Source organism: Hordeum vulgare, chromosome 7H, assembly GCF_904849725.1.
Source record: "Hordeum vulgare subsp. vulgare chromosome 7H, MorexV3_pseudomolecules_assembly, whole genome shotgun sequence".
Taxonomy (NCBI): Eukaryota; Viridiplantae; Streptophyta; class Magnoliopsida; order Poales; family Poaceae; genus Hordeum; species Hordeum vulgare.
Window position 1 is genome coordinate 619,297,005 of NC_058524.1, and position 144,179 is coordinate 619,441,183.

The 144,179-nt window shown below is 43.6% G+C and overlaps 6 protein-coding genes across 7 annotated transcripts; 4 read left to right on the forward strand and 2 right to left on the reverse strand.

Moving 5' to 3' along the window:
* Positions 1-9,330: 9,330 nt before the first annotated feature.
* Positions 9,331-10,952, forward strand: LOC123407109 (GDSL esterase/lipase At3g09930-like). The gene is made up of 5 exons (XM_045100159.1): positions 9,331-9,385; positions 9,489-9,704; positions 9,942-10,231; positions 10,329-10,605; positions 10,708-10,952. Exons 1-5 carry the CDS (start codon positions 9,331-9,333, stop codon positions 10,950-10,952), a joined length of 1,083 nt encoding a protein of 360 aa, XP_044956094.1.
* A 37,737-nt stretch (positions 10,953-48,689) lies between these two features.
* Positions 48,690-59,065, forward strand: LOC123407448 (protein ENHANCED DISEASE RESISTANCE 2-like). Of its 2 annotated transcripts, none has more exons than XM_045100584.1 (22): positions 48,690-49,060; positions 49,677-49,930; positions 50,034-50,087; positions 50,410-50,475; positions 50,745-50,851; positions 52,583-52,656; positions 52,748-52,864; positions 52,953-52,993; positions 53,079-53,179; positions 53,269-53,364; positions 53,750-53,814; positions 53,913-53,984; positions 54,220-54,375; positions 55,790-56,007; positions 56,084-56,123; positions 56,201-56,355; positions 56,495-56,596; positions 57,131-57,175; positions 57,719-57,859; positions 58,015-58,110; positions 58,279-58,380; positions 58,474-59,065. In XM_045100584.1, the coding sequence occupies exons 2-22, from the start codon at positions 49,700-49,702 to the stop codon at positions 58,570-58,572; spliced, it is 2,178 nt and encodes a 725-aa protein (XP_044956519.1). In that variant the 5' UTR covers positions 48,690-49,060; positions 49,677-49,699; the 3' UTR covers positions 58,573-59,065. The 2 variants fall into 2 exon arrangements, with proteins under 2 accessions (XP_044956519.1, XP_044956520.1); XM_045100585.1 differs by having other exon boundaries at positions 58,203-58,380; positions 58,474-58,566.
* A 14,754-nt stretch (positions 59,066-73,819) lies between these two features.
* LOC123410906 (probable O-methyltransferase 2) lies at positions 73,820-75,400 on the reverse strand. The gene is made up of 2 exons (XM_045103832.1): positions 74,505-75,400; positions 73,820-74,375 (listed from the first exon to the last, which is right to left on the reverse strand). Exons 1-2 carry the CDS (start codon positions 75,312-75,314, stop codon positions 74,076-74,078), a joined length of 1,110 nt encoding a protein of 369 aa, XP_044959767.1. The 5' UTR covers positions 75,315-75,400; the 3' UTR covers positions 73,820-74,075.
* A 5,199-nt stretch (positions 75,401-80,599) lies between these two features.
* On the forward strand, positions 80,600-82,848 carry LOC123409565. The gene is made up of 4 exons (XM_045102431.1): positions 80,600-81,925; positions 82,038-82,040; positions 82,127-82,723; positions 82,840-82,848. The coding sequence occupies exons 1-4, from the start codon at positions 80,600-80,602 to the stop codon at positions 82,846-82,848; spliced, it is 1,935 nt and encodes a 644-aa protein (XP_044958366.1).
* Positions 82,849-123,273: 40,425 nt separating this feature from the next.
* LOC123410907 (BURP domain-containing protein 12-like) lies at positions 123,274-126,393 on the forward strand. Its single transcript, XM_045103834.1, has 4 exons — positions 123,274-123,418; positions 123,562-123,715; positions 124,245-125,405; positions 125,498-126,393. The coding sequence occupies exons 1-4, from the start codon at positions 123,383-123,385 to the stop codon at positions 126,253-126,255; spliced, it is 2,109 nt and encodes a 702-aa protein (XP_044959769.1). The 5' UTR covers positions 123,274-123,382; the 3' UTR covers positions 126,256-126,393.
* Positions 126,394-128,848: 2,455 nt separating this feature from the next.
* Positions 128,849-130,422, reverse strand: LOC123410908 (probable O-methyltransferase 2). The gene is made up of 2 exons (XM_045103835.1): positions 129,547-130,422; positions 128,849-129,399 (listed from the first exon to the last, which is right to left on the reverse strand). Exons 1-2 carry the CDS (start codon positions 130,354-130,356, stop codon positions 129,100-129,102), a joined length of 1,110 nt encoding a protein of 369 aa, XP_044959770.1. The 5' UTR covers positions 130,357-130,422; the 3' UTR covers positions 128,849-129,099.
* Between the last annotated feature and the right edge of the window lie 13,757 nt (positions 130,423-144,179).

A 144,179-nucleotide genomic window follows, 5' to 3' on the forward strand; every position in this document is an offset into this window, starting at 1 on the left:
TCCTCCTCTTCTTTTCTTTTTTTCTTATACACTATACACTATAGCAAAATTCCTCCTCTCCTTATACACTATACACTATATACACTATACACTTAAGCATATACACTATACAATATATACTTTTTCTTCTTTTTTTCTCCTCCACTTCTTATTTTCATTTTTCCTATTCTTATTTTCTTATTTTTGTTCATATTTCTTCTTCTTGTAACCCTAACCTAATTCTAAATATTACTAACCCTAATAATCTAGCACAAACCTAATAACAATAGGAATTAAATGACAAAAAAATCTTTTTCTTTTTCTTCTTTTCTTCTCCTTTTTCTTCTTTTCTTCTCCTTTTTCTTCCTTTCTTCTATATATACTGGCCGGAGTGTTGGGGAGGAGGGGGCGGGGGGCTTACCGGCCGAAGGTGTCGACGGCGCGCGGCGAGGAGGATGGCGCGACGGCGAGGAGGACGGCCGACGGCGAGGAGGACGGCAGCCTGACGGCGTCGGTTAGTTCGTCGCTGTGCCGCGCCGGGCAGGAGAACGAGAGGAAGAAGAAGAGAAATGGACGAATTGGATATATAGTCCCGGTGCGTGGCTCGGGCCGGGACTAAAGACCCCCTTTAGTCCCGGGTGGAGCCACGACCCGGGACTAAAGGCCTCTTTTCGGGCAGACCAAGAGGCGGGAAGCAGGGGGTCTTTAGTCCCGGGGCGTGGCTCCAACCGGGACTAAAGGGGGTCTTTAGTCCCGGGTCGTGGCTCCACCCGGGACTAAAGCCCCTTCTCGGTTGCACGATAAGTTTAGTCCCACCTCGCCCAGCGAGGGGGACTAACACTTGTTTATAAGCCCCGTCGCAGCTTGTCCATTGAGCTCCTCTCTAAAGCAGGCTTACGGGCCTAAACTTACTGAAAATTGAAACTATATTCGAAATTATGGATAAAATTCAATCTGAATTCAAAGTGAACTCAGGTCGAATTTTGTCCATGATTTCTCATATAGTTTCAATTTTTTTCTATTTTCAAAATTAATTATTTTGACTATCCAAACTATTAACTTATTTTGTTATTTTCCATTAAAAACTATGTTTATTAAAAATTCTTCTTGCATATTTGAGAATTTGACAAAACTATGATAATGAAAAGTGTTTGAAATAGAATAAATAATTCAAAACTATTTTCTATTTTCATAATTAATAATTTTGACTATCCAAACTATTATCTATTTTGTTATTTTCAATTAAAAACTATGTTTATTAAAAATTCTTTTTGCATATTTGAGAATTTGACAAAACTATGATAATGAAAAGTGTTTCAAATTGAATAAATAATGCAAAACTATTTTCTATTTTCATAATTACTAATTTTTACTATCCAAACTATTATCTATTTTGTTATTTTCAATTAAAAACTATGTTTATTAAAAATTCTTTTTGCATATTTGAGAATTTGACAAACCTATGATAATGAAAAGTGTTTCAAATTGAATAAATAATGCAAAAACTATTTTTTATTTTCATAATTAATAATTTTGTCTATACAAACTATTATCTATTTTGTTATTTTCAATTAAAAACTATGTTTATTAAAAATTCTTTTTGCATATTTGAGAATTTGACAAAACTATGATAATGAAAAGTGTTTCAAATCGAATAAATAATGCAAAACTATTTTTTATTTTCATAATTAATAATTTTGACGATCCAAACTATTATCTATTTTGTTATTTTGACTTCATTTGGTATATTTCGTGCATTTACTTTTTTTTGACCTAGTTGACCCTGAAATTGAAAAGCACTACAAATGAACTCTGAAAATGTTGAAAGTTGGCATGCTATCATCATTTCACCCACATAGCATGTGTTAAAAAGTTGAGAGGGCTACGACAAAAACTGGATGCAGTTCGTGTACAAAACTCACAATCTCTCTCGAAGTAGCAGGGTTTCGAACGAGAACTCATCTCTTACAAAGGGATTTCATTTTTTTGAACTTATTTGAACTCCATACTTTTTGTGTGTTCAAAATGCACCATTCAAAGGCACATCACAAAATTTCAACAATTTCTGACTTCATTTGGTATATTTCGTGCATTTACTTATTTTTGTTTTGAGCTAGTTGACCCTGAAATTGAAAAGCACTACAAATGAACTCTGAAAATGTTGAAGTTGGCATGCTATCATCATTTCACCCACATAGCATGTGTTAAAAAGTTGAGAGGGCTACGACAAAAACTGGATGCAGTTCGTGTACAAAACTGTCAATCTCTCTCGAAGTAGCAGGGTTTCGAACGAGAACTCATCTCTTACAAAGGGATTTCATTTTTTTGAACTTATTTGAACTCCATACTTTTTGTGTGTTCAAAATGCACCATTCAAAGGCACATCACAAAATTTCAACAATTTCTGACTTCATTTGGTATATTTCGTGCATTTACTTTTTTTTTGAGCTAGTTGACCCTGAAGTTGAAAAGCACTACAAATGAACTCTGGAAATGTTGAAAGTTGGCATGCTATCATAATTTCACCCACATAGCATGTGTTAAAAAGTTGAGAGGGCTACGACAAAAACTGGATGCGGTTCGTGTACAAAACTGACAATCTCTCTCGAAGTAGCACGGTTTCGAACGAGAACTCATCTCTTACAAAGGGATTTCATTTTTTTTGAACTTATTTGAACTCCATACTTTTTGTGTGTTCAAAATGCACCATTCAAAGGCACATCACAAAATTTCAACAATTTCTGACTTCATTTGGTATATTTCGTGCATTTACTTATTTTTTTGAGCTAGTTGACCCTGAAATTGAAAAGCACTACAAATGAACTCTGAAAATGTTGAAAGTTGGCATGCTATCATCATTTCACCCACATAGCATGTGTTAAAAAGTTGAGAGGGCTACGACAAAAACTGGATGCAGTTCGTGTACAAAACTGACAATCTCTCTCGAAGTAGCAGGGTTTCGAACGAGAACTCATCTCTTACAAAGGGATTTCAATTTTTTTTTGAACTTATTTGAACTCCATACTTTTTGTGTGTTCAAAATGCACCATTCAAAGGCACATCACAAAGGGATTTCTTCTTCTCTCATATATGGTGGACACTAGCTCACCTGATTTTTCAACCGTCGATGATGGTCGCTACTCCTACTTCCCCTAGTGCATAACCAATATCTAGCACAAGGAGAAGAAGGAGAAGCGACCCCCACAACAAAAGTGGTTCCGCGGCACGCCACGTGGTTCTGCTGCACGCCACGTGGGACTAATGGTCTTTCATTTTTGAATGATTGTTTTAATCAAAAACAGATATGTTACAAAAGTGATTTCATTTTTTGAACTTATTTGAACTGAATACTTTTTGTATATATATATGGTCGAAATGCATGATACCATGAAGTTAGAAAGGGCCAAACCATTCAAAAGTAGCAAATGAAGTTAGAAAGGGCTAAATCATTCAAATTTGGAAACTATAATGGCACAAATAGAAACTAGACATATATAAATTGGTCCAAGAAGTACATGATACTAGCCCAAACAGTACATAATAATAGCTACCATAGATATATATACAAGTGTTCGACGTTCAGAACACTACTCATCTGAATCATCTAAATCAGAATGTCCACGTTCCTCGAGGTGACGCTGGCCATAGTTGACGACTCGAATCTTGCGGTACAACTCGTATGAAACGTATGCATCTTTTGCTGCATACTCAATGTTGATATCATCAAGTGGGCCCTTCTCCCAAAGTTTGTGCTGATACTTTGGGAAACTGGTCTTCATATCACCATATGACTCGTCGATCAAGGCAACTGCCATATGAGCCATCGAAGTCCTGTCATGTCGAAGCCTGAATATCGTTTGGAGATCAACGAGGCAACCAGCTGGTATCTCAATAGCGAAGCTGTGCCTCATCTTCAGCTTGTCGTTCCTTATGTCAACGGAAGCAAAAGTGATGCCGCTGCGAAGGAACTCCATGAGTTCTGGACAATGCTTGTCACTCCTGCAACAGAAACAAATTAAAATGGAACAAATGTTACATACTGCTGCAATAAGGAAACATGTTTCACTACAACTAGAGAGAAACTTATCTTTAATATTCGAATAGAACATATGCAATGGAACCTACAGAGATCACTATAGCTATCCAATGGAACCTAGAGAGATCACTAGCTATATGCAATTTTCATGACTATGACATATCATATTGCTATCCAATGGAACCTAGAGAGATCACTAGCTATATTCAATTTTCATAACCTTGGATCAAAGAACACCGCATAAAATTGTATCACTACAACTATGATTTCAATGGAACATATTGAACCAATCAGATTTTTCAGATTATGGAACACTATTCCAATCAGGTTGTGTTCCCTTCAACTAATCAAAATTGTTTCACTACAACTATTTGAAGCGAACCAACTATGATTCCAATGGAACATATTAAACACTAGTTCATTCTAATACGATTTTTCACATTATGGAACACTATTCCAATCAGATTGCGCTCCCCTTCAACTAATCAAAATTGTTTCACTACAACTATTTGAAGGGAACCAACTATGATTCCAATGGAACATATTAAACACTAGTTGATTCTAATACGATTTTTCAGATTATGGAACACTATTCCAATCATATTGTGCTCCCCTTCAACTAATCAAAATTGTTTCACTACAACTATTTGAAGGGAACCAACTATGATTCCAATGGAACATATTAAACACTAGTTGATTCTAATATAATTTTTCAGATTATGGAACACTATTCCAATTAGATTGTGCTCCCCTTCAACTAATCAAAATTGTTTCACTACAACTATTTGAAGGGAACTAACTATGATTCCAATGGAACATATTAAACACTAGTTGATTCTAATACGATTTTTCAGATTATGGAACACTATTCCAATTAGATTGTGCTCCCCTTCAACTAATCAAAATTGTTTCACTACAACTATTTGAAGGGAACCAACTATGATTGAAACAAATAAACTTACAATGTCATTATCTTGGATCAAAGAAAGCCTCAAAACTTACCTCGCCCATTGGAAGATCAAGACATGGTGTGCGAAGCATAGCTAGGTCACGGCAACACCGCGTTGATCGGCCGTGTACTCCAGATCAAGCCCCAAGAACTTCTCATGATCCGCTGCGTGGTCAAACCATCGTTCCTTCAACTGTTGAAGAAAAAATAGCACCTCCCTGCTCAGGTTCGTGTACACGACACGGAGCTTGGTCGTGCCATGCGCGACCACCTCATGAAAGCTAGTTGGCATGGTGGAAGAAGAGAATGGAAGAAGAGAGGAGAAGAACAGAGTAGGCGACGCGAGAGAGAAGAAGAACAGAGAAATGGCGACTGTACGCTTCGGTTCGTGCTTTTCATTGCCCGAAACAACGTGGGATGCAAACCATTTGGGCCTTTAATCCCGGGTTGAGCCACCAACCGGGACTAAAGAGGTATACCAAACGGTTGCCACCACTACAACAGGCCATGTGTTAGGCTTTTAGTCCCGGGTTGAGCCAGCAACCGGGACTAAAGAGGTATACCAACGGTCGCCACCACTACGGCAGGCCACGTGTTAGTCCTTTAGTCCCGGGTTGAGCCACCAACCAGGACTAAAGGGGGATACGAACGGTTGCCACCACCACTGCCCGCCGCGTAGCCCTTTAGTCCTGGTTTGTGACACGAACCGGGACTAAAGGCTCCTTACGGGCCGGGACTAAAGCCTCGAGGGAGGCATTGAGAATTGGGGCGACGTGGCCGGGCCTTTAGTCCCGGCCCAGAGGCAGGCCGGGACTAAATGGTCCAGGCCAAAGGCCCGTTTTCTACTAGTGATTTCTGATGGAATGGAGTAGTGTATTGTAGTTTTGTAAGGCTAAGTGTCTGCTTGAGATTCTACTTATCTGTAATCACTACTAACATAACAAAAAGGATTGTAGCAATTTACTTAATTCTTCTCATTATTTTGGTAAACTCTTCTCTAAGAGGTCATTATCTCCTTTAGTCAATTCAACACATGCTATTTGTTTTCCAGTATGTTTTATACATGCAAAACACACTTTGATTGCATTTTCCAATGTTTCCTTATTATGCCCCTCTTTTTCCGTTGCTAATACATACTTGTTCAGATCACATGTTTGTACGTACAAAGTGGTGGTACACCTGGAATTCAAGCTCGACTCCATGTCTTAAGGACATGTGCCTTCCTTTCTTGATCCGTTCACTTGATTTTCGATCTGACCTCTCTAAAGATTTGTTATTTGTCTTATCCTTGTGCAGAAACATGATTGATTCGGTCATTGACTAATGGAGGGGACAAGGTGTTCATCTTGTGTGCATGCGCCGTCTCCGTTCAACCGAGGAGGTGATGTTCGGCGTCAGCAAAAATAGACAACCATGGTGAGCTCCTTGCTGTCATGTGCTAGGCTTCATGTCAATTATTGCCTCATAATTGAGCCACTGGTCCTCTACATAATCTGGTTGGTTATTTTGCTCTATTGGTGTTGAGGCATGTATCTAGCACACTTACGTGTTGTGCTTAGGAAATCACCTAGTGTTCATATCTTTCCCACTTACGTGATGTCAGAGTTGTGTGGATGGAAGAATCCTATTTCAACAATTAGGCATGGTTTGTTCAATGTAGATTCTTTGCTTTCAGATTTTTTGTCAACTAAGAAATACCATCTTGTTCCTCTACCTAGTGATTTAGTAGTGCTGAAATATTCACCTGGCTTGTTTACTTTTGATATGATTGATTGGATTTAAAAGTGTAAAGTAACAATAACATTATTGTGTTTGTAACTGATGCATGTGTATTACTGATCATTGTTGGTAGATACACTATAGCATGCTAGTTAATTTTAAGGCATGTTTCATTTAACTTGTAATGTTTTGCTCTATTTAGTTACCAGTTCTTTGATCCATTCTTACTCTCCTACTCCAAATGTGTAAATATATAGTCTCTTCTGATTAAATATAGGGTCTCTTTTCACCAAAGTGATGCATTTCTTAGAAATAATTGAACAACAACGCATCATAAGTTAATTGTGCTAGCTAGCTCCAAAAGGAAAGCATCGCTATTTGGAAGATGCAACATTTTTACACAATCCTCTCTATTTTTCTATTGTTTTGCAAGTTTGCATCTAAAAGAGAAGTCAAAGAAAAATAAGACGAACATATCTTGACATAATCTGCTCTTCCTTTTAGCATGCATATTCAATATTGTTGAACTAAATTCTGCATATGAGATATAGGAATATCGTGTTTTTGGGTTCCTTTTTTTACCAAATTGTGTATATATGTGATGGACATTGCATGTCATATATTTATGGACAGAACTGTGAGCATTTGTATGGTTATATGTGATTAACTGTGAGAATTTGAATGGATGTATATGTGAATAACTGTGAGCATTTGAATGGATGAATGTGTAAATTGCCTCATATTGTGGACTGAACTGCAAAGGTTCACCCATTTTTTAGTTTTCTGGAATTAGTACTAGTGACGGGTTGTACGGAATGATCGCCACAAGTATATGCATCAGCAGTGGCGGGCAGCTCCTACTAGTAGTGGCGATCAAGATGTCATGCCAGCCACTGCTCACTGATTATTAGTGGCAGGATGGTGGCCTGCTAGCAATGACAGGAAGTCACTGGTTGGTTGGCCTGCCTGGGCACAAAGCCCGCCACTGATGCCCATTTTGCTCTCGCCAGTGTTAGCCATGTCTACAGTAGTGGCGGTCAGCTGCAGCTCCGACGTTGCTTGGTCCAGCGAGGCAGGAAGAACTTTGGTGCGTGCGGATCTGAGGCGATCTGGCCAAGGGCGTCTGGATCGGCTGATTCCCGTGGCGTCAGCCTCCTAGGAGGCCTGCAGGCGGCGATGGATTACCATGACGGACGAAGTAGAGAAGAAGCAGAGAAGCAGAGAGAGTGAGCGATAGAAGAAATGTTTGCGAGCGGGCCCTTTGAGTGGCGCGTGCATGGAGGCGTTACTGGCTGAGCGTTATTTGACCTGCACGTCATTCCCAAACGTTTACCTTAATTAATGGGAAATGATTCTCTTTAATCGACCGATCTTACGCGAGCGTCCACCGCATCCATGTCCATTGGATGGGCTCCGTCACATGGTCAGAAGTCAACCCCTCCGTATCCACGTTCTGTAACTAGCCTTTTGTTGCAAACCGATCAAGGGCTAGATCCGTAACACGAATCATGTTGCAAAAAACAAAATCTCGCAACACATTCATCTTCCAAAAAAATCCCATAACACATCCATGTTGTATAATAATCCCGTTACATAACCCATGTTGCAAAATAACAAAATCACAACACAACCCATGTTGCAAAAATAAATCCGACAACGCACCCATGTTGCAAAAAAAAACATAATCTTCATTGCAAATATCTCTGCAACAAGACATATATTACGAAGCACAACTGTCAGATCCGAAAAATCTGTCGGTCAACACATAGCAGCCCCTTTAATTAATCCATTGATAATTAAGGAAAAGTTAATTAACTTAGTATATGTTAATTAAGCTATGGGTATGCATAGAAGGCGATTGCATGGAAGTCATTGGAATCATGCAAAATGGAGGAAATTCGCTTGGACCGGCAACAGCTATTTATGAAGAGTGCTCTTTTTTAGCTCGTAACTTTATTTCTATAGTTTTTTCTCATTGTCCTAGGAAGGCCAATATGACCGACAGATTTGCTCGCTAGGAATTGGAAGGTATGTCGAACTATTGTCTGGAAATCGGAGCCTCCAGATTTTCTGCTAGATGTTTTGACAAACGATGTATCGTTGTTATCCCATGAAATAAACACCGCCAAGATGGCATTTCCCTATAAAAAAAACAGTGTCATTGTGTCAATTTTAAAAAGTACCAACAAATGCACAAAATGCCAATTGCACATCCCTGGGAAGAAGATAAGGTATGGGGACGACGCTGGAGGGACTCGCTATCCCTCAAGTTTTCTGGGTTGTTACGTTTTCCTTTAAGTTAACAGGCAGAAGGATTTCTGAAGTGGCCGGGCAGAAATTTCAAGTTAACAGGTCTAAAGGTCGCTACACACGATTCTTCTATCTATCTTCTGTCGTTTAAAGGTCGCTACACACGATTCTTCTGTCTATCGGTCTCCCAAGACGTGCCTTCGTCTCCACGTTGCGCATGCATTCATCAAGCGTACGTACATGGGATTAGTGACTCCATGTGCCATACGTAACGTACCTATCTACCGCGATCACAAGAATCTGCTATAAATATGGCTGTATAGGCTCACGTACGGCCACAACCATCTCCAATCCGCCTCCTGGTCATCTGCTTCCTCGCCGGGCGACGGCCGCAACCATGAAGCTCATGCCGACCGTCTTCTGCCTTCTCCTCGTCGTCCTTGCATTGGATGGTATGCATGATATTCGTTCTTAGCTATACTAGTATATATGTCATACTTTGATCTCGTCAAGTCCTTCATGCATGGACTGAAACATGATTGCTCTTCCTCACAGCGGCTGGTGTGGATGCACGAGGCACACCTTCAAACAACCAATGGACCAGCATGTTCGTTTTCGGCGACGGCTTCGTCGACAACGGCAACATCCCACAGGCCAACACATGGCGTCAATGGACCTATCCCTACGGCTCCTATCTAAACTCCCGTGGATCTGCGACTCCTGTTCCAACTGGACGCCTTTCCAACTATTGGATTCAATCTGACTTCATCGGTACGTATTAAGAACTACTCAAATCTTTCAATATTTCGCTACAGAGGTATGCTATTGTTCCAGTACCTAGCTAGATAGAGAATTTAATTTTGAGCACGTACAAACTTATATCTAAGACCATTCAAAATAATCCATCGTATCAACTCTCTAGATAATTTAGTTCTCACCCTTAGAATCTTATATGTGTAATTGTACTGCAAATAATCCATCATATATATCCATTGTTTCCCCTTGCAGCGAGGATCTTGGGCCTCCATGAAGCCCCTCCATCATACAGGCTCACGCCACGCCTATCTTGTGATTCATCCGGCATGACCTTTGCTTTCGGCGGCGCTGGCGTCTACGAGGTGCCCGACAAGAAGGTGCCGACCCTTGCCACACAGGTCAATGCTTTTGCGAGGCTACTCGATGCCGGGGTCATCTCAAGACAACAGCTTCGCAGCTCCGTCGCTCTCGTCTCCATCTCCGGCAGTGACTACATGACTGGTGCCGACGTTGAGAATGCCTTCTTGAGTAGCTTCGATGATGTGAGTAGTAGTTAGCAGACTCAAACTCGCAAACACTATCCAGTCTGCAATTACTATATATCCATTCTCTTACTCTACTAACTTCTCTTGCCTGCAGATCGATAGTTATATTGGGAATGTGACGACCGAGATTGCCAAGAACGTGGGGAGGCTTCAGAGGCTAGGTGTGAGAAAGGTACTGGTTAACAACTTGCATCCCATTGGCTGCACGCCTTTGCGGACCAGTTCGAACAACTACACGGCATGCGATCTTCTGGCCAACTATGCGGCAACTGTGCACAACAACAATATAGAACAACTGATGGGCAACAAGAATAATGCCCACATATTGGACCTCTACACTGCCTTTACCGACATCGTCAATCATGCCCCCGGTAAGTACTTTATATGTCTGCGCGCGCATGATGTGAATTAGATCTGGTTGCACATGTATGCATGCATTTTATTCAACATCTACTGAAACTATGTGTATGCAGGTGAAGGGTCGGAGCGGTCAGACAATTTCAACCGCAAGCTGACGCCTTGCTGCGAAGCTTCCAGTGAGCTGGGGTATTGTGGACAGGTTAGCGCTTCAGGGGAGCGCCTCTACGAGCTATGCAAGAATCCTGACAAGACATTCTACTGGGACGAGACTTACCCGACAACCGCTGGTTGGGAAGCTGTTACAGAGGCGCTAGAAGAACCTTTGAGGGAGTTCTTAGACAGGGATTATGTTCCATGATCGCTTTTGTAGTTTAGGTTTAGTTCGATTCATTGCTTGTTAGTGCAGTATCTTTTTGCTAGGTTAGCTTTATATAGATATAGTATTCGTATTTTGGAGAAACTTGTGAGATTTCATTGCCTTGTGTTCTTTTGTCTAGTTGCCTTCATTTTAAGAAAGTTGGTCGTACTGTACATGTTAAATCTAGCATGCATCTATTTGAGGGGCTCGTGGGAGTTGCAGCAAACGAGAAGGTGCCTGGATGATGGGTTCTGTTTGAGTAAAGAGTAGATATATAGCTATGCATGTGCGATCGTTGATCTTAAAGAGTGCGGCTTTGTCGATTGAGGTAAGCTCCAACTGGTGCACCTCGTGCTGCTCTTCCCCGCGTTGCCGCCATTGCCTCGCGTATGTTTGGTTTGCCGTTGCATGACATGGCCGTAGCACGGGTGTTTGAAACAATATGATGGGTGCCCAAGTTAAAGATGACAAAGAGGCACACTGGTACACGCACTCGATACGTTCGTCATGTCAAGCTCTTGCACTGAGTTTTTCACCCTCTATCTCTCTTGATAAGCTTGAAATCTCTTGGTGGAGTGTCAAAAATATATTAGGAGGACATGAAACATCACGCAACATGGTCATTGTGCTCCTCTAGGATTTCTAGCATTTATATTCATTCAGGCCGCATGGTAAAGAAGCTACACCAGTGGAGGCATCGGTCCAGTTTATGGATAGTTACATGACACAACTTAATAATATGCACCGGTTCACAACCAGAGATACCATTAAGAGGAAGATGCCGCCGCAGAATTCCTAGAGCGAAACAAAACAAAAATATGACAACCCTCCCCCACTCGCGTAACCCTAAGACAGGGTGGCAGTGGTATCACGTGTTCGTCTCGGCGTCCGTCGTTGCTACCGCGACGACGTTCGTCTCGACTCGCGAAACGCTAAAACAGGGGACAGTGGTGTCACGTGCTCGTCTCGGCGTCCGTTGTCGCGCTCACGTAACGTTAAGACAGGGGAGGCAGTGGTGTCACGTGCTCGTCTCGGCGTCCGTCATCACTACCGCAACGACATCCGCCTCGACTCGCGTTATGCTAAGACAGGGGGACAGTGGTGTCACGTGCTCGTCTCGGCGTCCGTCATCGCGCTCACGTAACGTTAAGACAGGGGAGGCAGTGGTGTCACGTGCTCGTCTCGGCGTCCGTCATCACTACCGCAACGACATCCGCCTCGACTCGCATTATGCTAAGACAGGGGGGCAGTGGTGTCACGTGCTCGTCTCGGCGTCCGTCGTCGCTACCGCGACGACGTCCGCCTCGACTCACGTAACGCTAAGACAGGGAGGCAGTGGTGTCACGTGCTCGTCTCGGCGTCCGTCATCACTACCGCAACGACATCCGCCTCGACTCGCGTTATGCTAAGACAGGGGGGGCAGTGGTGTCACGTGCTCGTCTTGGCGTCCATCGTCGCTACCGCGACGACGTCCTCCTCGACTCGTGTAACGCTAAGACAGGGGCAGTGGTGTCACGTGCTCGTCTCGGTGTCCGTCATCGCTACCGCAACGACGTCCGCCTCGACTCGCGTTATGCTAAGACAGGGGGCAGTGGTGTCACATACTCGTCTCGGCGTCCGTCCTCGCTACCGCGACAATATCCGCCTCGACTCGCGTAACGCTAAGACAGGGGGCAGTGGTGTCACGTGCTCGTCTCGACGTCCGTCGTCGCTACTGCGACGACGTTCGCCTCCACTCGCGTAACGGTAAGATAGGGGGCAGTGGTGTCACGTGCTCGTCTCGACGTCCGTCGTCACTACCACGACGACGTCCGTCTCGACTCACGTAACACTAAGACAGGGGGCAGTGGTGTCACGTGCTCGTCTCGACGTCCGTCGTCGCTACCGCGACGACGTCCACCTAGACTCACTAACGCTAAGAAAGGGGGCAGTGGTGTCACGAGCTCATCTCGGCGTCCGTCGTCGCTACCGCGACGATGTCCGTCTCGACTCGCATTATGCTAAGACAGGAGGGCAGTGGTGTCACGTGCTCGTCTTGGCTTCTGTGTCGCTACCGCGACGACGTCCACATCAACTCACGTAACGCTAAGATAGGGGGGCAGTGGTGTCACAAGCTCGTCTCGGCGTGCGTCGTCGCTACTGCGATGGCGTCCGTATCGACCCGTGTAACGCTAAGACAGGGGGCAGTGGTGTCACGTGCTCGTCTGGGCGTCCGTCGTCGCTACCGTGGCGGCGTCTGCCTCGACTCGCATTACGCTAAGACAGGGGGCAGTGGTGTCATGTGCTCGCCTCGACGTCCGTCTTCGCTACCGCGACGACGTCTGCCTCGACTCGTGTTACGCTTGAACACACGATTGAACAGAGGACAATCGTGCAACAAACCAACCCTTGCTGACGTCAACAACTCAAACTCCACCGTTAATATGCCCACAACCTAAAAAAGTGTGAGGACTCTTCGTTGATGCCTTTAAGAAGCATCGTTGCTGATATCCTTCGACCCCCATCAAGTCAAGGCTTTCACACAAAGCCATCCACAACAACCCCACCGAACCTTGGGAAAGTCAAGCCACACCAAACAGGCTCCACGACAACCCTAGAACCAACAAACCATAGTCTAGTGAAGAGGGGGAACTCTTCGACGACAACTTCAAGAAGCAATGTCGTCGGTATGCTTCGATCCCCGTCGAACAAAGGCTTTCGCCCAGAGCCCTAAGCCTCTCCCAGATTTTTGAGAAAAAAACTTCCGCACAATTTTTTGGGGTTAAAAAACCGACGGCATAGCTATAGGTAGGAAGAACAGATACGATCTAAACTAAAAAAGCTAAAATTCTCATCGAGGAACCTGGAAATATGATACCACTTGATAGAGGCTAAGTTGTCCATGTCTTTTGATGAGATGGTGGCTATCATTTTCGGTGGAATAGACTTTCACTATCCGACTACGAATGTGCGAGGATGTCACACTTTAGCAATCGCTAAACCAACTCCGAGAGATTATTAACCACGCCGGATCACGATCAACCTGACGATGAAGGTCTGTTTCCTGCACGCAAACGAAAAACAAGTAAAAAACTGAAATTGCAATCTGGATATTGTGAATATAAAAGAAAGCTTTATTGAAGTGGGGTTCTGTGACGTCTTGGTCTGATCGTGTAACACAAACGAAGAACGCAAAGTTGTAGCTACGATGAACCTGTAATTTAAATAAAACCTAAGTCTAAACGGCGTCCTAAGGGCTGTATATATGGGGAAATAGAGTGGGATTTTCGTGACCCCCTTGAAGGAGGGGTCAGAAAACAATCCTAACTCGGTTTCCCCACACATACGGAGTCTAAAAACAGCTTTTAGTGTAGTATTTAGAAATTTCATGGGTCTAACCCAAATATAAGGTGACCTAGCTCCTATAATAGCCCATAGGCGAAATTTATGAAGTGGCATCGTCTAGATTTCGTCCAAGCCTTAAAGATTTCCTTATGGTGGCTTCAAAGCGTGAAAATCACCACTGAAAACTTCATTGTTCTTTCCCGCTCTCGTGCACCTTCTTCTCCTTGCTTGATCCTGCTCCACTGGTCATCCTTATTGTCCATGCTAGGTCCTTCATTCATAAATAAAACAAGGTATGAACTTGGTTGGATGATTTTGTGGGTATGAACTTTTTATGTCAACATGAACTTGTTTGTGTGATTTAAATTATGTCATGCCTTTATTTTGATGTTTGAAATTCATTTTGTGTTTAAAATGGGTCAAAAATGCAACACATGACAAGCGCCGACTGCTCGCGCGCGCTGCATTTTAGTGCGTCTGCTGGAGCTACACGCGGGCACTGCATGTTGGCGCGTCTGCTGAAGACAACACCGGCCACTGCACCAAAACAGGCAAACCGCAAACCGCACACTGAAAACTGTATTTTAGCGCATTGCGGGTAGCGCGGTTGTTGGAGATGCTCTTAACATGACAACGATGAAAAGGTGAGATCATAGATGTGATTGGAAGAATATGAGGCTCTGATATCGTGTTAGTAAATTAAGGAGGAAGCATATAACCACCCATAGGTGACCACATGCTAGATCGCACTATGATCCTGTTATCAAGTGACGAATGGGTTCCGGGTGTTCACCGGGGGGGGGGGGGGGGGCAGCGCACCGAGTGGTGCATATACGAATCTGTTTCACTACTCATAGTTATTCGGATTAGTGTCAAAGCTTGCATCGACGTAACCCTGTACGACGAACTCTTTAACCACCTCTATAATCGAGAAAAATTCCTTAGTCCATTTAGTTACTAAGGATAACTTTGACCGCTGATCAGTGATTCAATCCTGGATCACTCTCTGTACCTCTTAACAGACTTGCTGCAAGGCACACATCAGGTGCGGTACTCAGCATGGCATACTTTAGAGTCTACGGCTAAGGCATAGAAGACGACCTTCGTCTATTCTCTTTATTCTGCCGTGGTCGGGTTTTGAGTCTTACTCAAATTCACACCTTACAACACAGTCAGGAACTCCTTCTTTGCTGATCTATTTTGAACTCCTTCAAAATCTTGTCAAGGCATGCATCTTGTTGAAACTTCTATTAACCGTTTCGATCTATCTCCATAGATCTTGATTGTAATGCCCCAAGTGTGTAGCTTACCATATTTGGAACCTTTTCTATGTGTGTCCAACTTGTCATTGACATGAGATTATGTGCATGTGATATTTCATGTGATGCTTCCCTTGTTTTGTTTTCTTTTGCATGCATGCATCCATTCCATCCCATTCATCCTTGCCTTTGTATTGTTGTTCTTGTGTTCCATGAGTTGTGATGTGATGATGGTATGTGTGATAAGTGGACTTGTGGAGTGGTGCAATGGTAGTAGGAAGCTATGTGGTTGCTCTAGGTTTATAAAACTTCCCCCCTCTCTTTTATCTTAAGCTCTATATTCACTTGTCCCATCCTTGTTTAAAAATGTCCATGATTTGGTATATTTTATGGTGGATGTTAAGATGTGTTTTTGCTGTTTTGGAACTTGGTTTGTGAGGTGAAATTATTCATAAAACGGAGGATCAAATTCTGTTTTGCAAATATTTAGTTGCTCCAAAAATCCCTTTTCTATTTTTGTTAAATAGGTCATAATTCCTTATGACCAGGGGTATGTTGCTTTATTTTTTTTAGCTTCTTCAGATTTGCCTAGGTAATATTTTTCCTTCCTCTGTTTGTTTCTAAATAGAAAACCTCCAGGAGTCTTTTCTCTTACCAGGCCCCAGATGGGCCACCTCCTTCCTCCCGAGGCCCATCACTCCTCACTGTCTCCCCAGCTAGAGCCCAAGCGGCACGACTGCCTTCTGCTGACGCCTCCCCCCCCCCCTGTGCGCACGCTTTCCGTCAGCATCAGAGAGAGAGAGAGCATGCCGTGAGGGCTCACGGACGTCGAGGCCCTCTTATAGCCTCGGTGTGCGTGCCTCCTTTCCCTAGGGTTCCTCCCTTTCCCCTCCTAGCACCGCTACCTCCCTCCATCTCACCTTCCTCCCGAGGTAAGCTTCTGTAGATCGGTAGCAGAGAGAGATCAACAGAGCGTTGCCGTCGTCCACCGCGCGTTCATCGTCTCCGGCGCCGGCCAGCATGTCCGGGAGCTCGAGGTGGTTCCCCGCGATCCATTCCCGGCACTAGGAGCCCCGGGGATCGACCACACCGACGGCCCCGAGCTCGTCAAGGGCGCGCCCGCGGTGTTCCTTCTCCCTCTCCTTCGGTTCGGCTACAGGGACATCTCCAGCCTTCTTCTTCCTCTCCGGTGGCGCCATCTTCCCCGATCCGAACCCCTTCTTCCTCCCCAAGGTGAGGATCAACCCCTCCTTCCTTCCCCCTCCATAGATCGGCCGGATCTGGTAGTAATCGCGTGTCTCTGTCAGGTAGTCGGCAGCAGTGTGTGTAGTGGTGCAGTAGATGGATGACATGCAGTGGATGTGGGTGTGTAGTGCAGAGAGGGCGCCCTTCCCCCGCGTAGCAGCATCGGCAGCAGTGCCTTCTCCCGTCGTAGCGCAGCAGCAGAGAAGCCACGACGGCCTCCCTGTCGCCGGCGCTTCCCTGTGCTGTGTAGAGCAAAGCCACGTAGTAGAAGTAGTTTACCTCTCAATACAACCCTCCTCTGTTCAGTCATCGATTCGTAGCCTAGTGGTAGCAAGTGCGTGTGCCTGATGAGAAGGGCGCGGGTTTGATTCTCCCCTTCGGCACCTTTTTGGTTTGTTTGATCTCGGCACAGTAATCTACAGGGAAGCCTTACCCTGTTCTTCCCATCTCTCTATCAAAGGAAGTAGCAGTAGCGCAATGGTGGTGCTGTGGTGTGTTGCACCAGGGGCTCTGGGGTTCGAATCCCAGAGAGACCCCATTTTCTTTTCCTTCTTTCTAGTATTTTTTCCCTTGCTTTGTTTGCTATACTCGTGCCTAGATCAATGGGTGACAAGTGTCATTATATTTTTTTTCCTTTTGCTTGATGGAGGAGTGCCTAGATCAATGGGTGACAAGTGTCATTATTATTTTTTTCCTTTTGCTTGATGGAGGAGTGGCAGAGAGCATGTATGTGTGTTCATGTGTGTTATGGTAGATGTGTGTGTTTATGTGTGGGTGTGAGTGCTTGAGGGTGAGTGTGTGTGCAAGTGTGTGTGTGGCTCTACACACATGCTTGTGCAATTGCACAAGCACTTGAGATGAGCCTTGTGTTGTGTGTTCTAGTAGATTCATGTGCATGTGAAGATAGGGTGGTGATATGATGGTTCCATGTTTTATCTTGTTTAGTAGATCCCCTTCATTTTGGTTCTTGGGAGTAAGTGCTTGCCTTGAGGTAGTGGTGGTCATAAGTGTGTGGTGAGGCAGCCCCACTTTGCAACACTTGTGCTCCTCCTCATGTTCATATGAAAGAGGGCATGAGGTGTGTGTAAGATCTATGTGGTAGTAGTGTTTGGGTTGTTGAGGTGCATGACACCAACATGGGGTCCAAACCCTCATGTCCATATTTTCTTTGTGCACATTAGCATAGCTTTGTGATAGTTGTTCTAGGGGAGAGTTGCATGAAATGTTGCACTATTCACTATGTTAGATTCTATGTAGTTTTTCCTTCCTAGTTTGAGCTCACTTGCTCCAAGCATGTGCATATATTTTATATGTGTTTTTTGGGGTAGAAAGATCCCAGGAATCCATTGGTGAAATCATTTTTGCCATTGGAACATTTTCTAGAAAAGTCATATTTACATTTTCTTCTAAGTTTAGAGCTTGGTTCCATGGATGGTGATGAGCTCTTGTATTTGTTTCTTGGTTGTGGTAGTAGAGGGTGACCCCCTCTACCACATGTTGATTTCAATTCATGAATTGGAATCCATGTGTGCAAGTTGTGCCCATCCAAAGTAGGCATGTGGCTGAAATTCCAGATTTTCACTAAGTCTGAGAATCTGGTTATATTTTCTTCTCCTATAGATGAGGTTGTGCTGGTCATTGTGTTGTGATCTAGCCCTAGCTTTCAACTACAAAGTTGGACCTGATATGTTTGTATAGCTCCCTGTAAAATTTCATGCCATTTGGAGCTCCGTAGATTTTGTGTGGGCTGCTGTCAAAAAGCTTCAGAGCAAAGACAGAAAGTTAGGTGCAGGAATTTTCACTAAGTCCCTCTAATCTGATGGTTTTGGGAAAGTTTGCAGCCTTGTATCTTCCTGTGTTTAATTCCTTTTTGTGTGATTCTTTCTTGTGCTGGTAGTATTCTTGGTTAGCTACAGCCACATATATTATTTGTCATAGTTGGGTGGCTGTAGGTGCTTCGCATGTAGCTCACAAAGTGCTATGATGCAGTTTATGGCAGAATATGTAGTTTTGTCTTTTTGATGATTGTGAGTGCTTAGTTGATGTTGTGGTGTTATTATTTGCTCCACCCCATCCATGATGGGTTGTTGTATGTATTGGTAACCTGGGAATACCAGATTTGTGCCATTTGAGGGTGTGGTGTTGATTTTGGCACGTAGGGCTTCATATCTTGTTTCGTTGATTCTCGTTGATCCGTAGCTCCGATTGTAATGTTCTTTATATGGTTTTGCATCGTTTTCACGAGACGCATCTAATCATGTTATTATCATGCATGTCAAAATAGGTTAGCATGCAGTTCTGTCCAGAAACTTGTTCTAGCTTCTTAAGCTTGTGATAGTGATAGAAATAGTGATGCATGCTCATTTTCATCACATGCATCATGTGCTTGTTGGATCTTGAGGTGTTGTTGTTCATTGAATGTTATTCTTATGTTGGGTAGCACCGGGATCGGAGAACGAATACGTCGAGTCAGGAGAGTACGTGCAGGACGAACAAGAACCATTCCAAGTTGAGGATATCACAACCAAGATGATATGACCTTGATTCCGTCTCTAGACTTGTTATGCTAGTTTGCGTTTCCATGTCATATTGCTCGCTGCCTACCACTGAAATATTCGCCTCTTGATATGCCATGAACCCAAACACTGATCCCTTCCTAGCAAACTTGAATGGCTAAGTAGGCTTTGCTCAGCTACTAATGTTAGCGTTGCTAGATGGAGATGCTTTGTCTCATGTGACAACATGAGCTTGATATCATTATCTTAAATTATGTTATTTAATTAATGCACCTATATACTTGGTAAATGACGGAAGGCCTAGACTTTTGCCGTGTGCTTTGTTCCGTTATTGCCGCCTTAGTTACCGGCTATCGGTGTTTGATTCCATAATGATCGCTCCTAACATGTTCGGGGTTGTTATGGGGACCCCCTCGACAAATCGCGTATTGCTAAGACTTGTCCGGCAGGACCCAGCATTGGTGTTAATTTGCCAATCACTTAATAATAAACTGCATAGGGAATAGCTACCCCGATGAATTTAATCAACAACCCGGGCCAGTGCTCCTCATGAGTGCTGGTCCAAACTAGAGCACCGTGCGGGGCCATCCCGGGGCAACTCGGGAGATTTCTCTGGCCACTGTACGCTTCGCTTTTCCGGCGTGTCCTGAGACTGAGATACGCGGCTCTTATCAGGGTCTTCGACACGTCGGGAGGTCCTGCTAGCCTTGTCTTACCTTAGCGATATATCTTGCATATAGGAATCCCAGTGAAGCTTTGGTTTTCCCCAGAGTTGAGGTTTTCCTCTAAGGAATCCGACGAGATCACGAGATTCGTGATAGAGGATTACTTTGCGGCCTATGTACGTTTGTGATGGACTAGTTGGAGTATCCCTGCAGGGTTTAATCTTTCGAAAAGCCGTGCCCGCGGTTATGTGGCAACTTGGAATATTTTGTTAACATCCGGTATTAGATAACTTAAACAAAAGCTAATAAAATTGCCAACTGCGTGCGTAACCGTGACTGTCCCCTCGAAGATCTCTCTTCGATTGGGAACACGATGGGGTTATGAATGACGTACGTAGGTGTTCAGGATCACTTAGTGATCAAGTATTCACGACCGCTAGTATAGTCCACCTTCATACATGTTCTACGTAAGTTAGCCACCAAATCAAGCTTAGGATGCTGCAACCTTAAACACTTCACCTTATCCTACTTAATAACTTGACTAGTTCTGGCACCAAGGTCTTAGATTGTTGAGTCCCCGTGGCTCATGGATTCCTCCATAATACCAACAGGTTCAGGTACCCCAGAGACAGATGATCCCGACGGCATGCAGCTTGCGTGGCAGTACGATGAGGAGACAGACCGCCTGTACGTGAACTATCCAGAAGATTGAGGCGTGGTCGTGATCGTGGGCCTGCAGGCAGGGTAGCATAGCCTTTCTATGTTTTGTAGTCCGTAGCGGAACTACTTTGGTTTTATGCGTGATGTACTCTGTTATAATTATGAGAAGGCAATTGAACCCCTGATTGTCTATCTTTATTATTATGTATGTGCTGTGTTACCTGTTTGCGACACGCTTAGATGCGCTCCTTTCCAATTCGGGGCCTCGATCCCCAGATCGGAAAGGACCGCATCTTGGTAGTTACAAGTTGGTATCAGAGCCTTACGACCATAGGAGCCTTTGTGTGATCGTACTTGGCCGAGTCGAGTCTAGAAAATGTTTTTGGTCTTAGTTATATCGGAGAGTAGGATTCTTTTTTCTCCTCTTCTATGCTCTGGTGAGGTTCCGTCTTAGGAAATCTTTAACTCTACTCCTTTTCGCACTCAATTTTTTTTAGGATCATGCGGGTATTTGTGAAATCTATATGATTTCTATGTGACGGAGTCCTGTCCTGGTGCCTCCTATCTGCTTTAAGTTTCAGGGGAGTTGAGCTCCGGAGGATTCTTGCGCACATCGCCATCATTCAGATTTCTAAGTATCTAAGAACGAAGGATGTTCGTTATTGCTTCAATACTGGTAGTGGTGAGATAACCCCGATGTCCCCAGTACTGGTGCAGATTGTTCGGGGGTACTACCACACTTGGTATCGTTGTGATCACGAGGATCTGTTGTAGATGAAGGTCCGAGATGCTGGTTGTGTGTTGAAGGATGTGATACAGGTGACGGGTTAGTTTAGGAGTTGTGTGAAATACTCCTTGTATCCGTGTACCAGATTGCATGACCAGTTATTTCGGTAATTCATAGGTGGGATATCAAGTAGTATCTTATAGGACTATCTTCCTACAGACGCTTGATTGAGGTTTGGTAAATCTCGATCATATGTTTGTTCCGAGCAATTCTAGATCACACTTGTTTGCAGTGGTCCTTATCGGAATTTTGTCGTCCGTCACTTTGAGGATGCATTCTTACTATGTTGTTCAAGTGCAATTGCTAAATTCTGTTCAGATATTCTGTCTTTTGATTCAGCAATATCTTCAATTATTTTGTGGACTAATATGTTGTCCGTCTTCAGGATGGCTCCACCGACTCGTCAGAACCCAGGGTGTGAGGATATGCCACCTCCACCACCTCCTCCCCCTCCGCCGCCGCCGCCTCCTCCTGCACAGCCTAGCAAGCGGTGATGGCAGCTACTAATACAAACACCCAGATGCTGATTCAGTTGCTGCAAGAGAGAGCCAACCAACAGCCAGGCAATTTTCAACATGGTGTAAATTAGTTTGCGAGTCTGAGTCAGTTTCTGTCGAACCAGCCAAAGACGTTCACTTCTTGCGACCAGCCATTTGATGCAGAAGATTGGATCCGCGATATGAAGAAACATTTCGAGTGTAGCAATGTGCGTCCGGAGGATTATGTCAAGTTTGTAATGTTTCAGTTGAAGGGGCAGGCTTCTATATGGTGGCAGCAGCTCAAGGACTCCAGAGGCGCCAGGGTGTTGTCTTGGGACGAGTTCTGTCGTGACCTCAGGTCCCACTACATCTCTTCCAGTTTTGTGAAGGAGATGCGTGAGAAGTTCAGGTGTTTGAAGCAGGGCGGCAATTCTGTGTACAAGTACAATGTCGAGTTCCACGAGCTGGCCCGTTACGCACTGCAGGATATCCCGGATCAGAAGAGCAAGATCTATCAGTTCAGGGGTGGCTTGAAAGAAGACTTGCAGTTAGCTCTTGCCTTGCACGATCCTGAGGAGTTTGACAAGTTCTACAACCTAGCTCTCAGAGCAGAGGCAGCCTTGCTCAGGGTGGAAAATTCCAAGAAGCACTTCAGAGATTCCAGCTCTTCCTCGACTCACACTACAAGGAATATGCTAGTACACGACGCTATTTTTTCGTTGCTACATCGTCACGGTTTTTCATTTACGACGATCGCACGACGAAAAACCAAGCGTCGAAAACGGAGCGTCAGAAATGAACAGCAACGACGTTTTGGTCAAAATCATCGTAACTTTACGACGATTCCTGGATTATCGTAACCTTTACGATGATCCTAAATCATCGCTGACAATCAAACCCAGTCCTACGTGGCAAAATTACGACGAAATCAAAACGTCGTGGCTGAAATCAGCCCAACCCATTTCAATTGATCACATGGGCTCGTTTTATTTTTTTTTGGGCTTTTCTTATTGGGCTTCTTTTGGGCCTTGGCCTATTTTCAGCCACTTTAGTTTTTTTTCGAATTTTTTTTTATCATTCTAATTTGGGCCCTGGCCTTTTCATGGCCAAATACATTTGATCCAGTTTCAGTTTTGGCCTTTTTTCATTTTTGAATTCAGTAACTTTTTGTTCCAGAACTTGGTTTCATTTCTATTTGTTGGGCCTTTTCAACCCCCAATTATTTGTCCAATATAAAATCCAACACTATTTAATATTCAAGTCAACAAAACTCCAAGTCGAATTAAAATCATCCATCATATAACATCACATAATACACCTCCCAAGTTTACATAACACAATAAGACATCTCCTAAATACATTTCCTTACACAGAAATATAGCAAAAACAAACAGAATTCCACTTGATAAATAGAACAATGGCACATCTGCTATTGACACTACAATGGACTTCATTTCACTCTCAACTTCCATCTTCAGTACATCTCCTACCGTCACTACAATGGACTACTGTCATTATAGCAAAAACATCTGCTACTGTCACTACAATGGACTTCATTCCACTAGCAAAAACAAACAGAAAGGTACGGGTAGATTCGTTATTCCAGATAACAACTGTTCCCTCTTTGTAGTTTCCTCGACTTCCATCTCTGGCAAGAGCTTTGACGATAGCATCACAAGCAGTATTGCAATACTCATACAGGTCAAACAGGAAAAATGATGTGATACTAGTAGCAAATGATGAACAACTGTATGCATCGAAAAAAGTAATACGGGACAACTAAATTGCAACGCATCAGACCAACTTAGAGAAATCAAAAATAGCATTTTGGTAGTTCATTTGGTACTGATTCCTGTCACACTTATCTATCCCTGAAACATACTCATGAAAGAAGATGCAACTATTCGTGTCATACTGATTCGTGTCATAACCTCATTAACATTAGTTGGCAAGATTAATGGAGCAAGCCATTTAATCATTCTCTACTCATGAAAGAAGATGCAACTATTAATCATAACAAATACTCACGCATTCCCCATCGAGTGCCGTTGGTCACTTTTATCTTTATGTACAAACGAGCAAGGGTGATTACTCATTACATGCAACATACTATACGTTTTATGTAATGCATATATAATGAAATATAATATGACTGGCAAAATCATGAGAAAACATGCAACTGAGAAAGACTTTAAGAAATTATATTGTACAGCAGGGTTATAAATCATTGTGTGTACAATCAGTGGGAGCATGAATATCTTGCAATGAAAAATTTAAATTAAACACAAATAGACCGCTTGGGTCTCTTTTTCTAAGCTCGTTGCAATAGAGTATCAATTGAGGAAAATGTCTACAACAGAAAGTACTACATCATGCAATAACCAAACACCTGACATAACCTGCATGTAAGCAAACGTGGGGCCTAAAAATGCTATGCAAAGTGCATGATTCATGTGCAAACCCAAAAAAAGACCGAGGCCTAGACTTTCTTCTCATAATAAATATGTAAAGTGTGCATGGCATCAACGAGAGAAAAAACAGAGAGAGAATCCAGTGGCTAACCACTTATGCCGGAGTGGAAGAACTCCTTCGGACCAAACTCCTGCCGAACAACGTTGGCTCCACGCTGTGTCACCAAAGGCACATCACGAAATAAGAGCAGCCTGACCATGGTGGTTCCATGCTGCTTCTAGGGAAGGAGGATGCACAAGTCCAGGATAACACTCTTGTGGACACCAACATGAAGGAAACTTAGTCAGTTCAATTAACGTACTATTATTTTTTCACTAATACCAAGCAATCTGGGAAGCTAGCTCTTATTCTAAAATCATGTCGTTATCTTCTTCCCCATCGGAATTGGTAATATCTATTTCGAATTTATTCACAAAATCCTAAGAAAGCAACCACAAGATAAATAAAAAAATTAAGGGAACATATCATACAAGGAAACGCAAGCTTCCATCAATCATCAACAAGGAAGCATCATATCTTGAAGTTATGTGCTCAGCTTTATTTGGAAAAACCAAAAAACATGAAAACAACTAATAACAATAGTCAATTTCAAGTTTTCAGTTTTCCTATCAACTCGAAATGAGTAGCATGAGATTACATTGCGCCAAGGCAAAATATAAACCACAAGTTATTATTGTTCACGACTAGCTATTGATGTAAACAAGATTAACAAGTGGAGTTGTCAAACAGGAAACAAGAAAATAATTTTATCATGGCCACTATCTAACAGAAGTTACTATTGCCGTCAAACAGGAAAGCAACAAAACTAAAATAGGCCACCACAGACAGCGTGACCACAGAACAGAGCCCTGAGTCATTGGTCGGCACAATAACGAGTCACGGCTCGACCGATGGGCTAAAACAAATATTGTGAAAATACCAACTTTATTATAGTGAAAATTTAAGTTTATATATATTTATATGCACTGCCTATCATCTAGTACAATACACCTGTTTTAATCAGGAGGTCAAAATTGAACAGTCCCACTTATAGTAAAACACCCAGTCCATCTAAGTCAGCATGAATGCACACTAATACAGTGTGCTGTTCAATGTATAAGTAATTGCGAGATTTTAAATGTCATTGGCGATTAATTAATTAACACGTACACTACACATGCCTTTGCTTAAAGGACGATAGATCATCACAATGCAAAACTGCTACCACAACTTGATGACCATCGGCACACAGAGAATACAAGAAAGCAGGGGAGAGCAACCGAAGTGGCTCACCTACGCCGGATTGTGAGCTGCCTAATTCCTAGTACAAAGTGCAATGAAGCACCCAGATTGTGATTCAAACTCAATTGCATCCCGCAGAGACCCCATAAACACGCAAGAACAAAGTGAACAATGCCATTTCATTTTGTGCAAGCACGAACCCACTCCCAGTTTCAATTGCCCAAGATCCAACTTCCTAATTTACTTTGTGATAAGAGGACATACAAAATCTGAACTGACGAAGATGTTCAGCTGCCACGCTCTCCGCCACCGCCTTCAGCCCAGCGAAGTGTATCACGGCGTCGTACCTGGTCATCAGTCAGCCACACGGCAAACCGTCAGTTTCAGCGATGCGATCTATCGCCGCACGCTCGGAAAATCAAAGGCTCATGGCAGATCGATTGATCGATCGATGCAAGGAGCAACTACCTCTTGGCGGCGAACACCTTCTCCAGGTCATCCTTGATGGTCAGATCGCCCTGAAGCCAAAGCAAGATCAAATCGGTCAGGCAGGCAGGAGGATGGAGCAAACGGAAGACGGCGCGTGGACGCAAGCAGGTAAGTGTACTAGGCGCGTACGAAGACAACCGGATAGGGGAGCTTCATGCGGTGAATCCACAAACCTACATAAAAGAAGGATTGTATGCCCTGAGCAAACATTATGGATGCCAGAAACTAAACAGCTAAGGATTATATACAAGGATAAAGTAGATGCTCAGACAGCTCGGCTAACTGGTGTTCATACAAAATTCAGATAACAGCTGATCGCCATCTCTGTCGTGAAGTTCATAGAAAATTCAGGTAACAGCTGCACTGAGATTAAACCTATGGACAGGCAAACGAAACTGAGATTAAACCAATGGACAGCGACCTAAAGAAATGCAAGTAGCCGAACTACTCAACGCTCGATCCAACCACTAGCCCCATGGACAGGCAAACGGATTCAGATCGTCCAGGAGGAAGCCTACGCACAGGCACCAAGCAGCGGGATGGGGGAAGAAGTGCAGATTGAGAAAGCTAACCCCCAATGCCTTATCTTCAGAGGAGTATTACTTCTGCAAACTTCACACGCCCTAAACAAAACTCTCGACTACAAAGTACAAACAGGACACGGATATATACTATAGAAGGCAAAAAAAACTAATCCTTATCCATGGATGGGGCATGCGGCACGAGCATGCCAAAGCCCCAGCGAACGCGCCGAAAACCTGCAGCTGCGGCTGAATCGCGAACCACACCGCGGAACCTGGCACGAGACGGGCCGCGGAACCGGAATTGGGACCAGAGGTCACCGGAGGCGCACAGACGGAGCGGCTGCTGGATCAAGCTAGAAGGGTTAGGGCGGTGGACTCACGGCGCGTATGAGGCGGGCGGAGAGGGCGGGGCCGACGATGTGGTGTACGCGGTCGAGCGCCTCGGGGACGGAGTTGTGGAAGTTGTCGACAGCGGTGATGGCGTAGCCCTTCTCCAGCAGCTGCAGCATCGTGTGCGTGCCGATGAAGCCCGCGCCGCCCGTCACCAGCACGCTCCTGCTGGTCCGGGAAGGAGCCCCGACAGCGAGATCCACGAGCACCTGGACGTGGAGGAGGGGATGAGCAGGTCGGCGTGGATCTGGTGAGGGGGATAGAGAGAGGGCTCGCGCGGGAGAAGGGGGATCATGCACGGGAGTGGTGGCGACGGTAAGGGAGGAGCAAAGCTCTAGGGTTCACAGAGAAAGAGAGGGGTTTGGTGCGGTGTTGTGTGGTGGGTTGGATCAAAAGTGGATGGAAGGATGGATGGACTGATGTTTGCCACGTCACCGATCCAAGGCACAAGTGATCCCACCAATCAGAGTTGAGTTTTTTTTAGTTTTTTCACTTATAAGGCAAATAGTCAATGTGATGTCGAAATTCATGGCAAAGTTTGTACAAATGATCTCACATTTTGCATAAGTGTGCAACTTGGAATGGCAAACAATGTTGTTAAACGGAGTTTTCATTTTCTTTGCACGGAAATTTCATTTTCCATTTTTTCAATGCCCAAACTGAGTATTTTTGTGAAGGACGTACCATATATTTGATGCAAAATTGAACCAAATCATTTTTATAAAATACTAGATCACATTTAATGTACAATTGATCAAATGGTTGGGTGTCAAAAGCTTTGATCCACCTCTCGTGAAAAAGATAAATTTTCATGGAATCAGCTGGAAGCGGTTCAAATTTGAACTGCAGATGCCTCATAGTTTGCTTCATATTTTTTCCAAAAATCATTTTTAGGTACATAATTATCTATTTAATCATAGAAACACCAAAATATTTGCCAGAATCAAGCCCTAGCTACGAACGGTCATACCCACCGTTTGAATCGCATTTTGAAACAGACATGAAAATTCTAAAAAAATCAAAAAATTGAAAAAATTCGCATTGTGTCATTATATGTGACCAACTTAGCAGAAAAAAAATAAAGTTGTAATATGACAATTATTTAAAAAAAGTGTTCTCATCAATGGGCTATCATGTGTGAAGATTCATGGCTTTCAAGCCAAGTGATCAATCTTATGGCCACATTCATTGCATAGTTTGTTCAAATGATATAATATTATGCACAAGGGTGCGTATTGGAATGGCAAACAACGTTGATTAAGGAAGTTTTCATTTTCCTTGTATGTAAAAATCATTTCCCATTTTTCAAGTGTCCAAAATGAGTTTTTTTGTGAAGGATCTATGATATATTTGTTTCAAAATTGTACCAAATCATTTTTCTAAAATACTAGGACACGTTTAATTTACAATTGACAAAATGGTTGGGTGCTAAAAGCTTTTATCCACCTCTCATGAAAAAGACAAATTTTCATCGAATCATTTGGAAGCGGGTCAAATTTGAACTGCATCTGCATTATAGTTTGATCTTTATTTTCCCAAAAAATTATTTGTAGGTACATAAGAATCTATTTAATCATAGAAACACCAAAAAAATTTCAAGATTCAACCACTAGGTAGGAACGGTCATACCCGCTGTTTTGACCGCGTTTTGAAATGGCCATGCAAAATTCAAAACAAATTCAAAAAAATGGAAAACCTTTGCATTGTGTCATTATATGTGACAAAGTTACCAGTAAAAATAATAAACTAGTAATACAACAATTATTTTAAATAAGTGGTCATAGAAATGGGCTATCATGTGTGAAGATTCATGGCTTTCAAGCAAAATGATCAATCTTATGGCCACATTCATGACATAGTTTGTTGAAATGATATAATATTATGCACAAGGGTGCATATTGGAATGACAAACAATGTTGATTAAGGAAGTTTTCATTTTCCTTGTATGAAAAAATAATTTTTCATTTTTCAAGTGACTAAAATGAGTTTTTTTATGAAGGACGTACCATATTTGTTACAAAATTGGACCAAATCATTTTTATAAAATACTAGTCCATATTTAATGTACAATTGACGAAATGGTTGGATGTTAAAAACTTTTATCCACCTCTCGTGAAAAAGACAAATTTATGTCGATTCAGCTCAAAACGGGTTAAATTTGAACTGCAACTGCATTATAGTTTGCTCTTTATTTTTTCCAAAAATAATTTATAGGTATATAAGTGTCTATTTAATCAGAAATACATGGTGTGGTGCCTTGACGTCGAGGTTTGGATGGTGGTCGAGGGTCCCAACTCCAGAGCGTGTGAACTTGCATGCCAGCCGCATGGTCACCGCCTGACCGTTGCATTGCCACGCGTTTTAGGTGGAATAGGCATGTGTGTTGGGTTGGACAATCCCTCGGTAGGTGTTAGCAAGAAAAATACAATAAAAGAATCTCACGAGGAGACTGAACTAAGCTCAAACATGAATTAGCAGCCAAGTGTTTGATTAGCGATGCGGGTAATTCACATAGCCAATGGGACTAAATTTTGGCTGAGGATGATCATCTAGTGAGGGACTCTCTTGGCAAATTTTTAGCTCAAATGGATGAATCTAGGTGGCACTTGCTTTGCAAAGTAACACACTCTGCAAAAATATGGATGTTGAAGCTGGGATCAAATGAATGAATGGATTGAGCTGAAATTTGGTGTATGATGTTAATTTGGGCCTATGAAGGCAGTGTACAAAATTATACCATTTGGACATTCCAAAGTGACACTTCCTTCACAATGTGCCAATCTAGACAGAAAATGGTAATTGAAACTGGGCTCACATAGATGATTGGATTGAGCTGAAATTTCAAGGAGGAGGATAATTTGGGCACATTAAGGTACTATAAAAATTTCATAAAATTTGGATAAACAAAAATTGTACTTCCTTCACAATGCTCTCTGTTAAATAGAATATTGGGAAAAATATTGAGGGAAACTGGCTGAATTAAAATGAGCTAAAATTTGGTGGAGTGGGGTTATATGGTGAGTGTCATCCCGTGCTAAATTGTCATCAACTATAAAGCAATATAAAATGTAGTTGCTTCACAAAATAAAAATGTTACCAGAAACAAAGATTGGATGATGAGCTCACATGGATTGTTAGATGGGGCTAAAATTTTATGGAGAGCTATATTTGGGCACATAGATGATGTGGAAAAAATTTAACTCATCAGGATATTCCTATCTAGTACTTCCTTCACAAAGCTGTTACCTAAACACAAACTTTGGAAATTTGCTGAGAAAGATTTACTAGGCAAATCGTTACGAAAGTTTTCATGAGGCAATGATTTGTATAGGAAAGAGTGCCCAAAAAATATGAGGGTAACCAAAGAAATATAAATAGCACTTCCTTCACAAAGTGCTATTTTGAACAGAATACAAAAATGAATATTGCTGAATTATTTTTGAACTATGGAAGGAAGGGTTTCCACATATTTGAGAAATATATGATCCAAAATATTTATGAGAATTTTTCGAGAATTTTTGGAATGACAGAATAGTAGGTTGCTTCACAAACTAGGACGAGGTGGGATAGAATGGTCCCACGAGTGACATGCCAACATAGTTAGAACGTGTTACGACATTTTTATAATCATCGTAAAAGTTATGACGATCTCATCTTATGCGGTTACGACGTTTTTGACTCACATCATCGTAATTTGTATGTAGATTTGATCCCCTCAAACGGTTTACGATGATCTCGGAAGAAATTGTCACAGATTTATGACGAATTCATCAACGACGTCTTAAAAAACGTCATGTATGAGCATATTTCTTGTAGTGTCAGGTGGTTCAGAAGCAACAGAGGTTTTGGGTTTCTCCTCCTCCTCCTCGGCACTCACAGCAGCTGAAGCACTCAGGTGGTCGTGGTTCTTCCCACCCACCCAACCCTGGCTTCCAGCAGAGATACCAGCATCAGAAGCAAGGGCCTCCTCAGACTCAGTACCGGCAGCCAGTAGATGTCACTTGTCACAAGTGTGGGCAGAAGGGTCACTATGCCAACAAATGTACTTCTCAGCTCCGACTACCGCCTCCTCCTCCAGGCAAACCTCCAAGCAACGCTCTTGTCAAGTTCAACCCCAGATCAGCTCGAGTCAACATGGTGAACGCAGCTGAAGCAGACAACTCCTCTGATGTGATCATGGGTAACCTCCTCGTCAATGATTTTCCTGCTAAAGTCTTGTTCGATTCTGGTGCTTCGCATTGCTTTATGTCAAAGTCATTTTTCATCAAGCATGATTTTCCCTCAACAAGTTTGCATAGACCTTTGGGTGTTGTTTCTCTGGGTGCTCAGATGAGGTCAAATTGTAGAGTTCCCGATGTTTCTGTCAAGATGGGCAGTTATTCTTTCCTGGCTTCTCCGTATGTCTTGGGCAATTCCGACATTGACTTGATTCTTGGTATGGACTGGCTGGCCATGAACAAGGCGTCAATTGATTGTGAAGCCAAAGAAGTGAAGCTTACCCACTCTTCGGAGGCTGCGATTATATTCGCGGTGCGCGATGATACAATCCGTTTGTTCTATTTGAATGAAAAGGGTGAGATCAATCCTATTGAGCAAGTCCCAGTGGTCTGCGAATATCAAGATGTGTTTCCTGAAGAGCTGACAGGCATGCCTCCGCGCCGTGAAGTTGAGTTTGTCATTGAGCTTGAGCCAGGCACAGAGCCAGTGTGCAAACGGCAATACAAGCTGGGTGCAGAAGAATTGAAGGAACTTAAGAGGCAACTCGATGAGCAGGAGCGTTTGGGTTTGATCAGACCGAGCTTGTCTCCGTGGGGCTGTGGAGTTCTGTTTGTCAAGAAGAAGGATGGCACGGACCGGCTGTGTGTCAATTACTGTCCATTGAACAAGAAGACAATCAGGAACAAATATCCACTTCCGAACATTACGGAGTTGCTCGAACAGTTGAAAGGTGCTAAAGTATTCTCCAAGCTTGATCTCAGAATGGGCTATCATCAAATTCGCATTCGCGAGGAAGACATTCCGAAGATGGCCTTCAGGACTAGTTTTGGATCGTATGAGTATACAGTCATGTCTTTTGGTCTGGCAAATGCTCCTCCGACATTCTGTCGATTGATGAACTATATTTTCTCCCCATACAAGAATGAATTTGTCTTGCTCTATCTCGACGACATTCTGGTCTTTTCTGAGACTAAGGAAGAACATGAAGAACATCTCAGATTGGTGCTTGATAAGCTGAGAGAGTACAAGCTGTATGCTAAGTTTTCCAAGTGTGAGTTCAGGCTGAAAGAAGTGGTTTATCTTGGGCACATATCTCTGCCGAGGGCGTTAAAGTTGATCCATCCAAGGTTCAGGCCATTGTTGAATGGGATCCTCCGCAGAATGTGAAGCAGCTTCGAAGCTTTCTCGGGCATGCTGGCTATTGCAGAAGGTTCGTTGAGAACTTCTCCAAGATCGCCAAGCCGCTCTCAAGTCTTCTTCAGAAGGGTGTTAAGTATGCTTGGTCTCCAGAGTGTCAATTGGCCTTCGATACACTCAAAGAGAAGCTTATCTCAACTCCGGTCTTGGCCCCTCCGGATGATTCCAAGCCGTACCAGGTCTTTTGCGACGCTTCTCTCCAGGGTCTTGGTGCAGTCCTGATACAAGATAAGAAGGTGGTTGCTTATACCTCCAGGCAGTTGAAGCCTGCGGAGAAGAACTATCCTGTGCATGATCTCGAGCTAGCAGTTGTGGTTCACGCCTTGATGACTTGGAGACATCTCTTGTTGCAGCGTAAGGTTGAAGTTTTCACCGATCACAAGAGTCTCAAGTACATCTTCACTCAGCCTAACTTGAATCTTCGGCAAACACGTTGGGTAGAGATGCTCCAGGATTTTAATCCGAGTGTTGAGTACACGCCAGGCAAGGCAAATATCGTGGCGGATGCATTGAGCAGGAAGTCATATTGCAACAGTCTGATTCTGCAACCTCTCCAGCCGGGTCTTTGTGAGTCTTTCAGGAAGCTCAACCTTCAGCTAGTACCTCGGGGATTTCTTGCGAACCTTCAGATCTCTCCTACCTTGGAAGACCAGGTCAGAGCAGCTCAGCTTATTGACGCTATGGTGAAGAAGGTCAAGATTGGCGTGGGAAAGAGTCTCCCCAAGTATAAGTGCTTCATTGTTGATGCCAGGGACACGTTGTTTTTGGAGGATCGCCTTGTCGTCCTGAAAGGTGATCTCAGGAAGGTGATCATGGAAGAAGCTCATAACTCTCTGGTCTCTATTCATCCTGGAAGCTCCAAAATGTACCATGACTTGAAGCAGACATTCTGGTGGACTCGTATGAAACGTGAGATTGCTCAGTTTGTAAACGAGTGTGATGTATGTCGAAGGGTGAAAGCAGAACATCAAGGCCCAGCAGGCCTCTTGCAGCCTTTGCCGATTCCAGAGTGGAAGTTTGATCACATTGAGATGGATTTCGTCACCAGGTTTCCGAAGTCCAAGAAGGGTAATGATGCTATCTTCGTCGTCATCGACAAGTTGAGTAAAGTGGCTCATTTTCTTCCAGTCAAGGAGTCCATTTCAGCAGCTCAGCTGGCAGAGTTGTACACCTCCAGGATTGTCTCTTTGCACGGCGTACCTATGATGATCTCTTCAGATCGCGGAAGTATCTTCACTTCCAAGTTCTGGGACTCCTTTCAGTCTGCTATGGGCACAAAGATCCGCTTCAGCACAGCGTTCCATCCTCAGACTAGTGGTCAAGTGGAGAGAGTGAATCAAGTTCTTGAGGATATGCTGAGAGCCTGTGTTATCTCTTTTGGCATGAAGTGGAAAGATTGTCTGCCTTTCGCGGAGTTCTCGTATAACAACAGTTATCAAGCTAGTTCTGGCAAGGCTCCGTTTGAAATTCTCTATGGCAGGAAGTGTCGTACTCCGCTCAACTGGTCCGAGACCGGCGAGCGTCAGATCCTTGGGAATGATATGATAGAAGAAGCTGAGGAGATGTGTCGGATCATTCGCGACAACCTCAGAGCAGCTCAGTCCCGTCAGAAGAGCTATTATGATAGCAAGCACCGTGACATGTCTTATGAGCTTGATGACTTCGTCTATCTCAAGGTGTCGCCTATGAAGGGTATGCAGCGCTTTGGCATCAAAGGCAAGCTTGCGCCTCGTTTCGTTGGTCCATTCAGAGTGGTTGGCAAGAGAGGCGACCTTGTGTACCAGCTCGAGCTTCCGTCAACCTTTGCAAATGTCCATGATGTGTTCCATGTTTCTCAGCTTCGGAGGTGTTTCAAGACCCCCGAGCGCATTGTGCATCTTCAAGACATCAACCTTCAGCCTGACCTTTCTTATCGTGAGTATTCAGTTACGGTTCTCGAGACGACTGAGCGCAAGACCCGTAACAAGACTGTCAAATTTCTCAAAGTGCAGTGGTCACACCATTCTGATAAAGAGGCAACTTGGGAACGCGAGGATCACCTCCGTTCCGAACTTTCCAATTTCTTTCAGTCTTAGATCTCGAGGGCGAGATCTTCTTTGTAGTGTGGGAGAGTTTGTAATGCCCCAAGTGTGTAGCTTACCATATTTGGAACCATCTCTATGTGGGTCCAACTTGTCATTGACATGAGATTATGTGCATGTGATATTTCATGTGATGCTTCCCTTGTTTTGTTTTCTTTTGCATGCATGCATCCATTCCATCCCATTCATCCTTGCCTTTGTATTGTTGTTCTTGTGTTCCATGAGTTGTGATGTGATGATGGTATGTGCGATAAGTGGACTTGTGGAGTGGTGCAATGGTACTAGGAAGCTATGTGGTTGCTCTAGGTTTATAAAACTTCCCCCCTCTCTTTTATCTTAAGCTCTATATTCACTTGTCCCATCCTTGTTTTAAAAATGTCCATGATTTGGTATATTTTGTGGTGGATGTCAAGATGTGTTTTTGCTGTTTTGGAACTTGGTTTGTGAGGTGCAATTATTCACAAAACAGAGGATCAAATTCTGTTTTGCAAATATTTAGTTGCTCCAGAAATCCCTTTTCTATTTTTGTTAAATAGGTCATAATTCCTTATGACCAGGGGTATGTTGCTTTATTTTTTTTAGCTTCTTCAAATTTGCCTAGGTAATATTTTTCCTTCCTCTGTTTGTTTCTAAATAGAAAACCTCCAAGAGTCTTTTCTCTTACCAGACGCCAGATGGGCCACCTCCTCCCTCCCGAGGCCCATCACTCCTCGTTGTCTCCCCAGCTAGAGCCCAAGCGGCACGACCGCCTTCTCCTGACGCCGTCCCCCCTGGTGCGCACGCTTTTCGTCAGCATCAGAGAGACAGAGCGAGCACGCCGTGAGGGCTCACGGACGTCGAGGCCCTCTTATAGCCTCGGCGTGCGTGCCTCCTTCACCTAGGGTTCCTCCCTTTCCCCTCCTAGCGCTGCCACCTCCCTCCATCTCTCCTTCCTCCCGAGGTAAGCTTGTGTAGATCGGTAGTAGAGAGAGATCAGCAGAGCGTTGCCGTCGTCCACCGTGCGTTCGTCGTCTCTGGCGCCTGCCAGCATGTCCGGGAGCTCGGGGTGGTTCCCCGCGATCCATTCCCGGTGCTAGGAGCCCCGGCGATCGACCACACCGACGGCCCCGAGCTCGTCAAGGGCGCGCCCGCGGTGTTCCTTCTCCCTCTCCTTCGGTACGACTACAGGGACATCTCGAGCCTGCTTCTTCCTCTCTGGCGGCGCCATCTTCCCCGATCCGGACCCCTTCTTCCTCCCCAAGGTGAGGATCAACCCGTCCTTCCTTCCCCCTCCGTAGATCGGCCGGATCTGGTAGTACTCGCGTGTCTCTGTCAGGTAGTCGGCAGCAGTGTGTGTAGTGGTGCAGTAGATGGATGACATGCAATGGATGTGGGTGTGTAGTGCAGAGAGGGCTCCCTTCCTCCGCGTAGCACCATCGGAAGAAGTGCCTTCTCCCGTCGTAGCGCAGCAGCAGCAGCACAGAAGCCACGGTGGCCTCCCTGTCGCGCGGCGCTTCCCTGTGATCTGCAGAGCAAAGCCACGCAGTAGAAGTAGTTTACCTCTCAATACAATCCTCCTCTGTTCAGTCATCGATTCGTAGCCCAGTGGTAGCAAGTGCGTGTGCCTGATGAGAAGGGCGCGGGTTCGATTCCCCCCTTCGGTACCTTTTTGGTTTGTTTGATCTCGGCACACTAATCTACAGGGAAGCCTTACCCTGTTCTTCCCATTTCTCTGTCAAAGGCAGTAGCAGTAGCGCAGTGGTGGTGCTGTGGTGTGTTGCACCAGGGGCTCTGGGGTTCGAATCCCAGAGAGACCCCATTTTGCTTTTCCTTCTTTCTAGTATTTTTTTCCTTGCTTTGTTTGCTATACCTGTGCCTAGATCAATGGGTGACAAGTGTCATTATATATTTTTTTCTTTCCTTTTGCTTGATGGAGGAGTAGCAGAGAGCATGTATGTGTGTTCATGTGTGTTATGGTAGATGTGTGTGTTTATGTGTGGGTGTGAGTGCTTGAGGGTGAGTGTGTGTGCAAGTGTGTGTGTGGCTCTACACACATGCTTGTGCAATTGCACAAGCACTTGAGATGAGCCTTGTGTTGTGTGTTCTAGTAGATTCATGTGCATGTGAAGATAGGGTGGTGATATGATGGTTCCATGTTTTATCTTGTTTAGTAGATCCCCTTCATTTTGGTTCTTGGGAGTAAGTGCTTGCCTTGAGGTAGTGGTGGTGATAGGTGTGTGGTGAGGCAGCCCCACTTTGCAACACTTGTGCTCCTCCTCATGTTCATATGAAAGAGGGCATGAGGTGTGTGTAAGATCTATGCGGTAGTAGTGTTTGGGTTGTTGAGGTGCATGACAACAACATGGGGTCCAAACCCTCATGTCCATATTTTGTTTGTGCACATGAGCATAGCTTTGTGATAGTTGTTCTAGTGAGAGTTGCATGTAGCTCACAAAGTGTTATGATGCAGTTTATGACAGATTATGTAGTTTTGTCTTTTTGATGATTGTGAGTGCTTAGTTGATGTTGTGGTGTTATTATTTGCTCCACCCCATCCATGATGGGTTGTTGTATGTATTGGTAACCTGGGAATACCAGATTTGTGCCATTTGAGGGTGTGGTGTTGATTTTGACACGTAGGGCTTCATATCTTGTTTCGTTGATTCTCGTTGATCCGTAGCTCCGATTGTAATGTTCTTTATATGGTTTTGCATCGTTTTCACGAGACGCATCTGATCATGTCATTATCATGCATGTCAAAATAGGTTAGCATGCAGTTCTGTCCAGACACTTGTTCTAGCTTCTTAAGCTTGTGATAGTGATAGAAATAGTGATGCATGCTCATTTTCATCACATGCATCATGTGCTTGTTGCATCTTGAGGTGCTGTTGTTCATTGGATGTTATTCTTATGTTGGGTAGCACCGGGATCGGAGAACGAATACGTGGAGTCAGGAGAGTACTTGCAGGACGAACAAGAACCATTCCAAGCTGAGGATATCACAGGCAAGATAATATGACCTTGATGCCATCTCTAGACTTGTTATGCTAGTTTGCGTTTCCATGTCATATTGCTTGCTGCCTACCACTGAAATATTTGCCTCTTGATATGCCATGAACCCAAACACTAATCCCTTACTAGCAAACTTGAATGGCTAAGTAGGCTTTGCTCAGCTACTAATGTTAGTGTTGCTAGATGCAGGTGCTTTGTCTCATGTGACAACATGAGCTTGATATCATTATCTTAAATTCTGTTATTTAATTAATGCACCTATATACTTGGTAAATGACGGAAGGCCTAGCCTTTTGTCGGGTGCTTTGTTCCGTTATTGCCGCCTTAGTTACCGGCTACCGGTGTTTGATTCCATAATGATCGCTCCTAACACGTTCGAGGTTGTTATGCGGACCCCCTCGATAAATCGCGTAGTGCTAAGACTTGTCCGGCAGGACCCAACATTGGTGTTAATTTGCTAATCACTTAATAATAAACTGCATAGGGAATAGCTACCCCGAGGAATTTAATCAACAACCCGGGCCAGTGCTCCTCATGAGTGTTGGTCCAAACTAGAGCACCGTGCGGGGCCATCCCGGGGCAACTCGGGAGATTTATCTGGCCACTGTACGCTTCCCTTATCCGGCGTGTCCTAAGACTGAGATACGCGGCTCTTATCAGGGTCGTCGACACGTCGGGAGGTCCTGCTAGCCTTGTCTTACCTTAGCGATATATCCTGCGTATAGGAATCCCAGTGAAGATTTGGTTTTCCCCAGAGTTGAGATTTTCCTCTAAGGAATCCGACGAGATCACGAGATTCGTGATAGAGGATTACTTTGCGGCATGTGTACGTTTGTGATGGACTAGTTGGAGCACCCCTGCAGGGTTTAATCTTTTGGAAAGCCGTGCCCGCGGTTATGTGGCAACTTGAAATATTTTGTTAACATACGGTATTAGATAACTTAAACAAAAGCTAATAAAATTGCCAACTGTGTGCGTAACCGTGACTGTCCCCTCGAAGATCTCTCTTCGATCAGGAACACGGTGGGGTTATGAATCACGTAGGTAGGTGTTCAGGATCACTTAGTGATCAAGTATTCGCGACCGCTAGTATAGTCCACCTTCATACATGTTCTACGTAAGTTAGCCACCAAATCAAGCTTAGGATGCTGCAACCTTAAACACTTCACCTTATCCTACCTAACAACTTGACTAGTTCTGGCACCAAGGTCTTAGATTGCTGAGTCCCCGTGGCTCACGGATTCCTCCACAATACCAACAGGTTTAGGTACCCCAGAGACAGATGATCCCGACGGCACGCAGCTGGCGTGGCAGTACGATGAGGAGACAGACCGCCTGTACGTGAACTATCCAGAAGATTGAGGCGTGGTCGTGATCATGGGCCTGCAGGCAGGGTAGCATAGCCTTTCTATGTTTTGTAGTCCGTAGCGGAACTACTTTGGTTGTATGCGTGATGTACTCTGTTATAATTATGAAAAGGCAATTGAACCCCTGATTGTCTATCTTTATTATTATGTATGTGTTGTGTTACTTGTTTGCGAGACGCTTAGATGCGCTCCTTTCCAATCCGGGGCCTCGATCCCCAGATCGGAAAGGAATGCATCTTGGTCGTTACATTGATGCTCAACGTTCAAGTAGCTTAATCTAGGTATTCCTTTGAAAAACTCCTTTCAAACAACCTTTTATGCTTCACAGAAATTCTACATTACTTCTGATCAGCAATATGTCAACCACATATACTTATCAGAAATTTTATAGTGCTCCCACTTACTTCTTTGGAAATACAAGTTTCTCTTAAACCTTGTACAAACCCAAAATCTTTGATGATTTCATCAAAGCATATATTCCAACACCGAGATGCTTGTACCAGTCCATAGAAGGATCGATGGAGCTTGCATACTTGTTAGCATCCTTAGGATCGACAAAACTTGGTTGTATGACATACAATCTTTCCTCAAGCAAACCGTCGAGGAAACAATGTTTTGACATCCTATGTGCAATATTTCATAAATAATGCAGCAACAACTAACATAATTCTAACATACTTTTAGCATCGCTATGAGTGAGAAAGTCTCATCATAGTCAACTGTTTGATCTTGCCGGAAACATCTTTGCGACAAGTCGAGCTTTTCTTAATAGTGACTTATCACCATCATCGTCCGTATTCCTTTTAAAGATCCATCTTTACTCAATAGTCCTACGACCATCAAGTAGTTCTTCCAAAGTTTACACCTTGTTTTCATACATGGATCCTCTCTCGGATTTCATGGCCTCCAGCCATTTGTCGGAATCGAGGCCCACCATTGCTTCTACATAACTCGTAGGTTCATTGTTGTTCAATAACATGACCTCCAAGACAGGGTTACCGTACCACTCTGTAGTAGTACGCGACCTTGTCGACCTATGAGGTCTGTAGTAACTTGATCCAATGCTTAATGATCACCATCATCAGCTTCCTCTTCAATTGGTGTAGGCGCCACAGGAACAACTTTCTGCGCCCTGCTACACACTGGTTGAAGTGACGGTTCAATAACCTCATCAAGTTCCACCACTCTCCCACTCAATTCTTTCGAGAGAAACCTTTCCTCGAGAAAGGATCCGTTTCTAGAAACAAACACTTTGCTTCCGGATCTGAGACAGGAGATATATCCAACTGTTTTGGATATCCTATGAAGATGCTTTTATCCGCTTTGGGTTCGAGCTTATCAGATTGAAACTTTTTCACATAAGCATCGCAGTCCCAAACTTTCAATAAACGACAGTTTAGATTTCTCTAAACCTCAGTCTATACTGTGTCATCTCAACGGAAATACGCGGTGCCCTATTTAAAGTGAATGCGGTTGTCTTAATGCATAACCCATAAACGATAGTGGTAATTCGATAAGAGACATCATAGTATGCACCATATCAAATAGGCCGTGGCTATGACGTTTAGACACATCATCACACTATGGTGTTCCTGGTGGCATGAACTGCAAAACAATTTCCACATTGTCTTAATTGCGTACCAAAACTCGTAACTCAGATATTCATCTCTATGATCATATCGTAGACTGTTTATCCTCTTGTTACGACGATCCTCACTCTAAAATAGCTTTGAACCTTTCAATATTTCAGACTTGTGATTCATCAAGTAAATACTCATGTATCTACTCAAATCGTCAGTGAAGTAAGAACATAACGATATCCACTGCGTGCCTCAGCACCCATTGGACTGCATACATCAAAATGTATTACTTCCAACAAGTTACTATCTTGTTTCATCTCAATGAAAACAAGGCCTTGCTCATGTGGTATGATTTGCATGTCACAAGTGATTCAAAATCAAGTGAGTATAAAGATCCATCAGCATGGAGCCTCTTCATGCAATTTATACCAACATGACTCAAGCAGCAGTGCCACAAGTAAGTGGTACTATCATCATTACCTTGTATCTTTTGGCACCAATATCATGAACATGTGTAATACTACAATCGAGATTCAATAAACCATTGAAGGTGATTATTTAAGCCAATAGAGTAACCATTATTCTCTTTAAATGAATAATCGTATTGCAATAAACGCGATCCAATCATGTTCATGTTAACACAAGCACCAAATAACAATTATTTAGGTTTAACACCAATCCCGATGGTAGAGGGAGCGTGCGACGTTTGATCATATCAACCTTGGAAACACTTCCAACACGTATCGTCACCTCGCCTTTAGCTAGTCTCCGTTTATTCCGTAGCTTTCGTTTCGTGTTACTAATCACTTAGCAACCGAACCAGTATCTAATACCCTCGCGCTACTAGGAGTACTAGTAAAGTACACATCAACATCATGTATATCAAATATACTTCTTTCGACTTTGTCAGCCTTCTTACCTACCAAGCATCTAGGGTAGCTCCGCCTCAGTGACTGTTCCCCTCATAACAAAAGCACTTAGTCTCGGGTTTGGGTTTAATCTTGGGTCTCTTCATTAGTGCAGCAACTGTTTTGCCGTTTCACGAAGCATCCCTTCTAGCCCTTGCCTTTCTTGAAACTTAGTGGTTTTACTAACCATCAACTATTGATGCTCCTTCTTGATTTCTACTTTCGCGATGTTTTCGAATCGCTCAAGGATCATTGTATCTATCCTTGATATGTTATAGTTCATCACGAAGCTCTCACAGCTTGGTGGCAGTGACTTTGGAGAACCATCACTATCTCATCTGGAAGATTAACTCCCACTTGATTCAAGCGATTGTCGTACTCAGACAATCTGAGCACACGCTCAACGATTGAGCTTTTCTCCTCTACTTCGTGGACAAAGAATCTTGTCGGAGGTCTCATACCTCTTAACAAGGGCACAAGCATGAAATCACAATTTCATTTCTTTAGAACACCTCTTATGTTCCGTGACGTTTCAAAACGTCTTCGGCGCCTTGCTTCTAAGCCATTAAGTATTTTGTACTGAACTATCGCGTAGTCATCAGTAACGTGTATGCCGGATGTTCACAACATCCACAGACGATGCTCGAGGTGCAGCACACCGAGTGGTGCATTAAGGACATAAGTCTTCTGCACAACAACGAGGACAATCCTCAGTTTTACAGACTCAGTCCGCAAAGTTTGCTACTATCAACTTTCAACTAAATTTTCTCTAGAAACATATAAAAACAGTAGAGCTATAGCGCAAGCTACATCGTAATTCGCAAAGACCATTAGACTATCTTCATGACAATTAGTTCAATTAATCATATTACTTAAGAACTCCCACTCAAAAAGTACATCTCTCTAGTCATTTGAGTGGTACATGATCCAAATCCACTATCTCAAGTCCGATCATCACGTGAGTCGAGAATAGTTTCAGTGGTAAGCATCTCTATGCTAATCATATCAACTATACGATTCATGCTCGACCTTTCGGTCTCTTGTGTTCCGAGGCCATGTCTGCACATGCTAGACTCGTCAAGTTTAACCCGAGTGTTCGGCGTGTGCAACATTTTTGCACCCGTTCTAAGCAAGATAAGGTGCATAAAGGATTAACATCACATGCAATTCATAAGTGACAATGATATGGCCATCATCATGTGCTTCTTGATCTCCATCACCAAAGCACCGGCACGACCTTCTTGTCACCAGCGTCACACCATGGTCTCCATCATCATGATCTCCATCAACGTGTCGCCATCGGGGTTGTCGTGCTACTCATGCTATTACTACTAAAGCTACGTCCTAGCAATATAGTAAACGCATCTGCAAGCACAAACGTTAGTTTAAAGACAACCCTATGGCTCCTGCCCGTTGCCGTACCATTGACGTGCAAGTCGATATTAACTATTACAACATGATCATCTCATACATCCAATATATCACATCACATCGTCGGCCATATCACATCACAAGCATACCCTGTAAAAACAAGTTAGACGTCCTCTAATTGTTGTTGCATGTTTTACGTGGTGACCATGGGTATCTAGTAGGATCGCATCTTACTTACGCAAACACCACAACGGAGATATATGAATTGCTATTTAACCTCATCCAAGGACCTCCTCGGTCAAATCCGATTCAACTAAAGTTGAAGAAACCGACACTCGTCGGTCATCTTTGAGCAACGGAGTTGCTCGTAGCGATGAAACCAGTCTCTCGTAAGCGTACGAGTAATGTCGGTCCGAGCCGCTTCGATCCAACAATACCGCGGAATCAAGAAAAGACTAAGGAGGGCAGCAAATCGCACATCATCGCCCACGAAAACTTTTGTGTTCTACTCGAGATGACATCTACGCATGAACCTAGCTCATGATGCCACTGATGGGGAACGTCGCATGGGAAACAAAAAATTTCCTACGCACACGAAGACCTATCATGGTGATGTCCATCTAGATTATTGACTCTAGTGCAAGTGGAAGACTGTTGGAAATATGCCCTAGAGGTAGGGTGATAACAGTACCGAATTGACTAAGCGTAAGTTCCCTAATCCTCTATTTCTAAATAGCTACAACCCACTACTTAATTTTTCTAGCCATGCAACCATGACACATAAGCAAGTATGCATGCAACACATAAATAACATCTTTTGCATTACTCTAGGCATGCAATAGTGCCACATCATCAATTCATGCATATTAGTCATAAGTAGTTTTTTGCATTAGAGTTCATCCTCCATATTTTGTTAGAAATTACATTTTAACTATATTTTCACCCTCTTTTTATACGATTTGTATTTTATTGTTTTTAAGCTTACATTCGCTTTCTATTAGTTTTAGATTTCTTTTATAACAACTATTTATTCATTTTGTAGCAATGTTTCCGCAACAACGCGCCGGGCATCATCTAGTTATTGAATTTTGCTCAGTCAAATTCATGGGAGAGAGAAGGACGAAGGCGACGAGGCACAACAGTAAGGCAATCTACGGCGGCTCTGGGGCGAGTGTAGCAAGCCCTGGGGACGTCGGTAAGGCCTCGGCCAGAAACGATCCATAGCCGGCAGAGAGCCAGTGGAGGCGAGTTTGAAGGTTGATGGTTCAGGCTGGCTGTGAGGGAACGGAGGAGCATGCTCGCCAGGAAAAAAAGAGATGCATGGTCACCGGTTTAGCGGGGTGGCCCATGGTGGTGCCAGTCTGCCAACACGTCACTGAGGAGTAGGCATGACAGTTAGAGCATCTCTAGTAGAACCCTCAAACCCTTAAATGTAAAATCAGTTTCAAGGGTTGAGAATTGCCCATTTTTGACACTTTTAAGGGTTGAAAAACAGGGGCAAAGACTAGAACCCTCAAACCCAACCCTTATAACGGAATATTCCGTTATAAGGGTTGGGTTTGAGGGTTCTACTCTTTGCCCCAACCCCAAACCTTAAAACTGTCATTTCATATATCACACATTTCACCCCATTTCATCATATGACATATCACAAATTCAATCACATTTGACATAAAACAATAATCATTCTAGTTATTATTACAACACCGAATAAAACAATAATCATTCAAATCATTACAACAATGTTTGAGCAAATAACAACAATTGTTCGAATCAAATAGGACATAGAAAAGTAAAACAAAGATACATCATGGGCCAATACGCCGCCCATCCAACTGCCAGTGGTGCTCTATTAGATCATCCCGGAGACGACCATGAGTGGTTGCATCATCAATCTCACGATGTGCTTCAAGAAAGGCGTGTATGCGAGAAGGGTTTCTTTCCAGTTGCACACGCGTACCAACATTATCATAGAAACAAGGGAGGTTTAACCCTCTCTCATCCTCTAGGATCATGTTGTGTAGAATCACACAACATTTCATGATGTTCACCAAGGTTTTCTTGTCCCAAAACCGAGCTGGACCCCGAACTATGGCAAACCTTGCTTGTAAAACACCAAAAGCTCTCTCAATATCTTTGCGGGCTGCCTCTTGTGCCTTGGTGAAATGAGCCTCTTTTCTTGTTAAGGGCACCCCATTTTTCTCCTTGATGGACTTCACAAGAGTTGCCCATGAGGGATAGATGCCATCGGTGAGATAGTATCCCATTGAATACTCATTGTTCATGATTTTGTAGTTGCAAGCTGGAGCATCCCCAGAAATTAAACTTTTGAACAATGGAGATCTATTGAGGACATTGATATCATTGAGTGTTCCCGGCAACCCAAAGAATGCATGCCAAATCCATGTGTCCTCCGATGCTACGGCCTCAAGCACAATGGTAGCATCACGGCTTTTACCGCAATACATTCCATGCCATGCCTTTGGGCAATTTTTCCACCTCCAATGCATGCAATCAAGACTACCAAGCATCCCCGGCCATCCCCTTTTTTCATTCATTTCCATTAATCTCTTTGTATCTTCCTCGTTTGGTGCCCGAAGATACTTCTCACCATACAACCGGATGACCAACTTGGCAAACCTACGGACGGACTCCGTGGTTGTATCTTCCCCAATGCGAAGATACTCGTCGGTATAATCCGCGGGTATGCCATAAGCGAGTACCCGCATTGCCGCTGATATCTTTTGATATGCACTAAACCCCATGATACCGGCGGCGGATCTACGACGTTTAAAGTAATACGAGGCGGCCTCACAATCGGTGACAATCTTCACAAACAAACTACGTCTCATCCGGTACCTTCTGCGAAAGAGACGAGGAGGGTATGTAGGTACCTCCGCGAAGTAGTCTCGCATCAAATGCTCGTGTCCGAGAGCGCGGTTCCGGTAGATGGTGAGTCGCCCCATCTTCGACCCTCTCCTCTGATCCAAAAGCTTCACGCGGTCTTCAAACGCTTGCACGTCGACGAGGAGGCTCATCATCTCGACGTCGTCGTCTTGCAACAACTCGTCAATGTCGGAATCGTCGGATGACGACCAATCCGACGAATCCGACAACGAGTCCATGTCGGCGTTGTTCAACTCCATCTACAATATGAGTGCCAAAATGTAAAAATGAAGAAAAAAGCAAAAATGTAAAAATGAAGAAAAAAGCAAAAATTCGAACCTGCAGAGGGCAGGGCCGGCCGGGACGGGGCGGCGGCGCTGGGAGGGGCGGCCGGCGTGGAGGCGGAGGCGGAGCGCCGGCCGGGGCGGAGGCGGAGGCGGAGGGCCGGCGTGGAGGCGGAGGCGGAGCAGAGGGCCGGCCGGGGCGGGGCGCTGCGGAGGGCGGGGCGGCGGCGGCAGAGGGCGGCCGGGGCGGGGCGTGGCGGCGGAGGGACGACCGCGCGATGCGGGGGGCGCAGGCGGCGGAGGGCGGGCCGGCGGCGGCAGAGGGCGGCCGGGGCGGGGCGCAGGCGGCGGAGGGCGGCCGGGGCGGGGCGCAGGCGGCGGAGGGCGGGCCGGCGGCGGCAGAGGGCGGCCGGGGCGGGGCGCAGGCGGCGGAGGGCGGCCGGGGCGGGGCGCAGGCGGCGAAGGGCGGGGCGGCGGCGGCGGATCGAGGGCGGGGCGGCGGAGCGGAGCGGCGGCGGCGCTGCGGAGGGAGGGAAGGAAGCTGAAACTTCCTCCCGCGCTCGCGAGGAAATGGATTGCAGGTTGGGGGGAGAAACTCCCTCCAACCCTCACTTCTACAGGCTGCGATGGCGTTTGAGGGTCGGACCTCTAAAAATATTTACGGGTTTAAGGGTTTAAGGGTTCTAGTCTACGCCGTTTTCCGGACGAAAACTGTAAAAAAGCGGTTATGTTTAAGGGTTTGAGGGTTTGAGGGTTCTACTAGAGATGCTCTTAGACTGGTACGAGAGTACCACCAGCCGTGGGTAGTGGAGCTCGGTTCAGGCGGTAATGGACGGTTTGGGGAATAAGGTCAACATGGGAGGGTAGAGATGAAAGAAGGCCATATGGTCGTTGGCTTTAGTTCTGACCTGACGGTTGAGAAAAAATCAACTGCCCCAATGTTTTATACTCCCTTCCTCCGTTCCTAAATATAAGTCTTTTTAGATGTTTCATTAAAAACTACATACGGATTCATATAGACATACTTTAAAATGTTGATTCATTCATTTTACTTCGTATGTAGACCCTTAGTGAAATCTCTTAAAAGACTTATATTTAGGAACAGAGGGAGTAGATGGGAAACATTTTTCTTCGGGGTGCCGGCGGAAGCAACGCGTCGGTCGCTCGCTGCCCACGCGTTTCGCGCATGACCCACGTGTATCGTCATGCAACATTTTTCTCTGTGGTGTTCGTTTAAATTTGCTACAACCGGTGTCTAAATTTGCTAAATTTATCCATTTAAAAAGTTCTATATACGTTTGGTTGCAATCTCAATTCGTCGGATTTTTCGCTACAACCGGTGTTTTTTTTGTTATAACCGTGTTAATTTTTGCTACAACCGGTAATATTTTTTGCTGCAACCGTTCACTAAAAAGTTACATACACGGTCGTCAGAGTTGCAACCCGATTTCATCGTATTATTTTGCTACAACCCTTATTTTGTTTTGCTACCATGCATCGTTATCTTTGTTTTTTTGTTACGACCATGTTGATATTTTTTACTATAACTATATTTTTGTTGCAAATGTGAACGAAAATTATCGTGAATGAAATTTATTGTATTGAGAAATTTTACTGCATGAAGATCTAACGGTGCGGCCCGCATGTAGCTGATGGATCGGACGACCCGCGTGCGGCCAACCAAAAATTTTAACCGACACGCCGGCGCAGAGCACTGTCCTTTATAGATGCGGGTTTGTTATAGCATTAATTATAACTAGCAAAATGGCCCATGCGTTGCCACGGAAGAAAAAAACATAATCTTCAATGATGGTGATCACATTATGTTCACATATCATAGCTTGATTTAGAAATTTTGTGCACAAATGCAAGAAAATATTTCTTCTTTTAAATTTTATCAAAAATTGAAGCAATCTTTACATTTTCAAAAAATATATATCATAGTTGTCAAAAATCTTGGTAACTCAAAGATTTATTCTGGATTTCAAGAGTTTTTCTTAGAAAACATACAATAATAATCCGATCCATCCAACAGATAATTCTTTAAAATTCAGACAGATATATTGTCACAAAGATTTATAAGCATTAATGTTTAACTACATACATTAGATCTTTCGTGAACAATTTTACAAATATGGGAATAATTTTAAAATCAAGAACATTTTTTACGATTCACAAACATTTATTAAAAATCATGAATATTTTTTATATTTCGAACGGGTTTAAATATTTTCTTTTGAATTGGCGACCAATTCAAGAAAAGACGAACATAATTTTTGATGTTGGAGGATTTTATTTTAAATTTACAAACATTTTTTGAAACGATGAAGCTTTTCTGAATAAACAAACATTTTTATAAATCAGTCATATATTTATTAAATTCATGGACATTGTTTTGGAATTTGCAAGAAAAATATAAAATCCGGCGCTTTTTTTGAATCCTATTTTTAATTCAAAATAAAAATTCATCAGCATTTTAATTCAAAATTCCTATTTTTTAAGATGCAAAAGTTTTTGTAATTCTAAATTATTTAACTTATAAATAAACAAAAATGGATAAATTTGTGATATGTAAATTATTTACTGTTAACAAAGCTTTGGGCATCTGTATTAGACACACCTAGCTGTACTTTTCTAGAAAGAGGATTTTTTTTTTGTGAATTGAACTTCTAAATTATTTACTGTTAACAAAGCTTTGGGCATCTGTACGCACTCTAGGGGCATTTCAGACTTTTGCTAGCCCGGGAGCCGCTCTTGCCAAACAAACCGCTTTGTGGGCGCATCAGTTTCGTCGCGGCGGCCGCAGCAGCCCAAAGCCGGAAAAGAGACCGAGCCCCCGTTGAAGCGGAGGTCCGCGAGAAAGCGGCACGTGCTTCCCCGGCCTTTCCCTTCCCGGGTTGGACTTGCCCACTCTCTCTCCACCCCCCACCCCCCTCCCCCGTGCCGTCGGCCGGCCGCATCCCCGCCGCGCGGCCTCCTCCCCACCCACCTGCCACTCCGCCCACGGATCTCCGGATCTGGGCGCCCGCGGCCCCAGCGCCACCTCCCCGCCCCACCCGCCGCTGCGCCGCGCTGGTGACCCGGCGTCGTCGGGCCCTCGCCCCGCCGCCCTCGCAGGCGCCTCCCTCGTCTTCAGGGGTCGCCGCGCCGCCCCTCTGGCCCTCGCCTCGCCGCGGCTGGGCTGTGTCTGCAAGGTAGGCTCCCTTCACCCCGAGCATGTGTGTGCTGGGCGGTTCCTGGTTCGACCTCGATTGGTGGTTGGAGGCTGGACCGCTTGCCAGTCCGGCTACGCGATCGCTTCCAGCTTGTTCGTGTTACTCGATATGCTTAGTGCTGCTACAAAGTACTAGTAGTACTAGACTATGGTCAAGGTGAATTGCAATATTCTGATCGACTTGGGGGGATCTGGAACAAGGTTCTATGGTATACTACTCTATCTGCAAGTAAATGGTGGGCAAGGTGAATGATGAAATGCCGGGCAAATCATTTAGGCCAGTGATCGATTCAGGTGGGCTCAATTCGTCCCGAGTATATGTATGCTGGACGGTATCTGGGTGCCAATTTGGCTGATCGCTTCCAGTTTGTTCGTATTAGTTGAAATGCTTATAATGCTGCAGAGCAGTAGATTATGGTCAAGGTGAACCGTAGTACCATATCATTTTGGGTATTGTTGTGAAGTAAATGACGCACAAGGTGAATGATGAAATGCTGGGCAAACCATTTAGGCCAGTGATTGGTTCAGGTGAGCTCAGTTCACTGATGTTACTGTTGGCTGACCTATGGAATGCTCTTTTATGCCTGTCTGTGTAGTGCTGTCTGGGAGGGTGTCAGGGATGTCGTCGTCTTCGTCGACCGTGGTCTATGAGGGGTGGATGGTCCGGCACGGTCGCCGCAAGATCGGCCGCTCCTTCATCCACATGCGCTACTTTGTGCTGGAGACCCGCCTTCTCTCGTATTTCAAGCGTAAGCCCCAGCACAAGATGCCCAAGCTCCCCATCAAGTCCCTCCACATCGATGGTAACTGCAGGGTCGAGGACAGGGGCCTCAAGATGCACCATGGCAATGTATGTATCTCCTCCTCTGTCACATGCTTGCAGTTCCTTCCTCTCAGCATGGTCTTTGGCCTTGCACTCCGATCGTTTCCTTTGATCATTTGTTCCACCGCAGATGCTTTATGTCTTAAGTGTCTACAACAAAAGGGAGAAGCATCATCGCATTACGGTACCAAAGCCATCCATTCTATTTCTTATTCCTCTCATCATACACTTGACCATAATAATCAGCTTGTTTTATTACTGCACTCACTTCCATTTAAGCTATCAACCTACTGTTATTGCAATTGCTCTTGAAATGCCACTAGACTGTTAATACTTTATTTGACACATGTTGTATGATTTATTCATCTGGAGGAACTTCTTCTATTGACGAAAAAAAGAAACATGTCCTGCAAGTCTGCTGAGTTTTCCAATTGTGAATCCTTAAGAATCCTACAAGTCATGTCCTTGATGTTAAGTTGACGCTACCTTTCTGTAACTTATACCAGATGGCGGCATTCAATATCCAGGAGGCTCTAATCTGGAAGGAGAAAATTGAAATGGTCATTGATCAGGTTTAACATTTGCAAATCCTAAATCTCACATATAAATTTTTGCAGTAACCGCTCCGAGACTCTTTGTTCCTCAAGGGATCCACCCCAAATAAAAACATGCAAACATACACAATATTGGCACCCCTGTTAGTGCTTATGAAATTAATCAGGAGTCTATGACAAAGGCTAATTTTATTACTTACTTTCTTCTTCAGAGCCTGAGAATCTTCTATTTCAGTGCATGTGCACAAATGTACCTAAATTGATTCTTCTAATCTAAACTGATGCAGCAACAAGGTGTAGTGTCTCCCGATGGTAATACAGCCTTTAGCTCATCGCAGCAAAATGCTAGTGTAGAAAATGGAAGGAAATCTTCCTCCTCTGATCGTGACAGCCAGTAAGTGGAAAATTACCGCGTTTCATTTTCTAGTCATGCATTCTATTTGCACTCTATACATGTTGTACACTTCGTCCATTTTAGTTCCTTTACACTAGTTGTCAACTGACCGGAAGACAATTGACACAGCCATAGCATTTTTAAAATTAATGAGAATAAAATTCCCCGGACCCTGTGCAAGCGGGAGCTATGTGCACCGGGCTGCCCTTTTTCTTGTGTCACTTGTCTTCCGGTCAGTTGACAACTACTCCCTCCGTTCCAAAATATAAGACCTTTTAGGGATTTTACTAGAAGACTACATACGGAACAAAATGAGTGAATCTATACTCTAAAATATGTCCATGTACATCCGTATATAGTTTATAATACAATCTCTAAAAGGTCTTATATTTAGGAACGGAGGGAGTAGTATTCTAGCCAGCACATGATTCATGTGATGGTTTTCTTCTTTGTTAATGTTTTTGGTTATTGGCAGCGGAATTTGATTATGTACTTATGTGGTATATTTATATGATAATTGTTCAAATCCTATTGTGTCTTCTAACCTTGTCAACATTTTACGTGGTCATAGTTGCTGTTATATCTCTTATCTCTTCTACTACATCTGTTCCAAACTATAAAGCTTATTTTGACTGCCCAACTTCATGCTTTTGACTAGTCCAATAATATGTAGTTTATCTTCCACAAAATGGACACCATTATATTCGTATTCAAAAGCTCTTTCATATGATTGTGATTTTGCAATCATTGACTTAAGTCAAAATACACCTTATATTTGGAATGGAAGGACCATTTGCTTATTTTTGTAACTTAGAGTTACTCCAACGCAGTGACCCAAATCGTGTCCGTTTTGACCTGTGTTTTGTCCGTTTGGGTCGGTTAAGCAGACGATATTGTCCGCTTTTTGTTTTGGGTCTACCTGTGCGCCCAACGCGAGCGTATCCATTTCAAGCAGACACAGCCTTTACTTTTGAAAAAAAACAAGAGCTGCCCGGGCTTTTGTGGACGAGCTCTTGCGGGACGGAATCCAGCCTCCGGCCGCCGGCGCGGGAGACGGGATCCAGCAGGGACGGGTGCCTCCGGCCGCTGGCTCCGCGCCACCGCACCGCTGGAGGGCGCCGGAGGAAGCACCGCCACGGCGCTGGCTCGTGTCGGGAGGGTGGGTGGTGGGACTGTGGGAGTGGTGGGCCAGGGAGGGAAGAGAAAAGGAGAGATGGAATGGGGAGGTGGATGACATATGGGCCAGGCCAGACCAAGGTGGACGCAGAAAACGTCCAGTTTGTGTCCGCCTCCAACCGAAATGACCCAAATTTGAGACGGAAATGGGTCCAAGCGGACACAAAACAGACGCAAAATAGGAATAGGTCGCTGCGCTGGGCACTGATTTTTGGCCAAGCGGTCACAGACGGACACAAACAGACCAAATGGGTCGCTGCGTTGGAGTTGCTCTTAATGACATTATGAACCTAGGATTTGATCGAGGCTGAAGAAAGAAGCGAATATGACTTGGAACCTTTTAAATGCTTTAGTACTTTTACTTTTTATAGAAAATTCATGATAAACCCTTTGTAGCCCTGTTCTAAAAATATCTGAACTCTTCAAGTTTGTATACCTGATACACCTCATGCATATCTGGTGATGCTTCTGAGTGACTGTTTACATTTGTTCAATTGTAACATGGTAGAATATTATTTGTTGTAAAATGACAGTTCCCTTAATTTCTTTTGTCAGGTATAGTCACGAAGAGGAAGAAGAGGAGGAGGACAATAATCGATCATTGATGCGGAGAACAACAATTGGGAATGGTCAGTGACATGGTCTGTTTGTTAATCGTTCCCTCCATATTTTTTTTTTGTCCCAGTGCTTAAAGGATTGTTATATTCTTGGCATTTGTAGGTCCTCCGGAATACTTGCATGATTGGACTCGTGGAAACGATACAGGAATATCTGATCAGGGAAGCCCTGCCCAAGTTTTCTCTAGAGGACACTGGCGCCTTGTCAGATGCCAGAATGGCAAGAACTTTCTTTGTCCCTTGCTTTGGTTCTCTGTTGTAACCAGGCTGCTTGTTCGATGGGGTGTTAAATTTGAACTTTACTTCAGGTCTCCGCATTTTTGAGGAGCTCCAGGATGTTGATTACCTTGTAAGTTGGTGGTTGTGGGATGAACTGGTAGTTTGGATATTTTGGCCTTGACCATTTGTACTTGATGCTTGTGTACCTTTCATAGGCAAGGAGCTGTAGCAGAGCAATGAAGGCTGTTGGAGTGGTTGAGGCTTCGTGTGAGGCTATATTTCAGCTTGTGATGAGCATGGACACCACCCGCTTTGAGTATATTTTCTGTTATTTTGACAAATCAACTCATCAATTATGTGTTCTGTTTTTTCTTTATTCTTACTCTTTTTCTCTTGTTCTTTAAGGTGGGACTGCAGCTTCCAGTATGGTAGCCTAGTGGAGGAGGTCGACGGCCACACCGCAATACTGTATCATAGGCTACAACTGGATTGGTTTTCAGCGTATGTTTTACCTTTTGTTAGAATCTTCCTTCTTTCTATGCTGCATAAGAAGTGTGAACCCATTGGAAAGAAGCTACAAGACACCTGTCCATGGTTTACAAACACAGATGTCATTATCCTATGTATATTTTTAGCAAATGCCTACTTTATTGTGCAGCTGATACTTATCACACTAATGTCGGCTAACTATGTCTATTTATTGGTCTAAATTAATTGAAATGTAGCCCCTGGGGAACACAGGCTAATACAACTTAACATTTTCTGATATTGTGCCTTTAAGATATAGAGTAACTATTTTAATTCATCATTAAACCATATCTCAGTTTGGTGTATTTCAGCCATTTATTAATTACTGAAGTCACATCTTTGATGAACATCTTAACAGGTTTACTTGGCCTCGTGATCTTTGTTATGTACGGTATTGGCGGCGTAACGATGATGGAAGTTATGGTTGGTATTCTTGTAGTTTTACACATCTCATCATGTGCACATGCACTGGACATATATGGTACCTATTGATGATCACATCTTGTAATTTTCATCTGCAGTTGTGCTGTTTCAATCCAGAGAACATCCAAACTGTGGTCCACAACCAGGATTTGTGAGGGCACACATTGAGAGTAATGAACCAGCTCTGATGAATTTAATACTCCCTCCGATCCATATTACTACTTGTCTTAGATTTGTCTAGATACCGATGTATCTAACACTAAAATGTGTCTAGATACATCCGTTTCTAGATAAACCTAAGTTAAGCAATATGGATCGGAGGGAGTACATCATTTGCATGTATGTTGATTGACTGTAGGTACCAGATTTCTTATGTGTAGCATTTTCTGTTTAATTTTATTTTAGGTGGCGGGTTCAACATTTCTCCACTGAAATCTCGTAATGGGAGAGTCCGAACACAAGTACAACATCTTATGCAGATTGATTTGAAGGGTTGGGGGGTTGGCTACTTACCTTCATTTCAGCAACATAGTCTCCTTCATATGTTGAACAGCGTTGCCGGTACAGTTTTTTGTTTTTGGAATAACCTTCTGAACAGTATTTCCAATATATTCTATTAGTTTTCTGTGCCTTAATTCCTGAACAGTAGTGCAGTCTCCCAATAAATCTGAGTGAGTGATTTGATTGAATGTATTATCATCTTAGGCCTCTAGTGGTGTCCAGACTTTTTTGGGTCATTCATTTGAAATTTTAGCTGACTTGTTGAACCAGCCGCCCCTCTCACGATTGTCAGATTATCAAGAACACTTGAATTTAGATCCTGCCTAAATGACGCTATGTATTCCTCCTTGCACTAACTGCTTGATGCTGTATACACGTCTTCATGTTAAGCATATCTTCTCACAAGGAATCACCATTTTCTATAGTAGAACATTTCTTGCAGAAGCAACATTAAATTTCGCGGCACAGCCAAATATTGAACATATGTTTTAGGGTACATTTTTTGCCATCCTGTGCTAGATTGAAGTTGAACTTTGATGTACTCATGCATGACAATGATCTTCCACAAATGAGACATTTTAGTTTACTCCATAGTATGGCCAAATGTTCAATTCCAATTCAACATATCTGTACTCCCTACTCCTATAAAGATGCAATTGGTGGTGGTGGTCCATTCACCTTTTGTTCACACCACATATTGGATTAGGCACGATATGAATATTTTTGACATTGCACGGGTGGCAACTGAAGATCTTAAACATATATAATAGTTTTTTTAACCTTAACAATGCACAGGCATTGTGCTAGTGTAGGTATGGGCATTGTGCTAGTATGGATATACCACTGCTTGTCCTGTGCTAGACTAATGTCAGATTTCTTTGGTATTCTCTTGCATAATAATGATTGTTTCTTACTCTCATTTCTTTCCTCTCTTTCTCTCTCCTCTTCTCTTGAGAGTCGCCTCAGCCCTCCCAGCTCCTCCCCTTTCCTTCTCCGGCGGCCTTGCTGGCCGGAGTAGGGATGGGTGGGGTGTCCGGTTCTCTTTTGTATATAGTAGAGTAAGTTTGAGGCTTTTGCGTTCGGCTTCATGGGGAAGGCGGATGGAAGGTGATGGATCTGGCGATGGCGTCTTCAATAAGCGCGCGGCTGCCCTTGATCGAGCTGCTCCGGTGTTCTTCCTAGATTTTTGCAATAAGGAACTTGTGCAATGACACACAAGCATCTTCCATGTACTGTATGATTAACTTGAATTGATGTCTAACCCTGGAACCATCAAGCATATAGTTACTGAGATGTGACTTGGTGTATATATATATATATATAAGAGATTTTTGTGTATATTTGATTGTCTCTGGTGCTACTTTGGGTGCCCCTTTTATTTGCTTTTACACATTTGTGGATGCCCGACATGAATTATGATATTCTGGCTAGTTGATATATGCTTTACATTTTCCCTCCTTTTTACTGCTTCCAGGGCTTAGGGAGTGGTTTTCACAGAGTGATGAAAGTCAAATACTTCCTAGGATTCCTGTTATGGACAATATGGCCCTATCAGTTTCTTCTAGGAAAGGCAAAAAAACGCAGGATAATACTGTGCAAACCTGCCTTCCGGCGGATGAAAGTAGACATTCAACGGTTGAGGAGGAGTCTGATGAAGATGAAGAGTTTCAGTTACCTGAATCTGAGCTAGAGGTTGATGACTTGCTTATAATTTTTCTGATTCCTCTCTCCTTGCAATATTAAAATAGTCTTCTATTTTTCTATGCAGCCCTCAACCCGTGAGCTCGATGCAGATGGTAAACTGCTAGGTATACTGTAATTCCATCTTCCATGAGGTTATGTATACAACAGGACTAGTTTGCATATAATATATTTTTAATTATAGGGCTGGATGAGGAGGATTCAGATGAGATTGATTTTTCCGGATTTTCTGGAAATTTACGCCGGGATGACCGTGATAACAGTCGTGATTGTTGGAGAATATCTGATGGAAATAACTTTAGAGTGCGAAGCAAGAACTTCATATATGATAAAAGCAAGGTTCTGATCTTTCCCAGCAGTAGATCACATTCATCATCTCGCTAGAATATCTGATGGAAATAACTTCAGAGTGCCACACTCATCATTTTGGCTGTTTCCTAGACTGTGTTCGTTATGAATATTTACTATTTGTCCATAGGTTCCTGCTGGAAAACCTCTTATGGAGCTTGTTGCTGTTGACTGGTTTAAAGATGTGAAACGAATGGATCATGTTGCTAGAAGAAAAGGATGCGCTGTTCAAGTGAGTTCATATTTGAGGCTTGATATTATTGATCAGTCCGCAGTAAAGAAAGTAAATAACCATATGTTTGTGAAACTGATTTGTTGATGTGATTATTAGTGGAAGAGTATGTTGATTAGTATGTCAAGAACAAAGCATTGTAGCCTTTGATGGTTATACTCCATATTGTGTGCCAGGGTTGTACACGAGAGTCATAGTTCTTTTTTCATCCTTTTCTATTTGGTGGCAAACACTAGTATTGTGGTTGCTTCTCTTAATGAAGATAACAGCTTTGCATATTGTCTAAAAAGCTTTAAAAAGTAACACCATGTCCAAGAGCCATGCTTTGTTTCATTACTATAACATTTTCATGTTTTATTCTACAAATGTGTACTTTGTGTATGTAGTATGTGGTAATGATTTTCTGTTGCAGACTCTTTGTTTTGTAGATGTCTTATGTTGTCTAACCATGAATATGTTAGATGAGGTGAAGCATGTCACCAGTCGACTGCTAGTTGATCCTTCCTTCTTTATAACCTTTTGCTTCTCTTGTAGGTTGCTGCTGAGAAGGGTCTTTTTTCACTGGCAATAAATCTACAAGTAAGCATTCCTATAAAATTACCCCCACCATCTTCACTATAACTGTCCACACTCTCAGTAGTCTGTTTCAGAATACCTGTCTATTGAGAAAACCAAGGGTTCGGTTTATTGCATATATTCTTGCCTAAATGCTTTCAGATGGATTAAGTTGATGTAGTATCATATAATAGAGGTATGCATGGTCATTTCTTAATAGGGCCTCTTTGGTTCGCATGATTCTGAAAATGCAGGAATGACAAAAACCTAGATTGCAAAATCATGTCATCTCGAATTTTATAGGATCAAATAGCACAGGAAGTTTGTTTTAGTACGCCATGGAAAAAAAAACTTAAGTATCTTTCCAATAAGTCGGACTGAGTAGACCATGGACCTTGAAGGGAGTGGCACCACATCTCCTTGCTCCTGGCACTGCCACTGATGTCTTCTACCATCATTGTTCTCCCTTACTGTGACCCAGCAACGATAGATGATACTGCATACCAGTTTCCTGCTTACTGTTGCATTTGATATATAGTTTGTTACTGATTAAGTTTGCTATTGCAGGTTCCTGGCACAACTAACTATAGTATGGTTTTCTACTTTGTATCAAAGAAACTGATACCGAACTCCTTGTTGCAACGCTTTGTTGATGGTGATGATGAATTCCGCAATAGTAGGTTCAAGCTGATCCCATCTGTACCGAAGGTATGGGTCTCGCCATCCTTAACGCTCTATGAGGTTGATGCTAAATATGAATAATAGATGCTCTATTTACTAGAATAGAGGGAAGGACAAGATGTTTCTTGATTTCTCGCAGGCGGGGTGGGTCCGTGTCTCTCACTATGCTGTTTGCATTTCAGGGCTCATGGATTGTCCGCCAAAGTGTTGGCAGCACACCGTGTCTGTTAGGCAAAGCAGTTGACATCACCTATATCCGTGGTGCAAATTATTTGGAAGTAAGATTGCAGTATATCTTGTATTTCTCCCTTGGTGTTCCTTTCTTTAGATTGAAAAGCAGGACATGTGTGCTCCTTGTGTTTCTTAAAAGAACACAGGCGAAGAACTAGAACATGGTCTGGCTAAACTGATGCCTTACGGTACAATACGGCGATTGAATCGTGCAGATAGATGTGGACATTGGTTCGTCTACGGTGGCAAATGGAGTCTTGGGGCTTGTGTGTGGCGTGATCACAACGCTAGTTGTTGACATGGCTTTTCTTGTCCAGGTACATACATTTGCCATCTAGGAAATGCTCTCTCAATTACTTTGTTGATGCAGGACATAACCATCGGATAAACTGACTATATATTATTGGCAGGGCCACGCATATGAGGAGCTCCCGGAACGACTGATTGGTGCCGTTCGGATGTCGCACATAGAACTATCATCTGCCGTTGTTCCTGTACTTGAGGATTAACCGAATTACTACTACCATCACCCATCGTCCATTTGGTCCAAGTGGTGCTTGCAACGTCGGCATCCATAGTCTTTGGCAAGACACAGTAGGGTATACATATATACAGGCCGGGTACCAAGCGTTGGCGCTCGTGCCATTCCAACAGCATACTGAACGCGAAGAAGCAATTAATTTTTATGTGTATGTAATTATGTATTGCACATCATAATTCGGTAATGTGATGGCAATCTTGTAGGTGTTAGGATTGTGTCGGCAAAGAAAAAAGAAGATACCGAAATTAGGGCTAGGAGGCTGGGCGAGGCCCAGGTGAGGGTCAGTCCAGCGCAAATAAAAAAGCTATGCGCTTGCTTTGTTTGAAACTTGGTAGGAAAGGGTTGAGATGACAGTTCCAAGTTCAAACCACACAAACTATACTCTTCATGTAATATCTAACTTGACACCAGCATAGAAGATGCAACCGATTTGCGGAATGCTCACATGGGGTTTTGTGAAACAGCGGCGGTGTAATTTGGGTTTTATGAGCCACAGTCTACACCCTTTCTCTCTTGTTCTGTCATGTTGCAATTACTATGTGTCGCTGTTGCATTTTATTGTATTTAACTTTTTTTATTTTGCAGCTTCCTTGCAACTTCTTATGTGCTGAAATGTTGGTTACATCTTCACATGGCGTTGCAATGCATGCTTAGTTTGTAAGTCGAAATCCTGCCTGAGTTCCCTTACTAACTAAACACAGGCAGAGGCAGGAGCAGGGCACGGGGGTCAGCAACGAGTGGCCAGAAGGGGTCTGCTCAGCACCACGTTATCCATGGACAGGAGGTCCGCTGGCACCTTGGGCTCTTACAAGATCTCCAGCCCCCCCCCCCCCCCCCCCCCCCAAGGTCGCCCCCACCCCACACGTTGTTTTTTCTTAAATTGAATTCGGACCAAATTCAAAGAAATTGACTCGATTTTAGATGAAATTTAGACAATTTCATTTAAATTTGTACAAATTTTAAAAAGTACATAAGAACATAGAAAAACTATGCCGTGTTGTCGTCATCCTGCCGTTGTTAGCCTAGTTCATGTTGAGGAGCTGGTACAAGGCAGTGTAGTCGTCACCGTCACCATCATTGTTGTCACCGTCCTTGTTGCAACCTTGCCCTGGATCGCCGCTGCGGACGAGGACGGTCTACGCCGGCGTCTCCTTGTAGCTGTCATCGAGGACGATGACGCCGCCCTCTTCACGACCACAGCGCCGCACCGCTGGCACTCCATCTCCTCCCAAACGTAGTCGTTGCGTGACCACTTCAGGCCGGTGTCCAGGTCGGCGTGGTCTTGCTTGACGACCATCGACGGCATCACCGGCTCATTCGCCTCGGCAGCCACGAGCTCCCGCTTCGGCCAGCAGCGGCTCATTGCCGCCCTCGATATGCTCAAGGACGGCGTGGAGCGTGCGTCCGAGGACGCCCCACCACTGACGGCGGCCGTCGGAGTTGTGGCACCCGTTGGCGCTGGAAATCCGTAGGTGAAGGCGAGTTGTCAAAGAGAAGAAATAACAGAAATAAACTAGTGGCGACAGTGCGTTCGTGCGTGTCTTTGTAGCAATCTTGTTTTTTCTCTTTGCTTTCGTTTTTGCTCAGACATTGTGATTGCTCGCTGGCATAGGGAGCCATTAGTTAGCGAGCGCTCCTTCGGGAGCCTCCCAGCGAGCCGTGTGCTGCCACTTGGTGCATTCTCAGCCTTCGCTAGTGTCGCGATTCCTTCGGATTTCTTTTTTATTTTTCCGCACGCGTTTTTGGCTTTTTAGATTATTTTTTTTCTGATTTTTTGGTGTTTCAGTTTTTCACGGTCTTTCTTAGCTTTCCGATGAAAAAATAATTCAAAAATTTGTTATTTCGTGAAAAAACGTGTTTTCTATTTTTTTTTCTGTGAGAGACACGGTTTTGCGTGGATGTGTCTCTTGAAAACGAAAAAAAGTGTTTTCTATTTTTGTTTTGTTTTTGCAAGAGACACGGTTTTACTTCCGCGAGAGGCACGACTATGCCTTTCGGAAAGGAAAAAAAATGTGTTTTCTGTTTTTTCCGTGAGAGGCACGGTTTTGTCTTTGTGAGAGGCACACCCGTGCCTCTTGAAAAGAAAAAAACACATTTTTTCGCGAGATGCACAATTTTGCTTCCGTGAGAGGCATGGTTTTACCTTCGTGAGAGGTACAACCGTGCCTCTCAGAAAGGGAAAACGCGAAAAATGTGTTTTCTGTTTTTTTACCGCGAGAGGCACGTTTTTTTATCTGGTTTTTTTCATGAAAAAATAAGTTTGTCAAAACCTATCAACATGGGATCTAGTTTTGAAGATCTCGATGCGAGAAATCCAACGGTGAAAACGGTTCGAAATTTGAACGCTCGATTTAGAAGATAAAATATTTTAAAAATAAGAATCTACGAAAAAGAGAAAACTCCCAGGTTACGACAAGTGCCACGCATGCCATGCCCCACTTGTCGTAACCTAAGGAGGTGGGAATGATCTTTGAAAAAAATACTCCTCAATTAATAATTTTGGCTGGCATAAGATTAGTAAGTTGATAGAACAATCAGCCACCCATTTAGCACTCGGATCCAACAAAAACTATAATATAAGTAGGTCCAAAGCCCATGGGTAATTGATAAAAAATGAACAGGACCGGCACAAGGCGTACGGACCTCCTACTGGACGCATTCTGCCTCCAGTAGCGATGGCTTTGCACAGTAGAGACGAAGCGATTGGGCCGGCCAGTCAACTGGCTCGTTTTTTTTTTCCGTTTTTTTAGTTATTTTCCATTTTCTTTTCTTTTTTTTCTCTTCTTCCTTATTTTCTTTTGTGTTTCTCTTTCTCTATTTTCTAAAAGCTTACATTTTTTATTTTTTGAAATTATGAAACTTAAAAAGCTTTTGTATTTACAAATAAACTTTATACATAGAAATCTTTTTGACTTTCTGAAGAATTTATAAGAACACACATAAATTTGAAAACAGGAGCATTTTAAAAACTTAGAACAATTCTTGTTAGAAAAGAACATTTTTTGAAATTTGTAAACATATTTTAAATCAGGAACATTTTTTCAACTTATGTACACCTTTTGAAACATGACTTTTTTTTATACTTACGAACTTTTTTTGAAAAGGAAAACATTTTTTCGAAAATGAAGAACTTTTTTACAAATTCGTGAACATTGTTTCGAATTTTGGAACATTTTTTAAAATCCGGAACTCATATATTATACAATCTTTAGATCTGTGTTATGTGGTAATGTTTCAAAAGTTTTCGAGTTACAAAAGTATGATAATTAATTCGTCCGTTACATATTGCTCTGTTTTTGACAGATTCTGTTTTGTTTTCTTAGTTTGCTTATTTTGGAGTTTTCTTAGATTATATTGAGTGGTATAAATTTCAAAAATGATAGAATACATTAGAAATTATTTGGGAATGATTATAAATCTTGTGTTGACAGTACATGAGTGAATGATTTATTTTATTATACTAACTCATCTCACGAATTCCGTCAAGTTTCTTGTGAGTGAAGTTTTTAAGTTTTGGGTGAGATGACGATATAAGGAGAATAAGGAGTAAAAAGAGCCTGATCTTAGGGATTTCCAAGGAACTCAATGGTAATATCTATGGATGACTCAAGCATCTAAGCTGGGGATGCACCAGATGGCATCCCTCTTTCATCTTCAATGTATCAACAATGTTACTTGGGGCTATATTTATATTCTTGACATAATATGTGTTTTTTATTGGAGTGTACTTTTGATTTGTTTGCTATTTTATACAATCTTTAGATCTGATTTGTTTTGTTTTGAAGAGAGTTTGTACCTATCTGTCTATTTACTTAACTACTCTTTGTTCTTCACTTATGTATTTTGGAGTAGTTTATTGTTTACTTTTATGCTTCACTTATATCTTTAATAGGAAATTTGTAAATGTATAGAATGTCAGGTGCTTCGTCTATTATATATATACGTTGAGAAGTAAACATGGATCCTCCGTTTAATCCGATAAAGTATGAGTGAGGCTAAGATAGTCCATATGTTTAATCAAGTAAGGCAGTTATATTATAATAACAATGAGCATTAGTTTATTAATTAGGTTGAATCCATCATGTTGTGGTGATAAGTATGTCCAATGAACGATAGATGATTGGCTTGACACATGTTTATACATGTTTGATAAATTTAAAATTCAGCCTTGCTGGTGTTCAAGTTCATATGTTATCATCATGATTATATTTTCTCAGTAATGTTATTGAATGCAGGATTGTGGTTTTTGTGCTTTGTAAAGTGGTTGCTCCCAGTATTTTGCTAGCCTATGCATGCAACCTTGAAGCAAGTTTATTCCACAAAGTGTCCACCATACCTTCCTACAGATGATATTTCACTACCACTGCAAGTAAATTTGCATGTGCCACCTCTAAATCTTCAAATAAATTTCTACGTTGTGTGCTTGTACACCTCATGGATTGGTGTGGGTAGTCAATATCTTGCATGCTAAATGCGTTTTACTCATAACAAGAGTTTATTCGCTTGTCAAATTTATGAGAGAGACTGGTAATATGGATGCCTAGTTTGAAAGAGAAGTAAATATATAGGACACTCCCCCGGAAAATTCAAAAGTTGGCACACACCTGTGGATTGGGCTTGCCATGGTTTGTGTTAGTATGGTGAAGGGGGAGTGTAGAATCATGGGATCCGCCATTGGTTTGTTTATCATGAAAGATATTGGAAACCTGTGTCTCTAAAGCGTCTAGAGGAAAGGTGCACCTGTCAAAATAAATTCATCTATGTTTTAAAACAAATGAGCCCTCGCATATGTTAATCCCTGCTTCCCTCTGCGTTGGGCATATTTATTTAATTATCATGTTGAGTCAATTCTATGTTTCTCTCTATTTTACACCACATATTGAGCATCGATATCACTCTTAGGTTTGCATGCATTCCTCCAATAGAAATTTGTCGAGCATTGTATAAGTATGATGGGTTATCCTCAATGCGGGTACCTAGTCGTCATCTTTAATTCATTGATTACTTTATGTTTGCAATATAATCTTGAAAAGTTGCAAGATACTTCATTAACACTTTATGATATGTTAAATCTAATGTAATGATGTTACCTATTATTATAATTATCATTGTCTATGTGATCAAAGGTTAACACTATTATAGCTTGGGGACAGAGATATGTCTCCAACGTATCTATAATTTATTAAGTATTGCTACTATATTTATATCAATTATATATGGTTTTGGTGGACTTTTATAATATTCTTATGAGCTAACATATTAATCTAGTGTCCGGTTGCCGTTTTCTACTTATTTTTGGTTTTACAGAAAATCAATACCTATAAAGGTCTAAACACGATGATTTTTTGATCTTTTTTAAAACAAAAGAGAACTCAGAAGCTTCGGGAGGCAATCAAAAGCCCCATGAGGTGTCCACAAGCCACACCAGCATGCCTAGGGGGGTAGGGCGCGTCCCCTGGTGGTTCCGTTTAATTTGATTCCAACGATGAAATTCCTATAAACAAACAAACCCTCACAAAGAAACATAGAACTTTTACTCTGCCGCCGCAAGCCACTGTTCCGAAGTGATATCACCTGAAGCCCTTTTCTGGTGCCGTGCCTGTTGGAATTATGCCCTAGAGGCAATAATAAATATAGTTATTATTATAATTCCTGTATCAAGATAATCGTTTATTATCCATGCTATAATTGTATTGAATGAAGACTCATTTACATGTGTGGATACATAGACAAAACACCTTCCCTAGCAAGCCTCTAGTTGGCTAGCCAGTTGATCAAAGATAGTCAGTGTCTTCTGATTATGAACAAGGTGTTGTTGCTTGATAACTGGATCACGTCATTAGGAGAATCACGTGATGGACTAGACCCAAACTAATAGATGTAGCATGTTGATCGTGCCATTTTGTTGCTACTGTTTTCTGCGTGTCAAGTATTTATTCCTATGACCATGAGATCATATAACTCACTGACACCGGAGGAATGCTTTGTGTGTATCAAACGTCGCAACGTAACTGGGTGACTATAAAGATGCTCTACAGGTATCTCCGAAGGTGTTAGTTGAGTTAGTATGGATCAAGACTGGGATTTGTCACTCCGTGTGAACGGAGAGGTATCTCGGGGCCCACTCGGTAATACAACATCACACACAAGCCTTGCAAGCAATGTGACTTAGTGTAAGTTGCGGGATCTTGTATTACGGAACGAGTAAAGAGACTTGCCGGTAAACGAGATTGAAATAGGTATGCGAATACTGACGATCGAATCTCGGGCAAGTAACATACCGAAGGACAAAGGGAATGACATACGGGATTATATGAATCCTTGGCACTAAGGTTCAAACGATAAGATCTTCGTAGAATATGTAGGATCCAATATGGGCATCCAGGTCCCGCTATTGGATATTGACCGAGGAGTCTCTCGGGTCATGTCTACATAGTTCTCGAACCCGCAGGGTCTGCACACTTAAGGTTCGACGTTGTTTTATGCGTATTTGAGTTATATGGTTGGTTACCGAATGTTGTTCGGAGTCCCGGATGAGATCACGGACGTCACGAGGGTTTCTGGAATAGTCCGGAAACGAAGATTGATATATAGGTTGACCTCATTTGATTACCGGAAGGTTTTCGGAGTTACCGGGAATGTACTCGGAATGACGAATGGGTTCCGGGAGTTCACCGGGGGGGGGGGGGGGGGCAACCCACCCCGGGGAAGCCCATAGGCCTTGAGGGTGGCACACGAGCCCTTAGTGGGCTGGTGGGACAGCCCAAAAGGGCTCTATGCGCCAAGAAGAGAAAATCAAGAGAAAAGAAAAAAAAGAGGAGGAGGTGGGAAGGAAAGGGGACTCCCTCCCACCAAACCAAGTCCAACTCGGTTTGGGGGGGAGTCCTCCCCCCTTGGACTCGGCCGACCCCCTTGGGGCTCCTTGAGCCCCAAGGCAAGGTCCCCTCCCTCCCACCTATATATACGGAGGTTTTAGGGCTGAGTTGAAACGACTTTTCCACGGCAGCCCGACCACATAGCTCCACGGTTTTTCCTCTAGATCGCGTTTCTGCGGAGCTCGGGCGGAGCCCTGCTGAGACAAGGTCATCACCAACCTCCGGAGCGCCGTCACGCTGCCGGAGAACTCTTCTACCTCTCCGTCTCTCTTGCTGGATCAAGAAGGCCGAGATCATCGTCGAGCTGTACGTGTGCTGAACGCGGAGGTGCCGTCCGTTCGGTACTAGATCGTGGGACTGATCGCGGGATTGTTCGCGGGGCGGATCGAGGGACGTGAGGACGTTCCACTACATCAACCGCGTTCACTAACGCTTCTGCTGTACGATCTACAAGGGTACGTAGATCACTCATCCCCGCTCGTAGATGGACATCACCATGATAGGTCTTCGTGCGCGTAGGAAAATTTTTGTTTCCCATGCGACGTTCCCCTACAGTGGCATCATGAGCTAGGTTCATGCGTAGATGTCTTCTCGAGTAGAACACAAAAGTTTTTGTGGGCGGTGATGTGCTTTTTGCTGCCCTCCTTAGTCTTTTCTTGATTCCGCGGTATTGTTGGATTGAAGCGGCTTGGACCGACATTACTCGTACGCTTACGAGAGACTGATTTCATTGTTACGAGTAACTCTGTTGCTCAAAGATGACTGGCAAGTGTCGGTTTCTCCAACTTTAGTTGAATCGGATTTGACCGAGGAGGTCCTTGGATGAGGTTAAATAGCAACTCATATATCTCCGTTGTGGTGTTTGCGTAAGTAAGATGCGATCCTACTAGATACCCATGGTCACCACGTAAAACATGCAACAACAAAATTAGAGGACGTCTAACTTGTTTTTGCAGGGTATGCTTGTGATGTGATATGGCCAATGATGTGATGTGATATATTGGATGTATGAGATGATCATGTTGTAATAGAAATATCGACTTGCACGTCGATGGTACGGCAACCGGCAGGAGCCATAGGGTTGTCTTTATACTAACGTGTGTGCTTGCAGATGCGTTTACTATTTTGCTAGGATGTAGCTTTAGTAGTAATAGCATGAGTAGCACGACAACCCCGATGGCAACACGTTGATGGAGATCATGGTGTGGCGCCGGTGACAAGAAGATCGTGCCGGTGCTTTGGTGATGGAGATCAAGAGGCACGTGATGATGGCCATATCATATCACTTATGAATTGCATGTGATGTTAATCCTTTTATGCACCTTATTTTGCTTAGAACGACGGTAGCATTATGAGGTGATCTCTCACTAAAATTTCAAGACGAAATTGTGTTCTCCCCGACTGTGCACCGTTGCTACAGTTCGTCGTTTTGAGACACCACGTGATGATCGGGTGTGATAGACTCAACGTTCACATACAACGAGTGCAAAACAGTTGCGCACGCGGAACACTCGGGTTAAGCTTGACGAGCCTAGCATGTGCAGACATGGCCTCGGAACACATGAGACCGAAAGGTCGATCATGAATCATATAGATGATATGATTAGCATAGGGATGCTTACCACTGAAACTATACTCAACTCACGTGATGATCGGACTTGAGCTAGTGTAAGTGGATCATGAACCACTCAAATTACTAGAGAGATGTATTTTTTGAGTGGGAGTTTAGCGAATAATTTGATTAAGTTAAACTCTAATTATCTTGAACATAGTCTAAGTCCACTTTGAATATATTTGTGTTGTAGATCATGGCTCCCGCGACAGTCATCCTGATTTTTAATACGTTCCTAGAGAAAGCTAAGTTGAAAGATGATGGAAGCAACTTTGTAGACTGGGCTCGTAATCTTAAGCTAATCTTACAAGCTGGGAAGAAGGATTATGTCCTTAATGCTGCGTTAGGAGATGAACCACCCGCTACGGCTGATCAGGATGTTAAGAACGCTTGGTTAGCACGTAAGGAGGACTACTCAATAGTTCAATGTGCAGTCTTGTATGGCTTAGAACCGGGACTTCAACGTCGCTTTGAGCGTCATGGAGCATTTGAGATGTTCCAGGAGTTGGAGTTTATCTTTCAGAAGAACGCCCGGATCGAGAGGTATGAGACCTCCGATAAATTCTATGCTTGCAAGATGGAGGAAAACTCATCTGTCAGTGAACATGTGCTCAAAATGTCTGGGTACTCAAACCGTCTAGCTGAGCTGGGGATTGAACTCCCGCAAGAAGCTATCACTGACAGAATCCTTCAATCACTGCCGCCAAGCTATAAAGGCTTTGTGTTGAACTACAACATGCAAGGGATGAACAAGTCTCCCGGCGAGTTGTTTGCGATGTTGAAAGTCGCAGAGTCTGAACTCCGTAAAGAGCATCAAGTGTTGATGGTGAATAAGACCACTAGTTTCAAGAGAAACGGCAAAGGCAAGAAGGGCAATTCGAAGAAGAGCGGCAAGTCTGTTGCCAATCCGACGAAGAAACCCAAAGCTGGACCTAAGCCGGAAACGGAGTGTTACTATTACAAGGGTATGGGTCACTGGAAGCGCAATTGCCCCAAGTATCTGGCAGATAAGAAGGCGGGCAAAGAAAAATCAGGTATATTTGATATACATGTTATTGATGTGTACTTAACCGGCTCTCGTAGTAGTGCCTGGGTATTCGATACCGGTTCTGTTGCTCATATTTGCAACTCGAAACAGGAACTGCGGAATAGGCGAAGGCTGGCCAAAGATGAAGTGACGATGCGCGTAGGAAATGGTTCCAAGGTTGATGCAATCGCCGTCGGCACAGTGTCACTTCAGTTACCGTCAGGATTAGTAATGAACTTAAATCATTGTTATTTAGTGCCTGCGTTGAGCATGAACATTATATCTGGATCTTGTTTATTGCGAGACGGTTACTCTTTTAAGTCAGAGAATAATGGTTGTTCTATTTCTATGAGTAACATCTTTTATGGTCATGCACCGAATGTGAGAGGATTGTTCATATTGAATCTTGATAGCAATACGCATATACATAACAATGAGACCAAAAGAGTTAGAGTTAACAATGATAGCGCCATATTTTTGTGGCACTGCCGCCTGGGTCATATTGGTGTAAAGCGCATGAAGAAACTCCATGCTGATGGACTTTTGGAGTCACTTGACTTTGATTCACTTGACACGTGCGAACCATGCCTCATGGGCAAGATGACTAAGACTCCGTTCTCAGGAACAATGGAGCGTGCAAGTGACTTGTTGGAAATCATACATACCGATGTGTGTGGTCCGATGAGCGTGGAGGCACGCGGCGGATATCGTTACTTTCTCACCTTCACTGACGATTTAAGTAGATATGGTTATGTCTACTTGATGAAGCACAAGTCTGAAACATTTGAAAAGTTCAAGCAATTTCAGAGTGAAGTGGAAAATCATCGTAACAAGAAGATCAAGTTCCTGCGGTCTGATCGTGGGGGTGAATATCTGAGTTTCGAGTTTGGTGCTCACTTAAGACAATGTGGAATTGTTTCACAGTTAACACCGCCTGGAACACCACAGCGTAATGGTGTGTCCGAATGTCGTAATCGTACTCTATTAGAGATGGTGCGATCTATGATGTCTCTTACTGATTTGCCGTTATCATTTTGGGGCTATGCATTAGAAACAGCTGCATTCACTTTAAATAGGGCACCATCAAAATCCGTTGAGACGACACCATACGAACTGTGGTATGGCAAAAGGCCAAAGTTGTCGTTTCTTAAAGTTTGGGGATGTGATGCTTATGTCAAAAAGCTTCAGCCTGAAAAGCTGGAACCCAAAGCGGAAAGGTGCGTCTTCATGGGTTACCCAAAAGAGACAGTTGGATACACCTTCTATCTCAAATCCGAGGGCAAAGTGTTTGTTGGTAAAAACGGAGCTTTTCTCGAGGAGTTTCTCTCGAGAGAATTGAGTGGGAGGAAGATAGAACTTGACGAGGTTGTCGAACCTCTCATCCCTCTGGATGGTGGCGCAGGGCAAGGGGAAACCTCTGTCATTGCGACGCCGGTTGAGGAGGAAGTTAATGATGATGATCATGAAACTCGAGTTCAAGTTTCTGTCGAACCACGCAGGTCGACGAGACCACGTGCTGCTCCAGAGTGGTACCGTAATCCCGTCTTATCAATCATGTTGTTAGACAACAATGAACCTGCGAATTATGAAGAAGCAATGGTGGGCCCAGATTCCAACAAATGGCTGGAAGCCATGAAGTCCGAGATAGGATCCATGTATGAGAACAAAGTATGGACTTTGGAGGTACTGCTTGAGGGCCTCAAGGCCATTCAGAACAAATGGATCTTTAAGAGGAAGACGGACGCTGACGGTAATGTGACCGTTTATAAAGCTCGACTTGTGGCAAAGGGTTTTTCACAAGTTCAAGGAGTTGACTACGATGAGACTTTCTCACCCGTAGCGATGCTTAAGTCCGTCAGAATCATGTTAGCAATAGCTACATTTTTCGATTATGAAATCTGGCAGATGGATGTCAAAACGGCGTTCCTTAACGGTTTCCGTAAGGAAGAATTGTATATGATACAACCCGAAGGTTTTGTCGATCCTAAAAATGCTAACAAGGTGTGCAAGCTCCAGCGATCCATTTATGGACTGGTGCAAGCATCTCGGAGTTGGAACAAACGCTTTGATGAGATGATCAAAGCATTTGGGTTTATACAAGTGGTTGGAGAATCTTGTATTTACAAGAAAGTGAGTGGGAGCTCTGTGGCGTTTCTAATATTATATGTGGATGACATATTACTGATTGGAAACAACGTAGAGTTTTTAGAGAGCATAAAGAATTACTTGAATAAAATTTTCTCTATGAAGGACCTAGGAGAAGCTGCTTACATTCTAGGCATTAAGATCTATAGGGATAGATCAAAACGCCTGATAGGACTTTCACAAAGCACATACCTTGATAAAGTTTTGAAGAGGTTCAAAATGGAACAGTCCAAGAAAGGGTTCTTGCCAGTTTTACAAGGTACGAGATTGAGTAAGACTCAGTGCCCAGCAACTGATGAAGATAGAGAGCATATGCGCTCCGTCCCCTATGCTTCAGCCATAGGTTCTATCATGTATGCGATGCTGTGCACTAGACCGGATGTTAGCCTGGCCATAAGTATGGAAGGTAGGTTCCAGAGTAATCCAGGAGTGGATCACTGGACAGCGGTCAAGAATATCCTGAAGTACCTGAAAAGGACTAAGGAGATGTTTCTTGTGTATGGAGGTGACGAAGAGCTCGCCGTAAAAGGTTACGTCGATGCAAGCTTTGACACAGATCCGGACGACTCTAAGTCGCAAACCGGATACGTATTTATTCTTAATGGGGGTGCAGTAAGCTGGTGCAGTTCCAAGCAAAGCGTCGTAGCAGATTCTACATGTGAAGTGGAGTACATGGCTGCCTCGGAGGCGGCTAAGGAGGGTGTCTGGATGAAGCAGTTCATGACGGATCTTGGAGTGGTGCCAAGCGCACCGAATCCAATAACCTTGTTCTGTGACAACACTGGTGCCATTGCTTTAGCAAAGGAACCACGGTTTCACAAGAAGACCAGACACATCAAACGACGCTTCAACCTCATCCGCGACTACGTCGAGGGAGAGGACGTGAATATATGCAAAGTGCACACGGATCTGAATGTAGCGGACCCGCTGACTAAACCTCTTCCACGGCCAAAACATGATCAACACCAGAACTGTATGGGTGTTAGCTTTATTACAATGTAATTCACATGGTGATGTGAGGGCTAGATTATTGACTCTAGTGCAAGTGGGAGACTGTTGGAATTATGCTCTAGAGGCAATAATAAATATAGTTATTATTATAATTCCTGTATCAAGATAATCGTTTATTATCCATGCTATAATTGTATTGAATGAAGACTCATTTACATGTGTGGATACATAGACAAAACACCTTCCCTAGCAAGCCTCTAGTTGGCTAGCCAGTTGATCAAAGATAGTCAGTGTCTTCTGATTATGAACAAGGTGTTGTTGCTTGATAACTGGATCACGTCATTAGGAGAATCACGTGATGGACTAGACCCAAACTAATAGACGTAGCATGTTGATCGTGTCATTTTGTTGCTACTGTTTTCTGCGTGTCAAGTATTTATTCCTATGACCATGAGATCATATAACTCACTGACACCGGAGGAATGCTTTGTGTGTATCAAACGTCGCAACATAACTGGGTGACTATAAAGATGCTCTACAGGTATCTCCGAAGGTGTTAGTTGAGTTAGTATGGATCAAGACTGGGATTTGTCACTCCGTGTGAACGGAGAGGTATCTCGGGGCCCACTCGGTAATACAACATCACACACAAGCCTTGCAAGCAATGTGACTTAGTGTAAGTTGCGGGATCTTGTATTACGGAACGAGTAAAGAGACTTGCCGATAAACGAGATTGAAATAGGTATGCGGATACTGACGATCGAATCTCGGGCAAGTAACATACCGAAGGACAAAGGGAATGACATACGGGATTATATGAATCCTTGGCACTGAGGTTCAAACGATAAGATCTTCGTAGAATATGTAGGATCCAATATGGGCATCCAGGTCCCGCTATTGGATATTGACCGAGGAGTCTCTCGGGTCATGTCTACATAGTTCTCGAACCCGCAGGGTCTGCACACTTAAGGTTCGACGTTGTTTTATGCGTATTTGAGTTATATGGTTGGTTACCGAATGTTGTTTGGAGTCCCGGATGAGATCACGAACGTCACGAGGGTTTCCGGAATAGTCCGGAAACGAAGATTGATATATAGGATGACCTCATTTGATTACCGGAAGGTTTTCGGAGTTACCGGGAATGTACTGGGAATGACGAATGGGTTCCGGGAGTTCACCGGGGGGGGGGGGGGGGCAACCCACCCCGGGGAAGCCCATAGGCCTTGAGGGTGGCACACGAGCCCTTAGTGGGCTGGTGGGACAGCCCAAAAGGGCTCTATGCGCCAAGAAGAGAAAATCAAGAGAAAAGAAAAAAAGAGAGGAGGAGGTGGGAAGGAAAGGGGACTCCCTCCCACCAAACCAAGTCCAACTCGGTTTGGGGGGGGAGTCCTCCCCCCTTGGACTCGGCCGACCCCCTTGGGGCTCCTTGAGCCCCAAGGCAAGGTCCCCTCCCTCCCACCTATATATACGGAGGTTTTAGGGCTGATTTGAAACGACTTTTCCACGGCAGCCCGACCACATACCTCCACGGTTTTTCCTCTAGATCGCGTTTCTGCGGAGCTCGGGCGGAGCCCTGTTGAGACAAGGTCATCACCAACCTCCGGAGCGCCGTCACGCTGCCGGAGAACTCTTTTACCTCTCCGTCTCTCTTGCTGGATCAAGAAGGCCGAGATCATCGTCGAGCTGTACGTGTGCTGAACGCGGAGGTGCCGTCCGTTCGGTACTAGATCGTGGGACTGATCGCGGGATTGTTCGCGGGGCGGATCGAGGGACGTGAGGACGTTCCACTACATCAACCGCGTTCACTAACGCTTCTGCTGTACGATCTACAATGGTACGTAGATCACTCATCCCCTCTCGTAGATGGACATCACCATGATAGGTCTTCGTGCACGTAGGAAAATATTTGTTTCCCATGCGACGTTTCCCTACAGTGCCGGCGTGGAGGGATCACCTAGATCCTACAGAACTTTTACTCCACTGCCGCAACTCTCTCTCTCTCTCTCTCTCTCTCTCTCTCTCTCTCTCTCCCTCTCCTCATTTAGATTCGAGATCACTTGATGCATTTCTTGACTTGCGGATATCCGTGGTGACATTAGGGTATTCTAGGTGACATAAAGATTAACTGATACTTATCATATGTTGTTGTTGTTGTATGATCTTTATGAACCTTAGGCCTTGTTTTTAAGCATTGAGACACCGTTTTTGTTCGCTTTTGTTACTTTCAACCTTATTGTTTTTATTTGTTCAGATTATAAGAAGTTATTTCTGTCATCCATATTACACATCTATCATCACCTCTTCATCAAACTAGTGCACGTATACAATTAAAAAATGTGTTGGGTGTTTTGATGACACAAGATACTCTTTCTATTTGATTGCAGAATTGTTTGAGAGAGAATCATCTTCATCCTACACCTCCCATGAACTAATAAGCCACACGAGGGAAATTTGCTAATGTTTTACAGAACTATGCTTGGATGTCCAACAAAGTCTGTAAAAATAAATTTGCATAGTAGATTTTAGGCAGACATCTCATGCTCCCACTAGATATCCTTATTACATTGATGGCTTCTCGTATTTGCAACCATAAGCTTGTAGTATGTGAGAAAGAAACACACCCATTAATTATATCAATATACATACACAAACAAACTTATTGTTTAATACTTAAAAAAATACAAATTAAAGACGATAGGAATTACAAGCTTGTCGCTGAAGCTGTTACATGATAATATCCTTGCAAACATAAGGAACCCCCTTTATTTTTCTTTATCGGAGCACACCATCCATACATAAACAAAGCACACTGCAAGGGTACTTCAGAGTATCCCTTGTTAGATAAACTTTTGAGAAAGGCTTTACTTGTAGACCTCGATGACACCTCGTGCACCCATTTTCTTGATAATTTTGTAGTCGGTGAACCCTGCTTTCATGAAGAGGTCTCGCCAGTCATTTTCGCTACGTTGACGGCCCCTCGTGAACACAAGCATGAGCATGTCCATGAGAGTCTGGGCCTCAAACATGACAGGTCCTAATGATGGTTCGACCACGATATCAATGACAATCACCTTCCCTCCCTCCTCACGGGAAGGAATGGCATTCTTACACTGGGTTAGGATCTTCACACAATCGTCGTCACTCCAGTGGTGCAGCACAAGCTACGAAAAAACATATATAACCCTGTTAGCCTCGCAAAATCAATTGACTTGTCTGCAATAGTGAAATATGAATATTAAGGCACCGTTTCCATCAATATCCCATGTATCGCAGAAAAATTAAATACGTACCTTGAGCATCACGGCCTGAGCCTTTGGGACAGTGTGGAACAGGTCACCAGCGACATAGTTGACTACACAGTCGGATGGAGTTTTTTCTATGACCTTGGGGAGATCCAGCACGGTGCACTTGACGTGCGGGTGTGCCTTGGTGATGGCCCTCGCCGTCTTTCCATCACCACCACAGCAGTCTGTGAGAGACTCAAGCCCCTTGAAGAGGTCATGGCACTCACGCATGATGGTGCCGATACCCAGGTTGTCGTGGGCTTCCAGACCATCTGTGACCAGCGCGTCGAGCTCTGGGTCCAAGGCCGCGGTGCTCTCGTCGAAGAGCGACGCGCTATGCACGTCCTCGAACACCGATGGCACCGGCCCGGTGACGTCCTTCTTGAACCACTCGGCCATCCCCAGCGCGGCTTCCATGTAGTGCGGCGACGTCCCGGCGAGCACGAAGGACGTCTGGCTGTGGTGTTCTTCCGCATCGACACCATCCACCAGGACACGGGAGAGTGGGTTGAGGCGGAAGAGCTCCGCCCCGGAGTTGTTGGTGCCGCCGGCGGCGAAGACGCCTGAGGTGACCAGCGCGCGCATCAGGCGGCCGAGGAACGGCTGCTTGCTTGCCGGGATGGACAGCACGGCCGCCAGGTCGGGCAGCGAGGTGACCCCGCCGAGGTTGTGCATCGCCGTCGGGATGCCGAGCTTGACGGCGCAGCGGAGCCCCATGGACGTGAGGTAGTAGAGGGTGTGGCGCCACAGGTCGGCCTGAGCCTGCAGCAGCTCGGCATCAGTGGGAACCTCGATCGCCGGTACCTGGGCGGCCATTGCTCTTTCCGTCTCGATCACTGGCTGATATTTCTCTGCTCAGCTTGACCTAATCTGATGTTTTTCCCGTACTATCTTATGAGAACGAGAGCGGGGTTTAAATAGACCGTGCCACGGCTGAAATTGATAGTAGCATTAGTTTACTTGTTAACTGGCGTCACCATCGCGTGGAGCGCGAGGTGGTTTTTATTTGTCACTGTTCAGCTACTATGCGACCTGACTGCTTTGTCAGTCACCACAGCTTAGCTTCTACACTGTTGACATTATTAGCTGTATGTACTACCTAAATGTAATATTAATTAGCGTCACTCTCTCGTGGAACGCGAGGTGGATATATATATTTTTCAGATATAAAGGCGCGAGGTCATGGGGTAGTTATCTTCACTTCTACCACATTGATTGGTACCAAAATTATTAGCCATGCACATATTTGAATTTTAAATCAGCAAATCTGCATAGTCCTAATAATGTTTAGGGCCACTTTGATTCATAGCATTCTAAGAACACATAAATAGGAAAAGCACATAGTTGGAATTTCATGACGACTGGAAACACAAATTAATCCTTTGGAAAAATTCATATATGGAATTCAATCATACAAATCAAGTGGTCAATTTAGCAAAAATCCTAAGAGATTCTAATCCTCCATAATTTGTACGAAAATTCGTTGAATCAGAAAGGACCTTATTCGATTGACACACTTTTTGATGACAAGGAAACCATTCCTTTCTAGCCCCTAGTTAATACGACAAAATTTGAGGAAATATACGGGTACTCATATGCTTAGGTAGTTCTTGAATGTCTAAAATTGACTTGAACCAAAATCCCATTGGTACCCACTTGGATTCCTTTGAAATACAAACCGAACCAATGGCCAAGATAGAGAGGAGCCGCAACATAGGCTGACAAAACTCACTGTCGAAAAAGTTGTGCAGTTTCTTTCAAAGTTAATGTAATTAATAAGTCAATTTTAATTTAACTAGCACAACATTTGTAAGGGAATCTCTTAAATATTTTTTAATTCATTACACCCATGATACATTCAAAGAAACTAGATGGGGTTATCTTTGAAGTGGGTTTCAAGAAAGCATATGATAAAGTCAAATGAACATTTCTTCAACATGCCTTACGTATGAAAGGATTCAATGAAAGATGGAGATATCAGTTGATACTTTCATTCAGAAATACAGTGTGGGGATTAAAGTTAACGATGACATTGGCCATTTCTTTCAAACACACAAAGGATTAACATAGGGTGATTCCATGTCCCCAGTGTTGTTCAACATTGTAGCAGATATGTTGACAATACTCATTAATAGGGCCAAAGAAAAGGGTCAAGTGGGAGGCCTTATTCCGCATCTGGTAGAGGGGGGGGGGGTGTATCTATACTACAATATGCGGATGATACGATAATTTTCATGGAACACGATATGTCTAAAGCCAGGAATATGAAACTACTTTTATGTTTATTTGAACATCTTTCGGGGCTGAAAATTAATTTCAACAAAAGCGAACTTTTTTGCTTTGGGAAGGCAAAAGAGGAGCAAAATGCATACAAACAGCTATTTGGATGTGAAATGGGATCACTACTTTTTAGTTATCTGGGCATTCCTATTCATCATAGAAGACCAATGAATAAGGAATAGAAATGTATTGAAGATTGGTTCGAGAAAAAACTAAGTTGCTGGAAGGGCAAGCTTATGTCATATGGGGGAGGCTAGTACTAATAAATTCTGTACTAACAAGCCTGCCCATGTTCCTATTGTCTTTCTTTGAAGTACCAGTAGGGGTACGGAAAAGATTAGATTCTTACAGATATCATTTCTTCTGGCAAAGTGATGAGGGTAAGAAGAAATACAGGTTGACACGTTGGGATATTATATGTAGACCAAAAGATCAAGGAGGCTTGGGAATAGAAAATCTGGAAGTAAAGAACATATGCCTACTTAGCAAATGGCTATACATGATATCCACAGAGACCGAGGGGATGTGGATTCAAATATTAAGGAATAAGTACTTACATTCCAAGACTTTAGCGCATGTTACATCTAGACCAAACGACTCACCTTTCTGGAAAGGGTTAATGAAGATAAAGATGACTTTTTCTCAGAAGGTCAAATTTGTGGTTGGGGATGGTACCTCAACAAGATTTTGAGAAGATACTTGGCTTGGGGACACTCCTTTAACACTACAATATGCACTGCTTTATAATATTGCACAACGTAAGCATGACTATGTGTCCACGGTACTACAATCGGTACCTCTTAATATGCAGTTTAGGCGAACTTTGCTGGGAGCACGCTGAAATGAATGGTTACATCTGGTCAGCAGACTGATGCGCATACAGTTATCTGACCAGGCAGATAGTATTTGCTGGACTTTAGCTGCGAATGGTGTATTCTCAATAAAGTCCATGTACACGCATCTTATTAACACTGGAGCACTACCCAGATCATTGCATATTTGGAATATCAAAGTGCCTCTCAGGATTAAAAAATTTATATGGTTCATACACAAAGGGGTGGTATTAACCAAAGATAACTTGATAAAAAGAAGATGGAGAGGGAGACCTAATTGTTGTTATTGTGATAGCAATGAAATAATAAGACTCTTATTTCTAGACTGCAATCTTGCAAAACTACTATGGCGCACTGTTCATATAGCCTTTAATGTTTCCCCTCCTTCATGCATTCGTCCGTTATTTACAATGTGGCTCATTGGAGTGGACGTTAAAATATCAAAAATTATCAGAATTGGGGTTTGTGCTTTATTTTGGGCTATATGGAATACCAGGAATGATATGATTTTTAATGGCAAGAACTTCAACAACTTTTTGCAGATTATCTTCAGAGCGACGTCTTGGATCCGTACGTGGTCGTTACTATGCGGACTCCAGGGAGCTTATGGATATTGGATGCAACCGATGGGAGATGGTCGCACGGGCTATCTTTAATCGATTTGGATGGCGTGCTAATAATAGACTAGGTGTATAGGCATCGTAGTCTCCTTTTAGTTACCCCGGATATGGCAGTTTGCTTTTTTATTTTATCTTTGTTCTCATTATTATGCTTCAAAGACTTGTGGATCTAAGACTTTGTTTTGAATCTATTTTAATAAGATGGATGCATGCATCCATTGATGCAGAGGCCGGGAGTTAAGTTCCTCCTTTTCAAATAAATAAATAAATTACACCCACGATACTAAATAGTCGTGTCTTTATGTAACGTCACCCGATTCTACATAGACTTGTCTTTACCCTTGTGCCATTATTTCAATATTTTAATTAAACGAATGTTTAAATTTTCCTTGAGTTTATCCATTACTATCTTATTAGCCAATGTAGTTGGCATGTCATTTACGCATGGTCTCGAAAAATTTGAATCACTGCTCCATTGGTCATTTATATGTTGGCTAGGGATATTTAGACGTTACATAGCTTGTCTAAATATGTGTAAGGTTGAGATGGTGAAGGTACTCAATGATTTCATTGATTGTCCAACTGAGATGAATCCTCTTTTTTTGACTTGTTTGATTGAAAGGAGAGATATATATAGATAGACAGACAGATAGGGATAGAGAGGAGAGAGATAGATATATGGATAGAAGCCACATATGCTTGATGCCAGAGGCACACATAATTTCTTGTTTATCTTTCTAATTTTCCCATAAGTGTATGACCGCGACTTCAAACAAAAATCTAACAAGTTTTTTTCCTTCTTTGACAAGTCCATTTGAGTTAAGAAACATGATTATTGTATATTTCAATTTGGAAATGACAACAAGCAGCTCAGTTAGTGATAGATGAGCTTGCCATAATTTTTTTGGGAGAATACACCAAATTGAAATACAACATTGTTCACAATAAAGAATATCTCCTATAAGGTTTCAAAACATCCACTCGAAATCTCCCACTTGGTACCTCACAAACCATTTAGCACTAGTTACATAATATGTTATATTTAGCATTTCTACAGCTATATTGCATTTTAAAATGAAAAAAATAATACAAAAAACCAGGCAGGGAGTCCTAATATTGGTATATGTGATTGTCACATGTTTTTGGGAAGAATAAGAAAAATATTAAGTACAGAGTTGAGTATAAACCTTAAATTTGAAACATGTTTCCATGTATGAATGGGTATGTATAATGTTGATATTATTATCAGATAATTTCTCCAGGGTTAGAAAGCCAATTGCTAAGAAAGGGACAGATTTGACCTATTTATAGCATAATTTTCCAAATTTGACCGAAAATAAAACAAAAAATATTTCTAAAAATACCTAGTAATTATTAAAAATATAGGGAGAAACATAGAAAAATTCAGCTTATTTGTCCTATTAGATTTTACTTTTGCCAGAGATCTTCTTTACCAAAATATGATAAAATATCCACTAAGAAGTAATTGTTGTGGCATTATCCATCCCTGAAATAGGGAGGTTTTTCCTACGTTAAATGGTGTTGCCTCCCATAGCCGCTCCCAGGAAGATAAGCCCACCGGAGAAGTGAGAGAAACTTACCCATGAATGGTCTCCTCCATGTGTCTCGTGCAGTCATAATTTTTCATATTTTAGTGCTAGTTTATACAATTATTATGTAATTTTGGCACAATTTTATATCAATATATTAGACTAACCTATTAATTCGGGGACCATGGCCAATTGCCGTTTTCTTCTCGTGTTTGCACTTTGTAGGAAAAATACTTTATCTTTTCCTAATATATCTTATCTTATCTTACCTACTAATCTCCCATAATAATAATAAAGAGCGCAGTGCTTCTGTCGTCCGTCGTCGGTCGTTTTTCATAAAAGCCCTCGCAGTTTTAGGTAATGAACCCGCAGTCCAGTTTTAAGCCACAACGAACCGTTTTCTGTCATTTTACAGAAACGTCCTCATAGTTTTTATAATCAACCCGTAGTCCTCCCGAGCTCCTCCATGGCGACCAGCCGCTCCATGCTCGAGACCTCGCAGCACGCCGCCGGCCCCTCGCATGCATCTTGCCGGGGAACCACCATCCGCAGTCGAGCCATCCCGCGCCGGCCACCGGCCTGCAGCCAACTCCACTCGCCGGCCCCAAGCGCCGCCTGTACCGCGCCGCCCTCTGCCTCGATCTCCGTCGCCGCCCCCCCGATCCGGTCCGGGGGAGACCATCTCCGCCGCCAACCTGCCACCGGAGCCTCGCCGCCCTCGCCCCTTGCGCCGGTAGAGGATCTGAATGCAGTCAGTTCGTCAGAGTGCGTCTGTTGATTGTCCTGTCGGTCTCTGTAGTGCCGATAGCAACCAACCAATGGCGCTAACTGCAGCTGCCACCCACGCCTCCCGCGCGCTCCCACGGCGGCGCCACCGCCGCGCTCCGGCTCCGTCCACCCGCCTCCCCCTTCCCCTCTCCACGCCGCCACCGCCACCGCCACCGCCACCGCCGCCGCGTCCGTCGACCCTCGACCGTGTGCTCTCGGACCTGGAGGCCCAGCCGCGCCTCCTCACGCCGTCCCTCCTCGCGCCCCTCCTCGCCGCGCTCCCGCTCCACCCGGCCCCGCGCCGCCGCCTCGCGGCCCTCCGCGGCCGCCTGCCGGTCTCCCTCCGCCGCCGCCACCCGGACCTCGCGCTGCGCCTCCTCCACATCCACGCCTCCCTCGGCCTCCTCGCGTACGCGCACCACATCTTCGACCACCTCCTCCCCGCGCGCACCCGTCGGGAGCGCGCGTTCCCGTGGAACTGCCTCGTCGTCGGATACGCCAGCGTCGGCCGCCACGACGACGCGCTCGCGCTCTACCTCCAGATGGACGAGGAGGGCGCGCCGCGCGACGGGTTCACCTTCGAGAGCGCGCTTCGGGCCTGCTCCGGCGCCCTATCCGCCGAGCTCGGTCGGGCCGTGCACCGCGACGCCCTCACAGCCGGCCTCGCCGCCGACGTCTCCGTGTGCGACGCCCTCGTGGAGATGTACGCCCAGTGCGGCGACATGGAGATGGCGTGCCAGGTGTTCGACGCAATGCCGGAGAGGGACGCCGTCTCATGGAACATCTTGCTTGGTGGCTTGCTGGGGCACGGTGGCCTCTCTGCTCAGGCAACGGAGGCCTGGAGGAGGATGCTCGGAGAAGGGCACAAGCCCGACTCCGTCGTGCTGTCGGCGATGCTCTGGCATCACCCTGGTGATGGCAAACAGGGACGGGAGGTTCATGCCTGGGTGATCCGTCATTGGCTTGAGACGGAGTTATCAGTGGCAAACGCTCTGATTGGAATGTACTCCAGAAAGAACCGAGCGGCTCTTCCTAGCACCCGGCCACAGCCCCGCCGGCCACCACGTCGGCGACCGACGATGACGACTGCCACGGCGACGGAGACGGCTGCGGCCCTGAATGAGGGCGCTCGCGCCGGGATGGACAAGTACGAGGAGGTGCGGGACATCGGGTCGGGAAACTTCGGGGTGGCCCGGCTGATGCGCAACCGCGAGAACGACGGGCTCGTCGCCATCAAGCTCATCGAGCGCGGCCACCGGGTCGGCCTTAGAATGGTGGAAAGAAGGCAACAGAGAACGGAAATGCAAAGAAGAGAGATAGGGACAAGGAAGACAGAGTCCGGGAGAGGGATTCAAGTGCCCGGCAGAAGAGATGTGGTGATCTTAGGGCCTGAAAATATGTTAAATGTTGCAATCACTTTACTGTTTACCAGCAAATATGCCATAGGAATTTGAAGCTAGAGAATGTTCTCTTGGATTCCTCTAACAGCTGGTACTGTTTTGTCTGCTCTTGCAACGTTCCGGATGCTACAAGATCCAATCTTCACACTTCCCGGTTTACTTTCGGTGTTTTCCCAGGGAAAAGTTTCAGCTGATCGAGTAGCACAATACCTCCAGGAAGAAGAATTGAAATGCGACGCAATTACAGAAGTACCAAGGAGTGATACAGACAATGATGTGGAGATTGATCATGGAGCATTCAGCTGGGAACTTGAAAACACATCTCCAACTATAACAGATGTAAATTTAAAAGTAAAGAGAGGGATGAAAGTAGCAATATGTGGAATGGTCGGCTCTGGGAAATCCAGTCTATTATCATGCATACTTGGGGAGATGCCTAGGTTAGCCGGGGCTGTGAGGGTCAGTGGGAGCAGAGCATATGTTCCTCAGACTGCATGGATCCTGTCTGGGAACATCAGAGACAACATTCTGTTTGGAAACCCGTATGACAAGGAAAAGTACCAAAAGATAATACAAGCTTGTGCATTGACAAAAGATCTTGAGCTATTTGCAAAAGGTGATTTGACGGAGATTGGAGAAAGAGGAATTAACATGAGTGGTGGACAGAAGCAGAGGATTCAGATTGCAAGGTCAGTGTACGAGGATGCATATATATACCTCTTTGATGATCCCTTCAGTGCAGTAGATGCTCACACTGGAGCCCAATTTTTCAAGGTTTGTTTATTCTCCGTAAACCCATAAAATGTTTGTATGCCGTTAACTTGATAATTTTTTTTTCAGTGCAGTAGATGCTCATACTGGAGGGCAACTTTATCTATGTTTGTATGCAGTTAACTTGATAATTTATTTTCCAAAATTTAGTCGCATATGATTCAAACAGGATAAATATCACCAGTTTTCCTTATTGTTCAACGATTTAGAGACATCACTCTGGACAAATGCTAATAGAATGAACTACTATATTATTCTACAGGATTGCTTCATGGGGATGCTTGAAAACAAAACAATATTGTATGTGACACATCAAGTTGAATTTCTTCCCGCCGCGATTTTGGGTACTCCAAGGTTGGTTGTCGAATCTCATTATAGTTTCTTTTTCCTGAACAATTTTTGTTAACAACAAATCTGATAGGAGTGTGGGCACATGCACTGTAAATCCTGTCATGTTTCTGCAAGTCTGCATAAGAATAATTATTTGATGTTTACTGCTAATCATTGTACCCTTTGCCATTTTGTGACAGTCATCGGTACTACATTCAAGGCCCAAGTCTGCAGTGGGTACACCAGCATACAATGCACCAGACGTTCTTTGTCGCCGGGAATATGATGGTAAGGTGACCTAAAAGAAACCCTTCTTCATATATGATGTGCGTTTTTATGTTTCTGAAATTTGTAAGCACATCTTCTGAGAGCACACCCCTTATGTTCTTCGTCTTGGCATTGTGTATGGATAGATTCACTCATCTTGCTACAACCATGACATGCACAAAAATACATGATGGAGACATGCTGCATTACTTAAAAGAATGAGTTGCCACGCAAAACAAACCTGAAAGTGTTGTTTGGTTGAGCACCATATTTGGGAGTAGAAGTTGTACCAACTCTTTAGGTGATGTTGACTGAAGTTCTACATGAAAAATTATACAAGACCGTGATAGGATATGGTACAGGATGTACTTGACTTTATGGTTTTGATTTTTTGTAGGAAGTTAAATCTGACAGCCCACAGTTTTGTGTCTTGATTATGGAAGTTGAATTCGATTCAACATTAATATCAATGTGAGGAAGGGACTTGGATCATGGACAACGGCTGTTTTGGGAATAGGAAGGCCGTGGCGGAGGAAAAGAAGGTCTTGCCGGAGGGGTTTCGGCTGGAGAGGCATGTGACGGAGGAGTTGAATATTGCATATGCATACCATGAATTTACCAGCCTGGAGAATGGAGAGATCTTCAAATGGTTCGATTCCCATATGGATCACAAGATTTGAAGGCGCATCATTTCTAGATGGCCAGCTTGATGTCGGATTCATGGAGTGTTGCCGGTTTTGAGAGGATGCACCATTATGATTCATCGGAGGTGGAAAGAAAGCAGTATATTCTTATCCTCAAAGCTTGTAGTTTAACATACTCACTTATGGAATATGGTTTCTCATAGTGTCATAATTTCCTTTGCTATTGTGTTCACTGCCGTATTGGTGTCACAGGCAAATGGGTGAACTGCCCTCATTGTTGTTACTGTTGTAACTCATCCCACAGAAATTAAAACTTAAAAAAAAAACTCCTTCCGTCCAAAAATAGATGTCTAGCATTTAACATTATAATTAACATTTATTAAAATTAATGCCGCATAATGACAAAACAAGTAGGTTTTGCATTTTTTTTCTTGCCCGATGCAACGCACGGGTATTTGTACTAGTACTAATAAAGCAAATAGTGCTTCTTACATACGTCATCCAAATTACCCTTAAAGTTGACTAAAATTACCCATCAATGCCACCTATAAGTCATAAAAAACGTTTCAAACAGGAAAATCTCCGGACTGGGCCGGCCCATGTAGTCACCTCCTATATTATGCTCTGGCGTTGGAAAAAGATGCAACACACCTCTTTGGGCCGGCCCATGCATGGGCGCCTGTTTTTTTAGTTTAGTTTTTTTATTTTTCTTTTCAGTTCCATTTTGTTTTTCTACTTTAAATAATTTAGAACTTCAAACAACTTTTCTCAATTTTAAGAAACTGAGAATTTCGAAATAAAATATTTAAAAAAACATTTTTTTAGAATTCAAAAACTACTCAGGAGTTTTGAAAAATGTTTGCATATAAAAAATGTTTAAACTTTGAGAAAATGTCCATAAAATAAAAAAGTCAACGATTTTAAACAAAAGTCCGTGTTAAAATCTTAAAAACAGCTCGTGCCTCTGTTTTTAGTCTCATTTTTTATTTTCAATTTTTTGTTCCATTTTTTATTTTAAATAATTTAGAACTTTGAATTTTTTTTGCAATTTATAAAACTGAGAATTTTGAAATAAAAGTTTGAAGAAATATAAAATGTTTGTGAATTCAAAAAATGCTTAGGATTTTTGAAAAATATTCGCATATTCAGAAAAATGTTCATGATTTTGAGAACAATGTTGGTGAAAACAATAAAAGTCCATGATTTTGAAAAAAAGTTTGTGTGTTATTTTTTGAGTGCAATTGAAAAAAATGTTTGCTAATTCCAAAAATGTTCATGCATTTCAAGAAATGTCCTAAAATTTTAAAGACATAATATGATCAGCACCATTGGAGATTATAACTGTTTTTGTCCCGTTGCAACGCACGGGTCCTTTTGCTAGTAATACTAAAGTACGGAGTGCTTCTGTCGTCCGTCGTGGTTATTTTGTAATAAAACCCATGTAGTTTTAGTTAATCAACCCACAATACGTATTTAAGTTAAAAAGAATCATTTTTTTGTACAAGTCATCATATTGTTCGGTTCTTATAAACAACGAGACCCATAAGAATCACTAGCGCTTCGACAACGTAGTGGCAAGCGTTACTCTTTTCCCTATGAGAGAGCTGGGTTTGATGCAGGTGCCTCCTTTACTTTTTCATTATCCTATTTTCTCTATGATAGCTGATGGGCTGCATTGGGCCCAATAACTCTCTGTTTTACTTCTTTTTTTCAGGCAATTTCAAATGCTTTTTAAATTATTCATATCTTTCAAACCTCAACTCTAAATCTAACGTGTTATATATGAAAATCCATCAAAAAATATATAGATTTCAAATATGTTATTATCTTGATGCTAGTAATTTCTAAAATTACATTTAGGTTGCCTATTATATATGTTTTGTTCCTCATTAATGGAAACAAGTGGCTTAATGTTGATTCCCATATTGTTTAAAGTGTCGTCGAGTGTGTGTATGGGGATGATTTATATTCTCCCGTTGCAACACACGGACATATGTGCTAGTAGAGACCAAAAGATCAAAAGGTAAATATGCCACGGAGACTGAAAATAGTGAGAACACCATGTAAAAGAGAGCTACCATAGGGGGTGGGCCCCATGCAGCCTTACAATATGCCCAAGGACCTGGCTGAGCCGTCCTTAGGTCTCCATTCCATCGCCTCTCTATCCATGTAGCTCTATATATATATACCTGAAACATCTGGGAAGATTTACTGATGGAATTTTTCGCCGCCACCTCGCGTCCCGCGGTGATTTAATCTGTACACATTTATTGCTACCCTTTCAAAGGGGGAATCTGTATGCCGCCACCACCTCGTGTTCATTGACTGATCCAATTTAAAGAAATTTTTCACTGCCGCAACCTCGAGTTTAGCGCCGATCCAATATGGAGACATTTTCCGTTACTATTCCGAATGGGGAATTCGAAGGATCTATCTTTATTAGCCTCGCTTCTTGGATGACCATGTGTGAGTAGTTACCCTTAAACGATGCGTCTATAAAAGTAGCGTTGTGACACCCACTCTCCTTGTTTCATCGATACAACGATCACATGAGATGCCCGATTTGCATACATCTGATGTAATTCTCGGTGTGTTTGTTGGATGAGATGATGTTTCTCATTATGATGAGATTATGTATGTATTTATATCTGGATTCTTTTGAGTTCATTGGTGCATGATTAATCGACATATATGCTCTTAGATATATTAATATTTTACTATCCATGATCTGATGAATGATCTTCAAGAAGGAGTTGTGCCTTTTAGTTGGTTTAACCATGCAAGTAATCTATCTCAGTGATAGAAGAAGAAAAGACGTTTAGTGTGTTATTGACACTAAGGATAAAAAAGGTTGTTGAGTAGTTGTCGCAGAACTAGAGGTAAAGAGAATACAATATATAAATTATGCAACATTTCATAATGTAATGCTCTATTTTACTTAATACCTAGAAATTTATGTTCGATACACGGTGCCGAGTGGAGTATTAGCTGTAGAAGCAAATTGATGACATTTTATAAGCACTAGGAAGTAATGCCTATATGCAATCATGATATGTATGATCATATCATAAACACAACAATTTAATCAATACACCATTGTAATTTGTTCAACCACCAATTGCTTTCGTGGAGAGATTAAACTAGTGACGCTATGCATCCTGATTCTCTATTTTTCATAATCACAATCTCGATCTCTTTATTTTGTGTTGTTTTAGAATCCAAACATCCTCATTAATATTTGCAACTAGCAAAGCTGGTGAGAATGAAAACATCACAAGAAGTGTTGGGGACCAGGTGAAATTTTCTTAATTCGGTGTTGGTGTGGATCATTCACGAGTTTGGAGAACCCTGTGGATTGTTAACATTGGTTCTTCACTAAGGGAAGAACAGATGCTAGCTGCAAACTCTTGCACTTAGGGATCCAAAATATATTAATTTAACATGCATAGTACTAGAGGGGGATATCCGGAAGCACCTGCCACCATTTCTGGCGCAACCATGGGGTACGTGTGGAGAACCCGACTTGTAAGTCGCGATCACCGAACGTACGTGTACAGTGATCTCAGAGATCAATGCTCACTGAACACTCAGTTACTGAATAACAAGATGTTGGAATTATGCCCTAGAGGCAATAATAAATGTATAGTTATTATTATAATTCCTGTATCAAGATAATAGTTTATCATCCATGCTATAATTGTATTGAATGAAGACTCATTTACATGTGTGGATACATAGACAAAACACCGTCCCTAGCATGCCTCTAGTTGGCTAGCCAGTTGATCAATGATAGTCAGTGTCTTCTGATCATGAACAAAGTGTTGCTGCTTGATAACTGGATCACGTCATTGGGAGAATCACGTGATGGACTAGACCCAAACTAATAGACGTAGCATGTTGATCGTGTCATTTTGTTGCTACTGTTTTCTGCGTGTCAAGTATTTATTCCTATGACCATGAGATCATATAACTCACTGACACCGGAGGAATGCTTTGTGTGTATCAAACGTCGCAACGTAACTGGGTGACTATAAAGATGCTCTACAGGTATCTCCGAAGGTGTTAGTTGAGTTAGTATGGATCAAGACTGGGATTTGTCACTCCGTGTGACGGAGAGGTATCTCGGGGCCCACTCGGTAATACAACATCACACACAAGCCTTGCAAGCAATGTAACTTAGTGTAAGTTGCGGGATCTTGTATTACGGAACGAGTAAAGAGACTTGCCGGTAAACGAGATTGAAATAGGTATGCGGATACTGAAGATCGAATCTCGGGCAAGTAACATACCGAAGGACAAAGGGAATGACATACGGGATTATACGAATCCTTGGCACTGAGGTTCAAACGATAAGATCTTCGTAGAATATGTAGGATCCAATATGGGCATCCAGGTCCCGCTATTGGATATTGACCGAGGAGTCTCTCGGGTCATGTCTACATAGTTCTCGAACCCGCAGGGTCTGCACACTTAAGGTTCGACGTTGTTTTATGCGTATTTGAGTTATATGGTTGGTTACCGAATGTTGTTCGGAGTCCCGGATGAGATCACGGACGTCAAGAGGGTTTCCGGAATGGTCCGGAAACGAAGATTGATATATAGGATGACCTCATTTGATTACCGGAAGGTTTTCGGAGTTACCGGGAATGTACCGGGAATGACGAATGGGTTCCGGGAGTTCACCGGGGGGGGGGGGCAACCCACTCCGGGGAGGCCCATAGGCATTGGGGGAGCCACACCAGCCCTTAGTGGGCTGGTGGGACAGCCCACAAGTGCCCAATGCGCCAAGAGAAGAAAAATCAAGAGGAAAGGAAAAAAAAGGGGGAAGGAGGTGGGAAGGAAGGGGGACTCCTCCCACCAAACCAAGTCCAACTCGGTTTGGGGGGGGAGTCCTCCCCCCTTGGCTCGGCCGACTCCTTGGGGGTCCTTGGACCCCAAGGCAAGGCCCCCCTCCTTCCCACCTATATATACGGAGGTTTTAGGGCAGATTTGAGACGACTTTCCCACGGCTGCCCGACCACATACCTCCATGGTTTTTCCTCTAGATCGCGTTTCTGCGGAGCTCGGGCGGAGCCCTGCTGAGACAAGGTCATCACCAACCTCCGGAGCACCGTCACGCTGCCGGAGAACTCTTCTACCTCTCCGTCTCTCTTGCTGGATCAAGAAGGCCGAGATCATCGTCGAGCTGTACGTGTGCTGAACGCGGAGGTGCCGTCCGTTCGGTACTAGATCGTGGGACTGATCGCGGGATTGTTCGCGGGGCGGATCGAGGGACGTGAGGACGTTCCACTACATCAACCGCGTTCTCTAACGCTTCTGCTGTACGGTCTACAAGGGTACGTAGATCACTCATCCCCTCTCGTAGATGGACATCACCATGATAGGTCTTCGTGCGCGTAGGAAAATTTTTGTTTCCCTTGCGGCGTTCATCAACAGTGGCATCATGAGCTAGGTTCATGCGTAGATGTCTTCTCGAGTAGAACACAAAAGTTTTTGTGGGCGGTGATGTGCGTTTTGCTGCCCTCCTTAGTCTTTTCTTGATTCCGCGGTATTGTTGGATTGAAGCGGCTTGGACCGACATTACTCGTACGCTTACGAGAGACTGGTTTCATCGTTACGAGTAACCCCCTTTGCTCAAAGATGACTGGCAAGTGACGGTTTCTCCAACTTTAGTTGAATCGGATTTGACCGAGGAGGTCCTTGGATGAGGTTAAATAGCAACTCATATATCTCCGTTGTGGTGTTTGCGTAAGTAAGATGCGATCCTACTAGATACCCTTGGTCACCACGTAAAACATGCAACAACAAAATTAGAGGACGACTAACTTGTTTTTGCAGGGTATGATTGTGATGTGATATGGCCAACGATGTGATGTGATATATTGGATGTATGAGATGATCATGTTGTAATAGAAATATCGACTTGCACGTCGATGGTACGACAACCGGCAGGAGCCATAGGGTTGTCTTTATACTAACGTTTGTGCTTGCAGATGCGTTTACTATTTTGCTAGGATGTAGCTTTAGTAGTAATAGCATAAGTAGCACGACAACCCCGATGGCAACACGTTGATGGATGATCATGGTGTGGCGCCGGTGACAAGAAGATCGTGCCGGTGCTTTGGTGATGGAGATCAAGAAGCACGTGATGATGGCCATATCATGTCACTTATGAATTGCATGTGATGTTAATCCTTTTATGCACCTTATTTTGCTTAGAACGACGGTAGCATTATGAGGTGATCTCTCACTAAAATTTCAAGACGAAATTGTGTTCTCCCCGACTGTGCACCGTTGCTACAGTTCGTCGTTTCGAGACACCACGTGATGATCGGGTGTGATAGACTCAACGTTCACATACAACGGGTGCAAAACAGTTGCGCACGCGGAACACTCGGGTTAAGCTTGACGAGCCTAGCATGTGCAGACATGGCCTCGGAACACATGAGACCGAAAGGTCGATCATGAATCATATAGTTGATATGATTAGCATAGGGATGTTTACCACTGAAACTATACTCAACTCACATGATGATCGGACTTGGGATAGTGTAAGTGGATCATGAACCACTCAAAGGACTAGAGAGATGTACTTTTTGAGTGGGAGTTTAGCATATAATTTGATTAAGTTGAACTCTAATTATCTTGAACATAGTCTAAGTCCACTTTGAATATATTTGTGTTGTAGATCATGGCTCACGCGACAGTCATCCTGAATTTTAATACGTTCCTAGAGAAAGCTAAGTTGAAAGATGATGGAAGCAACTTTGTAGACTGGGCTCGTAATCTTAAGCTAATCTTACAAGCTGGGAAGAAGGATTATGTCCTTAATGCTGCGCTAGGAGATGAACCACCCGCTACTGCTGATCAGGATGTTAAGAACGCTTGGTTAGCACGTAAGGAGGACTACTCAATAGTTCAATGTGCAGTCTTGTATGGCTTAGAACCGGGACTTCAACGTCGCTTTGAGCGTCATGGGGCATTTGAGATGTTCCAGGAGTTGGAGTTTATCTTTCAGAAGAACGCCCGGATCGAGAGGTATGAGACCTCCGATAAATTCTATGCTTGCAAGATGGAGGAAAACTCGTCTGTCAGTGAACATGTGCTCAAAATGTCTGGGTACTCAAACCGTCTAGCTGAGCTGGGAATTGAACTCCCGCAAGAAGCTATCACTGACAGACTCCTTCAATCACTGCCACCAAGCTATAAAGGCTTTGTGTTGAACTACAACATGCAAGGGATGAACAAGTCTCCCGGCAAGTTGTTTGCGATGCTGAAAGTCACAGAGTCTGAACTCCGCAAAGAGCATCAAGTGTTGATGGTGAGAAAGACCACTAGTTTCAAGAGAAACGGCAAAGGCAAGAAGGGCAATTCGAAGAAGAGCGGCAAGCCTGTTGCCAATCCGCCGAAGAAACCCAAGGCTAGACCTAAGCCTGAAACAGAGTGCTTCTATTGCAAGGGTATGGGTCACTAGAAGCGCAATTGCCCCAAGTATCTGGCAGATAAGAAGGCGGGCAAAGAAAAATCAGGTATATTTGATATACATGTTATTGATGTGTACTTAACCGGCTCTCGTAGTAGTGCCTGGGTATTTGATACCGGTTCTGTTGCTCACATTTGCAACTCGAAGCAGGAACTGCGGAATAGACGAAGGCTGGCGAAAGACGAAGTGACGATGCGCGTAGGAATCGGTTCCAAGGTTGTTGCAATCGCCGTCGGCACAGTGTCACTTCAGCTACCATCGGGATTAGTGATGAACTTAAATCATTGTTATTTAGTGCCTGCGTTGAGCATGAACATTATATCTGGATCTTGTTTATTGCGAGACGGTTACTCTTTTAAGTCTGAGAATAATGGTTGTTCAATTTCTATGAGTAACATCTTTTATGGTCATGCACCGAATGTGAGAGGATTGTTCATATTGAATCTTGATAGCAATACGCATATACATAACATTGAGACCAAAAGAGTTAGAGTAAACAATGATAGCACCATATTTTTGTGGCACTGCCGCTTGGGTCATATTGGTGTAAAGCGCATGAAAGAAACTCCATGTTGATGGACTTTTGGAGTCACTTGACTTTTATTCACTTGACACGTGCGAACCATGCCTTATGGGCAAGATGACTAAGACTCCGTTCTCCGGAACAATGGAGCGTGCAAGTGACTTGTTGGAAATCATACATACCGATGTGTGTGGTCCAATGAGCGTAGAGGCACGCGGCGGATATCGTTATTTTCTCACCTTCACTGACGATTTAAGTAGATATGGTTATGTCTACTTGATGAAGCACAAGTCTGAAACATTTGAAAAGTTCAAGCAATTTCAGAGTGAAGTGGAAAATCATCGTAACAAGAAGATCAAGTTCCTACGGTCTGATCGTGGGGGTGAATATCTGAGTTTCGAGTTTGGTGCTCACTTAAGACAATGTGGAATAGTTTCGCAGTTAACACCGCTTGGAACACCACAGCGTAATGGTGTGTCCGAACGTCGTAATCGTACTTTGTTAGAGATGGTGCGATCTATGATGTCTCTTACTGATTTGCCGTTATCATTTTGGGGCTATGCATTAGAAACAGCTGCATTCACTTTAAATAGGACACCATCAAAATCCGTTGAGACGACACCATACGAAATGTGGTATGGCAAAAGGCCAAAGTTGTCGTTTCTTAAAGTTTGGGGATGTGATGCTTATGTCAAAAAGCTTCAGCCTGAAAAGCTGGAACCCAAAGCGGAAAAGTGCATCTTCATAGGTTACCCAAACGAGACAGTTGGGTACACCTTCTATCTCAAATCCGAGGGCAAAGTGTTTGTTGCTAAAAACGGAGCTTTTCTCGAGAAGGAGTTTCTCTCGAGAGAATTGAGTGGGAGGAAGATAGAACTTGACGAGGTTGTCGAACCTCTCATCCCTCTGGATGGTGGCGCAGGGCAAGGGGAAACCTCTGTCGTTGCGACGCCGGTTGAGGAGGAAGTTAATGATGATGATCATGAAACTCCAGTTCAATTTTCTGTTGAACCACGCAGGTCGACGAGATCACGCGCTGCTCCAGAGTGGTCCGGTAATCCCGTCTTATCAATCATGTTGTTAGACAACAATGAACCTGCAAATTATGAAGAAGCAATGGTGGGCCCAGATTCCAACAAATGGCTAGAAGCCATGAAATCCGAGATAGGATCCATGTATGAGAACAAAGTGTGGACTTTGGAGATACTGCCTGAGGGCCGCAAGGCTATTCAGAACAAATGGATCTTGAAGAAGAAGACGGACGCTGACGGCAATGTGACCGTTCATAAAGCTCGACTTGTGGCAAAGGGTTTTTCACAAGTTCCAGGAGTTGACTACGATGAGACTTTCTCACCCGTAGCGATGCTTAAGTCCGTCAGAATCATGTTAGCAATAGCTGCATTTTTCGATTATGAAATCTGGCAGATGGATGTCAAAACGGCGTTCCCTAACGATTTCCTTAAGGAAGAGTTGTATATGATGCAACCCGAATGTTTTGTCGATCCTAAAAATGCTGAAAAGGTGTGCAAGCTCCAGCGATCCATTTATGGACTGGTGCAAGCATCTCGGAGTTGGAACAAACGCTTTGATGAGGTGATCAAAGCATTTGGGTTTATACAAGTGGTTGGAGAATCTTGTATTTACAAGAAAGTGAGTGGGAGCTCTGTGGCGTTTCTAATATTATATGTGGATGACATATTACTGATTGGAAACAACGTAGAGCTTTTGGAGAGCATAAAAGGTTACTTGAATAAAAGTTTCTCTATGAAGGACCTAGGAGAAGCTGCTTACATTCTAGGCATTAAGATCTATAGGGATAGATCAAAACGCCTGATAGGACTTTCACAAAGCACATACCTTGATAAAGTTTTGAAGAGGTTCAAAATGGAACAGTCCAAGAAAGGGTTGTTGCCAGTTTTACAAGGTACGAGATTGAGTAAGACTCAGTGCCCAGCAACTGATGAAGATAGAGAGCATATGCGCTCCGTCCCCTATGCTTCAGCCATAGGTTCTATCATGTATGCAATGCTGTGCACTAGACCGGATGTTAGCCTGGCCATAAGTATGGCAGGAAGGTTCCAGAGTAATCCAGGAGTGGATCACTGGACCGCGGTCAAGAATATCCTGAAGTACCTGAAAAGGACTAAGGAGATGTTTCTCGTGTATGGAGGTGACGAAGAGCTCGCCGTAAAAGGTTACGTCGATGCAAGCTTTGACACAGATCCGGACGACTCTAAGTCGCAAACCGGATACGTATTTATTCTTAATGGGGGTGCAGTAAGCTGGTGCAGTTCCAAGCAAAGCGTCGTAGCAGATTCTACATGTGAAGCGGAGTACATGGCTGCCTCGGAGGCGGCTAAGGAGGGTGTCTGGATGAAGCAGTTCATGACGGATCTTGGAGTGGTGCCAAGTGCACTGGATCCAATAACCCTGTTCTGTGACAATACTGGTGCCATTGCCTTAGCAAAGGAACCATGGTTTCACAAGAAGACCAGACACATCAAACGACGCTTCAACCTCATCCGCGACTACGTCGAGGAGGAGGACGTAAATATATGCAAAGTGCACACAGATCTGAATGTAGCAGACCCGCTGACTAAACCTCTTCCATGGCCAAAACATGATCGACACAAGAACTGTATGGGTGTTAGATTTATTACAGTGTAATTCACATGGTGATGTGAGGGCTAGATTATTGACTCTAGTGCAAGTGGGAGACTGTTGGAATTATGCCCTAGAGGCAATAATAAATGTATAGTTATTATTATAATTCCTGTATCAAGATAATAGTTTATTATCCATGCTATAATTGTATTGAATGAAGACTCATTTACATGTGTGGATACATAGACAAAACACCGTCCCTAGCATGCCTCTAGTTGGCTAGCCAGTTGATCAATGATAGTCAGTGTCTTCTGATCATGAACAAAGTGTTGTTGCTTGATAACTGGATCACGTCATTGGGAGAATCACGTGATGGACTAGACCCAAACTAATAGACGTAGCATGTTGATCGTGTCATTTTGTTGCTACTGTTTTCTGCGTGTCAAGTATTTATTCCTATGACCATGAGATCATATAACTCACTGACACCGGAGGAATGCTTTGTGTGTATCAAACGTCGCAACGTAACTGGGTGACTATAAAGATGCTCTACAGGTATCTCCGAAGGTGTTAGTTGAGTTAGTATGGATCACGACTGGGATTTGTCACTCCGTGTGACGGAGAGGTATCTCGGGGCCCACTCGGTAATACAACATCACACACAAGCCTTGCAAGCAATGTAACTTAGTGTAAGTTGCGGGATCTTGTATTACGGAACGAGTAAAGAGACTTGCCGGTAAACGATATTGAAATAGGTATGCGGATACTGACGATCGAATCTCGGGCAAGTAACATACCGAAGGACAAAGGGAATGACATACGGGATTATACGAATCCTAGGCACTGAGGTTCAAACGATAAGATCTTCGTAGAATATGTAGGATCCAATATGGGCATCCAGGTCCCGCTATTGGATATTGACCGAGGAGTCTCTCGGGTCATGTCTACATAGTTCTCGAACCCGCAGGGTCTGCACACTTAAGGTTCGACGTTGTTTTATGCGTATTTGAGTTATATGGTTGGTTACCGAATGTTGTTCGGAGTCCCGGATGAGATCACGGACGTCACGAGGGTTTCTGGAATGGTCTGGAAACGAAGATTGATATATAGGATGACCTCATTTGATTACCGGAAGGTTTTCGGAGTTACCGGGAATGTACCGGGAATGACGAATGGGTTCCGGGAGTTCACCGGGGGGGGGGGGGGGGGGCAACCCACCCCGGGGAGGCCCATAGGCATTGGGGGAGCCACACCAGCCCTTAGTGGGCTGGTGGGACAGCTCGCAAGTGCCCAATGCGCCAAGAGAAGAAAAATCAAGAGGAAAGGAAAAAAAAAGGGGGAAGGAGGTGGGAAGGAAGGGGGACTCCTCTCACCAAACCAAGTCCAACTCGGTTTGGGGGGAGTCCTCCCCCCCTTGGCTCGGCCGACTCCTTGGGGGTCCTCGGACCCCAAGGCAAGGCCCCCCTCCTTCCCACCTATATATACGGAGGTTTTAGGGCAGATTTGAGACGACTTTCCCACGGCTGCCCGACCACATACCTCCACGGTTTTTCCTCTAGATCGCGTTTCTGCGGAGCTCGGGCGGAGCCCTGCTGAGACAAGGTCATCACCAACCTCCGGAGCGCCGTCACGCTGCCGGAGAACTCTTATACCTCTCCGTCTCTCTTGCTGGATCAAGAAGGCCGAGATCATCGTCGAGCTGTACGTGTGCTGAACGCGGAGGTGCCGTCCGTTCGGTACTAGATCGTGGGACTGATCGCGGGATTGTTCGCGGGGCGGATCGAGGGACGTGAGGACGTTCCACTACATCAACCGCGTTCTCTAACGCTTCTGCTGTACGGTCTACAAGGGTACGTAGATCACTCATCCCCTCTCGTAGATGGACATCACCATATAGGTCTTCGTGCGCGTAGGAAAATTTTTGTTTCCCTTGCGGCGTTCATCAACACAAGAGTCTTACAAACATACATAACGTCTGATACAAATAGGGCCATCAAGGCCAAGTCATTGCATAGATACGACCTCGAGACCGACACACCAACATACTAGTGAATGCGGATAACTTGAAGGATAACGTGAACCCATGCCATCTGCCTAAACCTACACACATTTCGACCGGGAAGCGTCCTAGATCGCATGTTCGTCCCTGACGAAATCTTCTCCGAACTCCGGTTCTTCTATGTCTGGCCAATTAAAGAACCAGTAGCAAGCCAACGAGTACTTTGAATGTACTCGCAATCAACCCATGATATGGAACAAGGCAATAACGAAGTATAACATAATACTAGTATGCTGATTTTGCGGAAAGCTGGTTTTTTCCTAGTGCAACAACATGATCAAGTTCTTGGACGACATGCACCACAAGGCACAACGGTAACCCGATGAACAGGTTACAGATATCAATATCAACTGAGGGTCGGACATCCCATGTCCACCCATCACGCCAAGTCACCTGACTTAGCTCGAGTATCATCTTTCCCCATGTCACCATATTTATCTTATATGACCCCACGCACACACACTTGGTTTATGCGGAAATGACTAGACGTAGTTTAAGCAGGATTATCCAACTGTCCTTGACCGTGGACACGACTATTCGAATAGTTTTACACTATGCAAAGGTTGCACGCTGTACCCACAAGACTCGGGGAACTTCCATGTCATCCACGACTTATGATATATAATATACCCGAGGTAAGCACCCGAACAATGCTTTTCCGATGATAACACTAAACAAAGAGTCCAGTCGTTGGTGCCATCCCTCATGATGTACATCATAAGTAGGAGCCTCGCTCTAGATCATATCATCCATGAGTGCACGCAACGGTGTGCCTAGATCCTGTAAAAACAACATGGTCGCTCTACCTGGCACGACACCACCACGAGAGTGACCACGTCACCCTCGTCACTAGTAATGCAGGCTCCCTGTTAGTATCGATCAAGGTAATCAACAAAGCCCCGTCCCATAAGGGGTATCATGGTCGCACATGTAAGGTTCGGACGGTTGACAAATCTTAAATCTAATCCCATTTTTGAAACCGCACACACAAAACCTTTGTCGGTACACCACTTCTTTCTCAAGTGGTTATCCATCTCAACACCATCACCCTCGGGCATTAGTGGCACCGGACGAGTTTTTTGAAAAAAATCCGTTGTAACACAACCTTCGTCATCACCATGCATATTCCCGTCCCTGCCTGCGTATTAACTACTAGCAACTAACTACATCCCACATACACTAACACTACAAGAATTAGCTTCTTTGCCGTCTGCCATCACAGACGGCAAAGAGTAAATCCCGGACGGCAAAGAGAATATAACAAACGACAAAGAATCTCACGGCCGGCAAAATTTCTGCGTCAGCCTACGACGACATTGTAGCTTCTTTGCCGTCTGTCTCCCCAAAGCGGACGGCAAAGAGCTTTGCCGTCAACTTTTCATAGGAGCAGTCGGCAAAGTGGTCGAGACGGCAGCCGACAGGCGTTGCCTCCATTAGGGGCTAACGGAGGCTTTGCCGTCTGCCTCCCCCCTCTTCTTTGCCGTCTGCCTCCCCCCTCTTCTGTGCCGTCTGCCTCCCCTGTCCTCTTCTTTGCCGTCAGCCTCCACCTCCTCCACCCCTCCTCTGTGCCCTCTTCTCTGCCGTCTGCCCCCTGGAAGCAGACGACAAAGATACTATATGGCCAGCTGCTACTGCCCAGGTTGCACAGCTCGGCGCCACGTGGCCCTTTGCCGTCGGCCAGCTGACGGCAAAGGCCTTTGCCATCAGCTGGCAGACGACAAAGAGCCTATATTGTCACATTTTTTTTTATTTTTTCTATTTCACAACACATATACATATAATTCATAGCACATATATGATAAATAGGTCACAACACATATATGATATACATATAAAGCTCATCGATGCCATTTGTTCATCAACGTACATCCCATATATCAAAAGAACCAACACATACAAAGATTCATCCATATATACATACATATAGTGGCACATATATTGTTCATCCATATATACATATACATATAGTTCCACATTGTTCATCAACTCAAATAATAACGGAAACTAAAGCACTCCAATGCCAGCTTCCATGCATGTAGTACATCCAATCTGCAAAATGGGAATAAGAAAGTCAGAAGAAGAAGAAGAACAACATATATATGACAAATAAGCTAAATTGAAGAAGAAAGAGAAGAAGGAAGAAGAGAACAAGGAGAAGAAAAACAAGAAGGAGGAGGAGGAGGAGGAGGGGAAGGGGAAGGAGAAGGAGGAGGAGAATAAGAAAAAATAAGAGAAGAAGAAGGAGAAGAAGGAGGATAAGAAGGAGGAGAGAAGAAGAAGGAGAAGAAAGAGGGCTCCTTCTTCTCCTCCTTCTCCTTCTTCTTCTCTTCTGCTCCTCCTCCTCCTTCTTCTTCTCCTTCTCCTTCTCCTTCTCCTTCTCTTCTTCTTCTCTTCTTCTTCTTCTTCTTCCTTCTTTTCATTTCTCCTCTTCTCCTCTTCTTGGAGCTAAATTAGCTAACTATGTCTTTTTGGAGCTAAATGGGCTAATTATGTCATTATAGAGGAAAACAAGCTAAGTATATAATATTAATGAGCTAACCAAGGTTCTTATGCCATTTTGAGCTTATAATGTCTTTTAGGAGCTAAATTGGCTAATTATGTCATTGTTGGAGAAATTAAGGCAAGGAGAATATGAAAGAGGAGAAGAAAGAGGAGGAGGAGGAGAAGAAGAAGAAATAAAGAAGAAGGAGGAGAAGGAGGAGGAGGAGGAGAAGGACTAGAAGGTCCTTGGCCTTATCCTCCTTCTCGTCCTCCTCCTCCTTCTCCTTCTTTTCTTCTTCTTCTTCTTCTTTCTTTTCATTTTTCTTATTTCTTCTCCTCTTCTCCTCTTCTTGGAGCTAAATTAGCTAACTATGTCTTTTTGGAGCTAAATGGGCTAATTATGTCATTGTTGGGGAAATTAAGGCAAGGAGAATATGAAAGAGGAGAAGAGAAACTTACCGTAGTGGTCATCAAGGAGGAGAAACACCTGGAGAAGGGTCGTGCGATGCCGCTTGGGAGTTATTCTGCAAAATAGATATTTTGCAATGTCTGAGTTAGCATGATGACACTCAATTATTAATACTAGTTTATAATGAAACTCACCGTGCCAATCAAAGAGAAGACGGGCATCGGCGGAGGGACTTGACCGCTCTTCTTGCACAGACCGTGAAGAGTGGGTCGTATTAGTTAGTAATGAAACCGACATTACACACATGATTTGGCTAATGTGAAAAAAACTTACCATAAAAAGCTCGTACAGGGCCCGTTGACCCGCCTCATTCCGGGACCTCTCCTCCTGAACCAATCGTGCCGTGGTCTGGTCCCTCTCATCAAGATCAGCCTGACTTGCCAATCTCTCTTTCTCAAGAGCAGCCTCAAGAGCAGCCTGGCTTGCCAATCTCTCTTTCTCAAGAGCAGCCTGGTTTGCCAATCTCTCTTTCTGAAGAGCAGCCTGAAACACCATTCCTCGTTACCATAGTAATGATCTATGGTGACACACATAATGAAATGGATGAAAGTGTTCTTAGTCCGTACAACTAACCTCGACAGGTTATCCGCATCAGTAACCTCTACGAGTTCCAGGTCTTCTGGTTTCGGCTCATGGCTGGAGTCGGATTCATTGTCGCTGTCTACTTCCATGTTCTTGGGTGAAGCACGGCGGTTCTTGAAACGTTTCTTGGAAAGACGTGTTTCTTGGAAGAATTCTCCATCATATGTGTCTGGGTTAATGTGAGGTTCATAATCCTGTTCATTTGGGAGAGGTGGTCTGACATGTAGCGGCACTTCATAAACAACATACCAACCTTCCAGATTCTTATCCGTTTGGCATGCCCACGGTAGATAGAAAACTTGGGTCGCCTGTTGAGCCGTAATATAGACATCGGGATCATCTAAATGGGTGTTTGGATTGATTTCGACTAGTCCTATATGTTCATGAGTCCTTCTAGTCTTCTTCGGCTGGAACCAATAACATTTGAAGACTACGACGTTCGGTGGGTTTTCACCATAGAACTGAAGTTCATAAATTGCTTCAACTCTTCCATAATACTCGATAACACCTTCGCCGATAGCAGAGACACCACAATTTGTAGATTTCCGGTCGGGCATAGATAGCTCTTTGCCAAAGGTACGAAAGAGATATCCGTTGATGTTGTATTTCTCAAATGAACGGACCTTATAGTCAAAGCCATTAGCGACTTGTCTCAATTCGGCGTCCATAGACTCTGAATTAGCATACAAGTTTAATACGAAACGACTGTTGCATTAGCCGCAAGTTAGACCAAGAAATGAAATGGTCCATTATTGATAATTACCGTTTGTTTGAACCAAGAGATGAAACCGGGATAGCCGCCTCCTGTCTTTGACAGAAGCTCATACTCTTCGACGGAATCATTTTCGATCACCGCTCCATCCGAGAATTTGGCGACGTAACGACTGTTTGAAATATCTGGGAATAAGAGCAGTTCAAATGAATTAGAAGTTACGGGAAAATGTGCCGAGAACTCACTCGATGTACGGCCGCACTTCTGTTAGGTTGTTGAAGATATACAACGAAATGTTCCGCCATTCTTCGACATCCAACGTTATTAGTTTCAAAGCACCGGCTGGTGCGAGCTTCCCTTTGAATAGGCTGAGGTTGGACCCACCTTTTTTAGGGTCTGCATCATTGTGCCGAGGCTTCGGATTATGCAAATGATGATTTTTGGCTTCGTAGTGTGCTGTCACAAAGTTTGCCACCTCCTCGGTAATGAATGCCTCAGCCATCGATGCTTCAATTCTACGCTTATTTTTACATTTAGCTCGAAGGGTCTTCTGCATCCTCTCAGTTGCATAGCACCAACGATCTTGCACGGGCCGACCCAATCTTGCCTCGGTCGGTAGATGTAAAATCAAATGCTGCATTCGATTAAAGAAGCCATGTGGAAAGATCTTCTCTAACTTGCACAACAACTCCGGTGCAAACTCCTCCATGTCTTCTACCACGCCAAGCAACAATTCTTTCGCACAAAGAACACGGAAGAAATAACTCAGCTCCGCCAGTACTAGCCATTCATCCTCGGGAATAAAGCCACGTGACATCACCGGCATTACCCGCTCTAGCCATATGTGCCAATCATGACTCTTGAGACCAAAGATTTTTATTTTTTCAAGACTCGCTCCCCTCTTTAGATTCGCTGCATACCCATCGGGGAACATCAAGTGCATTTTGACCCACAAGATAATTTCCCTCATAGCTGGCCTTCCAAGATTGAACCATGCCTTTGGCTTCGACCACTTCTGCTTTCCTTTGCCTTCTCGCATGTTTTGTAACGGTCTATGACATAGTGTCTCTTGATCGACTCTAGCCTTAGTATTATCCTTTGTCTTCCCATCTATGTCGAACAATGTACCAAAAATAGCCTCTCCGATATTCTTTTTAGTGTGCATCATGTCGATATTGTGTGGAAGAAGGAGGTCTTTGAAGTAAGGCAGATCCCAGAAGCATGGCTTGTGAGTCGAGGCGTGTTTTGAATTATACCCCTTGAAATACCCTGGACGCTCTGGATCAGGCTCGAGGGCGTTTAACTGATCCAGGCTCTGTTGGTCTGTGAACGCAGGTGGTGCCAAGTTTTTGACAACTTTACCTTTGGTAAAGTTCTTCTTGTCTTTTTTGAAGTGATGGTCAGGATCCATGAACTGTGTATGCAAGTCAAAGCAAGAATACTCCCGACCCTCCTGCAACCAATGAAACTGAAGAGCTGCCTTGCATTGGGGGCACGGGAACCTTCCATGCACACACCATCCAGAGAATAGCGCATACGCTGGCAAGTCATGCATAGAGTACATGTACCACACATGCATTTTGAAGTTTTCTTTTCTAGCGGCATCGTATGTCTTGACCCCATTATCCCAAGCTTCTTCCAATTCATCCTTAAGCGGTTGCAGGTACACATTCATATTCTTCCCCGGATAATTGGGCCCTGGAATTATCAACGTCAGAAATATGTTCTTTCTTTGCATAATCTGCCCGGGGGGGGGGGGGGGGAGATTGAGTGGAATGACAAATACAGGCCAACAACTGTATTGGGTTGCCGTCATGCCGAAGGGATTAAAACCATCCACGGCGGCGCAGACTCGAGGATTCCTTGGATCTGCCGCTTTATCCTGATGCAATCCATCGAAATGTTTCCATGCTTCCCCATCCGATGTGTGTACCACCATCTTATTCCCATACGCATCTAGTTCGGTTCTTTTGCCCAATTTGTGCCATGTCATCTGTCTGGCTGTCTCTTCGACCATGAAAAGACGTTGAAGTCTTGGTACGATTGGCATATACCGAAGAACACTAACTGCGATTTTGGTCTGCCTCTTCTCACCCATACCGTTGTCTACCACAAGATACCTGCAAGACTCGCAATTGGGACAATAGTCCAAGTGTGCATACTCCTTCCTAAATAAGACACATCCTTTCTCACATGCATCTATCTTCTCATAGGGCATCTTAAGTACACGAAGTATTTTGTCCGACTGGTACAAGTTTGCAGGCATGACATGGTCTTTGGATAGGAAGCGTCCAAATAGTGTCATCATCGCGTCGTAGCATTCTCTTCCCAAGTTGAACTGAGCCTTCAGAGCCATTACTTGTGCAATTGCATCCAGCTGACAGAGCTCAGTGTGCTCATGGAGAGGATGTTTTGAAGACTCCAACATTTCATAAAAGGCCTTTGCAGATTCCTCCATCTCATCTTCCGAATCCCGAGCATCATCAAAGTCTTGCACCATGTCTTCGATCCCGGTACGATGTTCGTCCATGCGATGACGGACCACCTCAGCTCTTGTGCGTTGTATAGACTCACCATGAAATGTCCACACCGTATAACTAGGCTTAAAACCCCTCCTCTACAGGTGTCTAATCGTTACAGCCTCTGTCGTCTTTTTATAGTTGTTGCATCCAGGACAGGGGCAATAGTTTCTTTCCTGGTCATTTGCGAATGCGGCTTTCACAAATTCCTTTGTTTTTACAAACCATTCTTTCATCATGTATTTCTGACTAGGGTGACCGGTATACATTCACGCACGATCACCCATCTTGCCTAGCTACTAAAGACAGAAGAAATATATTTATATATAATTTAGCATTTATATTCATCGGTTAATCAGGTTCTCCATTTTTATTACGTCCAGGCAACCTACACGCTAATAGGTAAAGATAGGTCCTAATCCCACCCGAGTATGTGTAGATTGGGTTCGTTTTCCCATGCTCTGCTCCGGATCCAACGCAAAATTTCGGCAGCACCTCCCCGCTGGTCTCCTGATACACGTCTCCGCAATAAACAGAGAGGATGTGCATCCGGAGAACAACAGGGAGGCACTGACGAAATTCCGCAACGGATCCAGAGCACAACATACGGGAAAACGAACCCAATCTACACATACTCGGGATGTCCATGGATAATGTTGGACAATTCGAAAGGATGGCGGTTATAAATATGCAAAGACATGCATATTTATAGATGTCGCCCTTTCAAACGGGAGACACATACTGGTCACGCATACTGATAAATTAATTTAGTTACCTAAATCTAGAAAGTTTCATCCGGAAACCGAGCCACAGTAAATGAAGGGGCGGGGAGTGTTGGGGAACGTCGCAAGGGAAACAAAAATTTTCCTACGCGCACGAAGACCTATCATGGTGATGTCCATCTACGAGAGGGGATGAGTGATCTACGTACCCTTGTAGATCGTACAACAGAAGCGTTAGAGAACGCGGTTGATGTAGTGGAACGTCCTCACGTCCCTCGATCCGCCCCGCGAACAATCCCGCGATCAGTCCCACGATCTAGTACCGAACGGACGACACCTCCGCGTTCAGCACACGTACAGCTCGACGATGATCTCGGCCTTCTTGATCCAGCAAGAGAGACGGAGAGGTAGAAGAGTTCTCCGGCAGCGTGACGGCGCTCCGGAGGTTGGTGATGATCTTGTCTCAGCAGGGCTCCGCCCGAGCTCCGCAGAAACACGATCTAGAGGAAAAACTATGGAGGTATGTGGTCGGGCAGCCGTGAGAAAGTCGTCTCAAATCTGCCCTAAAAGCCCCATATATATAGGAGGAGGGAGGGGGACCTTGCCTTGGGGTCCAAGGGATCCCCAAGGGGTCGGCCGAGCCAAGGGGGGAAGGACTCCCCCCCCAAACCGAGTTGGACTTGGTTTGGTGGGAGGAGTCCCCCTCCCTTCCCACTTCTTCCCTCTTTTTTTTCTTTTCCTTTGATTTTCTTATCTTGGCGCATAGGCCTCCTTGGGGCTGTCCCACCAGCCCACTAAGGGCTGGTGTGTCTCCCCAAAGCCTATGGGCTTCCCCGGGGTGGGTTGCCCCCCCCCCCCCCCGGTGAACTCCCGGAACCCATTCGTCATTCCCGGTACATTCCCGGTAACTCTGAAAAACCTTCTGGTAATCAAATGAGGTCATCCTATATATCAATCTTCGTTTCCGGACCATTCCGGAAACCCTCGTGACGTCCGTGATCTCATCCGGGACTCCGAACAACATTCGGTAACCAACCATATAACTCAAATACGCATAAAACAACGTCGAACCTTAAGTGTGCAGACCCTGCGGGTTCGAGAACTATGTAGACATGACCTGAGAGACTCCTCGGTCAATATCCAATAACGGGACCTGGATGCCCATATTGGATCCTACATATTCTACGAAGATCTTATCGTTTGAACCTCAGTGCCAAGGATTCGTATAATCCCGTATGTCATTCCCTTTGTCCTTCGGTATGTTACTTGCCCGAGATTCGATCGTCAGTATCCGCATACCTATTTCAATCTCGTTTACCGGCAAGTCTCTTTACTCGTTCCGTAATACAAGATCCCGCAACTTACACTAAGTTACATTGCTTTCAAGGCTTGTGTGTGATGTTGTATTACCGAGTGGGCTCCGAGATACCTCTCCGTCACACGGAGTGACAAATCCCAGTCTTGATCCATACTAACTCAACTAACACCTTCGGAGATACCTGTAGAGCATCTTTATAGTCACCCAGTTACGTTGCGACGTTTGATACACACAAAGCATTCCTCCGGTGTCAGTGAGTTATATGATCTCATGGTCATAGGAATAAATACTTGACACGCAGAAAACAGTAGCAACAAAATGACACAATCAACATGCTACGTCTATTAGTTTGGGTCTAGTCCATCACGTGATTCTCCTAATGACGTGATCCAGTTATCAAGCAACAACACCTTGTTCATAATCAGAAGACACTGACTATCATTGATCAACTGGCTAGCCAACTAGAGGCATGCTAGGGACGGTGTTTTGTCTATGTATCCACACATGTAAATGAGTCTTCATTCAATACAATTATAGCATGGATAATAAACTATTATCTTGATACAGGAATTATAATAATAACTATACATGTATTATTGCCTCTAGGGCATAATTCCAACAGTCTCCCACTTGTACTAGAGTCAATAATCCAGCCCTCACATCACCATGTGAATTACATTGTAATAAATCTAACACCCATACAGTTCTGGTGTCGATCATGTTTTGGCCGTGGAAGAGGTTTAGTCAGCGGGTCTGCTACATTCAGATCCGTGTGCACTTTGCATATATTTACGTCCTCCTCCTCGACGTAGTCGCGGATGAGGTTGAAGCGTCGTTTGATGTGTCTGGTCTTCTTGTGAAACCTTGGTTCCTTTGCTAAGGCAATGGCACCAGTGTTGTCACAGAACAAGGTTATTGGATCCAGTGCACTAGGCACCACTCCAAGATCCGTCATGAACTGCTTCATCCAGACACCCTCCTTAGCCGCCTCCGAGGCAGCCATGTACTCCGCTTCACATGTAGAATCTGCTACGACGCCTTGCTTGGAACTGCACCAGCTTACTGCACCCCCATTAAGAATAAATACGTATCCGGTTTGCGACTTAGAGTCGTCCGGATCTGTGTCAAAGCTTGCATCGACGTAACCTTTTACGGCGAGCTCTTCGTCACCTCCATACACGAGAAACATCTCCTTAGTCCTTTTCAGGTACTTCAGGATATTCTTGACCGCTGTCCAGTGATCCACTCCTGGAGAACCTACCTGCCATACTTATGGCCAGGCTAACATCCGGTCTAGTGCACAACATTGCATACATGATAGAACCTATGGCTGAAGCATAGGGGACGGAGCGCATATGCTCTCTATCTTCATCAGTTGCTGGGCACTGAGTCTTACTCAATCTCGTACCTTGTAACACTGGCAAGAACCCTTTCTTGGACTGTTCCATTTTGAACCTCTTCAAAACTTTATCAAGGTATGTGCTTTGTGAAAGTCCTATCAGGCGTTTCGATCTATCCCTATAGATCTTAATGCCTAGAATGTAAGCAGCTTCTCCTAGGTCCTTCATAGAGAAACTTTTATTCAAGTATCCTTTTATGCTCTCCAAAAGCTCTACGTTGTTTCCAATCAGTAATATGTCATCCACATATAATATTAGAAACGCCACAGAGCTCCCACTCACTTTCTTGTAAATACAAGATTCTCCAACCACTTGTATAAACCCAAATGCTTTGATCACCTCATCAAAGCGTTTGTTCCAACTCCGAGATGCTTGCACCAGTCCATAAATGGATCGCTGGAGCTTGCACACTTTGTCAGCATTTTTAGGATCGACAAAACCTTTGGGTTGCATCATATACAACTCTTCCTTAAGGAAACCGTTAAGGAACGCCGTTTTGACATCCATCTGCCAGATTTCATAATCGAAAAATGCAGCTATTGCTAACATGATTCTGACGGACTTAAGCATCGCTACGGGTGAGAAGGTCTCATCGTAGTCAACTCCTGGAACTTGTGAAAAACCTTTTGCCACAAGTCGAGCTTTATAAACGGTCACATTACCGTCAGCGTCCGTCTTCTTCTTAAAGATCCATTTGTTCTGAATAGCCTTGCGGCCCTCAGGTAGTATCTCCAAAGTCCACACTTTGTTCTCATACATGGATCCTATCTCGGATTTCATGGCTTCTAGCCATTTGTTGGAATCTGGGCCCACCATTGCTTCTTCATAATTCGCAGGTTCATTTTTGTCTAACAACATGATTGATAAGACGGGATTACCGTACCACTCTGGAGCAGCGCGTGATCTCGTCGACCTGCGTGGTTCAAAAGAAACTTGAACTGGAGTTTCATGATCATCATCATTAACTTCCTCCTCAACCGGCGTCGCAACGACAGAGGTTTCCCCTTGCCCTGCACCACCATCCAGAGGGATGAGAGGTTCGACAACCTCGTCAAGTTCTATCTTCCTCCCACTCAATTCTCTCGAGAGAAACTCCTTCTCGAGAAAAGTTCCGTTCTTAGCAACAAACAATTTGCCCTCGGATTTGAGATAGTAGGTGTACCCAACTGTCTCTTTTGGGTAACCTATGAAGACACACTTTTCCGCTTTGGGTTCCAGCTTTTCAGGCTGAAGCTTTTTGACATAAGCATCACATCCCCAAACTTTAAGAAACGACAACTTTGGTCTTTTGCCATACCACAGTTCGTATGGTGTCGTCTCAACGGATTTTGATGGTGCCCTATTTAAAGTGAATGCAGCTATTTCTAATGCATAACCCCAAAATGATAACGGCAAATCAGTAAGAGACATCATAGATCGCACCCATCTCTAACAAAGTACGATTACGACGTTCGGACACACCATTACGCTGTGGTGTTCCAGGCGGTGTTAACTGCGAAACAATTCCACATTGTCTTAAGTGAGCACCAAACTCGAAACTCAGATATTCACCCCCACGATCAGACCGTAGGAACTTGATCTTCTTGTTACGATGATTTTCTACTTCACTCTGAAATTGCTTGAACTTTTCAAATGTTTCAGATTTGTGCTTCATCAAGTAGACATAACCATATCTACTTAAATCTTCAGTGAAGGTGAGGAAATAACGATATCCGCCGCGTGCCTCCACGCTCATTGGACCACACACATCGGTATGTATGATTTCCAACAAGTCACTTGCACGCTCCATTGTTCCGGAGAACGGAGTTTTAGTCATCTTGCCCATGAGGCATGGTTCGCACGTGTCAAGTGAATCAAAGTCAAGTGACTCCAAAAGTCCATCAGCATAGAGTTTCTTCATGCGCTTTACACCAATATGACCCAAGCGGTAGTGCCACAAAAATATGGTGCTATCATTGTTTACTCTAACTCTTTTGGTCTCAATGTTATGTATATGCGTATCGCTATCGAGATTCAATATGAACAATCTTCTCACATTCGGTGCATGACCATAAAAGATGTTACTCATAGAAATAGAACAACCATTATTCTCAGACTTAAAAGAGTAACCGTCTCGCAATAAACAAGATCCAGATATAATGTTCATGCTCAACGCAGGCACTAAATAACAATGATTTAAGTTCATCACTAATCCCGATGGTAGTTGAAGTGACACGGTGCCGACGGCGATTGCATCAACCTTGGAACCGTTTCCTACGCGCATCGTCACTTCGTCTTTCGCCAGCCTTCGTCTATTCCGCAGTTCCTGCTTCGAGTTGCAAATGTGAGCAACAGAACCGGTATAAAATACCCAGGCACTACTACGAGAGCCGGTATAGTACACATCAATAACATGTATATCAAATATACCTGATTTTTCTTTGCCCGCCTTCTTATCTGCCAGATACTTGGGGCAATTGCGCTTCTAGTGACCCATACCCTTGCAATAGAAGCACTCTGTTTCAGGCTTAGGTCCAGCCTTGGGTTTCTTCGGTGGATTGGCAACAGGCTTGCCGCTCTTCTTCGAATTGCCCTTCTTGCCTTTGCCGTTTCTCTTGAAACTAGTGGTCTTGCTCACCATCAACACTTGATGCTCTTTACTGAGTTCAGACTCTGCGACTTTCAGCATCGCAAACAACTCGCCGGGAGACTTGTTCATCCCCTGCATGTTGTAGTTCAACACAAAGCCTTTATAGCTTGGCGGCAGTGATTGAAGGATTCTGTCAGTGATAGCTTCTTGCGGGAGTTCAATCCCTAGTTCAGCTAGACGGTTTGAGTACCCAGACATTTTGAGCACATGTTCACTGACAGACGAGTTTTCCTCCATCTTGCAAGCATAGAATTTATCGGAGGTCTCATACCTCTCGATCCGGGCGTTCTTCTGAAAGATAAACTTCAACTCCTGGAACATCTCAAATGCTCCATGACGCTCAAAGCGACGTTGAAGTCCCGGTTCTAAGCCATACAAGACTGCACATTGAACTATTGAGTAGTCCTCCTTACGCGCTAACCAAGCGTTCTTAACATCCTGATCAGCCGTAGCGGGTGGTTCATCTCCTAGCGCAGCATTAAGGACATAATCCTTCCTTCCAGCTTGTAAGATTAGCCTAAGATTACGAGCCCTGTCTACGAAGTTGCTTCCATCATCTTTCAACTTAGCTTTCTCTAGGAACGTATTAAAATTCAGGGTGACACTTGCGTGAGCCATGATCTACAACACAAATATATTCAAAGTGGACTTAGACTATGTTCAAGATAATTCGAGTTCAACTTAATCAAATTATATGCTAAACTCCCACTCAAAAAGTACATCTCTCTAGTCATTTGAGTGGTTCATGATCCACTTACACTATCCCAAGTCCGATCATCACGTGAGTCGAGAGTAGTTTCAGTGGTAAGCATCCCTATGCTAATCATATCAACTATATGATTCATGATCGACCTTTCGGTCTCATGTGTTCCGAGGCCATGTCTGCACATGCTAGGCTCGTCAAGCTTAACCCGAGTGTTCCGCGTGCGCAACTGTTTTGCACCCGTTGTATGTGAACGTTGAGTCTATCACACCCGATCATCACGTGGTGTCTCGAAACGACGAACTGTAGCAACGGTGCACAGTCGGGGAGAACACAATTTCGTCTTGAAATTTTAGTGAGAGATCACCTCATAATGCTATCGTCGTTCTAAGCAAAATAAGGTGCAAAAAGGATTAACATCACATGCAATTCATAAGTGACATGATATGGCCATCATCACGTGCTTCTTGATCTCCATCACCAAAGCACCGGTACGATCTTCTTGTCACCGGCGCCACACCATGATCATCCATCAACGTGTTGCCATCGGGGTTGTCGTGCTACTTATGCTATTACTACTAAAGCTACATCCTAGCAAAATAGTAAACGCATCTGCAAGCACAAATATGTTAGTATAAAGACAACCCTATAGCTCCTACCGGTTGCCGTACCATCGACGTGCAAGTCGATATTTCTATTACAACATGATCATCTCATACATCCAATATATCACATCACATCATTGGCCATATCACATCACAATCATACCCTGCAAAAACAAGTTAGACGTCCTCTAATTTTGTTGTTGCATGTTTTACGTGGTGACCAAGGGTAACTCGTAGGATCGCATCTTACTTACGCAAACACCACAACGGAGATATATGAGTTGCTATTTAACCTCATCCAAGGACCTCCTCGGTCAAATCCGATTCAACTAAAGTTGGAGAAATTGTCACTTGCCAGTCATCTTTGAGCAAAGGGGGTTACTCGTAACGATGAAACCAGTCTCTCGTAAGCGTACGAGTAATGTCGGTCCAAGCCGCTTCAATCCAACAATACCGCGGAATCAAGAAAAGACTAAGGAGGGCAGCAAAACGCACATCACCGCCCACAAAACCTTTTGTGTTCTACTCGAGAAGACATCTACGCATGAACCTAGCTCATGATGCCACTGTTGGGGAACGTCGCAAGGGAAACAAAATTTTTCCTACGCGCACGAAGACCTATCATGGAGGTATGTGGTCGGGCAGCCGTGAGAAAGTCGTCTCAAATGTGCCCTAAAAGCCCCATATATATAGGAGGAGGGAGGGGGACCTTGCCTTGGGGTCCAAGGGATCCCCAAGGGGTCGGCCGAGCCAAGGGGGGAAGGACTCCCCCCCCAAACCGAGTTGGACTTGGTTTGGTGGGAGGAGTCCCCCTCCCTTCCCACTTCTTCCCTCTTTTTTTTTCTTTTCCTTTGATTTTATTATCTTGGCGCATAGGCCTCCTTGGGGCTGTCCCACCAGCCCACTAAGGGCTGGTGTGTCTCCCCAAAGCCTATGGGCTTCCCCGGGGTGGGTTGCCCCCCCCGGTGAACTCCCGGAACCCATTCGTCATTCCCGGTACATTCCCGGTAACTCCGAAAAACGTTCCGGTAATCAAATGAGGTTATCCTATATATCAATCTTCGTTTCCGGACCATTCCGGAAACCCTCGTGACGTCCGTGATCTCATCCGGGACTCCGAACAACATTCGGTAACCAACCATATAACTCAAATACGCATAAAACAACGTCGAACCTTAAGTGTGCAGACCCTGCGGGTTCGAGAACTATGTAGACATGACCTGAGAGACTCCTCGGTCAATATCCAATAGCGGGACCTGGATGCCCATATTGGATCCTACATATTCTACGAAGATCTTATCGTTTGAACCTCAGTGCCAAGGATTCGTATAATCCCGTATGTCATTCCCTTTGTCCTTCGGTATGTTACTTGCCCGAGATTCGATCGTCAGTATCCGCATACCTATTTCAATCTCGTTTACCGGCAAGTCTCTTTACTCGTTCCGTAATACAAGATCCCGCAACTTACACTAAGTTACATTGCTTGCAAGGCTTGTGTGTGATGTTGTATTACCGAGTGGGCCCCGAGATACCTCTCCGTCACACGGAGTGACAAATCCCAGTCTTGATCCATACTAACTCAACTAACACCTTCGGAGATACCTGTAGAGCATCTTTATAGTCACCCAGTTACGTTGCGACGTTTGATACACACAAAGCATTCCTCCGGTGTCAGTGAGTTATATGATCTCATGGTCATAGGAATAAATACTTGACACGCAGAAAACAGTAGCAACAAAATGACACGATCAACATGCTACGTCTATTAGTTTGGGTCTAGTCCATCACGTGATTCTCCTAATGACGTGATCCAGTTATCAAGCAACAACACCTTGTTCATAATCAGAAGACACTGACTATCGTTGATCAACTGGCTAGCCAACTAGAGGCATGCTAGGGACGGTGTTTTGTCTATGTATCCACACATGTAAATGAGTCTTCATTCAATACAATTATAGCATGGATAATAAACTATTATCTTGATACAGGAATTATAATAATGACTATACATGTATTATTGCCTCTAGGGCATAATTCCAACAGGGAGGAGATGAAATTTGTACTGACCCACGAATGCAGGGGCGGAGCTCGTACAACGCACGGGCAGGTCTTCGCACAGCAGACCTCACAGTGACGAGACAACTATCACATGTAAATCCACCCGATCAACACAAATATTCTAATTATGTCATTTTAGATGAAAAGAAGTTAAGAATATAATATTCATGAGCTAACCAAGGTTTTTATGCCATTTTGTAGCTAAATGGGCTAATTATCTCATTTTTGGGGAAAATAAGGTCAGGAGAATAAGATAGAGGAGAAGAAAGAGGAGGAGGAGGAGAAGAAGAAGAAATCAAGAAGAAGAAGGAGGAGGAGGAGGAGAAGAAGGAGGAGGAGAAGGTATTCTTCTTCTCTTCTTCTTCTCTTCTTCTTCTCTTCTTCTTTTCTTCTTCTCCTTCTTATTTTTGTCTTCTCCTCCTCCTCTTCTTCTTCTCCTCCTCCTCTCTTCTTCTTCTTCTTCTTCTTCTTCTTCTTCTTCTTCTTCTTCTTCTTCTTCTTCTTCTTCTTATTCTTCTTCTTCTTCTTCTTCTTCTTCTTCTTCTCCTCCTCCTGCTCCTCTTCTCCTCTTCTCCTCCTCCTCCTCTTCTTCTTCTTCATATTCTTTCTATTAAGCTAACTAACTAACTAACCTAACTAACCAAGCTAACTAAACCTATCGCTAAACCTAGATAGCACTAAACAACAAAAAAAATAACAAAAACATAATCTACCACTATAACAAAAACAGAATCTACCACTAAGTAACTAAAAAAGAATCTAGCTATCACTAAATACCAAACAATAAAAAATCAACTTCTTCTTCTTTTTTCTCTTCTTCTCCTTCTTATTTTTTTCTTATTCTCTTCTTCTCTTCTTCTTTAATTCTTCTCCTTCTTATTTTCTTCTTCTTCTTCTTCTTCTTCTTCTTCTTCTTCTTCTTCTTCTTCTTCTTCTTCTTCTTCTTCTTCTTCTTCTTCTTCTTCTTCTTCTTCTTCTTCTTCTCCTTCTTACTTTTTTCTTCTTCTTCTCCTCCTCCTCCTCCTCCTCCTCTTCTTCTTCTTCTTCTTCTTCTTCTTCTTCTTCTTCTTCTTCTTCTTCTTCTTCTTCTTCTTCTTCTTCTTCTTCTTCTTCTTCTTCTTCTTCTTCTTCTTCTTCTTCTTTCTTCTTCTTCTTCTTCTTCTTCTTCTTCTTCTTCTTCTTCTTCTTCTTCTTCTTCTTCTTCTTCTTCTTCTTTTTTCTCCTCCTCCTCCTCCTCCTCCTCTTCTTCTTCTCCTCTTCTCGTCCTCCTCCTCCTCCTCTTCTCCTCTTCTCCTCCTCCACCTAACTAACCTAACTAAAACTACTAACCTAACTAAATCTACCACTAAAACTACTAACAATAACAACTACTAAAACTACTAAAACTACTAAAAATAATAAAACTACTAAAAAATAATGCGGGTGGGGGGGGTGGGGGTGGGGGTGTGGGGGCTCACCGGGAGGGGCGGCTGTGGAGGGGCCGGTGTGTTGGGGGTGGCGGGGCGGCACCGGGGGCGCCAGGGGCGGTGGCGCGACGGTGGTGGGGGCAGCGGCAGCGGGGGCGAGGTGGGGGAGAGAGAGAGGGGCGGCGGCGAGGGCGATAGGGGCAACAGGGGCGGCGGTGGCGGCGACAGGGGCGGTGGCACGACGGTGGTGGCGGCGGCCGTTACAGAGAGAGGGGCGCGGGGTGACCGTTACAGAGAGAGAGAGGGGCGGGGTGGGGAGGGGGGAAGGAGCCGTTAACAGAGTTAGCGCGTTGCCGTCTGTCGGCGGACGGCAAAGAGTCTAGACTCTTTGCCGTCTGCCTCCGGATTCTTTGTCGTCCGCTAGCAGACGGCAAAGCTTTGACTCCAGTTTGACCTAGCCACCCCACGGTCAGGTGGGCCCATCTATATCTTTGCCGTCTGCCTCCGGACTCTTTTCCGTCCGCGAGCGGACGACAAAGATGTGACAGATGGCAAAAACACTTTATGGCATCAGCGTGTGCTTTGCCGTCTGTTTTGCTGAAGCTGACGGCAAAGACACTCTTTGCCATCAGCTAGCAGACGGCAAAGACTAGGCAGATGGCAAAAAACTGTTTTCCAGTGGTGTAACCTCATAGGTGGTAGGGTCATGCACAAATGCAAGTTTCAATGAAATGTTCTTTAGGAACAACCCAACGCGGGGGGGGGGGGGGGGCTCCGATCCAACCGGAATATATGCATAAGTAAGGCATCATATGACCTGCAAGTAAAAGTTGCTTAGGCATGATCAAAGGGATGCTTGCCTTGGTCAGCAAAGTGTCCGGGGTCTTCGAAGTCTTCGGGTCCAACTCCTTCGTGAACCACGTGATCTATCGTCGCGATAGTAATAGAAATAATAAGAATCACAACAAAAACATAACACAAAACTCACTCCTAAAATGTTACCCTATTCTGTAAAATACTAACTTCACATGTAAAAATATTTTCTTCTGGTTTTGGAGTCAAAAAGGTTTTAAAATCTATTTTAACAGAGGCTAAAATACTCAAAACTAGGTTTTAAAATAAAACTATGTATAAAAGTTGTTGTAAAAATTACACAAGTAGTATTATTAAATTCTACATATTTTTACAAGATTTATGGTGCAAAAATAATTAGATTTGGAGGAATATTTCTCCCAGTGGATTTTTTTAGCAAAAGCCAGAAAATAGAAAAAGAAAAGAGTGAGTACCCTGGGCTAGACTCGGCCAACAGCTGGGCGGGCCAAGCCAACCAGCCAGCCAACCAACGAGTGAGCCCAGGCACGCACGCCTTCAGATTTGAACCTGACGCGCGGAGCCGTGTGGCCAGTGAATGAGAGAGGGGAAGAGAGAGAGAGAGGCTAAGGCCGACAGGTGGGGTCCTCGTGTCGGGGTCGTCTTCTACCTTGCGACAGAAGGAGGAGGAGCTCACCGGCGTCAGCTCCGTCGATGGCGAGGGAAGATGAGCACATGAATGAACTTCTCGCACTCCCTCCATTCGGATGAGGGTCGAGGGAGTGTCTGAGGTGTCGGTGAGTCGCCTGTGACGAGAAGGCCGCGACGGAGGGCATCGGGAGGTGGTTGGTTTTGACGCTCAGCGAAGGAGAAGGAGTGGGGAAGAGGTGGAGGTGAAGCTAGGGCCTGCTGTGGTCACGATAGAGGTCGAATGGAGGCCGGAGCGGGCATGTGTCCCGAGATTGACGGAGCCTCGACGCGGCAGCGCCTCGGTCGATCTCGAGCACTGGTGCTCGGGGAGCTTGAGTGGGGTGATTGGGTCGTCGATTGAAGGTGAGAGAGCGGTTCCACAGGAGGAGAGAGAGGCCGGGGTGGCCTTTATATAGGTGGGGCATGGTCCATCGAAAGGTGGTGCGCCGACGAGGCCATGGGAACGACTAGAGGGGGAGAGGAGGCTCGGGAATGAATCTATGGTCTTCATGGGTTAGGTTTACGCCCGAATGAAGGACTTAGGAGGAGCGGAGCGGGATGTGTGGCGCGTCATGGTGGAGAGCGCCACCTGACCGGTTCGGGTGTGCGCGGGCACGCGTCGCCAAGAGCAGGAGAAAGGGAGAGAGGAGGGGCCCGACGCGGCGCTGACACTGGTCATAGAGGCGGTCAAAGCTAGATATCTTGTGGGGGCGAGACCCGACCGGGACTGGCCTCCTTTGGCTCGGGTGTGCACTGTGGCGCATCCAGAACACATTTTTGGCATGCCACGGCATGCTGGTGCGCCCCCACCGTGTCTAGTAGTGCTTGGGGGATTTGGAGATGCTCCTGGGATGCTTTGGAGCCGAGGAGAGACGTGGAGGTTAAAGAAAAGGTGAGAGATAGTCTCTGCGAGTGATGAACCAGAAAATGAATTAGGGATTTTGTCTTTCTCCCATTGAATTAGAGATGGGGATCTCGGCTGCAGATGTGGGGCTAACCCATAGACCTATGGTAAAGGTTTGGAGTGAAGGAAGAAAGTAGAAGGGGTGAAAGTAGCTGTTTACTAAATCACCAGAAGGTGTTTCATGCTATTTTGAGCAAGTTAAACCTCACCAAATGTAGTGAGAATTAACAAGACTAAATAATGGGTAAAGATAGTAGGATTCACCAAGTTTGAGCTCATTTGAGAAAGACATGGAAAACCCTAGAAATTGGTAGAATCAGGTTTCTGTGAACCAAGGTGAGTAAACTAGCTCCCACAAATGCACATACTAGTGTGGCATCCTTATTTTGGGTTGGATCACTCCCGCAAAGTTTGAGATTAGTTGAGCAAACTTGGCAATGTAGAGTTGTTCCATCTTGGTTATGGACAAGAAGGATTTTGGGGTTATTAGGTGAACCAAATCAACTTGGATGGGGATGAAACTTTGCAGGGTCACCTCATATAACATGTGGTACATGCTAGAATTTTCTTGGTATTTGTTGAGAATATTTCCTTTGAAAATAATTCAAAATCTTAGAATAGGCAGAAAGATTTTGACGGGCTTTGCCCAATACTTTGAACATGCCCATGTGTAGAAACTCACATATATGGAAAATATATGTCCTCTGAGTTTCCCTAAAGTTTCTCAAATATTTTTAAGGTAGGAAAATAATTTTTCCTTATAAAATACCATTTCTGGATTCAGAAAAGGGTGTTTAAATAAAATAGGAAAATTACCTTTAAAATAATAATTTTGTGGTTTTGGGAAGTCATTTTAATAATACAATCAAAGGAAAATCTGTGGGGTAAAACATCTCTCCTAAATTAAGAACTTGTAGTGCAAATCCCAATTCAGGGGGTTTGAAACTTTAAAAATAAATAAATGCATTTTTCTGAAATAATATTTTATTAAATATAGTTGCTGGTCCTATACACATGGCATGTTCATTGTTCAAAGGTTTGGGACCAAGCATATGAGTTTTTAGAAAGAAAGTAGTTTTGGTGAATTAAAACACAATCACACACACAAGCATGTTGCAATCAAATCAATCATCACTATCACTTAAAAAGTTTTTATTTGTCCCAAATTTTGCAAAATATAATGCGAGAAGGTGGTAAAAACACAAGGTGTGATAGACCTACCCCCTTACAAGAATCTCGTCCCCGAGATTCCTAGGCTAAACGCTAAAAAGATAAGGGAACTCAGATCTCAGGTAGTCTTCACGCTCCCATGTTGCTTCTGCTTCGGTGTGGTTGCTCCAGTGGACCTTGAAGTACTTAATGGTGCAGCTTTGAGTGTGATGCTCGGATTCATCCAGGATGCGGATCGGTCTCACGCAATAAGTAAGGTCTGGCTGAAGGTCGATTGCGAGATGATCAATGTCCTTGTAGAGGTCTGGACGATTGGGGATTTGGAGGAACTTTTGGAGTTGTGACACGTGGAAAACATTGTGCACACCCGAAAGCTCGGAAGGTAGCTCCAGCTGGTAGGCAACTTCTCCTCGACTTGCGGTGATCTTGAAGGGGCCAATGTATCTTGGTGCGAGCTTTCCCTTGACGTGAAAACGCTTCGTTCCCTTGAGAGGCGTGATACGGAGGTATACGTAATCTCCGGTGTTGATTTCTACTTCACGACGGTGAGAGTCGGTGTAGCTCTTCTGTCGGGACTTGGCGGTTCCCAGACGTTCCTTGACAAGTTGGACTTGATCTTCGGCTTCACGGAGGTTGTCCGGCCTAAAGATCGGTCCTTCTCCGGTCTCGGACCACTTGAGGGGAGCGTGGTACTTGCGTCCATACAACACCTCAAATGGTGCCATCTGAAGGCTGGACTGATAACTGTTGTTGTAGGAGAACTCGGAGAAGGGTAAACAGTCCTCCCATTTGGCTGCATATGCCAAAACACAAGCACGGAGCATATCTTTGAGTATCTGATTTACTCGTACCATATGTCCGCCAACCTGAGGGTGAAAGGGAGTGCTGAAGGAGAGCTTGGTTCCCATGGCTTCTTGAAACTTCTTCTAGAATCTTGAGGTGAACTACGTGCCTCGGTCGGACACGATCTCTTTCGGAGCTCCATGAAGACTCACGATGCGCTCGATATAGAGACTGGCTAGCTTGTGCCCATCATAGGAGGTGTTGACGGGAATGAAGTGGGCCACCTTGGTTAGTGATCGACAATGACCCAAATGGAGTCATGTCCCTTGCTTGATCTGGGAAGACCGGTGATGAACTCCATCCCGACTCTGTCCCACTTTTATTCTCGCACCTTGGGGGGGGGGGGGGGTTCAAGCAGTCTAGCGGGTCGTTGGTGCTCGGCCTTGACCCTTTGGCATATGTCGCACTTAGCGACATACAAAGCTATTTCCCTCTTCAGGCCATGCCACCATAACCTTGCCTTGAGGTCTTGGTACATCTTGGTTACTCCAGGGTGAATAGAATATGGGGTGTCGTGTGCTTCTTGTAAGATCAGGCTCTTGAGGTCCGCTTTGTTGGGTACACAAATGCGGCTCCCAAACCACACGACTTCGTGTTCGTCCATGGAGAATCCTGGGGCCTTGACATCCTTGATTTTCTTCTTGATACCTTCGATGCTCTCGTGTCCCTTCTGGGCCTCCTTAATATCTTCCATCAGCGTAGGCTTCACTTCGAGGTTGGCCAGGAATCCTGGTGCAACTAGCTCCAACCCGAAGCTCTCGAGTTCTTCATATAGGGCGGGTAGCCTTTCCTTGATCACAACATTAGAGGTGCAAGCATTTATCCTCAAGGCATCCACTACTATGTTGGCCTTTCTGGGGTGGTATTGAATACTGAGGTCATAATCTTTAATCAACTCCAACCATCTTTGTTGCCTCATGCTCAATTCCTTTTGAGTGAAAATATACTTCAAACTCTTGTGGTCGGTGTATATCTCACATCGCTTCCCCATAAGTTAATATCGCCATGTTTTCAAGGCATGAACCACTGCTGCCAACCCAAGGTCATGAGTGGCGTAGTTCTCCTCATGGGGACGCAACTATCGAGACAGATATGCCACGAACCTGGCTTCTTGCATCAGTACACCACCGAGCCCGGTCCTCGATGCATTGCAATATATCACAAACTCCTTGTGAATATCAGGAGTGGCCAGAATTGGGGCTGTTGTCAATATCTTTTTGAGATCCTGGAAGCTTTCTTCACACTTCGGCGTCCACTCAAACTTTTTGCCCTTCTTCAAGAGTTGAGTCATAGGTCAGGCGATGGTAGTGAATCCTTCAACGAACTTGCGGTAGTAGCCCACGAGTCCAAGGAAGACTCTAACTTCCTTCACATTGGTTGGTGATTTCCACTTCGTCACCGATGTAATTTTGGTGGGATCGACTGCCAACCCATTTGGCCGTCATTACATGACCTAAGAATCCAACTTCATGCAGCCGAAATTCGCATTTGCTAAACTTGGCATAAAGTTGGTGCTCTCGAAGTTTTTCTAACACCATCCTCAAGTGCTTCTCACACTCTTCTTCAGACTTGGATAAGATGAGTATGTCGTCAATGAAGACGACGACAAACTTGTCCAGATACTCCATGAAGACTTTGTTCATGAGGTACATGAAGTAGGCTGGGGCATTGGTTAACCCAAACGACATGACTGTGCACTCGTACAAGCCATATCTGGTTACAAATGCCGTCTTCGCAATATCTTCGGATCGGATCTTTAGTTGGTAGTACCCAGATCTAAGGTCGATCTTGAAGAACACCTTGGCGCCATGCAACTGATCGAATAGGTCTTCAATCTTGGGGAGTGGATACTTGTTCTTTATTGTGACTTCGTTGAGGAAACGGTAGTTAACACAGAGTCTGATAGTTCCGTCCTTGTTGGATACGAATAGAACAGGTGATCCCCAAGGAGAGGCACTAGGGCGAATAAATCCTTTCCTGAGCTGCTCAGCCAGTTGTTTCTTCAACTCTGCCAATTCCTCGGACCCCATCCTATATGGATTCTTATAGATGGGTCTTGATTCGGGCATTAGCTCAATAATGAACTCGATGTCTTGGTCGGGAGGCATCCCGGGCAGTTCATCAGGAAAGACATCCAGGTACTCACATACCACTGGCACTTGGTCCAACTCAATTCCCGAGAGGTAGTTAACCAGAGGGGCTTGAGTGGAGGCGGGTTTGGGAACATACTTGACCTCTACTCCTTGGTCACTGGTCATAGTAATAGTCATCTTGGCGTAGTTCAACACGATTTGGTTCTTGGCTAACCAATCTATACCAAGGATCACGTCCAAGCCTCGCGATTTAAGGACGATGAGATCTGCTACGAAGTCTATCCCGTTGATGTTGATCCCAAATCCTCTACATCCTATATTAGTCCTCAATACTGCACCCGGGGTTTGTACCAACATATGACCATTTAGGAATGTAGGTTTCAATCCACTCTCCATCACAAACTTTTGGGTAACAAAAGAATGCGATACACCAAAATCGAACAGTACTGTTGCTGGAGTTGAGTTGACAAGGAACGTACCCAGTATGCAATCCAGGTCCTCCTGGGTTTCCTGTGCGGTGACGTGATTCACACGACCCTTGTCGTTGTAAGGCGGGTTGCGGGGAGCTTGGTTCCTGGTTGGTGCTCCATGACCTTGTCCTTGATTTGGCGCATTGGGGCGTGATGCATCGGGCTTCTTGTTGGGGTACTACTTCGATATGTGTCCGGGCTGACCACACGCAAAGCAGGTGACCTGCCCGAAGGTGTTGGTCTTGCCACCATTGTTGTTGCTAGGAGAGTTGTATGCCGGCTTGGAGTTGGCATACGGTTGCGGCTGGTAGCTCGATCGAGGTGCAGGAGTGCAGGGGTGCTGAGGTTGATAGCTTGGCCTTGCCGGGGCTGATTGCCATGGGCGAGTCTTCTCGTTGTTGGAACCACCGATGTTGCTCAACTTGCTCTTGCACGTGTCCTTCTTGACACGATGCTTATCTTCAAGCATGAGGGCCTTATTGACCAGATCGTAGAAGGTTCGATAGTCACAGACAACAAGTTGGTATTGTAGCGACTGCTGAAGCCCTTCCATGAAGCATTCTATCTTAGCGGCCTCAGTGCTGACATCATCAGGTGCATACCCCGATAAGAGGTTGAATTTCTGTAGGTACTCTGTAACTGACCCACTTCCTTCCTTCAGCGCGCTAAACTCCCGCTTATTGATAGCCATCATCCTAGAGGGAATGTGGGCAGTACGGAATCCTTCCTTAAACACAGCCCAGGTGACAACATGCTCGCGTTGTATGACCTTGAATCTGTCTCACCAAGCTCTGGCGGTACCTCTGAGACAGTGAGAGGCATATAGAACCTTTTCACGATCGTCAGTGCAGTTGACCAGTGCAAGGAGGTCCTCGATGGTGCGGATCCAGTCATCAGCATCCAAAGGCTTGGTTGTCTCAATGAAAGTCGGGGGCGAAGTCCTCATGAATTCCGACAACGTGGAGCGACTATTGTCGTTCCAGCACCGCCGCGGGTTGTTTCCAGGACTTGAGCCATCTGCTGGATAGCGGCATTGTTGGCTTGGCGTTCCTCACGGAGAGCTTGGAGAAACTGGGCCAAAGTCAGGGTCCTCGGAGGAGGCGGTGGCGGGGGAATGTCGCCTTGTGGCTGCTCCTGGTGAGCTCCGGCTTGAGCACACCCATCGGCTCCTGGCTGCTGGTTAGAGTTGCCAGTGCTGGGGTTGTCAAAGGAGCTGGCGCGAGTAGCAGTCACCATCCTGTGTGGAGCGGCCAAGTCAACAACTGGAATAGACGAACGATCAACACAAGAAGGGAACGTGCCTAAATAGGGGAGGGGTTGGTATGCTGCAAGTGTGTCGAACAAAAGGGCCGAAAGACCTGCTCAAGCCATGCCTTAAGCCATGCGACATACCGAACTAATCGGAGGTGATAGATACACACACACACACATTGTCAAACCTCCAATCTAGCACGACACACGCCCATCGAACCGGATCTCTCTCACGGCGAAAGCTGCACCCGAAATCACCCACCCCCTTGAAGAGCCCGCATTGGGCGTGGCCAGGGTGAACATAGAGCCTCGATGGCTTACCATACCTGCCTTGCCGCGCCTAGGAACATGCCGCATCCAAGAACGAGGACCTTGCCTCCACTAACCACTTGCTTTTCCTGGAAGCACACACACAAGTGGGGGGAGGAGGCACAGAGAAGAGCCCGGAATTCACTTAACTAGAGTACTCTCTCTTGGTTCAAAAATGCAATTTTTTTATTAGGATAAAAATTTAACAAACAATTAGTATGTAAACATCCAAAATACATTAGGAACAGTTGAGTGCAGCACGCAGTAAAAAAAGAAACACGAGAAGCGCGTGGTGCAGTTTTTAACTGTAAGAGCTTATATGAGTGGTTGGGTGGTCACTGGTCACATTGATATGCTGGCATGTGATTCATACCTGTGGGCCAGCTTGTGCCTGTCATGAATTTTGGATTCAGAAAATTCATGTGCTTGTTAAGCAATAATTTGTGCAACTAGCTACCGCATCAGTACTATAAATAGGTAGGGTGATGTACCTGTTAAGCAATAGTTTGTGCAACTAGGAACCGCATCTGGACTATAAATAGGCCACCTGATGAACTGATTCGAGTCACCATTCTTACTAGCACTGCCACACTTAGCAACCCAGGAATATGGATTTGTTTCTGCCACTCCTCTCATTTCTTTTGGTCAGTGCATACATACCATACTCTTATCAGATATTCTATTTCTATTTATGCATCACATATACACACAAACTGCTGTACCTATGTAGTAAGTGTGACTTTGTAAGTCGTAACGATCTTACTGTTATTTGCTATGTTGCACGCAGATTCTTGGAGGACAAGGTAGCCATCATGCAAGTTTTGCCGATGCGCCCAAGATGACTTTGACAAACATGGAGACGCTGATGGCATACTGGGAGGCGGCGCTTCCAGGAATTCCGATTCCCGCAGCTATAAGCGACCTGTTAGCCCAACAAAAAGGTCCGTCTCTCTATATATACACACACCATCACCATCATATTTCAAAAGGGAGTACCCTGGATCTGCATCATAAAATGCACATATAAATTTTATTGAACGTGGAGCATGTTCAAATCACCGGGTACCAATAAAAAAACAATGGGCGTGAATGGTCCCTGCAAAAACAGAAACAGTGGGCATGGCAGGCATGCACATCATATCACTGAAAATAGTACACTATAATACAAACCAACTTTGGTGTTGGTGGCTTAGTTTCAACTTTTTTGATAATTAATGGTATAAGTGAGCTCAATGTGTACTGTAAACAAAGCCCAAACAATAGTTGAACTATAAGAGTTATGAGTTAATGTGTCTAGATGCACTAAAAGGGAATATTTGATAAACACGTCTATATATGCATACTCCAAAACTAGCTTGGTTGGTTTCGTTGTTGTTAAGACTTGGGTCTTGTAGATATGCATACTACGTGCGTGCATTCAGCGTGTGTTTCCTTAGATGGCATTATAATTAGTGCCTGTAACCTCTACAGGGCTGCCAAAAATTGGACCAAACTATGAGAGAGTCAAGTCAGAAGCTGGTCACAGGGAAAACCATGTTCATATCATATCACAAGTTGAAGATGATTTAAAAGAGGCCCATGGGTATCATGGTGAACAAGGTATAAAGAAGGTCGTGATGGCACATGAGCCAAACATTGGTAAGCATCTGAAGAGACAACCATTCTCAGATGGGTTACAAGCTAAGAATTATGTAGAAGAACAAATTGCTGGGCATAGAACAAAAATCGAAGAAAATCTAAAGGAAATATCAGTGTCATATGGGTCAGAAGGTGATCATAATTATAAGAAAGTTCCACTAAATTTGAAGAAGATCGTTGCAGCATATACACCATTGAAAGATAAAAGCCTTAAGGAAATATCTGTGTCATATGGATTAAAAGTTGGAGAAGCCCACAAAGAAGTTTCAGGGTCGTATGGTTTAGAAAGTGAAAATAATTTAAAAGAAATATCACTGTCATATGGTGTAAACAGTGATGATACTCCAAAGGAAGAGTCGCCACATGAAGAGAATGTAAATGAAATCTCAGTGTCATATGGGTTAGAAGGTTCAAAGAGTTTAAAGAAAGTTCCACTAAATTTAAAGAAAATCCTGGTAGCACACACACCTTGGAAAGATGGAAATCTAAAGGAAATATCTGTATCATATGGATCAAAAGGCCAAGAGATTTCAAAGGAAGCAAAAGGAATATTTGGGTTAAAAGGTGAAAAGGATTTGAAAGAAATCTCGGTGTCTTATGGTGTTGATGACCATGAAAATATGAAGGAAATATCTGTGACATACGGATCAAAAGATCAAGAAACTCTAAAGGAATCCTCAGGATCATATGGGTTTGAAGGTAAAAAGGATTTAAAAGAAATTTCAGTGTCTTATGGCGCGGGCGGCCATGAAAATCTGAAGGAAATATCCGTATCATATGGATCAAAGGACCAAAAAAATCACAAGGAAGGAGAAGGATCTTATGCGTTGAAAGGTGAAACTGATATAAAAGAAATCTCAGTGTCCTATGGTGTAGACAGCCAGGAGTTTGTAAAGGGATTATCCCCATCACACGAAGAAAATCCAAAGGAAGTCACGATTTCATATGGGTCAATTGAAGATAAAGATGAACAAGTCGACGCTCTGCATAAAGGTGAAAATCTTTTTTTTATATGAAATAGAGTTAATTATTTTGTTAAATAAAATGTCTCAGGTGATTTTTTTTTACCATTGTACGTGTTGCAGTAAAAGGAGAGGGGAGCCACCATGTTCACACTCACAGCTACAAGAACAAGAAAGAGGCAGATGTCTTTTTCTTCCAAGACATGTTGAGGCCAGGGTCCTTGATCACCCCGACCATCCCGCCGACTACCTCCATGCCGGCGCTTCTCTCAGGCGACGTCGCCGACTCCATCCCGTTCTCCGCCGAGCACCTCTCAGACATCATCACAATGTTCGCACCGGCGTCCCTCGCCATGACCAGAGAGATACGGTGGACGCTGGACACCTGCGAGCACCCACGGACGCTCCCCGGCCAGAAAGCAGGCTGCGCCACCTCCCTCGAGTCCCTCGCCGAGCTGCCGGCGTCCCTCCTTGGGAGGCGTAACATCCGTGCGTTCTCCGCCATGGATCTACCCATGGATGCCCCAGGGACACCGGCGCTTAGGGGTAAGTACAACGTGACGGCTGCACGGAAGCTCTCCGGGTCATCATCTGAGGTCGTGACCTGCCATGACCTGACCTACCCTTACGCGGTGTACTACTGCCACACATCCAGCCCTACGGCCGCCTACATGGTGACACTGACGAGCGTGGAGGAGGATACCTCGCCGGCGACGATGGAGGTCATGGCCGTGTGCCACCTTGACACGTCATTGTGGAGCCCGAAGAATCCGTTCTTTGAGCTGCACAAAGTTGGGCCAGGTGATGTGGCCGTGTGCCACTTTCTCACTAAGCTGAGCATCATCTGGGTGTCAGTTGACGGGCATGTCGACGCACTGTAGAAGGGAAGGTTCTGGCCCAAATGTGTCTTTTTATGTGAGCTAGACATACATGTATCAAGATATATGTGGTATGAAATAAGTGGGTGCTTGCCAATACCACTTATATTTAATTAATAATCGTGAGATCTTAGTTGCTTATGTCTGATAAAATTCAGGTTGTGCTAAAGAAGGATACCGAGTAAAGCGTTTTAGGAACACTTCCATGACCTCCATCGTCGCCGGCGAGGCACCCTCCTGCATGCCCGCCAGGGTTACATTTGCAACCGGGTTGTTCATGGTGCTGACGACAGTCATTACTAGAATTGTCGAGTATCAGTTGTTTGCGGAGTTTATTTTATCAAGCATTCGGCAAACGTGCCTTTTCCCAAGTGAGTCAGGTTGATAAAAAGCCCGGTCGGAGATATCAACGATCACAAGCAGGCCCCTAGAGGCATCCGCTTATGATATGGACACATCTCATGCCGTTCTTTGTTGTACTGTTCTATGATGTACGCACATCATATGCTTCTTACAAATCAGTAAGCAGTGCGACAGGGTGCTCGGCAAATAATACCAGATCTGCAGGCATATCCCCTGTACATAGAGCAATGCATATACATGCAGATGCAAATTGCTGTTTCTAGTCATCATATTCATGACTGGACAACCAATATGCACATATCACGAAGAGATATGTGTTTGGGTCATGCCACTCAGGTTTTTGAGTTCTTCGTAGCCAATGAAATTGGTGCTTCGAGATGGAGATCCTCGCTAGTCGTGGTCATCGGTATCTTCTGGTCTATATCGCTGACTTCTCGGTGGTTAACTTGAGAAGCTTGCATGTTTCTACAAGCTTTCTCAGACAAGGCATACGCCTAGAGGTGGCAGTGAGCTTTGCACAAGGGACGCTGCCAGTGGATGTAGAAGAAAGACAACACATATTTCTTTGCCAATTTATGTAATTTCATATTCTTGAAAGGGGTTATTTTAATGAATTTATCGGCATGGAAGTTTTCCGCAAAAACAAGGTTAACATGTGTTGTCTCTTTAAGAGGCTAAAGTTTTATATAAGAGGGTGTTTGGATCCAAGAGACTAAAACTAGTCTCTTTAAGAGGCTAAAGTTCCAAGCACCCCTGACTAAAGAGAGGCTAAAACTAGTCTTGAGGCTAAAATATTTTAGTTAGGGGTACCCCTACTAAAATATGCATTAGTCTTCTCTCTCCTCATTTAACTCCTCATGCAAGTTCTGGATTGGAGGGTTTGGAGGATAATAAATGCTCATTAACTTGATTTTAGTCTCTTTAGGCTGGCCATAGTGGGGAGTAACATAGTAGTAACATCACACATTACAATGCAAATTTGCTTATGTGGCAGTGAGTTAATGAGGAGAGAGGTGCTTGTGGTAACTAGCTACGTTACAGTAACATCACACATACCAATACAAAATGAGTCTATATCCTAATTAATATGACATCCCACAAATGTTACTACCCACTATGGAGGTAGTAACATAGACCAGTAACATGTGCATGTTACTTGGCTAAGTTACTCCCCACTATGAGCAGCCTTAATACTTGGATCCAAGCATGGGTGAGGCTAGCAAGTTTTAATCTTATTACTTTTAGTCATGGGACTAAAACGTATCCAAGCACCCTCTAAGATCGTGGAAAGCAATCAATGAATTTAAATGAAGGCATTATATATCATTTTTTTTTGAAAAAAACATCAGTCACCATTGTGTCTCTCAATACAACTCGTATCATTGCCTTCCCGTTTATGGTTCATGAATAAAAGTGAAAGGACATGAGAAGCCATCATGAACTTCGTGGATATTTGGGATACGCGTAGCCTTCTCCCAATATCCTTCTGTTCTTTTTCATGAACGAAATAAAAATATTTTTTGTCTTTCGAGAGCATGAGGCCATTGAACTTTCTCTTATATAAAACATCATGTAGATCCTGGTAACATACAAAATAAAAACATACACAAACACACCGATTATATACTACTTCCATAATGAAATGATGCGAAGGTAAAAAAAAATTACAAGCTTGTAAACGAGTAATTAGTTACTCTCTCCGTTTGAAAATACCTGTCTTAGGAATGGATATATCTAGACGTATTTTAAATTTAGATAGATCAATCTTTATCCATTTCTTCTATAAGTATTTCCAGACGAAGGAAGTATACTGTAGTATCCTTGCGACTGTAAGGCACTCCCTTCAATTTTGTTCATCAGTTCACATCACCATATATAAACAAACAACACTTGAAAGGTTAATAATCGTTTGCCTTGCTGGATAAACATCATAAACTTTGGCGAAATCATTCACTTATAGACGCCGATAACATCTCATGCTCCAACCTGACAATTTTGTTGTCCTTGTACCATGCTTTCCGTGAAGAGGTCATGACAGTCATCCTTATGACGTTGATGACTTCTCCTGTTCGCACGCATAAGCTTTTAGTACCTCTGTAAACTAATGTAAGATATTTTAGATAACTTCCTTTTATACCCTTGGGCAATGAGGTTCGACGTATTGAGTGTGTCAGTTATCTAAAATATGTAGTGATCTAAAAGATCTTATATTAGTTTGCAAAGGGAGTACACGAGAACTAAAAACACTCATTATATCAATATATACACAAACACACTCGATATTAATTATTGGAAAAGGAAATATGATACAAAGATGACAGAAATTACAAGCTTGTCACGTAGGCTGCTACATGATAATATCCTTGCAAACCTAAGGCAGTCCATTTATTTTTTTCATCAAAGCAGACCATCCATACATAAACAAAGCACACTGCATGCAAGGGTACATCAGGGTACTCCTTGGGTGGACTTTTAAGAAACCGTTCACTTGTAGACCTCGATAACACCTCGTGCACCCAGTCTTTTGACAATTTTATAATCGCTGAACCCTGCTTTGGTGAATAACACATGCCAGTCACTTTCACTACGCTGACGGCCTCTCGTGAAGACAAGCATGAGTATGTCCATCAGAGTCTGCGCCTCAAACATGACTGGTCCTAACGATGGTTCCACCACAATGTCTATGACAATCACCTTTCCTCCCTCCTCACGTGAGGGAATGGCATTCTTACACTGGGTTAGGATCTTCACACAATCATCATCGCTCCAGTGGTGCAACACAAGCTACGTACGTACAAAGAGTATATAGCCCTGTTAGCCTCAGTTGAGTAGTACATTATTAAATTATATTATAATACAATGTTTCAGATTTAGTTTCAAATTGTCTGCAGTGGTGAAGTGCAGAAGTCGTACATCGCAAAAAATACGTACCTTGAGCATCACCGCCTGAGCCTTTGGGACGGTGTGGAACAGGTCACCGCCGACATAGTTGACTATACCGTCAGCTGAAGTTTTGTCGATCACCTTGGGGAGATCCAGCACGGTGCACTTGATGTGCGGGTGGGCCTTGGTGATGGCCCTCGCCGTGGTTCCATCGCCACCGCAGCAGTCAGTTAGAGACTCAAGGCCCTTGAAGAGGTCATGGCACTCACGGATGATGGTGCCGATCCCAAGGTTGTCGTGGGCGGCCAGACCATCTGTGACCAGTGCGTCGAGCTCCGGGTCCAAGGCCGCCGTGCTCTCGTCGAAGAGGGACGCACTATGCACGTCCTCGAACACCGATGGCACCGGTCCGGTGGCGTCCTTCTTGAACCAGTCAGCCATGCCCAGCGCAGCTTCCATGTAGTGCCGGGACGTCCCAGCCAGCACGAAGGACGTCTGGCTGTGGTGCTCGTCCGCGACGACGCCGTCCACCAGGATGCGGGACAGTGGGTTCAGGCCGAAGAGCTCTGCCCCAGAGTCATTCTTGCCGCCGTTGGCGAAGACGCCTGAGGTGACCAGCGCGCGCATCAGGCGGCCAAGGAACGGCTGCTTGCTTGCGGGGATGGACAGCGCGGCCGCCAGGTCAGCCAGCGAGGAGACCCCGCCGAGGTTGTGGATCGCCGTCGGGATGCCGAGCTTGACGGCGCAGCGGAGCCCCATGGACGTGAGGTAGTAAAGGGTGTGGCGCCACAGGTCGGCCTGTGCCTGCAGGAGCTCGGCACCCTTGGGGACCTCCATCTCCGGTGCCTGGGCGGCCATTGCTCTACTCGATCACTTGCTGCCTTTTCTCTGCTCAGCCAGATTGACCTAATCTGACGTCCGTATAATTGGATGTATGCGAGCAGGGTTTAAATAGACTGTTTGGCCACCTCTTAATTAGCTTGTACTGTCACATTATTAACTTTACTACTCGTACTAAATTAATTACAGTCACCCTCACGTGGAAGGCGAGGTGTTCTTTTTCTTCATCCGACAAATGGGCCAGCTTGTTGCGTACGTGGATTGGAAATAAAAGAAACGGGCTATAGTCCCGGTTCAGTAACTCGGACTAACAAATAGAGACTAAGCTCCCCACTAACCGGGATTGTTTTCCATATAATTATTTTTTTATTTTAGACATATTTTATGCTACTACATACTATACAGATTAAGCATATATAATAGAATTTCACGTACGACTAATCATATATATAAATCATAGAATTTCTCGTACAATCATGCATAAACACACATATATATAATTTGTCCTACTGTTTACAGATCATTACATGCGGGCATTAGGTGTAATACTATCCTTCGCCGGGAGATATGACCTACTTAACCAAAAATCCCGCATTTTCCTCTTGAAGTGCTCGTACGCATCCTTTGGTAGGAGTCTATCCCGCATCTCCCTCATCTTTAAAGAAGGAGACCAATATGAATATATTATTTGTGTGTATATATATTAGACAATGATAAAAATAATTACGAATAGTGTTTACATACCCAAACGTGTATTTCATCTATGCGCCATTCGATCATAAAGCGAATGTTCTTGTTCCTGCTTCCTGCACTTTACGAGAATATAATTAAAAGAGCTGCGAGGACGTAGCTAGTACTACTTAATTACCTTGGACCGTCGCCATTTCAGTTGTGGTTTTCATTCACCGACAACCTCTTTGACGAACATTGTCCAAACCCTGTCCCGCAAAGAAAATAAATAAATGAGTTATTAATTACTTGATATCAGGAAATGAACTAAAGAGACCAGCATAGTGCGATAATGATTGAAATTACTTGTTGAGCATCAAAACGAGGCTGATGTATTCTGTTGGGTCTTTACCTAGTGAGTCCAATGTTTTAACAGTTCCCTCATCAACTCTAATGATTAGCAGGATCCAGTGAAAACTGCGTACACGTTTGTATAAGCGGGTATGCATAACTCATCAAGTACACTTAACACCGAGTAAGAAAATATGATTTATAGTACAAGACATTAACACTCATAGGAAGTTGCAAAGAAATAGTTTTTCTGCTCTGGTATTGAGTTCCTTCAAACACTTTAGCAAGTCATTCTCCGAGTTTTCGGCGTGGTTTGTTAACATAAGTTAATTAATGGTATTTGTGTCAATGAAACCAATGTCATAGACTCCATCTATTTTGCATTAAAAAATCTTCACTCTGCATAATTGTGACAGCCCGAGACCGATGTTCCAGAAGATTCCCCTTCTATTCCATTTTCGTTGTGTGTCTATTTTCTTTTGTCGCATCATCATCGCACCATTCGCATCATCTACATTGCATCGGCATCTCCGTTGCCGCCAGTTTTCAAAACTTGCATCCGTTTGTTAGTTGCCGGTTCGCGTCGTTGTCCGTTCTGAGCCCGACCGCACACGCACGCGCCCGCGTCATCGTTCGAACCCTGTTTTAAAAGTGTGCGTAAAACTTTCTCGGATCGGGGTGAAACTTGGCATGCGGTCGTAATTAGTTATCGCTAGACCGCCCGTCGAATTTCGTCGCGATCGGAGACCGTCTGGTACCCGAACGGTCGCCCGTAGCGGCACCGTATTCTGTCTACCGTCGGACGTCTTTCGGTGTGTTATAAATCGTTGCCGCGCCGCCCGTTTCCCCTCTCGTCTTCGGATATCCCCTCTACACGTCTACGTAACCGTTCCCGCGTTCAGAATCGTCCGAATCCGGCGGATCCGGAACGAAATTTCGGCTAACCCAGCCTCCCCATTTGTCTATAAATAACGCCCCATGCATTTTAGACAGCCTCCCTCTAATCCCTCCTTGTTTTCCGCGCCACCTACCCCTAACCCTAATTTTTCCCACCTCTCTCTCCTTCCCCACCCGCCGGCCCACGAGGCCCGCAGCAGGCCCGCCCCGGGCCCGGATCCGCCGCCGCCGCCTTGCCCGAGGCCTGCCCTCGCGCCTCCCCTGGCTCCCATCGCGCCGCCGCCAGCCGCCGCGAGCGCCTCACCGCGCCGCCCCGTAGCAGCCAGCCCCTCGCCGAAGCCGGCCACCACAGCCTCAGGACGGCCCTGCCTCGGTGCCCTGCCGGCCATGGCCGCCGAAGCGTCGCCGCCTTCAACCTCCCGCCGGCCCGAGAGATGAGGCAGTCGCGCCATAGGCCTCCTCCTTCCCGTTTTTGGATCCAATTGTTGTTATTGTGATCAAAATGAAACTATCAGACACCTGTTTTTGGATTGTCCCCTCGCAAAATTACTTTGGCGCACTATCCACATAGCATTTAACGTGATCCCACCTACATGCATCAATTCAATGTTTACAACGTGGCTCAATGGAGTGGACGTTCAACTATCTAGACTTATTAGAATTGGGATATGTGCTCTTTTGTGGGCTATATGGAACACCAGAAACGACATAATATTTAATGGTCAGAAATTCAACAATTTTTTGCAGGTCATTTTCAGAGCAACGTCTTGGATCCGTACGTGGTCATCACTCAGTCTTGTGGACAACAGGGAGCTTATGGGTATTGGGTGCAACCGGTGGGAGACGGCCGCACGGGTTATCTTCAACCGGTTTGGATGGTGTGTTAGTAATAGACTAGGTGTATAGGCATCGTAGTCTGCTATTAGTTACGCCGGAGGAGTGTATTTCTTAAGAGTTTGTTTAGCATTTTATCTTCAGCCTTCAGGCTTGTCTCGAACTATTTTGTTACTTTGGATATTTAATAATATGGCTGCATGCATCGATTGATGCAGAGGCCGGGGGCTCGTTCCTCCTTTTCCAAAAAAATAAAGAAAAGAAATGCTTACGTTAATTAGTAATTAGAAACCGTTCATCTCGTGGGACCGAGTTATTACGGTCAAGATTAGTTCATATATTAAGAAGTCCCATTTTAACCAATTAAATTAAAATAAGAAAACAATGATATCATGTGAAGTGTAACGATCTCTTCTAGGAGAAAATAAAACTATAAGAAAACAATTATATCATGTGAAGCGTAACGATCTCTTCTAGCAAAAAATAAAACTAAGGGCTGCAGTAGTCCAACTCCTATTTCCTCACGCAAGGCTTTTCTTGTTCCTAAATCTTCTCACACAAAGTTTATCCTTCCGTCAAAGGCATGACCAGGTTCCTTCAATCAAAATCGAGGCCGCCGCTCCCTCTTGGCTGATGCATATGACTTGATTGAGCTGTCAGTCAGCCTCTTCAATCGTGAGGAGCTGCACGATCTGAGCGTCGATTAGATGGCCACCAATTGAGACAACATGCATGGCCGTCTAGCTGCAGAGCGTTCGCGTACATACATGTTTAGGTTGATTTTGCTGATCTATCGTTGGATGCAGGCTACTGGATGAATTACATTCAAGGCTAGCTAGCTTTCAATCGTCTGGAAACATGCCCAAGCTACAGCCTATGTTAATGGATTTCATTAGCAGCTCGACCGATGCTTTTGTACGGCAGAAAAATGCACCAGCGCCAACATGTGGGATAACGAGACGTTAGGCTACACTCAGATGTCGACCAGGTACATAGAGAGATAATGCCCCAGACTCGGCCTCGGATATGCTCTCGGTGCATTGCAAGCAGCCATGTAAATTCAGAGTATACTTATCTGCATATGTATAAATTCCTTACTGCGTGTATATGAGATCGATATCTACAATATATTGCAAAAGAACTACTCGGGAATAGGCTGCTAGATGCGTAAGAACAGGAATGTCGTTCTGTCATAATCAATTTGTAATACCTTGAATTTGTATTCAAATTTTCCACAGTAGTGTTCATCATTACACACTAAAACAAAAATTGTTGCTATTCTGATTGCTTGATTTCTCCATCATAGCAAGAAAAGGAGGTGAACAAGATTTCAAGTCAGGTTCTGATATGTAAGAGAACATATTTCTATTTTTTGTCTAATGGTTGGTTGTATGTTGTTTAAATAAAAAAATATGCAACGAGATTACATGACATAGCAAGCATAACTTACAAAATGATGTCAAATCTTCTTTGTATTGTAGATGGTAGGGCAATAAACTCGCCTATGTCAAAGAAATTACAAAATAACGTAGTTGGTGACCATGTACTTGATCTGCATTTTTTCTTGTATATTTGTTCCTTCCAAGATATCAACTTCGTCCAGCTAAGTCACACATTTATGTATTTCGTTGTAGATGTTTTAAGTTTGATCTGAAGCAGGAATAGTTAATTCCAATCTTCATATTATTGTTATCATGGATAAACTTGATTCCATTGTAATAATTGATTCTTCTTTATTTTTTAGGGCAGGACTGCCAAAATTGTGCAGCGGCACTGGCAAGTTTAGTTTTCATTCAACATAATGGATACATTTAATATTTGGTATCACACACCATATTGCTCATATATAAGTGAGATGCTTCAAGTGCATGAGCTGTAAGAACCCTAAGATATCTACAGATTAAAATATACAGTAATTCTTCCTGCATGCACTAATTAATTCTATTGAAATATCTAGATATGTTAGTTTTAGTATTATATTTACCCATATAATACAGATCCTTTGGTGTACCTTAGGAATGCATGAGGTCTTCGGTGAAATCAACATGGGAAGAGGGTAAAAGTACTACAGGTCAAAGCCTTTTGAATATTGATCTATAGAATCATGGATTTCGTATGATTACTTAATCCAACAATGCAATAATATAATACAATATTCTACATATAGCATATGTAGATAACTCAATTTAATAGGGGTCCTTCGATTTATTTCAATACGACAATGTTGAAGGATGTTGCTCAAGATTTTGACTTTGTATAAAAATGTAGCACTTCACTTTTGTAAGTTTTGTACCAACGAAAATTTGTCTACAGTTGATTCTTCATACCTACATGCCTATTTCTAAATCTTACTTCTGTTTGTAAAAACCGGAGAACATTTTCTTCACATTACTTGATGTTTAAAACTTTTAGCACATAACATAATTGGCTGATATAGTTGGGCACAATGCTACAAGTATAATCATAGCATCCTAGCTCTGATTTTTTTTCATATCAATCGAGTCTAGATCACTGTGATAATAAAATTTAACAAATAAATATGGACATTGGTTAGCTCTATCATGTTACTATAATTACATTTTTCTATATATGTTTGATTCCGCAAGGACACAATTATGTCAGTAAACCCACTTTTTGACATCCGCGCTCACCATTCTTTGTCCATTATATTGCTTATTTGACCCACTTTTTCGTACACTCATTGTCCATTTTCCATAGTCGATTATAATTTAGCCACATCACATCACAATTTATCAATTGTAAACTGAGCCTAATAGAATGCAAAAAAGAATCAAATATTCGCATGTATTCTATTGCAGAATTACGTAAGATTGATGGAATTGTTTATTGCTACATATGATCAAAACTATTATACAACATTAACATTCTAGAATACAATTGAATTTTATTTACATACTACCGTTCCAAAAAACTCATGTACAATTTTATTTGCACGGGTTGACGGCTAGTCACATTAATTAGGAATACAATGATTTTGCTTTCTTCGAATGCTCTATATATGGTATTAGTATTTTTTCATTTTTTCACAGTTACCAAACATAATCTATCACTTTCAAAGAATATCGATAGAGGTATATAAATGGACATTCATCACTCGGACTGAAGGCATCAGGAAATGTTGCTCATATCTATTGTACAAATTGATCATTTTTCTAAATTATATAAACAACACCAGTAGAAAAAAGGCCTATAGCCCCGATTCGGTTGGGCCATTAGTCCCGGTTCACGAACCGTGACTAACAAAGCGGGACTAAAGCTAGCCCCGGTTCGGCCCCGAACCGGGGCTAATAGAGCTCCACGTGGCGCTGTTTGGGCGAGTGTGGAGGGAGGACCTTTAGTCCCGGTTCGTGTTACCAACCGGGACTAAAGGCTCCGCCTGTTTATTTAGTTTGACCCGAAAAGGTAGAATTTTTTTTGACTTTTTTTGATTTTTTTTTCAGAAAAAATTCAATTTTTTTTTATTTTTTTATGTTTTATTTGAATTTTCAAATCTTTGAATTATTTCACAATTTAATCTCTAATTACCCATCCTCACTACTCCACCGTGGAGCACTTCTTTTAAATCGTCTAACTTCCCGACCGGTCACCCATCCTCTCGCTGCTTCACCCCGACCACGCTTAACTTTCTCGTTCTATCGCCCCTAGTTGCCAAGTCTGCACTTGTTGTTTTCCTAACAATAGTAAGCTATCAATCCTAAACAACCTTAGGTCTTGATGTCATGTCACATGATTTAATTTTTTGAATTCCAAACAATTATTAAAATAAACAAAATAAGTAATAATAATAATAATAATAATAAAAATAATAGTTTACTCGTTTTTTCCCATTTATTCATTTAATATGGCATAATTAATATCTTTAAATATGTAAATCGAAATTTGACAAATAATATATCCATTATTATCAGAAAAATGTGAGGAATCCAAATATGACATCATTTATTTATTTTTAAATAATTTGTTTCTGATTTTTCTGGAAAAAACTTCTTTTTGACATAACTTTTTTTATATTTGGAATTTTGAGCATCTGAGAAAACTTCACCGGGAGAGCCCCGATGATATTTAGTCCCTATGTTTCTCTAGTTTTTTTATATATTAAAACAAATTGACATAGTATGCAAAAGTTATGGCCGTTTTACATTTTTTCGTTTTTTGCAAAAACGGTCAAAATTCATATCTCAAAATTTCTATACCAACTAGATACTAAAACCTAATTACATCTCAAAGTATTTTATTTTTTAAAGATTTTATCATTTTTGCTTATTATCTACAAAACTAAAAAAGGCGGTCCAAGGGGGGCATAGAGTTTGAAATTTTTAAAAATTTAAAAATCCCCCTTTAGCCAAGAGTCCAATCATACCGTCGAATACATCTGCTAGCACCGTCCCCCGCCAGAGTCACAGTTAAGGTTAACCAAGCCAGAGTTAACCCTTTCTAACTTCATTTGCTATTTCACATGGATTTAATGATTTTTTTGAGCTAAATGACCCTAAAGATGAAAAGCACTATAAATGAACTCTGAAAATGTTGAAATTTGGCATGGTATCATCATTTCACCCACATAGCTTCTGCAAATAAGTTGAGAGGGTTACGGAAAAAACTGGATGCACTTCGTGTACAAACTGGACCATCTTCTTCGAAGTATCAAGGTTTCAGATGAAAACTCGTCTGTTACAAAGGCATCTTTTAAAAACTATTTCAACTACAAACTTTTTATGCATTCAATATGCACCATACTACAACATGTTAAAATCTACAGAAAGAACTAACTAAAAATAATAAAAAACAACAATTAAATGACTAAAACAACTATCTAAGCAAAACAATATTGTTTCAATTGAAATCTTAATTTAAATTATTCCAAAAATAACCAAATAAATCTTATTGTGACAACAATCTAACAAACACCTAGGAACAAAAAGAATTAAATTAAAAACTATTTCTAAACTCAAGTTATTCACAATTTGGTTTTGAAGCTAATTTGAACAAATTCAAATTTAAACTATTCAAATTTGAAAACTAATGGCACAAACAGAAACTAGACAAAATTTTGAATCTAGGACAAAAATAATCACTCAAAAACCTCAAATATCCTAAAATATATAAGCAATTTAAAACAGAAACTACAAATAGAAAACAAATTTAAAAACAAAAAAATAACAAAAAATTAGAACCCCTTTAGTCCCGATTCGTGTCTCGAACTGGGACTAAAGTGTGCCCTTTAGTCCCAGTTCGAGACACGAACCGGGACTGAAGCCTCCAACCTCTTTAGTCCCGGTTCGAGACACGAAACGGGACTAAAGGTCCCATTTGAACAGGGACTGATGCCCGACCGGCGCCCTTGCCACTCGAACTGGGACTAATGCTAACATTAGTCCCGGTTCGTAATGGAACCGGGACTAATGTGTAAATCGAGTTGGGACGAAAGCCCTGTTTTCTACTAGTGCACGTAATATCACCAATGGTTTCTAAACTTGCCAACGAAGTTCACGTTAGTGTAAACTTGGAACATACGCTGAACTGGTTCTAATACTTGGCATGATCATGTATATACAGTGATGATCTCATCCGTCGACGTATAATGCGCTGACATCGCACCGTAATTTAATTAGTATGCAAATGTGGCATGGGATCTATTTCCAAAAGATGGCTTTGCTTTTATATATGTCCTCATGACTAGCACGCAACATATGTCAGCCCGATGTGAAATGAAGGATAAAAACTGAGGTAAGCTTGACTCGAACTAGGGACATCGATGTAGAAAAACAGGCACCATAAAAAAAATCTTCCTCCCATTCCTTTTTCTGCCACTCACATCCAGTCGCGCCCTGCAAGATCTGCGGTTCTCAGAATGCCACTATTGTCTCCACCACCCAAAGGCCCCTGACCAAGGGAGGCATCAACTTAAACACCACCACACCCAAACCTGGCATTCTATTTAGACCAATGGGTACTCCCATTAATGTTGCCCACAGTGGTGCGTATCATACTTATGATACTATTGTATGATAAAACATCCAAAGTGCATAGTATCATAAATTAATATACTAGATTGCATCATTTATTGCCATGCACGGCACAATGTTGGACATCATTTAATATGATGTAGTATCATTTTGCTCAAAATATCATACGCTATCATTTTTATTCAACAAAAATGATATTGTATCATGGTATGAGATTGAATCCTCTCTTTTTTCATTTAATCATGTTCCTCCTTAACCAAATTGTCTAGATATCATACATGATAGGACCTACGGTACTTTCATTACGGGTAGACTAACGTGTAGTGTTAAGTGTACTATTAGCCTAGTTTCCGACCGTTGAGAATCTTGTCAGTTTTTCCACAACAAAATTTGTAATATTGGCTAGAAACAGTACATTGCATCTTGAGATATTTGTGTAGAACCGACGTACATGTCTTGCATAACCGCTAGGTAATTTAGTACCAACATACCATGCATGGCCTCATTGCCAAATTTTAAGATGAATCTGCATCCACTCGTTATTTTAAAAATTAAGAAACATGGACCTAAGAGCATGTCTAGCTGACCCCTTCAAAACATTTAGAGAAGTAAAAAAATGTGGTTTTATGGCTCTAACTGGACATAACTTATTTCTTAAATGCTTTCGAGGAGTATATTTTTTACTCCTCACGTCCGCCAGCGAGTAAATATATTCGCCCGACAGAGCCTCTAGGACAACATATCAATCCCTCGCATTGGGGGTGGGCTGTCATCAAGGGCGAACAGGGAGATTGGTGACCGTGATACGTGGCTTGGCTAGCCGCGGTAACGGTGGAGCCGGGAAGCCAAGCTAGCGAGGGAATGTCGCTATGAGTCGAACCACGATTGCCATATTGCAAGTTGTACTCTCAACTTGTTGTAGATATATTGGCTCAGATTTGCCATAAGCAGATCTATAATTTAGTCTATCTCACAAGATAATGCTTGCACTTTATTGAAATGTAAGCCAAGACCTGATCACTGGTCCCTCCAGGTATTATATTATGTGGGACAATGAGATGACCAACCACTTTGCATGCAACTTGAAACCATCTATACAGTGTGACTAAATCGGGTGGACATCATCTTGTGTTTTTCTTCCATTCGTTCCACCAGGTTCCACTAGGAAGAACAGAATAGCAGCATCCTGGTTGGCAAACAAAAACAATGACAAAGGTCTAGTGTTGCTTCCAGCTTAGGAATGCTAGATAAGCACATATATATATATAAACAGAAACAAACAAAGGTTTTTTTACAGTCACGTGCACCTAGTTTGGCCTATCAAAACTCCACGCATCCACAGACACGACCGGACACCTCTTAATCTCACAGCACTTTATTCCGTGGAATCATAAGAATTGCATGTAAACCGAGGCACTTAATGGTTGTAATAACATAAATTAGGAATTCAATGATTTCACTTTCTACGGATGCTCTATATATGGTATTAATATTTGTATATTTTTTTCAAAATTACCAAACATAATCTATTACCTTCAAAGGGTATCGATAGATGTATATAAATGGACATTCATCACTGGAACCGAAGGCATCAGGACATGTTGCTCGTATCTGTTTGACAAATTGATCATTTTTGTAAATTATATAAAGATGTAATATCACTAGTGGTTCCGAAACTTGACATTGATGTTCACGTTAGTGTAAACTTGGAACTTACGACGTACTTGTTCTAAAACATGGCATGATCAATATGCAGTGATGATCTCATCCGTCGACGTATAATTGATGGCATGCTTTATATATGTCTTCATAACTAGCAGGCCACATATGTTAGCCCGGTGTGAAATATAGGATAAAAATTGTGGTAAGCAGGACTCGAACTAGGGACATCGCTGTAGAAAAATAGGCACCATAAAGAATATCTTCCTCCCTTTCCTTTTTTTGGCCACTCGCATCCAATCGTGCCCTGCAAGATTTGCAGTTCTCAGAATGCCACTATTGTCTCCGCCACCCCAAGGTCCCTATCCAAGGGAGGCATCAATTCTAAACACCACCACACCCAAACCTGACATTCTATTAAGAACGATGGGGACACACATTAATGTTGCCTGCAGTGGTAAGTACCATGCTTATCATACTGCTATATGATAAAACATACAAAGTGCATAGTATCATAAGTTAGTATCTTACGTTGAACCATTTAGTGCCATTCATGACGCAATGTTATATAATATTTAATATGATATATTATCATTTCGCTCAAAATATCATACGCTACCATTTTGATTCAACAAAAATGATATTGTATAATGGTATGAGATTGCATCCTCTCTTTCTTCATTTAATCGTGTTCCTCCTTAGCCAAATTGTCTAGATATCATGCATGATAGGACCTACGATACTTTCATTAGGGGTAGCCTAACGTGTAGTGTTAAGTGTACTATTAGCCTAGTTTCTGATTAAGTGTACTATTAGCCTAGTTTCCGACCGTTGAGAATCTTGTCAGTTTTTCCACTACAAAATTTGTAATATTGGCTAGAAACAGTACATTGCATCTTGAGATATTTGTGTAGAACCGACGTACATAGCTTGCATAACCGCTAGGTAATTTAGTACCAACATACCATGCATGGCCTCATTGCCAAATTTTAAGATGAATCTGCATCCACTTGTTATTTTAAAAATTAAGAAACATGGACCTAAGAGCATGTCTAGCTGATCCCTTCAAAACATCCAAAGAAGTAAAAAAATGTGGTTTTATGGATCTAACTGGACATAACTGATTTCTTAAATGCTTTGGACGAGTATATTTTTTACTCCTCACGTCCGCCAGCGAGTAAATATATTCGGCCGACACAGCCTCTAGGACAACATATCAATCCCTCGCGTTGGGTGGTGGGCTGTCATCAAGGGCGAACAGGGAGATTGGTGACCGTGGTACGTGGATTCGCTAGCCGCGGTAACGGTGGATCCGGGAAGCCAAGCTAGCGAGGGAATGTCGCTACGTCGAACCACGATTGCCGTATTGCATGCTATACTCTCAGCTTGTTGTAGATATATTGGCTGAGATTTGCCATAAGCAGATCTATGATCTACTCTATCTGACAAGATGATGCTTGCCATTTATTGAAATGTAAGCCAGGACCTGATCACTGGTCCCTCCAGGTATTATATTATGTGGGACAACCAGATGACCAACCACTTTGCATGCAACTTGAAACCATCTCTACAGTGTGACTAAATCAGGTGGACATCATCTAGTGTTTTTCTTCCATTCGTTCCAACAGGTTCCACTAGGAAGAACACAATAGCAGCATCCTGGTTGGCAAACAAAAACAATGACAAAGGTCTAGTGTTGCTTCCATCTTAGGAATGTTAGATAAGCACACATATATATATATAAACAGAAACAAACAAAGGTTTTCTACAGTCACGTACACCTAGTTTGGCCTATCAAAACTCCGCGACTGCGTCCGGACGCATCCGCAGACACGACCGGACACCTCTTAATCTCGCAGCACTTTATTCTGTGGCATCATAAGAATTGCATGTAAACCGCGGCACTTAATGGTTGTAATAACATAAATTAGGAATTCAATGATTTCACTTTCCACGGATGCTCTATATATGGTCTTAATATTTGTACATTTTTTTTCAAAATTACCAAACATAATCTATTACCTTCAAAGAGTATCTATAGATGTATGTAAATGGACATACATCACTGGAACCGAAGGCATCAGGACATGTTGCTCGTATCTGTTGGACAAACTGATCATTTTTGAAAATTATATAAAGATGTAATATCACCAGTGGTTCCTAAACTTGCCATTGATGTTCACGTTAGTGTAAACTTGGAACTTACGACGTACCGGTTCTAAAACATGGCACGCTCATGAATATGCAGTGATGATCTCATCCGTCGACGTATAATTGATGGCCTGCTTTACATATGTCTTCATAACTAGCAGGCCACATATGTTAGCCCGGTGTGAAATATAGATAAAAATTGTGGTAAGCTAGACTCGAACTAGGGACATCGCTGTAGAAAAACAGGCACCATAAAGAATATCTTCCTCCCTTTCCTTTTTCTGGCCACTCGCATCCAATCATGCCCTGCAAGATATGCAGTTCTCAGAATGCCACTATTTTCTCCGCCATCCCAAGGTCCCTATCCAAGGGAGGCATCAATTCTAAACACCACCACACCCAAACCTGACATTCTATTAAGAACGATGGGGACACACATTAATGTTGCCCGCAGTGGTAAGTACCATACTTATCATACTGCTATATGATAAAACATACAAAGTGCATAGTATCATAAGTTAGTATCTTACGTTGAATCATTTAGTGCCATTCATGACGCAATGTTATATAATATTTAATATGATATAGTATCATTTCGCTCAAAATATCATACGCTGCCATTTTGATTCAACAAAAACGATATTGTATCATGGTATGAGATTGCATCCTCTCTTTCTTCATTTAATCGTGTTCCTCCTTAGCCAAATTGTCTAGATATCATGCATGATAGGACCTACGATACTTTCAATAGGGGTAGCCTAACGTGTAGTGTTAAGTGTACTATTAGCCTAGTTTCCGATTAAGTGTACTATTAGCCTAGTTTCCGACCATTGAGAATCTCGTCAGTTTTTCCACTACAAAATTTGTAATATTGGCTAGTCACCGGTACATTGCATCTTGAGATATTTGTGTAGAACCGACGAAGATAGCTTGCGTAACCGCTAGGTAATTTAGTACCAACATACCATGCATGGCCTCATTGCCAAATTTTAAGATGAATCTGCATCCACTTGTTATTTTAAAAAATAAGAAACATGGACCTAAGAGCATGTCTAGCTGACCCCTTCAAAACATCCAGAGAAGTAAAAAAATGTGGTTTTATGGCTTTAACTGGACATAAGTGATTTCTTAAATGCTTTGGACGAGTATATTTTTTACTCCTCACGTCCGCCAGCGAGTAAATATATTCGGCCGACACACCCTCTAGGATAACATATCAATCCCTCGCGTTGGGGGGTGGGCTGTCATCAAGGGCGAACAGGGAGATTGGTGACCGTGGTACGTGGATTCGCT

Coding starts and splice junctions, on each gene's coding strand:
- LOC123410906 (XM_045103832.1), bottom strand. CDS start 75,314: ATGGCCGCCCAGGTACCGGCGATCGAGGTTCCCACTGATGCCGAGCTG. Junction 74,376..74,504: donor CTCAGGCCGTGATGCTCAAG/GTACGTATTTAA, acceptor GTTTTTTCGTAG/CTTGTGCTGCACCACTGGAG.
- LOC123409565 (XM_045102431.1), top strand. CDS start 80,600: ATGGCGCTAACTGCAGCTGCCACCCACGCCTCCCGCGCGCTCCCACGG.
- LOC123410907 (XM_045103834.1), top strand. CDS start 123,383: ATGGATTTGTTTCTGCCACTCCTCTCATTTCTTTTG. Junction 123,419..123,561: donor CACTCCTCTCATTTCTTTTG/GTCAGTGCATAC, acceptor TGTTGCACGCAG/ATTCTTGGAGGACAAGGTAG. Junction 123,716..124,244: donor CCTGTTAGCCCAACAAAAAG/GTCCGTCTCTCT, acceptor TAACCTCTACAG/GGCTGCCAAAAATTGGACCA.
- LOC123407109 (XM_045100159.1), top strand. CDS start 9,331: ATGAAGCTCATGCCGACCGTCTTCTGCCTTCTCCTCGTCGTCCTTGCA. Junction 9,386..9,488: donor CGTCGTCCTTGCATTGGATG/GTATGCATGATA, acceptor TCTTCCTCACAG/CGGCTGGTGTGGATGCACGA. Junction 10,232..10,328: donor TCTTGAGTAGCTTCGATGAT/GTGAGTAGTAGT, acceptor TCTTGCCTGCAG/ATCGATAGTTATATTGGGAA.
- LOC123410908 (XM_045103835.1), bottom strand. CDS start 130,356: ATGGCCGCCCAGGCACCGGAGATGGAGGTCCCCAAGGGTGCCGAGCTC. Junction 129,400..129,546: donor CTCAGGCGGTGATGCTCAAG/GTACGTATTTTT, acceptor GTACGTACGTAG/CTTGTGTTGCACCACTGGAG.
- LOC123407448 (XM_045100584.1), top strand. CDS start 49,700: ATGTCGTCGTCTTCGTCGACCGTGGTCTATGAGGGGTGGATGGTCCGG. Junction 50,088..50,409: donor AGAAGCATCATCGCATTACG/GTACCAAAGCCA, acceptor AACTTATACCAG/ATGGCGGCATTCAATATCCA. Junction 50,852..52,582: donor TCCTCTGATCGTGACAGCCA/GTAAGTGGAAAA, acceptor TTCTTTTGTCAG/GTATAGTCACGAAGAGGAAG.